Below are 144,179 nucleotides of genomic sequence, written 5' to 3'. Positions count from 1 at the left end.
GGAGATTTCTATAATGAGAAAGCGAAAGGAATGCAGAAAAAAATTCTAATAGATACAAAATTGGTTAGTGTGCTATGAGACCATACAAGTGCAATAAATAGAGTTCTCTTTTCTACTGGATGCAAATCTACAAGGAAACATCTGATTTCATAATATCTATGCTTTAATAAAATAACGAAGAGTGAAGTCCCACACAGGTAGAATTTCCTAAACAATTAATTATGACATGTGGGACCTTGAAGGTGTTGAATTTTGGGGTTTTACCAAAAGTGCGATATTTTTAGGAGAGTGATGTTGGTGACTTGGCTTAGGGCATTATCAAGGGACACTGAGAATGCTTTGTGGATTCTAGATATATTTTAAGGAGGAAGATCTCCAAGGTGATTATCAAATTCCTGGCAAGAGCAACTTGGGGGGATCTGGGTGTCCTTTACTGAGATAGAACTGGAGGGAGAGCAGGTGGAGAAAGGGGGTGGGAAATTTAAGTTGGGAAATGTCTGTGAGGTAAATAAGTGGTTATTTTAGTCGACAGGTGGATACTTGGGTTGGGCTCAGAGACAAGGTCAGAAGAAGAGATAACTGGCAGTTTGGGGATGGCACAGTTTGGGGCATGATGGCTCTAACAAGGAGAGGTTGCAGAGGGTGATGTGTGCTCAGAATGGAGGCTTCCGTGCTCCAACATTGAGGGGTCGAGTAGCAGAAGAGGAGTCAGCAAAGGAGACAGGCTGAGGGCCCATGGAAGTAGGAGGAAAGTCTGGAGAATCAAGAGAAGGCAATGGGTTTTCAGGGTTTAACAAAGAAAACTGTGAGACTTGGTCACTGTTTGGATGGAATTGTGCACACCTTCCCCCACCACCTCAAATATGTTGAAGTCCTAACCCTCAGTGTCTTAGAATATGACCTTATTTGGAAATAGTGTTGTTGAAGATATAATTACTTAAGATGAGGTCATACTTGACTAAGGTGGGCTTTTAATTCAATGTAACTAGCATCCATTGGATCACTAATGTACCCAACACTGGTGACTTGAGGAAGAGTGGCTTTGTTGGTGATAAGGTAGTCCAGACTGGAGTGGGTGGTAGAGTGGATCATGGGAGATGGACAAGCAGAGGTAGCCTGTGTAGAGCTGTGTTCCCCAAACTTTGTGTGCTCATAGAAGCTCTGAAGAGTTTTGGGGAATGGTGGACTGCCAGCACAGTTGTACGTTGACAATATTTTTCACCATAATTGTGAGTAATTTCAGAAAAACATATATTGGCCTCTTTTGGGTTTTGTGTGTGTGCATGGGGTTCCTCCAAACCAACAAGCAATTCTCAGACACTAACAGGGTATTCTACAATTCATCTGAATTCTGACATTATTTACCTGCCATTAGCATCAAGTCCCACAGTTTAAAGGCTCATTCCAATAATACCAAATGCCACCCCCCTTCTAATGCCAATCACAAGTTCAGGTTGCCACCTGTGCTCCTGAGTGACTAGTTCTAAATCAGAGGTTCCCCTGACTTCCTCCTTGGGTTCAATTAATTTGCTAAAGATGCTCGTAGATTTCAGAGAAACATTTTACTCATTAGATCAACCAGTTTATTATAAAAAGATAAAATTCAGAAACAGCCTGGTAGAAGAAATGCACAGGGCAAGGTATACGGGAAAGACTTTGGAGCTTCCATGTCCTCTAAAAATGGGCCATTCTACCCAAATCCCCACGTGTTCACCAGCCCAGCAGTTCTTTAAACCCTGTCCTTTTGGGTTTTGTGGAACCTCAATTACCTACACATGATTGATTAAATCATTGGCTATTGGCAACTGAACTCAATCTCCAGCCTTCCTTCCCTCCCAGGAGGTCACAGGTGTGGGGCTGAGACTTCAACCCTCTAAACACCTGGTTGGTTCTCCTGGTAACCAATGCCCGTCCTTAGTGGGGTCCAAAACCAACATCTTTAACCTAACAAAAGATACCTCTATCACTCTCTCACTGAGGATACCCCAAGAATTTTAGGAGCTCTGTGTCAGAACTGGGATCAAATACATATTTCTAATTATAAATCACTATATCACAGGCACGTTGTAATTATTGATATTTTAAGATAAAACTACTATGTGGCCATTTAAAATATACCTAGTGGAATCAGCATGCAGTCACAATTTGGTATTCAGCAATTCACTTAAAATATTCATGAACAATTTGGAAATTCTGTGCCAGTCTTTTCCCCCTGTAATCTTATTTCCATTTGATTTCTTCTACAGAATTTTACCATAATACACCTTTATGCTTGGTAATATTTTTTAGCAACCTTTGCATTAAAATATGAACTTCGATATTTAATTTTAAGTAAATCCCAAGACCATAAACTTCTAAGTATTAAATACTTTTCTTCTAAATAAATTTTTACAATTAATATTTGCATAAAATGGTGAAAATAATAAATGCATTATAAAATTTGATAACAATTGTTAAACACATAACAGATACTGAAAATGTATCTGTTAATGAGACTAATGGAGAGTTTTTCCCCAAGGAGTTTAAGTATTCATTGTTCAACAGTATTTTTGTGTGAGAATGAGACAGAGTTCTATACCTATACTTTCTCTACTTTTTACTTTTATTAATAGAATCCCTGAGAAACCTTTTCACTGAAATAACTAGATGAGAATGGAAGGATTTTTTTCCCAGTAATACCATCCAATTTCTTAAGCATCTTCTGAGTTACACAGCAAAAATGAGAGTTTGATTATCAAAAATAATTTTGAAAAACCTATTGGTTGACAAAATGATTAGGTTCTCTTTCAGTTGTGTTTAGAGTAAGAATTAGAAAAGGATTTTTCACTTAGTTGCCACAGTTATCCAGTTTCTCAATTCCTATACCAACATTTGACTTGCTCCTTTGTGCCCTGGCACATACCTAAGTTGTGGGTTTGATCTCTGGTCCAGTGCATATGGGAGGCTTTCTTGAGGTTGGCGATAGCAATTTAATTGGCTGTGGGATTTTTATTTTTATTTCTTAGCAGCACCTGGTGATAAACAGGGAGATGGTGGGTGGGTGCATTTTTCCTGCGTGAAAGATTAATGGGGCATATGCAAGAGATGAAGGAGAGGGTCTGGAAGACTGAAGTGGTGTCTCTCATTTTATCCTCATGATATCCCTATGACATATGAAGACATATATATGATCACTGTTTTAGAGCTAAAGAAACTAAGATTTGGCCAAATGACTTTCTAAAATGCCACATTGTCCCTGACTCAACTTATCACCTCTCTAGATTTAGTTAGCTTTGCCTGTCTCCTGCAACTTAGCCATTTGCTCAGTGCACAGACCCACCAACCCTCTAAGTCTGGTAGGCTGGGTGCTCTGAGGGTGTTGGCCTTTGGCACGATCTCCATGATGCTTCTGAAGAAAGAGCTGCTCTGAGGGTGAAGCTCAACCTGGCTTAGCCACAGGTTCCACCTATTTGCACCACTTCTGGTCCTAGATGACACAGTGCAGTATGGCTTGCCCAGCAGCTACCCAGCAGGGCCAGGTAACACCACTCAGGTTTGCGGGCATCAGGACCTCACATGGTACATTGAAAGGAGACATAAATAGGAGCTGGCAAACAAATTCTTCTCCACGGAAGAGTGATTCTGAGACTCAGGGGCTCTACATGGTCCATTTGGATGACATGCTGTGTGGGGAACCATACTGTCCTTCCTGGCATCTGCCACTGGCTCAGTAAGAGTACACACTACCTTCAATGTGCTTTCTGTTCTTTCTGCTTCATTCTTAATGCCGTGGGGTTGTACTGCAAAAGGAGAGATCCTAGCACACAGCTCTACCTCAGTTTTGCTTCCCAAAATGTCCTGAGCCAGGAGAGCCAGCATAGAAGTCCTCATTGCCAAGCACTTAGTATATATGCCATGTACCAAACTAAGTTCTAGGAATGTGAAGTAAAACAAGAAAGATGTGACCCCCTTCTTTTGAGGGTACAAATCCAGGTTTTGCCAGGATTTGTTCTTTTCAAACTATCATAGTGATTACAATGGATGATTCATCTCTAAAAATGATGGCAATTTCCACCAGATGTATTGTGCTACAGAAAGTTAAATTCCTCTGTCACACTTCTCAAAATTCAGTCATTTTGTTTTCTGAATGAATTTTATGTGAAAGTATAGCTTGCTCTTTCTGTATATATAAAACAGAAAGAAAGCAGCAAACAATTTGCTCCACAGAAATCACTGACCTTAAATGGGGAGGTATTTTTTTTCCTAGAAGACATGCTTTCCATTCACTCCACTGATATATCTGACACATCTTATGGTAATCTAGGTTATCAGTCATTCTAACAGTGAACGAATACATATCCAGCCTTCTCATTCCCCTACACATGTCATTGTTTCTACTCCACTCATTTATTCTCTCATTTATTTATTTATTCACCAGGAAAGGATTTTGGCACTGAATTTAACAAAATAAAATAATGACTTTTGGTGTAACCTTAGCCTTAAGTGAAGAACTCAGCAGCCTGCTTTGAACAACAAAGTTAGACATTAGGAGGATTCGGAGTTGACATAGAATGGCCCCCAGGGGTCGTCATTTTACACTGGAGGAAATGAGTCCCAGGCAGTGTAGAGATTTGCCAACATTAGTCAGTGAGAGAGCTTCGACTCAAGCACAGTCAGGCCCTCTTGCCATCATGATGTTTGGGAGCTATTCTCTTTATCAGAAAGAACAATTTCTATTTTGGTACTCGAGTTTGCATCCACCTACTGCAATCCTTTCTTAAGAGGGAGCAACTGGGATAAAGTGTAGTTCTTAAAGAAAGGGCCATAACCTTGGAGTTAGACATTTATGGGGAAAGCATTCCTATTTGCAACTGACACACAGGAATTTGAGAACAGCTGTAGCATAAGGCTGTGGTACATCATGCTTCCTCCCCCACTCCAGTGGCAAAGCCAAGACTGTCTTCGCTAAATTTTCTAGGCAATTTCCCTTGCCTCATATTTTGTCCAGATTTAAAATGTCTAGAACACCCTACAATGTAATTTTGTAGAATCGACAGTATTTTTTTTCAAACTTTATGAAATTTATTGGGGTAATGTTGATTGATAACATTATATAGGTTTATTTTTATTTTTTTAAATTTATTTAATTATTTTTCTTTTAAAAAATATATATATATTATTGATTATACCATTACAGTTGTTCTATTCCTCCCCTTCATTCCACTCCACCCACACACCCCCTCCCCCACTATTCTCTCCCCTCCCTTAGTTTATAACCACGTGTCTCAAGTTCTTTAGATTCTATATTTCCCCTACTATTCTTGCCCTCCCCCTATCTATTTTCTACCTACTGTTTATGCTATTTTCTGTACCTTCTCCCCCCTTCTCCTCCTCCCACTCCCCTGTTGCTAACCCTCCATGTATTCTTCATTTCTATGGTTCCACTCCTGATCTAGCTGTCCTCTTGGTTTGCTTTTGTTTTAGCTGTGGTTGTTAATAACTGTGAGTTTGCTGTCCTTTCACTGTTAATATTTTTCATCTTCTTTTTCTTATATAAGTCCCTTTAGCATTTCATATAATAAGGGCTTGGTGATGATGAACTCCTTGAACTTGACCTTATCTGAGAAGCACTTTATATGTCCTTCCATTCTAAATGAAAGCTTTGCTGGATAAAGCAATCTTGGCTGTAGGTCTTTGGATTTCATGACTTGGAATACTTCTTTCCAGCCCCTTCTTGCCTGTAAGGTCTCTTTTGAGAAGTCCACTGACAGTCTGATGGGAACTCCTTTGTAGGTGACTGTCCCCTTATCTCTTGCTGCTTCTAGGATTCTCTCCTTCATTTTAATCTTGGCTAATGTAATTATGATGTGCCTTGGTGTGTTCCTCCTTGAGTCCAACTTCTTTGGGACTCTCTGGGCTTCCTGGATTTCCTGGAAGTCTATTTCCTTTGCCAGACTGGGGAAGTTCTCCTTTACTATTTGTTCAAATAAGTTTTCCACTCGTGGCTGTTTCTTTCCCCCTCTGGCACCCCTATAATTCGGATGTTGGAACAATTAAAGATGTCCTGGAGGTTCCTAAGCCTCTCCTCATTTTTTTGAATTCTCATTTCTTCATTCTTTTCTGGTTGGATGTTTCGTTCTTCCTTCTGGTCCATTCTATTGATTTGAGTCCCAGTTTCCTTTCCATCACTATTGGTTTCCTGTGCATTTCCCTTCATTTCAATTAGTTTAGCCTTCATATGTTCCTCTAGTTTGTGACTATAATCAACCAGTTCTGTGAGCGTCCTGATGACCAGTGTTTTGAACTGTGCTTCTGAGAGGCTGGCAATCTCTTGGTCGCTTAGAGTTATCCGCTCTGGGGCTTTGAGTTCTTCTTGAGCCATCTTTTGGGCTGTTTGTGCCTGTTAGGTAGCAGGATCGGAGCCCTAGGTGTTCACCAGAGCAGAGCAACTCAGTTGCTGGGTTATGACGCTGTATGTGGGGGCAGGGTCAGAGAGGAGCAATGGCGGTCCCGTCTGCTGCCTCCACCGCTGCAGCTGCCACCGCGCACCGGACCCGCGCACGCTCTGTCTCCCTGTGCGCGAATGTGCAACCTCGGTCAGTCTGCCCCGCACCCGGCCGGGCCCATGCTGCCTGTGTGCCTGGGTCCGGGGATCTTTCCTGCCGGATCTTGCTCTGCTGCTGGCTCCGCCCCTCTTACCGGTCTGGTTGAATGGTTCGTTGTTGTCGGACTTCCGTATAGTTCAATTTTCTGTTCTTTGGCTGTCTTTGTTTACTAAAGCTTTGTTGTGTTCAAACTTGGTTGTGGGAGAAGGCACAGTGTTTCCACCTATGCCTCCATTTTGGCAGAAGTCCTATTTAATTATTTTTCAAGTACAGTTTTCTGTCTATTACTCCCATCCCCCCCCCCCCGTGACAGTATTTAATGATGCCCACATCTTGGTAATCATTACTTTGAAAATGTGCACCTAACTGCCTGGCCTGAGTAAGAAAAATATTTGCCTCATCAGGCTGTTTAGGAGATTTTAAAGTATATCAGTCCACTGGGAAAGAGTTTATAGGAGAATGTCCTGGGTTTTTTTCCTTTAAGTTAATTTTTTGAAATTTGCTGCATAAGAATAATAAAATGAACTCCAATAAGATTAATTTAGTATAAGGACTTCTGTAATGAAATCCCAACTTAAGACCAGTATTGCAAATATGAGTAAGCAACTGAATTAAATACATTTTAACTAGGCATTCAAAGTCTAATAAAAAATATATGCTGGAAGCCAAAATACAGGTATTATGCAAATGAAATCTCTCATATGACATCAAACTATAAGATGGAAATCTGTTAAAATTTTGATAAAACCCTAAATACTTTGCCTTCCTACATTTTAAACATATTCTCTTCTCACCCCCTGCAATCAAAAAAAAATTGCTGGCCCTGGCTGGTGTAGCTCAGTGGATTGAGTGCGAGCCTGCAAACCAGATGATCGCGGTTCAATTCCCAGTCAGGGCATATGCCTGGGTTGCAGGCCAGTTCCCAGCAGGGGACTCATGAGAGGCAACCGTACATTGATACTTCTCTCCTTCCCTTCCCCTCTAAAGATAAAAAAATAAAAAAATTGCTATTTCAGCATGGAAATTTAGGAGCATATTTTGATGGTTAGTGTGGAATAATTCATTAAAACAGCTTTACATCTTGATTTGGGGAATTTGGGTTTTTTCCCCAATTCTACAACAAAATAGCTTCTTGATAAAATCACTTAACCTGCTTCCTATCTGTTAAGTGAGAGGTCTGTCTACCCAATAGGTGGTGTCTGTGTTTCCTGCCCCGTCCAGTGCCTCCAGGCGAACACCAGTCTTTGCTACAGCATGTGCATGAGTATTTAGCCCTAGCCGTGATGCTTATCATCACACATTTGGAGAGCTTATACTGACTTACATAACTTTGAGAAATAATGCTACACAAGGAAATATTTTATAGAGAGATACTTGGGATGTTTAGTAATCAATGGTGGTCCTTTAAATTACTCTTGTCAATCTTATTTTAAACCCTCCAGAAACATCATATTCTCAAATTCTGCTAATAATGGCTTCCTAGGGGGCATTTTCTAAATGAAAGGAAATATTGACTCTAAATAATCATTTTCAATTAGTGAGGAAAGACATCAGGCCTCTTGTGGTTTACCGCACTCAGGTGAAAAGCTTAGTTATATAAATTGTTTATTTGAGACACACTTCATGATATAGCTTTCTAAGTTGGCATTTAGTCAAAGAGTTTGCAGTCAGAGATTCCCCTCCCCCGAAGCAAATAGCTTCCTGTCAGATAAAACATGGTAGAAATATTACATTTGATCATTGACTAACTGCATGAATTAGACAAGATGCATATTTATATTCCAATTTTACAGAACAAGAAACTGAGTTTCCCAGAGTTTAAAAACCCTGGCCAGTTTCACACAGTTATCGAGGTAGGACCCAAATCTAAGTCTTTCGTTCAGTTACTCTTTCTCTTACATCACAGGTTCCTTTGAGTTGCCTAAAAGGAGAAAAAAATTCACGTACATGGTAAGAAATGCCGCTTGAAATGGAATAAAGAGGTTAACAAAACAAAAGCAAACTGCCCCAAGAATCCCAAGGGAATTTAAAAATATTCAAATGATTTCACTAATATATAATTAATGGCTCTTATTAGAGATTGGAATTTATTTGTTGAAAAAATAGGCTGAAAAATACTTTTTAATAAGGAGTGTTAGGCATAAAGTAGTCGGTGGCAGGAGAACACACCACTGTGGAGAAAAATGCTTCTGTCTCTCACACCCAGAATGTGAGTGGGGGGTCAGCATCACCGGTGAGCGAAGGTGCCAGTGGGGGTGGTTGTCCTCCGCGGAAGAGCAACAGAATAAAACCCGAACACAAATTGATTCAAGCTTATGTAGATTACAAAATACAGAGTCGCTAGGTGTTTAATCATGAATTCCAAGTCAGAAAAATTTTCAGTAACTATTGATAACTGATTGCAGATCAAATACAAATAGTCTGTTTGTGACAGTAAAATTTCTCCAGATAAGAAAAAACAACTGCATGGCCAGTTCCCAGCAGGGGACTCATGAGAAGCAACCATACATTGATATTTCTCTCCTTCTCTCCTTCCTTTCCCCTCTAAAGACAAATAAATAAAATCTTAAAAAAAAGAAAAAAACAGCTGCATAATTGAATCATCAGTGAACTGATTATCTTAAAATAAATGCAAAGACTCTATTTCTTTGTTCCTCTATTTTGCTTTTTGGGACCTTTTCTTGAGAATGTGTCTTCAGACTTATTAACTCTGTGTTCACCTGTAAGAAGTGTTAACAGAGGGAGTGTAGTGCAGTGATTCTCATCCCTGTAGGCTCACCAGGTGAGTCAAGAGTGCAACCAGGGTGGAGAACTCCTGTTATAGAAGACTTGATTGTAAGAACCAGTTCTCAAATCTATTAATTTAATTTAGTGAGCTAAAATATTAGATTAATTTCATTAATCTATTGTAGCTCCTATAATTTGGGGGACTTCCTTGAGAAAATATAGAAATATCTTATCTTTGCAAATATGAGAAACTGTAAATTCAAATGGACACAGGGCTAAATGTTGATAGGTTCAGAATAAATTCCATTCCGACTTTACCATCAGATTATTGACAGATTATTGACAGTGTGTTATTGAGGAGTGAATGTGAATTTGTGTTACAGTTTTAGAAAACTTTGAGTGTCATATTATTATGACATTGGAAGAGCAGAAGGATGAGGTTTGGGGATATCATATGTAGAGGACAGGGAATCTATTGATAAGTCAGTAGACTGAAGAATTGATCATTGCAGAATGTATGGTGCCACCAACATTAGTACACATATATTTAATGACTTTCCCTAATATTATATAACCAAGAGATAATCACTGTCAGCTCTTTTTACTGTTGTTGTTCAAATATTTTTTTATGATTAAAACAAGTCATCCTTGAAATCACTATCAGAAGTTAGGAATGTACAACTTGGACCTAGAACAGGGAAAGTTGCTTGCTTACACAAAAATTATATATTCATAAATGTAATATGAAAATCTCCCTTTAACGGTAATTGTGCAATCTCTTCTTCTGTATCCTAGAGATCTCACCTATTCCCATGACTTCAGCAGCCGCATGTACCTTTCTTCTCATTTTACGTATGCCGTGCTTGCACATTCCATTTATGTAGTAATGAAACTCCAGTACCAGTCTCCAGTCTTCCCTCCTGAGTGTATGGTACGTGCAAATGCCTATCAGACCTCCACATCTCACTTCAAAATTAATCTGTTCACAAGTGTAAGCATATCAACTACTTAGTTCCTTAATAGCACCCCTGTCTTAGTGAAGGCCACACTATCCACACAGCCATCAAGGCAGGAAGCTTTGGAATCAGCTAAGCTTTGGAATCAGCTAAGCTTTGGAATCCTCTTTCTGATTTCTGATGTTTGATCAGTCACTAAGTCCCACGGAATGTGTCTCTGTGTGCACTAGCCTCTTTTCTGTCTCTGCACTGTCCCAAATTTGGACTAGGCCCTCACTGTCATATTGCACTGAACTATTGCAACACCTGATGAAGAGGCCTGCCCTCCCTCCCATGCACTATTATTTGTTCTTTCTACAGTGCAAATTTAATCATATATGCATTCCTTCAATAGCACCCCATTTTAAAAAATAAAATCCTCAAATGCATGTCACACTCAGGATGTGACTTTAACCCGACTCCCCCTATTGCTCTTTGGTCCAGTATGGAAGAGCTTCTTGTAGTTCTTAACATGCCAGCTTTCTCATAATTGTGTCTTTAGCCATGCTGCCTTTCCTGGCTTGTCTACTTCTGCATACAACACATGTGCATCCCTTAGGACCCAGCATAGACATCACCTTCCCATAGAAGCTTCGCTGGCCTGTTCTCACATCCAGGCCAAATTAGATGCCTCTTTGTTGGGAATAGGAGAAGAGGAAGTAGAAACAGTAAGTTTAGACCACTCACATAAAAGAGAACAGAAAAAGGAAGCAGTAACTAGAATTACATAGCTATGGCACATAATTGTGGCAGAGAATGGTAAACATATCTGAACTCTCTGGGAAGCTAAATTGAACTTAGTGGTATGAGGGCTCACCATGTTGCTGTAGTTGCAATGCACACAAAAATGTGCAAGAGAAGGTTCTTGCCTGTTGTACCCAAAAGTTTGGTAGTGATGAAAGATATGTGAACAAAAATGTATATTAGTAAAACAGGTCCTGGCTTGATAAATACTGTAATAAGACAGTGGGAAAGTGGTAGGAATTGAAGCTAGACAGAGAAGGCAGTGACAGTAGGGATAGAAAGAAGGACAGAGATTTGTGAGATACTTAAGAACTAGACAATGGGAAGTGGTAACGAAATGGAGATGGTAGAAAAGGAATAAGAGGCATCAAAGATGACAGGGGTTTGTTTGGGTCAATGGTTATAGGATGCTTCCAGTAAATAATAGAGAGGGATACTAAAGAGTTAGAAAATGTGTGACATTGGGGGTGGGAAAATGAATTTCATTTTTTTTGCCGTGTTGACTTTGAGATGTCTGTAGAAAATCCTGGTGGAAATGCCAGGAAGACCTTTGGATATACATGACTTAGCTAAGAAAGAGGCTTAGCTTGGGGAAAAAATGGTTTGGGGACTTAATAATGCAACCAGTGGACATGAATGAAGCTATATGGAAAAAGAGTGTAGAAAGAATATTAGTCCAGAAAAGAAATCCTGGAGAAAATCAATATTTAAGGGGCTAATTTGAGTAAAAGGACATAATGAAGAAGACTGAGAATAGTCAGCAAGAGAGAAATCAGCAGCATCCTCTTGCCTCCATGGCTGAAACAGCCCTGTGCGCTGCAAAATAACGCCCAACCATTATTCCAGGGAAAGTGGATATTGATTAGACTGAGTTAATCTGGGAAATTCCCCATTCCTAGTGAGCATGTGCAGTCGCTCTGGTCAGGAAGAAATAAGGGGAAGTCTGAGGGCTGCTATTGCTTTTTTGCTTCTAAAAATAAACCCAGCACATATATTTGCCTGTTTTCAGTCCCTAAAAGAAGCTGTCTAAGGGTGAGATAATTATAACTGTAGCATCCGTCTTGGACACTGAAGTAACAGGCACAGAAATTAAAGCCAACAACTCATGTAGGGCCCCAAGCAAACCTGGAAATGGGTGCCTCTGCCTACTTTTTATATGACAGATTACACTGTTATGGACTGAGCTGTGCCTCCCCCACACCCCTCAGATTCATGTGTTGAGGCCCTAACTGCCAAGGCGACTGTATTTGGAGATAGGATCTTTAGCAGGTAATTGATGTTAAATGAGGTTATAAGGGTGAGGCCCTAATCCGATATGACTGGTGTTCTTATAAGAGGGAGAGAGAAGATTTCTCTCTCCACAGATGCAAAGGCCAGTTCCTGAGAGGATATAGTAATAAGGTTGACGTCTGAAAGCCAGAAAGAGAAACTACTCCAGGAAGAAAAACTTCACCAGGACCTGTACTGGCTGGCACCTTGATCTGGAACTCCTAGCCTCTAAGATAATGTTTTCTGTTATAAGGCACCCAATCTGTAATATTCTGTTATGGCAGCCTGAGCTGAATAATAGAAGATTCTACATATTCTTGAGAGAGAGAGAAAGAAAGAAGAAAAGAGGGAAGGAGTGAAGAGAGGGAGGGAGAAAGACAAGGAGAGGGAGAGGGAGGGAAGATAAGTCATATTAGGGGAGGGTTACATGAAAATCAAGGGTGTTAGATTATTTTCAAAGGTTTGAATGGTCAGAAATCTCTAAAGACTTACAAAGATCAAGTTTTATAAGTTTGAAAATACTTTCAGAAGCTCATTGTTGAATCAAGCGATGCAAACAATGTGGACAATACCCACATGACACCAGAAGAAGGAATGGATAGGAATTGAGCAAGGGAAAAGAATATTGCCAACATCTTCAAGAAAGCTGGTTGAAAGGGGAAGATAAGGAAGTCTCTAAAGAGATGAAAGAACAAGGAAGAGTTAATCTTTAGATTAAGGTTTTAAAAACATTTTATAGGCAAATGGTCAAGAGTCAAGAGATGGGGAGAAGGTGAACACACAGGAAAAAGAATTATTTACTCAGAAAGTCTCTAAGATATTGGCAAGGAGTAGGCTGAAGAAGAAAGATGAAGATTTTGACTTGAACAATAGCAAGGACACATCATTCCCAGATCACAATGAGAAATAAAGAGTGTGGTCACACATATCAGAGGAAGGAATGGGCGGCAGAAGCCAGAGGGGAGATAATATTCTTTGCCCTAAAGTGACACAAGATTTGTTTGCTGAGAATGAATGGAGAGGATGCTGGTTTGGGAGTAGAAGTGGCCATATTCTTGGATGTGCTCTACATTCTTGGATGTGCTCAAGCAGCTGCCTTTTGGCGGACTGAAGAGTGGAATTAGCCCAAGAATGTGACCCTGTTAAGTCATGCATCTCATTGCGTCCAAGTGAATGATAGACCATTGGAATTGCTGCTATAATTAAGTTAAAAGTACATGCCACAGGGTCTCGTCCAGATTTGTAGTGATTCCAAGGGATATGTGACTACATCAGTAGAAAAAGTAAAAGATGAGTTAATATGTTGAAGATAAGGAGATAAGTTTTGCAAGGTTACTCTTAAATTGTATTCTATCAGCCCAGTATATATGGAATGGTGAGTGATTTTTAAAAATTAAATACATGGATTACAATTTGAGCTTAATGGATATTTTCCTAGCCTGCTGGCTCATGTAAGCCATTTGCCTTGGAGAAAGTAGGATCCTGTCAATCTTGATGGCACACTTGAGAAAGGTGAGCAATATGGTGGTTCTTAAAAGAGATCTTGGGCCACTCACTCAAAATATTAAAAAACTAGACATGAAGTTATGAACTGTTATTTCTCCTGGTTTATGAAATGGACCTGGGCTACTTCTTGTTTTGTACCCATGGTACTTCCTGGTTATCTGTTGGCATGTAACAAATCACACCAAAACAAGAATCACTATGATTTTCCACCATTGTTCCACCATAGTTTACATTAGGGTTCACTCTGGGTGTTGTTCACTCTATGGATTTTGACGAATGTATGAGACACACCCACCATTAAGATATCATCCCGACTAGTGTTACTACATTAAAAATCCTGTGCTCTGCCTACTCACCTCTCCCTTCCCACCAGGCAAGCACCGAGACCTTCTAACTAACGCACACTGGCCCTTCTTCCTGCTTTGTCGTTAGTGTACACTTTTACCACAATTATATTTCCTTAAATTCTGGATGCATTTCTCTCTGATTAAAAATCTGTGATGATTATCTACTGTATATAGATTAAGTTAAAAATACTTCACTTTTTGTTTCTATATTACATTAATTAGAGAAAGATCAATGGATTGACAAATAGTAGGCACTCAATAACTAAGTTTGGGAATTATGAATATAGCGACACAGTATTTTTTCATCTCTCATCCTTCTACTCCCGACTGACCATCTTCCTAGGATATAGCACACAGCTAGTTCCATTTTCATGCCCTGCCCCAAAGGAGCTAAATTAGAAGAAAAATTTCTTTAGTAAAACTAGAAATAAGAGAGACACCTCAGGTACCTTAGCACCCTAAAGTCATACTAAAAATTTGTCTTCTAAGATGTCTCCTCCATCTTAAGGGCTAGATAAGAAAAGATTTATTTTTTATTTTTTCATCCTTACCTCCAAAATTAGGTCCTGCCCCAGTTCATCAAGGCAGGAAATCTGATGGGTTCATACAACTAAAGTTATTTGGAGCAAAGGCAAAGAGGGGGAACAAATAAGATTCTTTGGAGAAGACTGAGGCACTGGTGGGCATCGAACAAGGGTCTATAAACTACAACCAATGGTCTAAATCTGGTTTGCCACCTACAGTTTAAAACATTTATTATTTTCATTTTCCAAAAGTGAATACCTTTATATGCATTACATAAAAATACAATATGGTACTTCATCAAATTCAGAGTATAATCAAAATAAAATATTGGTGGCCAATAGAACAATAAAAACAATGACAACAATTACCTTAAGTAGAATTAATTGTGCTCCAATAAGTGTTAAGTAACACTGGCAAAGCATTAAATAAAGTTTTATTGAAACACAGCCATACTGATCTTTTATGTACTGTTGATGGCTGCTGTTGTGCTACAACAGCTGCATTGAGTAGTTGTGACAAAGACTTTTGGACCTGTGCAACCTAAAATATTACCATCTATCCCTATTTGGGAAATGTTTGCTGGTCCCTGATATAGAAAACCAGGGTTAAGAGAAAGGGTACCAAAAGCTGGAGAGGGCAGACTTACTTGGGAATCCTGAGATGGGCTCGTTATAGGATGAAGGATTGTTGAGGCGAAATGCATGAACTGTTTGGCATCAAATTCTGGATTCTGAATAATGTTGTGGTAGTGTGGACATATTCTGGAAATAGACTGTATGTTTATGCCCTTGCAAATCGAAATAGAGAAAAGGGTTACGAAAGGATAAGTGAGGCATTCCATCCCGTTACAATTTTGTCTCCCACTTCATCCCTTCACAGCCTCTATACTTCCCTCATTTCAGCCTCTTCTTAGAATGGAATCTGAACCCTCAATTTCCTGTGCAAGTTCTTTCCTGGGTCCATAATATTCTTCCACCTTGTTGAAGATCTTGAAGCTTCAACTGAATTGCATCACTTCTGAACACTTTCCCAAATACCTATATCCTTCTCCCATTCCCCCCATGAGTCTGAGCTTCCTTGGTACCATTTAGCACAACTAAGTTTGTACCAGATTATTAGAGCATGTCTGTGTCTACCTTACCAGATACTTGTGATTGGAAGACACAAGTATGGTGATATGAGGTGATATCATGTCAATAAAGCAATGGTTACATGGAGATGATATCTGGAGAAGGAAGTTGCTTTAGAAGGTACCCTCCTTCTACCCCAAGAAAAGACCAGATGCTCCCCCTTTATGGACATCTACTCTGTGATTTTCCCCTTCAGTCAAGATTAAATCAGAGGCAAAGCAGCGTCCAGGAAGCCTGAGTGGGATATTTTTATCCCAGCAAGTACATTTTGTACTAAGAGGGCAGAGAATACTGATTTTGTACTTGAAAAAAAAAAGGATCCCATTCAAATATAAATTAATTTCTTCTCTTCAGTGGTGGTTGCCATCACCTCATTACTGATACTTCATCCTTACAGTCATTTCGGGATTTTGATTAGCACAGAACAAAGTGACCAAATTAACTATATCAAAAAAATTTAATACATCATTTTAGACCTGGACAGATAATAGAAAGTTTAAATCTAAGACTCTTTTTATTAGTAAGCCTAATAGAAATTTTAAAAAGGGCATTTATATCACAAAATGTGTTTCTACTGACCTGTATGCTCTTTGTTGTTCTAAATGCCACATAGCTTATTTTCCTTCCTGAGTTTAGTCTAACATTGAATGAGTGAACGAGGGTTAACATGATGGCGTGCAGAAGGGTGGGATTGAAGGGATAGCAGCAGTGAGGGTGGCTATAGTAGCAACAGCAAGTGCATTTTCATTGTTTTTTCTGAAAATGTGAGTAAATGGATTTTATATAAAGAAGTTTTAATATTTAATACAATATTTACTTACAAGCTTTGGGAAAATGTTTCTTTTATAAAACACATTTTGGTCTTAGGAGGTTACTATATCAACACAGTTTTTTCTGGTCATTGATTATGTCTTAGAATATCCTCTATAATTATTCTAGCAAAGAATTATAATGCTCATTTTGATATAAAGAAAAGAAAAAAAGCAAATTCTATGCAAAAACAAACCCTTGAACATATTCTATTGAAGGCCATCATGTTAATTCATAAATCAGTGTTTTCTGCCTCAGTCCAACGAAGGGAAAGACCAGGTGTCTGGGTCTCAGCCAAGTACTCTTCAAGAGCCTTGAAGTACAAACACTAAATTTCCCTTTACTCAAATATAAACCTGCTGCCTAATGTTAAGCAGTCTTCATGGAATTGATGTTCTTCCTCTCAACTTATTTTACTTAATCATATTTATTAGGGAAGCTGAGCCCATCAAAAGCACATTTAAAAATAATTCCATGGTTAACCTCAGGGCAAAAAAGTTAATGCCATGTATATTGCCAAGTTTATTAACTACTTTCTTGATGGGCTAACAGCTGTGTGATGAAGACAGTAGCCATCAATTAAATGAGCAGTGATCTTGAGACCAGAGTTTTCAGTGGGGAATAGTCAGCTAAATTTTGGGCACTGAGAAGCAATCGCTAGATGGAAATATTTCCAAGCATTCCTTAGTTCTCTGCTTTATATTTGTGAAAAGTCTATGCAAATTGGTCAATTTGGAAAGTGAAAACACATTTACATGGTTTGGAAAGATTTTAACAAAAACTGATTTTTAGAAGAGCAATTAAATATATCATAATTATATATTCACGCTGAAAAGTTGTTATTCATTTAAGGCATAATCAGATGTACATAAAAAGAAGTATAAATTATTAAGCTTGCCATTGTCTTTATTCCTTTACATACCGATGTCATTAAAAGCAGCAACTTGGCATTATTTGAGGGTGGGAGTCTTTGCAAGAAAGGAAACTGGAATCCTACCTCTTGTCTCAGAACTTGCTCATAGAGGCTTAGAGACCCACCCCTTGCTGCCACTAGAGAAAAGGACAGTTCTTGGAGTATCTGGGCTTTGGGTGGCAAAGAGTTTGTCCTCCAAATTTTGTTTGGAGAAATCTGAAAATAGGAAGCTAGCTGGGCAAACTGGCAACGGTAGGGTGAAGGGAGGGTCCTGGTGGGTGGAGCACCAGTGCGGGGGAAGTGCCCGAGGACCTTGAGGGCTCTGCAGAATGAAGCAGGGCTTGAGACTGCAAAGGGGACCCCACCCAAAGTCTGCCTGCTGAAGGAGGGGATCCAGGACGTGCAGCAGTATGGAGGGGCTGTGCGGGTAGATCAGGGAATATGTGGCTCACAGTGGGGGACAGTGCAATGTGGTGGTCATGGTAGTGGGGGTGTCTCTGAAGAATATATGATGTATCCTACAGGGAAAGGCTAACACTTGGGTGTCAGCCATGACTGAGGGCATTTGAAAGCAAGAGACAAACCAAGGCAAATCAAGACACAGATGCATAAACCAGCCATTGCATCTTTTTGCTAACCCCTCCTCACCCTGTTTCTGACCAGAGGAGCCAGATGTTGAAGGGGAGAAGATGAAATGAAGAGGGAGAGGGAATGAAGGGGCTCAAGCTTCCCCTCCTGTTGGTTCCCAAGCAAAAGACAAGACCTGAGATGGGGGAGGCAAAGGCTCTACATTGGGGGTGGTTGTTGGGAACCACCCTGCTTGGTTTCAGGAGCTGTAAACCCCCCATGGCTAAGGCTGAGTAAGCAACCTTCAGACCATAAGCCACTAAGGAGACAAAGCTTATCTCCCTGGCAGGGGCGCCGCATCTGCTCCTTCATCCATAACTGGCCCCCAATGCTTGATTAGCTAGCCAATGACAGGTAAGATTCCCTAAAGGAGAGGGATGTCCTAAGACAGGCACGCATGACCATGTGGAGGCCCCAGGGAAGGACTTGGGGGGCTATGGAGAAAGGGGGTGATGGACCCTCACCCCTCAGCTTTGACAAAGTCTGAGTCCTCAATCTGTCTTCTAGAAGTCTCCTAATTTCCTGGTTATCTTGCCTCCTCTGCCTGACTTAAGCCTGGAACCAAGACAGAGGGTGGTGCAGCCCTGTGCTGGAAAGGGTGGGCTCCCTGGGAGACCAGGCCTGAGAAAGGATATGTCAAATCCTGTGAAGCCTGCTTTGTTAAGAATGTTCTTAGTTAAATGATCAAGGCCCAGACAGAAAATGAGTTTGTTTTCCCAAAGTTTTGTAGCCTTTTAGCTGAGACCCTGATTCAGAAGAAACCCTAATAGTTCTTTGTATGCTATCTACTGTTTGATCCTTACTGCCTGACAATGATTAATGAGCTGTACCTGTAGTCTTGTGCAAATTAAACCCAATAAAAACCTGTCTAAGCAAGGGTGTGGACACTCCCCCCTCCAGAGAGTGGCCTGCTCCTTTTCCCCCACAGGACTCCGTAGTCTGTGTGAATTTGTCTCCAATCCCATCCATAATGCCGCAAACACTGTGGGCCGGTGCATGGGTCGGTTGTTGTTGCTGCTGTTTTGGGGAGTGCGTAGAAAGCTGAGAGCACTGTCTGACATAGCTTTCATGGGACGGGAAGAGCGGTTCGACAGAGAATTTTGCAGAACGTTGATGGGAGAAGAATTAAGCTCTTTTCTGATCATACGCTCCCAAGGTTAGCCCATTCTGTGACAAGATCAAAAGCCACAGGGAGAAACTGGTTTATTAAATCTGAGGATCTGAAAGAAGGCATCTGTGGCAGGCAAGTGATGAGCAGAACGCAACGGGGTGGCTGGTGTGATATGAGGTTGGAGAGGACAAGTGGGCAAAGGTTTGATCCACTCTGATTTGCAGTCTGGGATGAAGTGTTTTGAATTTCACTCAGCATTTTAGAAAGCCAGAGTTTCAGCAGGAAAGTAAGAGCATCTTATTTTCACTTTTCAAAGCAAACAACAAACTAAGCCCTGCGCCTGCTCTTTGAGGATCAGGGTGCAGGGGTCACAGTGGGAGCTGGGAGATGCCTGAGGGAGCTGTTGGAGGAGGGAAGGTGAGGGGTGGGAGACGTTGATGAGAACGCTGATGGACTGGGGGTTTTCATCTTCACAGCTCTTGGATGGTCGGGGGAGAGAAGTGACAGGTATATTTGTTTGTTTATTTGACAAATTAAAGACCAGGTGGACAGTTAGGGGTCGGGTCAGGGTTACTTATCAGAGTTTTGGGCAGAATATATAAGCAGTTCTCAGCCTCCAATGCATAATTGCATAACCTGGGCAGTGGTTATGCACATTTCTGGGTCTCTCCTTAGCCCTTCTGACGCAGCACGAGTGGTGTGAGGCCCCGGAACCGGCACTCGTAAAGCACCCGCATTCTCCTGCAGGTGGTTCAGGGAGCCCAGAAAACCCTGGATTCTTACTCTAAAAGGGGCCACATGTTCCTGCAATTCTGGCTTTCTCAGATGTCCAGTTAGCTCTACATTCTGAAGTTCAACACTTACTGAACATATCTTTTCATTGCTTTCTATTTCTTTACCTCATGTTTTTCCCCAACCTTTGTACTTCAAACATTTAGAGAGCTAGGTTGTTTTCCTTCCATTTTCTTTCTCTTGTTTTAATTTTCCTCCTTAAGGAACAGAATTTCAGGTGCATAAATACTTTTTAACTGTTTTGAAAGCAATATAGTGCTCATAGTGTAAAAATCATTTAAAGAACAATGTATTAATTGCAACCAGAGCGACTTAGAGACAGAACACGTGGCTTAGTGACAGGAAATGAAAGACCCATTTTTTTTAGGAAGCAACAGAGACACAATCTATAACCATTTCCTCCCATAACTGAAAACAGTTTGAGAGAACAGAATTCCAAGTCATAGGCAATAAATGGTAAATGACAATATACAATGTCTTTGTCAGGTATTTAAATCTAAGAAGTGAAGAGCATCCCTCAGGGAGCACACGTTTAATACTGTGCTATTGAACTTCATGTAGGACAGCTTGCTTTTGTGTACAACTAGATGGAATTTGCTCCAGATATCTAGATAACCTTGATGTCGCAGGAAATACATGATTCAATCACAGGGGGTGTAATAACTCAGGTTGGTACAGGCCGAAGTTAGCAAATGTCCCAAATTGTCCCAGACAAGACCATCCAGAGCGGATGGGGGTATCTTCTTGATACTGATGGAAGCATGAAATCATTCAAGCTGTTGATGGAGACAGAACCCAAACCTGGGTGTTACAAGAAATCTATTATTTTTTCAAAGTAAATAGCTTTTATTCCCTACCACCAAAGGAAGTCCAAATGACACTCTAAACACAAAATATTTTTCTAACAACATTTGTATAGGCAAAGTCAAGAATTCATTTTATCTAATCAAAACACATGATAGAGAGAAGACATGGACCTCACAAGTGAAAAATGAATTTTTTGTTCTCCTTAAGATTGCCTTCCTACACCCAAAGAGACTACTAGCCAACGCAGACAAATTGTCAGAGATAACCCACTTGCCCCTCCCTGAGGCCAGGTCCACAGGAAACAACGGACCGAAATATGGCATTCAGCAGACCTGGAGAGCAGGCAGGGTGCACGGTAAAAGCCGTGTGCAGTATCCGATTGTCTGTTCTACACCACTGTGCTTCAGACAGAAAGACATGTGAACTATGTGTCCCAAGCTGAAAAGAATTCAATGTGCCTTGTGCAATTGCTTATTTGCTTGTTATACATAGCATACCAGTGGAAAGCAAATTGGCATTCTGTCATTTCTGTTTCAGTGATCTAAGGTAACACTCATCTGAAAGAAATAAAATAAGTTACCTTGCAGTTGTAGACCAAGAGCTGGATGGTTGATACACATCTGGAATACAGTATTAGCAACTTTTATGTAGGGAAACATACTTCCCTAAAAAATAAAGTCCTCTTAATGTGACTGTATTCCGTAGCGGAATGTGGGCTTTTTTGATGTTATATCTACAGAAAGGGAGAATACTGTTTTTTTCCTTTCTTGAGGAAGACACATCCTTTAAGCAAAAATGAACGTCTGATAAAAAATATTCTAAATGTGCAAATATTGTTGTATCTGGTGTTTTATGGAGATGCAACATTAAGGGAAGAAGTGAGACATTTGTGGAACTAGTCAAGTTTTAAAAAAAATTAAAATTCTTTAAAATTATTTATATATAAATTTTTTTTGATGCATGAGTGGAAATATCCTAAAATACAGTAAATTACTTTAGTGGCATTAAAATCCATGATAACACAAAGGTGTGGGGTGATTGATCTATTATCTCAAAGTAATATTCTTGCCAGAATCTACTTGATAGTTTTTACTGACTATGGGAAATTTCCAATTTGGAAGAAGAAATTGACGTGTCTGGACTATGTGTAGAAGTATTGTGTCATTTCTTTTCTCAAAAGAAAGCCTTTGGGGCCAGGGTGGTTTTTATGTGCATTATCAGATTGATCAAGCCATTGGAGCACACGTTTTCAATTGAAAAAGGAATGTGTTCCGTCCTGTTAATTAATACACGAAGCTTTAGAGGACAAGGGGGCAAGCCTGGCTCTAACCTCAGAGAAGAACATTTATGTGAATACACTTCATTGCCTTTATTTCTCTGGAAAGCCTATAAATCAGCATGGAAGCCTGGAGAAGGCAACTTTAACCTGGACATTTACATAAATTTCCTGAAGGGGATTATCACAGGATCCATACCTGTTCTCCTTAGCTCACATGAAATCTCCTTCAAATATTTACCTTTTAAAAAGAACTCCTCCCTTTACCCATCAGCTTAAAATCACACACACACACACACACACACACACACACACACACACACAAGACCCGATTCAGGAAAAGGAGGCAACTACATGATGTGACATTTTAAAATGCACATTCCAGGGCTTGACATGATACACTAATGCCACATAATGAGTGGATGGAAATTTTTTATCATCTAAAAAAGTTCAAGGAGATATCTGGCCAGGGAAACCAATGTATGAAAAGGAGAAACCACTATTTAATTTTGTTTGTTTTTGTAGCTAAATAAGGTGATTGTCCTAGATATGCTCAAATTTACCATCTGGCTCTTCATTCGTATTCTCTTGGTATAAGAAAAAAATCACTAGATCCAGGACTGCCTATTAGGCTATTCTGATTAAGAAGAGATGGGAGGACAGATGGTAGAATTATGCGGTAGAGGAAGTGATAGGGGATAATGAACTACTTAAAATTAATACCATGCCAGCACAGACGCTGATGAATTGTTGGGTGGGAACTCTAAGTTGAATGTCAGATCTAGAAAAAAAAAATCCTGTGCAAAATTTTTTACCTTGTCCAAACACAAGGTAAACCATTTCTGACAATGGCATAAGTGCATTAGTATGAAAAACTTACTATGTGTGGATTACTGTTATTATTATTATTGTTTGCTGTAGTTAGCACTGATTGAGAATTAACATATCAGGGACTGTACTAATTTTTCACATGCACGATCTCATTCACTCCTCAAACAGCCCTAAGAATCAAATATTCCCACCACTTCATTTTTTCAGGCCAACGCACTGAGACTCCGAGAGTTCCACAACTTGCCCAAGGTCAAACAATGCATAAGTGGCTGATGGGAGACTTGAAACCAGCCTGAGGTTGAAGTTCTTAACCTACTACGCTGCACTGCTTTCTGTCGTCTTGAAGAATTGCTAACGTGGCCAGTTCATACTTATCTGCTTTAATCCTCCATTCAGCATGCATTCCCCAATGCCAGTCCTCTCCTTCCACTCTTCCTTTGATATATGCCTTCATCTGTGATTGAGGGAGTTTCTAAGTAATAACACATCCAATATAACATCGCATTCTAGATGTCATCTTACCAATCCTTCACTTTTCCCTTCCCGACAGTACCTCCCCACTTGCCGTACAAAACAGCATTGATCATTTCCTAGCCTATCTCAGTTCTGCTAGCGTGCATGATTAACTTCGCCATTACCCTCAGGCCTTTTGGGACATTAATATTTGTCTGACTTCACTCATCCATTGGCAGTTCATGTTTTGAATTCATTTTCAGTTTTCAGATATATTGGATTGTAACGTACCAAGTTGAATTTCAGTTACTCTGTGGTTTTTCTCTGCAATTTATTCCTGTCATTGAAGCAACTTCCAATTTGGAATCAGATTTTATTACTGTGGCATTTTCACATTCTTCCAGGTTGTCATTAAAGATGTTAAGCCAGAACTTCAAAGTGACCCCTGAGTTCCTATTTGTACACTCTTTCAGGGAGCCCATCCGGGAACAGCCTAGATGGAACACAAGCTGTGAAATCAGGTTTCTAGAATCTTCTAAACTTGTTATCACGGATCAAAATAGTTCCCCATGTGGTAACCAAATAGAAAATGGCTTGGAATAGTAGGACTAGAGCATGAAGTAAGTAAGAAGAAGGTAACAGGAAAGAGGAGGAAATCATTTTAGTTCACGTTGCTAGAGATGACACGAGGAACAATGTCTAGAGTGCCTAGGACATTGTTACTAGGTTTAAAAAACAAATTATATATCCCGTATATTAAGAAATGGTTAATATCCTATTACTTTCACAGCACAGGTTAGTTTTTATCTCTTTAAAATCGCCATACCAGAAGGTGAATGCTATTTCTGTTCAAGGCACAGTAATGGGGAAGCACATGGTTACTCAGCAATGCCATTCTCTCCCCAGCATCAGGCCGAGGTCCACTGATCTCCCCTGGAACCTAAGAGGTATCTGATGTTTAGTGATGCAACTAGTGACTGGAACATAATAAACCCAGAATAAATGTCTGTTTAATAAACATTTGAACAGTGAAATCAGAAACTCTCATGATAATCTGAGGTGTATTTCTATGGGTGCACCACACCACGATCTCCATCCCTTACCTCCCCTTTGTGTCTGTGGGGCATTTGATGTTCGTTATACCTAAAGTGACGAATTGCTGTCTTAGTCTGCTTGGGCTTCCACAGCAAAATTCTACAGACTGGGAGGTGTAAACAATAGACACTTATTTTTTCACAGTTATGGAGGCTGGTCATCCAAAATCAAGGTGCAATCAGAGCAGGTTTCTGGTGAGAGGTCTCTTCTGGGTTTGTAGATGGCCGCCTTCTCTCTGAGTCCTCGCATGGAAAGAGAGCAGGGCACTGGAGTCTCTTCGTCTTCTTATGAAGACACCAGTCCTACTGGATTAAAGGTCCTACCTTTAGGGCTTCATTTAACCTTAATTACCCCCTAAAGGCCTTATCTTCAAATGCAATCCTATTGAAGGTTAGGGCCTTAATGTATCAATTTGAAGGGTGGGGGGGACACAATTCAGGCTGTAATACTTGCCGATGTTGCCTGTCACCTCCATCGCTGAGATAAAATTCTGATATAGGTGGGTTACATGTCTCCTTTACTCTCCTCTCCCTATTGCTCCAATCACAAGCCCACTGCCCCAGGGCCAAGGATTAGTCTCTGTGTATTTCACACTCTTTACCATCACACCGCAATGCCAAGCTTTAGAAGACAATGAGGCAATTCAGAGCCTCGGGAAACTGTCTGAGCTTGTTTCTCCCTGATACTGGTTACTTGAGAGAGTAGTCCTTTAAGGAGTCCCTTGACTACTGTACTGGGTTGTAGAGTGTCCCTCTATATTCTTGTCCACCCAGAGGAAATAAACCAAGATGAGGTCATTCTGGATTAGGGAGGGCTGGCTGTAATTCCCACGACTAGTGATATTATAAGGAAAGGGAAGACCACTCTGTGAAGACAGAGGCAGAAAGTAGAGTTATGTGGCTATAAGCCAAGGATACCGAGGATTTCTGACACGTACCATCAGAAAATTCATGAGCGTTTTCTTTTCTTCCACATGTTTCTATACTTTTCAAATACAACACCCACTGAGGGCACTTCTAAGATGCATCCTGAACCTGAGCAGTTGTTGCCGCCTCTTTGCCTGTCGACCCCATCTGAGCCATTGTCAACTTCCATGAGCTATTGTGACAGTTTCTTCATTTGTCTCTCTGCATTGACTCTGGACACTTCATGATCCATCCTGTGCACGGTGGCCAGTATGATATTTATCTATTTAAATCTGATTTGATCACTCTCCTTAAAACCCTACAAAAACTTCCCATAGGAATCAGGATAAAATGTCATCCCTCCTATGCACCCCAATGTCCATAGCAGCACAATTTACAATAGCCAAGCACTGGAAGCAACCTAGGTGCCCATCAGTAAATGAATGGATCCAAAAGCTATGGTACAGTTACACAATGGAATTCCATGCAGCAGAGAGAAAGAAGGAGCTCCTACCCTTGCAACAGCATGGATGGAACTGGAAAGCATTATGCTAAGCAAAATAAGCCAGGCTATGAAAGACAAATACCATATGACCTCACCTTTAACAGGAACCTAAACAACAAAATAAACAAGTAAAATATAACCAAAGACACTGAAATACAGAACAGGCTGACAGTGACCAGAGGAGAGAGGGGAGGGGATTTTAGGGGAAAAGGGGAAGGGTTTACAGGAACAAGTATAAAGGACACATGGAGAAAAACTAGGGTGGGGGGTGGAAATGGGAGGGAAGTGGGGAGCACGGGGGGGGGGTGGATTGGGACGAGAGTAAAAGACAGAAAACTGTCCTTGAACAACAATGAAAATAAATTAAAAAGGAAGAGAATAATGTGATGAACTATTTTAAAAATGTGATCTCTCATTCCTGTTTACACTGTCCACTTTCTTTAATCTGGCATCTGTCTGCATTTCCAATTTTACCTTACACGCTCCCTGCTCATCTACCTCGTCCCAGCCACATCCACTTCCTCCATGTGTAGATCAATAATTCCCCTGCTTGGAGTGTCTTTCTCCCAGGTCTTCACTTAATCTGTTTCTTTTTTTTAATTTAATTATTCTTCAAGCACAGTTTTCTGTCTTATATTCCCAACCCTGCCTACCCCCCTAGTGCTCCCCACCTCCCTCCCATTTCTCCCCCCACCTTAGTTATTGTCCATGTGTCCTTTATACTTGTTTATGTGAGTCCTTCCCCTTTTCCCCTGTGGTTCTCTCCCCTCTCCCCTCTGGTTCCTGTCAGCCTGTTCTGTATTTCAGTGTCTTTGGTCATATTTTGCTTGCTTGTTTGTTTTGTTGTTTAGGTTCCTGTTAAAGGTGAGATCATATGGTATTTGTCTTTCACTGCCTGGCTTATTTCACTCAGCATATTCAATATAGTATTGGAAGTTTTAGCCACAGCGATCAGACAAGAAAAGGAAATTAAAAGCATCTAAATTGGAAAGGAGGAAACAAAACTGTCATTGTTTGCAGATGACATGATAGTGTACACGGAAAATCGTATAGACTCTACCAAAAAAACTGCTCAAACTAATAAATGAATTTGGCAAAACAGTGGGTTACAAAGTCAATATCCAGACACCAAAGGCATTTTTGTATAGTAACAATGAATCAGCAGAAGCAAAAATCAAGAAAAGAATCCCATTCAATATAGCAAAAACAAAAATAAAATATCTGGGAATAAACCTAACCAAGGAGGTAAAAGATCTGTATGCAGAAAACCACACAACACTGAAGAAAGAAATCAAGGAAGACACAAACAAATGGAAACATATACCATGTTCATGGACTGGAAGAATTAACATCATCAAAATGTCCATACTACCCAAAGTAATTTACAGATTCAATGCAATACCTATTAAAATACCAATGGCATATTTCACAGACATAGAACAAACACTTCAAAAATTTATATGGAACCATAAAAGACCCCGAATAGCAGCTGCAATTTTGAGAAAGAAGAACAAAGTAGGAGGGATCACAATACCTGATAGCAAACTTAATCTGTTTCTTACTGTCATGCATACTTGCTTAATTTAAATATTGCCTTCTTGGTGAAACTGCCTTTGGCCACCCAATTTGAAATAGCCTTGATTTATCACGCCAGGTTTCAACAGAGCCCTCGGTCACTGTCTGACATTTTTCTTGTGTATTCCTGTGCCTGTTTTCCCCCTTTACTGGAATGTAAGACCCATGAGAGCAGGTGCTGTTCATCCTGTTCTCCAAAAAACAAATGATGCAAACAGGACTTGACACACAGGGGCTTCTCAGTAAGTATTCGTTGAATAAGAGAAAAAACGTGCAGACGAGGAAACTACTGTCATGACAGAGATTTCCGAGGATCACCCAATCGCAGCAGGGAAGTCTCCTTTTGCTGAGAAGTTCTCAGGAGCCCTCAGCATTGCCAGTGGCCATTATCACATCATCCAGTTTGGGAACATGTGTATTCTTTTATCACCCTGAATGTTTCAGTACTCAACTCTAATGTGGGTAAGTTACCAGTATTGTCAAGTTATATATTTTTGCCTGCCTCGAGGGCTACAAGATAATTAAAAATATGTAAATACACAAGCGATAGTATGTGATAGGTTTCATGCGATTGAGCAAAAAATTTAGCTTGACTGCTTAAATGATGCCTGGCATTCCTTACCTGGGTAAGCTTTTCATTCTAGGTCAGAGATAAAGTTTAAAGATAAGAGACCTAGAAGGAGGCTGTGTAGCAAGTTGCCATTTAGCACCGGGAAGCAGGGTTGGGGGAAACTACCTGTAAGGGAAAGAATTGAAGATCAGTTCCTGCCTGTTGGCTCTTTTGCAATTTTTATTTTTAGTGTGAAAGTGAAAATGTGGGTCTATGGGAGCTTATATTCTGAACTGTTGGCAAATAAACTTAAAATACTCCACTATGCGTTATAACTGCTTACTAGTCCCTTCCCCTGTTTTGGTCAAATTTCACTCTTCTCTTGCCCATGTGTATTCTTTTCTTTTTTTCACTTTCTCCAGGTCTTGATATTTCCTTTCATCCCATAAATTTTCTTCGGCTGTTCCTTAAGTGTGAAAAACATGTTTCGTTTAGGCCTTTCTCAGAAAAATTCCTCTCCTGCAAATTTACGTTCAGAATTATATTTCACCAAATCTTTCAAATCCAGTTCCGCAGTAAAATTTTCCCCTTACAAGGGAAAGCATGAGAGAGGGCTCAGGGAAGAAATGAGACTGAAAGTCACTAATGTATCATTTGTGGAATCCACCTTCCTTCCAACTTGCCTTTCTGACTGACTGACTTGGTCTGTTGCCTGTCCCTTCCTTGATGTTCTCAGAAGAACCTATAAATAACAAGAACACCTGCTATGCAGTAGTTTTCTAAATAGTATCTGAATCACTTAATTTTAGCTTAATTTTTTTTACAATGATAAAATATCCACACTGTCTTGATTCAGCATCTATTTTCAGCGAAGGACACAGAGTTAATGTTATTTCAGTGTTCAAAGCACAGAGCAAAAAGCTGAAGATAGGGATCTAAATGTAGTAGCATCCTTACACTTTTCTCTGAATTGAAACCCAGCCGTATTTATTAGAGAGCCTCTACTTTATATGTATGCAACGGAAAGAGCCCAGGCGAGAGTTGCACTGGGGCCGTTATATAAAAATAGACGAGGCACCTAGACTCACTGTGTAAAACATATTTGTACACAAATAAAAAGTAATAATACATTATACTGATAGTTGGCTTGCTTTTTTACCTTCAGACTGGATGATTGTTTTAATCTTTCAGAGAAAAACTGTTTGAACTTCCTACTGAGTAGAAGAACAAGAAAGGGAGGGGCAGTAAAAGGTAACTTTGCTTTCTCTGCTCTGTGACTGTGCTTGGGGCCGGTGGCAATTTGCTCAAGCAAATGGATGGAGGATCTATTCACTTATTTTCACCATATGTTCTGATTGTTATTTTGTTATCTTTATCTTTATTTCCTCAAGTTATGAATAAGCCGGTCAAGATTATATACACCCAGTCTATGTCCTGTTCTCAGGAAAGTATTTACTCCTTAAACAATGTGGCATCAATCATTCACATTGTTAATTGAATTAATTGAAAGTATCCGATATATATTTTCCAAAGTTACTGACTATTTCAATAGTTTAAAATCTTTGTTTTCTTTATCTTGATTAAACCCCAACATCTCTTAGAAGTAAGAAAACCAGAAATGTTATGCTCACTGTAGGCAGGGGCAAACTGAGGGGCGGGGAAATTTATGACTCGAATTACAATCAGTGGTTAGATGTTGAAGAGCCAACCTGCCTGGGGAGAAGGGAGGAGCTCCCCAAACCCTGACTTGTAGCATTTGCCAATTCGTATGGTGAAAAGACTCTCACGCTGGCTGACCTCAAGATATCAATGTGAAGTCATTGAACATGAAGTTGGGAAGAGATGCCCATAATTGGTTCTTGCAACAGCCAGCTCAGCACCCTGCTGTTTCATGGCAACTGAGTGAAGCACCTTTAAGAATGCATTTCATTCTTCTAGGTTGTTTTGAGTGAAATTACAGTAACTAAGAGCCAGTCTAAGCAAAGAAAAGAAAAGGATGCACAGTATGGATGTGGTGTATGGTGGTTTCTCGTGGAATACAAGAACTGACCCACGGGGCCTCATGATATGTGGGGACAATGTTATGTCTGGGGGCTTGTGGAGAACAGGACCGATAAAATGACATTGGTCCAGTCAAGATAGCATAAAGCATATAAAACAAAGTGGAGTCACTCATGTCAATAAAAATGGCTGCCAGTCAACCATGACGCTTAGGTTCAAGAGTGAAACTACCTAAGTCAGGGCAGACACATCTGGGAAAGAGACATACCTAAAATACCTGTACATGTGACCAGAGCAGTCATGTCTATAGTGCAGGGCCACCCACAGATAGGGTCTTGGGAAATTCCCCACTTGACATCAGGAGTGCCAAGGCATTTATGAAAAAGACCCAGAAGGTACAGTATACCACTCTCAAGGTATAACTGAGGGAGCTCCACCCCGCTGCTGAGACAGCTGAGTTCCACACACCGGGGTGCTGCTCCACGCCACGCTGATCTCCCTTGGCATTGACCACCAGAGTCTCTGCCCTGCCAGACTGAGGACTTCATCTGCCCTGCTGCCCACCTGGCTCTGGAGGTCCTTCCTTGCAAGATGCTGATGGCTCCCATGCTCACTGTGTTGTCTCCTGAACCTGCAGACTGAGACTCTGGGACTTGGGTTCATTATTCCCCAGTTCTCTTGTATGATGTTACTACTGATTGTTTCTGAGTGATTACTATTGTTATTAGGTTAGTATAGGTCTGGATTAAATCTGCACTGATAAAATCTGAGTGAACAGTACAGTCACCTGTGTTGGCTCCCTGTTATTTCTCGGTGCCGGTGTCACCCATAGGACTGGTTGTTGTACAGGCGGTTCTGTGCTTTCGGTCCTTAAGGCTTGGATGAGATAACCCAAGCAGGAATTGAAGGCTGACTTATAGGAAAGATTATATATGAACATAGCTCATGACTAGGCTTCAGCAATGAAATTTGAAGGTTGCTATCATTTACTTACTTCAGTTACTAATCACTCCTAATCCTACCACATTGGCTCAATGTCCAAATTCCAAGGGGAGATCATATGATTGGCCCATTTTTGGTACATTGTTAAGGGCAGGGGTGATCTTGGCATAGGTGCAACCATTTGGGGTTTCACCCTCATGGACAGAGGCAGTTTCTGCAGAAGCAGGAATCATGTGCCCTTCAGTTAGGAATTAGGCATCTAATTTGTGCTTGCACTGGGCTGTCCACCACCCATGCAGCCTTTTCTAGACAATACGGTGTTAACATGTCCTCCCTACATGAGTCGAGACTTCTCAGGGTCTTGTGTTCTTAGCCTAAATTGTGAGGACAAGCACTGCCAGCACCCACACTATATGACGATCGGGGAAGAGGAGAAAAGAGACAGAGAACTTCTATTCCAAATGGGGGAAAATAAAAAAGAGATGCTTTCAGCTAAATGTGCAGAATTGGCTACAGATGCACAATTTTGCTGCTTCCCCAAACCTCAGTAAGTCGACAATTACAGAGATTTTAAAAAGTCAAAGGCTCTTTAGGATAAAAAGAACAAGACTAGAAAGAATAAGAATGTAATTTGGAAGCTAGAAAGGAAATGGGCAAGTGAGTGGTAACTGAATTAACAATGCAGAGGAAATTGAAATGTGGGCAGGAAAGGGAAAGTCAAGACATATCACTGAAGTCCAGAAATGGAAGCTTTTGGAAATGGAAAGTATCATACATCTGAAAATCAGGGTCTGTCTGGGGCTGAGGAGAGAGAATGTTTACAAGTACTTGTGAGAAGCAGCTACCCCTGGTTCCCTTCCTACTTCCATTTCAGTCTGGATTCTAGCTCTCTCCTCCCTGGTGGGAGACCAGAAAGTTACTGTAAGGAGAGTCTGAAACAGAGGAAATCCAGGTTCCTGCCTCCCCAGAACAGGTTCGCCTGAGTCTTCCACATCCCTCCCTCAAAGCTGGTGCTGCGGTCCCCCCAGGTCTGAATCCCATGATCTCAGTTGGGGGAGGCTGCCTTCCAACACAGCAGGACCTAGCACAGCTGTGAGGAGGGCTGGGGTCAGCCACAGGACCCTTGCGGCAGTGCCCAGGCGTGTCTGCCTGCAACTGCAGAACCTCTTACCTTCTCCCTATCTCGGTGCCAGCACAGAGGTGCAGTTAATTGTGTGCGTGTGTGTGTGTGTGTGTGTGTATGTGTTTGGAGGGTCCGCTGTAGGTTGTGCCTTGCTTTCTTATTACTGACTATAATTTTATTTTTCTTTGGGAATTATAAAAGAAAATTGGAATCTGAGATAAAGGAAGGTTTCTCCAGGCAAATGTTGTTGTGCTTTTTCAGATCCTTAGGGATTGCTGCCCACCTACTTTAAGTCAGTGTTTCTCAAGGAATGTGCTGTTGGTACCTTGGGTGGAATATTTCTTCATTATGGAGGGTTTGTGTCCCTGTTTCTACCTGCAAAATGCTTTGGGTATGCCCAGTAATTGTGAGAACTTAAAAAAAAATATCCCTAAACAACTCCTAGCAGTTGTTGTTTCAGGTGGTGTCCTCATTGGACGAAAACCCTTATTCTAAACAAAAAATATTGTCTTCAAGCTTATCAGATCTCACAGGTAGTTTTAATTAGGGCTTCACATCCTCCCAGGGACCAACTGGTAGGTCCAAATTTTCAGGAGCCTCCTTCTCTTTTAATCTGCTTGGAGCCAAGGGCTGAGACAGTACCCTAAACACAACCTTTTTTTGTTTTCCTTTATGTTTTCCTTTATGTTAGATTGTAGCCTTTTGGAATCTCATCTTCATCTGGACCATCACCTATTAGATTCCCACCAGGGGCATTATGCTCTATTCCCTGTATCCACCTCTGGACCGTCACCTATTAGTTTCTAACTCTGGACATTATGTTCTGTTCCCTGTATCACAGCCGAGGCCGTGAAAATTAAAACTCAAGTGCTTCTGTCCTGGTAGACAGACCCCAGTGCAAAAGCTGCATCTGGTGCTCTCCTGACCTCCCTGTCTGGCTCGGAATTTATTTCTCTGTTTTTTATAGTTGTCCAAGATTTCTAGTCATTTCCAGAGGCCAGCAATCTAACTTACTCTATGGAAACCTTTTAATAGAATTGGTAGTTACAAATTTCCTAGCTTGATTAGAAAAAATGTTATAAAAATAAGGACCTTTATGATAAAGGCAAGAAGAAACCACGGGATTTGGGAATAACATGAATAGCTGGTTATAATGAGAGAACCAGAGTGTGGGAGCCAGATGGGTTTCTGTTGGAATCTCTGCTGTGGCACTGACTATCTGCATGGCTTTGGTTAAATTACTAAAAACGTTTTTGAAGCTAAGTTTCTTCCTCTGTAAAATGGGGCAGAAATAATAGGGTGACTGAGAGGATGAAAGAGATGGCGTATGTTAGCCATTGCCCCTCCCTCTCCACTTCCGTTGTCAGGGGTCCCCAAATCCTTTTGCTCAAGCTCCTTCTCTTTAAAAAAATTTCTTGTCCTTTTGTCTTTGCATTGGGACTCTCAATGAGAGTGGGACACATCTAAATTAAATTTTAATTAAATTTGTAAGTAAACACTCAGGGAGCAAGTTAAAGCATATCCTCAGAGATAGAACTTAGAATTGTTTTTTTCATTACAAAAATTTTATTTACACTTTTTATTGTTTCCTAATGATCTCAACTCTAAGCTCAACTACAGATCTCAGGCTCTCAAGAGAAGCCCCAATTGTAAGTAAACAGTCCACTTTCCACATCTCAAGGACCCAACATACCTCCTTAGACATGTACCATAGTGGACACGAAAAGTTAATTAAGAAAATTTTCTAAAAACAGAACCAAACACAAAGGCACCAAGACTGCCTCCTATGTTCATTGAAATATGTTAGAAATAGACATATCCAGGGAAGTTCAGAGCTCCAGCAATCAGAGGTGTGATGATTAGAAATGGAAAAGTGTTGGAATACGCCGAGTAGACAGACAAACTGTTGGTTTGGGTTGGAATTGTAATAAGCTGTTAAGAACAGTTTTTAAAACTTCTGGTGTGGACACAGAACATGCACATTTAACTTTTATGACTTACCACTGAGAGAGAGGGAGAGAGAACAGAATGTGGGGTGATTCTGCCCGCTACTCACTCCACCAAAGAGCATATACTCTTAAGTGACCATGAAATCGCATGTTGATCCTGGGGGTCTCTGCTTGCCTGATCCTCCCACACCACTAAAAAATAACTCTTATTTTAGAGATATGTGTTATTCACACAAAATGGCCCTTACATGCAAGCCAGTAACTTCACTTGGTGTGGAGCCGATGAAACAGCCATCTCTGGTAATGAGAGGAGAGATTTGGCTGCGTTGAACTTGGGAGAGAAGGAATCTCTGCCTTCATGTGGGCGATCATCAAGGGTAACTGTTTTACACGTGGCTTTTTCCAAATAGGCTCTTTAGGATCTAACCTGGTGCAGTGCAACTCACTATGGTTGAAATTTACATGCTTCCCACAATAACCAATATGTTAACACTTGGACTTGTAAAAGTAAACATGTTTTTATATACCATAGGAGCTATAAAAGATTAAACATAATTTGGATAAAATTAACCAACAGCTGAAGCAACCTACCCTCAACATGATATGAAAACCCACTTTTCTTTTCAAATCTCAATCAAGGTGCTGCAAGAGTGTTTATCGAATATTGAGGAAATTAAGTTACAGCCACCATAAAATAAATGCTGATGCATCTCATTATAGCCCCTCAGAGGTAATGTTCTAAAAATATGTGAGATTTCATAAACGGAGATTTAGAAGCAGAATTTTTCAGGGCCAGGTAAACACTGTCCAGCAGGCAGAGCAGGGGATTTTCTATTTCCCGTTGTCCAGCAGATTAACTGCACTTGGGCCTGGAGAGCAGGCGCTGCCACCGAAGGGAGCCAAATCATCCTGTAGGTTAGTTCATCCGGGTTGTGGTCGATTGGACAGTCTGGCTGTAAAGAATGATCTTTCTAGGAGGTCCTGATTGGAGACAGTGGGTACTTTAGTACAAAATCCTAATAGAATCAATGCAAACTATTAAGTATTGAGTGAATGCCAGAGGTTCCACAGCCCTTTGTCTCCAAGGATGTATTCCATGGGTCTATACAGAATGAACCATCGGGGCCCTGGCTGGTGTAGCTCAGTGGATTGAGCGCGGGCCCGTGAACCACAGGATCGCGGTTCGATTCCCAGTCAGGGCACATGCCTGGGCTGCAGGCCAGTTCCCAGCAGGGGACTCATGGGAGGCAACTGTACATTGATATTTCTCTCCTTCTCTCCTTCCCTTCCCCTTTATAGATTCATAAATAAAATATTAAAAAAAAAGAATGAACCATCGGTTTCAATATCATGGCATCATGTTGTTAGTCAGCAGCATAAAAATGAACATCTTGTTTTTGATGAGCACCACTGAGGTTAACCTGAACGTAAGAAATGCTAACGACAATTTAATTCAACACTTACTGTGTGCCTAAACTGTGTACAGCTTGGTAGAAGACAGTGGAAGAAAGATTGGGAAAAGAGCTACTATTTTCAAAGTGTTGAGTGGCCAGCAAAAGAGACAAAGGAATGCATGCGGAAGGCTCTCATAGAAGGTGTGATGGGGTTATTTATTTAAGACATTTCCTGAATACCTATGATATGCCTGGCACTATACATAGAGCTGCAAACAGAGGCATGAGAGGAAAGTCTGTGCTTACAAGGAGATGACGATGAGGTGGCAGGGGCAGTGAGTGGAGACGAGACGACAGAGAGTCGCAATGCACTGTTCTAAGTGTTGCAATGGAGGAAAATTTAGGGTATGCTGAGTCCCACAGCAGGATGACCCTACTCTATCCTTTGGGGGGCCTGGGGAAACTCTACCCCAAAAGTTGACAATTTGGATGAGTTTTTCAAGATGCAGCATAATTAGCCAACTAAGAAAGGGGTAATGTGGTATCAGGATACGACGGAAAGAAGAAAAAATAACAGAGCAAACTATCACATTGACAAATCACAGACAGGAGAGAGAATGATGTATTCAAAGACTGGCAAAGAGATTTAGTGTGCCAGTGTGCAGGGGCCAATGTAGCAAGAAGGGAGCTGGAAAGGCAAGCAGGAACCAGACCATGACGCTCATTGGTTGATTCCTGTATGTGCCCCGACTGGGGATCAGACCAGCAACCTTGGTGTATCAGGATGAGGCTCCAATCAACTGAGCTATCCAGCCAGGGGCACCTCTTACTGATTCTTAGGTCAAGAATTAACCAAAATTAAAACTATGGATTATTCAAGGAAAAAAAGAACGAAAAAAAATCTTAAATCAAACATATAGGTGAGCTTTTACTTTGGACCCCATGGGTGTAGTTTTTAGCAGACTAATAATTCAGTGAGAAAACTAGAAGAGCTGAATACATTGTAAAAATATTCTGTTTGAAGGCTTCAGGCCTTGCTAAAATATCTTGGACTTGAGGCACAAGCTCCTGGAGAGAAGACAGCTCATTGGGTTAGATTTCTGCCAAGGCTGGGAACTGAGCGACTAAAATCTCAGAGGAAAGAAGAAGGTGAAAGCTGGTAGAGAAAGTGTTTTCCCTTCCCAGGCCTCCCCTTCCCTGAAAGACTGTTCAGGGGTTGGGGGGGTGGGGCAGTTTGTAGTAGCCTTCGAGGTAGTCCCCAGGATAAGCAAGCTCACTTGCAGGCAAACATCTCACGTGACTCCCCCATCTCCCCATCTTCACTCCACTTGTCCTCATTCTTCCTCTGGAAAACAGTGATTCCTAGTAAAGTAATAACTCATAAACCCCCTGCCTGAAGCTATGCTCGGTATTGAAACTAGATTCAAAATAAATAAATGGAAATGAAAACATCTTTAAGATACCGGTGATAACTAATTAAGAAACATAATGGAAAAAACACCCCATAAGTTTTATTATGTTGTATTTTCATTATCAGTACAAAATATTTTCTAATTTCCACTGGGATTTCTCCTTCGAAAATATAGGTTATATATGTGAAGTGCTTAAAAGGTACATGGTAAGCACCATGTAGGTGCTAGTTTTTGTTATTGAAAAGTACAGAGATACATACACACTCCTTTATCTATATCCATATAAATACACAGTATTACAAGAGAAAGATAACTTTTATAATATATATGACAGACAAAGTAATAACAACAGCTTAACAACAGGTGGTATTTACACAGTATTCTCTACGTGGTCTCTGTATGACAATACTACGTACTATTGTCTACATTTCACAAATGAGGAAACTGAGGCACAGTATTATGTCCAGGTCATACAGTTGGAAAGTGATGAAGTCTAATTTTGAATGCAGACAATCTTGCTACATAATGATCATCTGAATTATGGCCCACTTTACATACAGATGCATAGTAATCAGTTTCCCTTCTCAAACCCTATTCAAATAAAGTAAGAAATCTCTTAAATAAACCCATAAGGTATTAAAAAACCAGTGGGAGTGCCAAAGGCAGAGTAAAACAAAGTTCTGGAACATATAAAGCAGCTGGTAATCGATGGATAATAAATTATAACAGAGCTGAGAAACTACAACCTCACTACCTTGTAACGAGCTCCATGAGCTAGCAGGACCGGAAGAAAGCACTGCCTACGGTGGCTGCCAGATACTGCGGAGGCAACATCTTCATCGCTGGGGTGAAGCTGCCTCTGGAATCGACTCCCAGGCTGCTGCTGGTGTAAAGTGAAAGTTCCAGAATGGGCCCTGGGCTGGAGACGAAAGGTTCCTTAGGATCCAGGTTCTCAGGGCCATCGTGAGGGGCATGGGGACCTCTCACCCACAACGTGGAAAGTCAGCATGCTCTACCCATCTTTAGATAACCACGTAGTTTTGGGCAATGCCAAGGTCAAGGACCCATCTCAGCAAGCGCAGCTAGCAGCTGCTGAGAAATTCAAAGTTCAAGGTGAAGCCATTTGAACCATTCAATAAAAATACACTCTTATGACTGAAGAGGAGAGTGAAGAGGGGAAGTTAATGAGACAGATGTGGAATTAAGGACATGGAATTGGTCATGTCATAAGCAAATGTGTCAAGAGCAAAGGCAGTCAGAACAACAGTAATGACATGTAGAGGCAATTAGGGAACTAACAATGTACCATCTGAAAGTCAGAACTCTTGTTTGTTTTTGTGTTTTGAAAGAGTGTCTGCAGCTTGGTTTTAAATTTGTGGTTTTTATCATTAATAGTGTTACAGTTTTGGGCTCATACTTCTTGGCTCATCAATACTACTTTAAGGGAATAAGGAAAATGCAAAAACAAATTTCTGTTTTGATGCTCATACAAACATTATTAATTATAGCCTTGCCCCTCCCGTTTTACCATAAAACAAAACAAATAAACAAAAAAAAGCAGCCCCCCCCAACCAAACAGAAAGAAAAGGGGCAGTGACCTAAATGTCCTAGGACAGAGTAAATGATACATCTGTGTCGTGTATGCTATCTCACTGTCAAAAAGTCTATTTTAGAAGGATATGAGAAAATGATCAAAATACTCTTCTCTATGAAGAATTCCATTAGTAGAGCCATAATGTTTGGGAAGACTAGAGGGCTTAGTTACCACACTAAAATTTTTTTCCCACAGTATGCATTCCTAAAGACTAGGTGGAGAAGTCTTACTACATTAATCGTGTTCTTGGTCCTTAAGTCCCCTCTTCTCTGGTCTCACCCCACTGAACCTATCCTAAGGTTTCCTTTTTTGTTTTCACTGCAGTCTACAGCTAGTCAGTTGGTACCTTCCAGTTTTCCCCCCAGGTGGAATGCAAAGGGCTGGGGAAGGCAGAGTCTCCTGGTCCATCGGAGTGAGGCAAGCAAAAGCAAAATAAAAAAGGAAGCACGTGCCCAATATATGGCTCCCTCCTTGAGGAGATAACTCTTTGACTGAGCCTTTGCTGCGCGATTGGTCCAGTAGAGACTGTGGCTCTCTGCCTCCTCTCACCTGAGTCCCCTCCCAGCAAGGGGGCTCTGCAGGGAGGAGAGAAGATTCCTGGCTACAAATGCATGTTTGTTACTCCTAGATGGCCAAATTAGGAGTCCCTGGTTTCATTTTCTATACTTTTCAAAATTTCAACAAATCGCCCTGTCTGGTATAGCTCAGTGGATTGAACACGGGCCTGTGAACCAACGGGTCGCTGGTTCAATTCCCAGGCAGGGCACAGGCCTAGGTTGCAGGCCAGGTCTCCGATTTGGGGCATGTGAGAGGCAACCATATATTGATGTTTCTCTCCCTCTCTTTCTCCTTCCCTTTCCCTCTCTAAAAAGAAATAAATAAAATCTTTAAAAATTTATTTCAACAAATAGCATATACATAGGGGAGGAAAAAAGAATTTTCCCTTGACCTTTGTGATTTCTTGGCTGGTATCCCTCTGTAATAAAAATAGGTTAATAGAAGAAAAGCAAGCAGGAGTTTAATAACATGTATACCTCCTGCATATGCGGGAGTTTTACTCGGAAAAACTGGGCAGCTACTCAAAATGGCCCAAACCAGCACCTTAAATGCCAGCTGAGGACAAAGGAAAGATGTTGGGGGAGGGGCAGACATGGGAAGGCCAGTGAACAAGGGAAAGGTTACTGTACAGATTTAGGCCATCTCCTTCTCCACGGAGGAGAATTTCTACAGATTTAGAGTTATCTTTTCTGTTCCTGGTACAGAGGTGAGGACACCCTTACAAACGGAGATTTCCTTGTCAATGGAAATGTCCTTGTAAGAAGAGTAACTTGATTTTCAGAGCTTTTCTTGTATCTGCTGTTTCTTAAAAATCCCCGTTCAATATCATCCTTATGCTAAAGAGGCAAGTTGGGGCGCCATATTCTGCTTTTCTTCATATACAAATGATAATATTTGAAAAAATGAAATCTGTCATATTAAAGATTTTCTTCTTGTCTATTTAAGAGTTACTAACATGATCTCTTTGACAATTGGGGATTTCTTCTATGTGTTGTTGGTTTTAAAACACACTTTATTAGGATGACATTTTTCCTTATTTTTTCTTATTACCACCATCTCTGGGTATCATTCTCATTAATGTCATCAAAATATTTCTTGTTTAGTACATGGATTTCAGCATAAATTATGTAAGCATATCCCTTTATTTTAAAAGTTTTAAAATCTAAGTTGCTGGGAGTTTATAATTTTTCAAGTATAATTTTTAGCTTCTATAAAGGTAATCTTAAAACCAAAATATCCTTTAAAATTGGGGGCAGTCTGTTCACTGAGCACTGGAAAAGATACAAACAAGCTTAAAGGAAGTGATTCTCTCTACTGTTATGCTTTACCTCTCGCACATGCATTACTTTTAATCTATTTTAAATTAGCTTTTTATTCTGAGCATATGTTCTTGCATTATGCATTGCTGGCCAATTGTCGGTGGCGATGTGGGCTCTTGTTTCTTGACTTTGTGCAGGAAAGATTTCACAACACAAGTCCGGGTGGTTTTGAAAGTATGTTTATTAAAGCTGGGGACAGGGCAACAAAAGAAGGCTGTAAAATAAAAGAGGCGAGATCCTAGCAACAGAAGTGAGCCTGGGTGGAGCTGCCTTGGCCTTTTCGAAAGTCACAGATGCAGAAGAAGCGAGCTAGGTGGGCTGTGTGGACTCAGGGAACAAGTTACCGAGGAAAAAGTAGGGCCTTTGGAGAGAGGAAGCAAAGATACATGCCTTAGAAAGAAGGACAAGAAAGCATAGGTGTGAGCACCAGAGAGAGAGAGACAGACAGAGAGGGGGAGGGGACAGGCAGGTAGGAAATGAGAGGGCTCAGGAGCTCACAACACTGGGTCCTTTGCCTAAAGGGTTTTTATCTGTTTTCCAAAGGCAGGAATTTTGGGGGAGATCTCAGGGGAGGATCTTAATAGAATATTCATAAGGTTTCTAGGTGTGTCCTCTCAAGGTCCTGGTCTCTACTGACTGGTTGGTGCTAGAGTGGAGCATTATTGGTCATTGCATCTGGTGCCGATGTCAGCCACAGCATCGCTTCATCTGTGTGTTTTTTTTTTTTAATTCTGGCCTGGAGCTAATTTGATGCTGATCAGAACCTCATGGTGTTAATGCTTAAGAGAAAGGTCTTGCAAGGGGAAAGGAGATAGGTGAGTCAGGAGCTGAGTAAGGCCTGTCTGAGTCAGCCATTTGTCCCAGTTTCCCCATTCCATTTGCCAAGGAACGTGCCTAGCTCCTTATTATTCTGCCTCACAATTATTCTTTGGACACTGTCCTTCCCTGCTGCCCCTAATTATTTCTTTTCTCTTAAGCTTTAAAAAAACAGTCTACTATTTAACTTCTCTTTTTATTTTTTACTCCCGAGACTTTATTTCTGTGCAATTAATCATTTCCTTTTCAGTGTTGCTTTTAGAATTGTGACTATTTCTCTTGCACTCAGATCTTGGGAAGACTTTGATTCCTTAGGGCAGGTGCTCTCTGTCTTGGCCCTATTGAAGTTTGGGACCAACTCTTTATTGTGGGTGGCTGTTCTGTGCATCGTAAGATCGTCAGCAGCATCCCTGGCCTATACCCAGTTCCACTGCAGAAGCACCACCCACTAGCTGTGACAACCAAAGCATGTTTCCAGACATGGACAGCTGCCCCAAGGCATGGGGACTAGGGACTGGGAGTGGGCAAAGTTGCTCCCTTCTGAGAACCTCAGAACTAGAATGAGTTTTAGGCTTGTGGTACCATTTTTTGTCATAATTTATAAGTGAATTATCCTCTGAGACGTCTAAGCAGGATATTGTTTTCAGACAGCACACAGATAAGAGCCTAGGAAACACCACACTTACTCAACTCAGTGCCCCTTCACTCCTGTTGTTTTCTCTCTGCCAGTGGCATCAGGGACAACTTTGGAGGGTGTGGCTGTGGTACTCCATGCTGTCAGTCTCAAAAGGTCAAACAGGTGACACCCCCACTCTGACTCCTCCATCCTGACTTTCACTGCTGGTCAGGAGCAGAAATGTAAAAATAAGATGAAATTCAAGTCTACCTCTGTTAAAAGCAAGACAACAGGCCCTAAGTGGAGTCACTTATGCTAAGCCCCACATCACCAAATCGAGATTTAATTACAGTTTCTCTCCCAGAAATGGAATCTTAAACCAACCAATCAGCAATCGCCTGATGAGTTCTCATTAGGTAATCTGCCAGACAGGTCCCTGCCATCCCCCGGAGCAGTGATTTTTAACCTTTTTTCATGTAATGGCCCACATACATGACTAAAATTCTGCAGCACACCCCAAAATTGACTTTTTGCTCATCTGACAATCACAAAAAGTGGGGTATCATTTTGGTTAATCCTCCCCAGACAGCCACTGTTCCATTGTCCTTTGTAACTTGACAGTCTAAAAGAAAAGGGGTCAGCGCCCCCAACCAAATGATCAGGTATTGCACTTTGTAAATGTTCCTGCCGCACACCAGTGTGCCTGCTGCTGCACCCCAGTTGGAGGTTGCCGCCCCGAAGGAAAGTAACCTTGGAACCACCAACCTCGTTTTTTGCCTGCTGCAATGTTCTTGTTCCCACTCCCTTTTCCTGTAAAAGTCTTTCATTTTGTTTAGCTCTTTGGAGCTCCTTTGTTTTTGTTGGATTGAATGCTGCCTGATTCAGTTTTTACCCAAACTCTTAAAAATGTTAATATGCATCCATTTATATTTTAACAGTGCACCCTCCTGCTCATTGCAGCATGACTCACAATAGCCAATGTATGGAAGTCATCTAAGTGTCCATCATGGATGAAGGGGTAAGGAAAATATGGTGTATATATGCAATGGAATATTGCTTGGCCCTAAAAAAGAAGGAAATCCTGCCATTTGCAACAGTATGGATGAAGCTTGAGCACATTTTATTAAGTGAATAAAGTCAGACAGAGAAGGACAAACAACTGTAATTTTCCCTTATATGTGGAATCCAAAGACGTTGAATGCACAGAAGCAGAAGATAGAACAGTGGTTAAAATACTAAGGTTTTTGTCTTGTTTTTAAACTGGAGGAGCTACATTGATGATCTCAGCCACTTTTAGCAGCCTGGGTTTCTTTTTCCTTTTATCAATGACTTTAAAAAAGTACATAATAGTTCTTCTGAAAATGAAGATTTCAATTAATATTTACTCTCTTAATCCACATTTATTGAGGTAGTATTAATGTCAGCCATCACAGTCTATGCTTCAGAGAAAGGGTTTGTTACACAGACAGACTCTAACTCCAAGTAGCTTATTATCTTGCACGGGGCAGGGTAGGGGGAACCCAGATGAGCGCCGGCCAAACCCCAGCGCAGGGTGCACTATGACAAAGGTCACAGAACTTGCATTCAGTGTTTGACCTTGGTGTTAGAAATAGATGGTTTTCAGCTGAGGGACATCAGGGCCAGCTTTATGTGAGATCCTTCTAAAGCCAGGGGGGCCCTATCGCGCCACACTGACTCAATTGCATTCCAGATGTCAGTCGGGTTAAAGACGTCAAGTGTTCATGGTAATTCAACATATTTCTATGCCTTCAACCTGTCAGGTAAAAAGTCTCACAGCCATTTTTAAGGTTCAAGGCAGAGAGACCAAGGGAGAAAATAATGCTTGGCTTTTGTTTAATTTGTAAAACATACAGTGTGATCCTTTTAAAATCAAACATGCTCTTAAAATATTTTATTGTTTTGAAGGTCTGAAAGCATTTTGGGGGAAGACTGAAGAAAGCACTTTTTGGTAGAAATTAAGACACTAATTATCTCATAGCTTTGATGGTATTTGTATGCAGTTCAGATGTCTGTGAGCTTTCAGAGAAGATACCAGGTTCTTGGGGAAAAGTCAGTTCAAAGTTGGGGAGGATCGCGCCATCTAGTAAGGGTGGAGAGGGGACTGGTGAGCTGGGTTAAATTTAAAAGCTTTCATGAGCAAAAGAGACAACAAGGACAGGGAACAATGAAGAGATGCAAGAGACAAAGAAAAAGAGTGAAGAAAAGAACTGTACCAAACTCATGGGTAGAAATGACACACGAAGGATTCGGTGGAGGGTGAAATCCAATGAGGAACCTGATGGGTGACCAAACAGAATGGCCAGATATGGAGGCCGTCGGTCCACACACCTACATTTTCCCTTAACGCCAGTACATGCACTTTCAAATTTCTTACGTCTCTGTTGCATTTTCAGATTTCTGATGTCTTTGTTGAACGTGAGATTAAGGTCAGCCAGAACTTTGACTTCACTTGTACATGGCAGCAAATGACTAATTAGGCAGCAACTACGAATTGCTAAGAGAACAGAGTAACTTTAGTTCACTTGGTTAAGCAATAGAAAAATGTATTATATCACACATGGAGCACACCAAAAATGCCATGGCTGCGTTCTTCACTGTCGTACCGATTGCGGTCCCACCTGGAAACTGCAGTTTAACCAGTGCACAGTGACTTAAACAGAGAGACTGATGAATAATTACCAGCTTGATCACCTGGGTTATTCAAATGTTTGTTCAGGAAGCTCTGGCTGAGCACTACTATGATCAGGCACCGTTCTAGGCACTGGTAACAGAGGAGTGAAAAAATATAGTCGTCTTCAATGAAGCCCGTATTCCAGTTAAGATATTAGATTAGAAAAGAAGCAAACAAAAATACATACAATATGTGAATATATAATGTTGGCAGTAAAGCGATGTAAAAAAGTAAAATTGGGGAAATGGTTATAGTTAAAATAAAAATGGAGGATCTATTCAGATGGCAGGGTTGAGAAAAGTCTTTTTGATGAAGTGTCTCTGAGCAGAGACCTAAATGAAGTGAGGGAGTGAGCCATAACACATGGAAGAAGGGTGACGAGGCGGCGTACGGGGGAATATCCAAGGTCAGCCTGAGGTAGGAAGGAACAGCAGGGACAGGAGACAAGGTCGTGAGGAGGGAATGGAGACGTCTTCAGAGATGTAGTCAGGAGCTAGTGAAGACTAGCAGGGCACGCTGAGATTTCTCACATGGCATGAAGTGGGACGGGCAGTCATTGGTGTGTGTGGGCAGCCAGGGGGTGACATAACTGGACTTACATTTGAATAGCGTCATCCTGGCCGCTGTTGGAGATGGCCTCAAGGAGAAGGAAGGGTGACAGGAGGCTCTGTTGGTGGTGCTGGTGCACCGTGGTGGTGGTTTCAGCTGGGACGGTGGGGGTGAAGGTGGATAGTAATAGTGAAATTTGGAGTACAGTTGCAAAGTGCATGTGAAAGAATTTTTTGATGTACTAACTATGTGATGCAAAAAAATTAAAGTCTAGGATAATTCCAGGGATTTTGGCAAAAGCAACTGGGTGAATGAACACCTGGTTTACTGGTATGACATATATTGGGAAACTAGCAAGTCTGGGGGTGATGTTTGCTTTTGCAGTGGGTTAGTTTGAAATGACGGTTGGGTATCTAAGCAGAGCAGCCAAGGAGACAATGTGTGGCCAGAAACACACATTGTGGCCTTGTCTGCACAGGGAATTGTGTGGTGGGGTGTCGACATCACTGAAGTTCTTGTGTACAGTGGTGTTCACTCTGGGTCAAGTCCTCACAACACGCAGACTGTGCTTTGCTATCCTCTCTAAAAATCACCCTTCCACCCACGCAATATGACCTGTTGCTCTGTGACATACTTAAGAGTTCTTAATTTCTTTCCTGTTATTTGAAAACAACTGAGAATTCAGTGTATTGTACTCAGTAGCCCCAAGGACAAATTCATGCACTGCAAAGGTGCCAACTGAACAATTATGGAGCATCTGTAAGGGCTAAAGCTAATAGAATTGAAAAGCAATTCTAAAGAGCTCCCTAGGCTAACTGTCCTCTTGTTTGGAGGATTTATCAAGGTCATCATACCTAATTTAGCTTCAAGGTCATTCTGAAACAACTCTGACCTAGTGTAGCATGGGTTGTTTTCTATCTACCAACACTGATGTGACTCCAGGGGACAGCTAAGGGATGTGGTCACTAGGAAAGTTCAAAGAAAATATCTATTAACATCATTAAATAACTTTTTGGACACACTTGCCTGACTGGGCCCCTCCCTTTGCTCACCTATGCTTGGACTCAACTCAAAAAAAAAAAAATCCAGGTTTTGGTGAAGGGTATATTTTACTCTGCGTGTGTGGTGGTGGGGAGACATGGGAATGGAGAATTTTCAAGCATTTGTTGTATTTTTTTTACCTTTCTCCTCGCTTATATAGGTTCAAGTGGGTTGGATGTGCCTTTCAGTATTTGCTCAAATTGGCAGAATTGCCTCTCCCCGCCTTGATTTTTCAGTTGGTGGATGCACATTGGCGATGGTATGGCTGCCAGCCTCCGTGGGTACCCCATTCTTCACCCCACGTCTGTGCTTTATCATTTCTTCCACTTAGGTGACAGCAGGCTGGGTGTGATTCATCCTTTCTGTGTTCTCCATTGTTGTCTATTTTTACAGTCGAAGATGAAGTCAGTTACAGAGGTGTTTTTTTTCTTGATCTACTGAAGATCCACCGAGTCAACCGAAGATAATGAACATGATTCTCTTTTAGGGAGTGATCACCTCTGGAGATTCCAGAAGCTGGGAAATGTTTTTACGTGGCTACTCACCAAGGAAAGTTCATGTTTTCTTACCAGAATTATGCTTCAGAAACAAGCACCTGAGGGACACGTCTAGCCTTGTGGCTGTTGCCTCCTTTACCCATGTGTCTTTGCTGCCCGAGTCATTCTGCATTGTTTATCTAGACCCACAGCTTTCAAGCTGTCCTTCAAATAACGATGTACTTCATTACACCTGGTAGAAAGTAGTCACAAATTGACTTAGGGGATTTTCACAAAACCAATTTAGACACCTTTAATTCACAAACTTAGGATCAAGGCTTATGATTATCCTAAGGCTCATGATTATCTGAAGACTGGCAATATGCAGACTTGTGCAATGTCGTTTTGACAGGTGAAGACTGAAAATGAAAGCGTGTCTACAACCACATTTCTTCACTGTGATAAGTTCCTAGGGCATTCTGGGATTATTTTAAAAATGCGCATGCTGTCTGCCACTCTGCTACCAAAAATAAGCTAGTCTCAGGGAGCTAAGTGTGAGAGGACATTCCTGGGAACTACTTCATCTGGGACCATTTGTGACAGCATTCTTGGCTTCTTTTTTCACTACTTTGTTTTCCAACCAAACCAATTTCTGTCAAAAGAGCTGGGGCTTTGTCGTTGTTGTTTTTGGCAAATGTATTTCTTACCGCCAAAATAAACAATGGGAAAACTCATTTAAGTTGGTAGTTTATCTTGAGCATTTCCCAATATCTAACTATCAGGGGGAGTCAGTGCTATCAGACACATGTACTACAATACTGTTTTAGGAGGCAGGAGAGAGGATTGGGGAAAAAAATCATTGTATTCAAGCCAGAAAATCTGCAGTCAGGGAACTCAAAAGTTCTTTGTTAATAGTCCTATGGCCTTGAACAAGTTTCTTCGCCTATCTGGCTCGGTGTCTTCAGCTGTGAACTGTAGCCCAAACTGAGTGTCCAATGCGAGTTTGTTGTGCCCAAGACGCTACAATGTTACACTGGTGAAAACCACCACTGCTTTGCATGGACACTGCAGTACACAAGTGCACGGGTCTCCTCTAGTTCCCTGCAGGGAAAGTTTTTTTCGGAGAAGAACTGGAGGGGACTGTGGCCCCAACCAGAAGATGAGTCCCCGAGAGGTTCTGCGGAGTGGAGGTGCAGACAAATTGGCTTCGGGCGCGTAAACTGGGATCCGAGGTTGCAGCCACTTGACAGGAGGGGAGTCCTTTTATACAAGGATGAAAGTGACCGCCACGGAGCGTGGCACTAGGAGGCACCGCTCCAGGAAACGACTCAAGATACTTACAATGTCATCAAGATACAAACAAGTCTGGACACTCACTGCAGGAGCGAGGGAGGAGAGGCGGACAGGAGGAGGACACGGGCTCCAGAGGCTTGTTTTCAGGACTCCGGTGGCCCGGGGAGCGCGCTCTCGAGGGGGAGGGCTAGGAGGGCCCGGAGCGGCCGCAGGGAAGAGGGGGTTTTCCGACCCCAGGGTCCCAGCGCCCTTCCCCGCGCCCCTTCTCAGCGGGTTCGGGCTCGACCAGGGCATCCGACTCGCGCGCCTCTAAACCCACGCGGGCGGGTCTTGGGTCCGACCGTCCCGGCTGCACCTGGGCCGGCGCCGCCGCACCCCACTGACCTGCCCCCTAACGGTTTCTGCCCCGGTGGCCCGCGACCCCGCCCCCCGCCCCGCTCTCCGGAGCCGCAGCGCGGAGTCCCTCGCGGAGGGGTAACCCGCCCCGGAACCGACGTGAGCGACCCGGGGCGGGGTCGGCGGCGGCGCAGGGATCCCCCGCCCCAGGTTCAGGCCGCACCCGCGCCAGCCCGGAACGCCCCCTCCGCGCCCGCCCGCCCGCCCGGCGCCGGCTCCCCACGCCCGCGCACCCCTCCCCCCCGCACCCCTCCCCCCGCGGCTCCTCCCCGCTCCGGCCCCCGCCCGCGGCGGCTCGCGCGCGCCGCCGAATTCCGCGCTGCCTCCGTCAGAGCCGAGCCGGCGGCTCCGCGGAGCAGCAGCCTCTGCCGCCACCGCCGGGCCACCGCGTCCCTCCCCGTCCCGCCCCCTAGTCCGCGGAGCCCGGGTCCTCGCCCCCACCCCTCCGCTCCCTCCGTCCCTCCCTCTTCCCCCCTCCTCCGTCCTCCCCGCGGCTGCAGCCCGAGTCCGGCCCTCCAGCCGGGCTGCCGGGAGGGCGGCGGCGGCCCCACCATGAGCTCGGAGGACGGTTACGGCGGCGCTCGGCGCCGCGGGGCAGAGAGCGGGGACACCGAGCCACCCCCGCCGCCCGGGGAGCCGCCCTCGGTCCCCGCGCCCCCGCGCTACCTGCCGCCGCTGCCCGTGCGGCCCGCGTCCCCCGAGCGCCTCGCGGGGTCAGTCGAGCCGCCGGCCGGGGTGGTCCCGCGGCGCAGGGGCGAGGACCAGCTGCCGCCGCTGCCCCTGTCACCTCCCGGCCAGGAGGTGTCGGTGGCTGGCGACTCTGGGGACGGTCCGAGGCGCCTGCCGGAGGCGGCGGTCCCCGAAGCGGCGGCAGGGAAGGGCTGCCCCAGGGAGTCCGAGGCCGGCGCGAGCCGGGAGGGCGAGCGGCGTGGCGCCGGCGACCAGCCCGAGACGCGCTCGGTGTGTAGCAGCCGCAGCAGCAGCAGCGGAGGCGGCGGCGGGGACCAGCCTGCGGGGCACCAGCACCAGCACCACCAGCCCATCTGCAAGATCTGCTTCCAGGGCTCGGAGCAGGTGAGGCCCGGGGGACCCCGGAGCAGGTGGCGCGGGCTTGGGCCGGACCCGCGGGTCCTCGCCTGGGACGGCCGACCTTTCAGCACCACGGACAGCGCTCGCCTCCCGGAGGCTCCGCAGCGCGGCTGGTCAGGTCCCGCCGCCCGAGCGGCGGCTGCTCCGCGTTCGCCTTTCCAGTTGTGTGAAGGCGCCGGAACGGGTCCCGGTGGCGAATACAGGGTTCCATTTGATCTACCCCCTCCCCCGTATCTGGTATTGCAGTGACACGTTCTTCAGGTGCTTTAATAATAATGCCGTAAGTGTTTCTTATTTACTAAGTGGATTTTGGTTTGTACTTAGAAACAAACCTATATCCTTTTTCTACAATTGTGTACTGAGTCAGATCGTCTCAGACAGAATACAAATTGGGGTGAGTCATGTAGAAACCAAAAGGGTTTCGAAAGAAGGAAAAAAGGAACCAAAAGGGTTCGAAAGAAGCCTTTCTTGGTTCTTCCTTCGAAAGAAGGAACCAAAAGGGTTCATTCTTTACTGCAGACTGTGGTGACTTATTCTCAGTGATTTGCCAAGCGTGTTACACTTTTACAAGAGAAATGGAAATGTACTTTTTCCCTGCTAAGGAAAGGCTGTTGAGGCACCCGTGCAGTTTATATTTTGTTAGAAACAATTCTAAAATGTAAACTCCATTAGAGGTGCATGCACACTTACATGAGAAGACTCATGGAGACAACAGGATAATGTATCACTCTCACAAAATGTGGGTTTGAGAAAACATCAGGTTTCCTATTTTTAAAAGAAAGGATATTGCGTAAGAATACGCAGGCTTTCAGGAGTATAGTGCCCTAAGTCAATATTTATGATGCTACATTTAGAAAAAAGTAAAAGCATGATGCTATTGCAAGGTACTTTCTGGGATGCCGTGCATTTCTTCTTTAGCAATGATTAAGAATAACTGCAGAGGAAATGCATCTGACCATCCACTTACAAGTTATTAAAGAGATTTAATAGTACAGCTTTCCCTCAAGAGTATTAGGAGCTGCATCTTCCAAACATTGTATGTTGGTAGAACATTTATGTCATAACTCTAAGCAATATCTTTGAAATAGTTTTAAGACTTTAGTTTCATTCTCATCAGAGGTATAAAAATTTAATTTCCTTTTCTAGGATAGAGTTTGATGCTGATATCCTTCTGGGTAAATGGCTTTGAAAGAAAACAAAGCAAGTGTTAGATTTTAAAAATAGAGACATGAGCATACATATTCACACCCAGCTGTTTTCATTTCAGGGGGAGCTGTTGAACCCCTGCCGGTGTGACGGGTCAGTTCGGTACACACATCAGCTGTGCCTGCTCAAGTGGATCAGCGAGAGGGGCTCCTGGACCTGCGAACTCTGCTGTTACAGATACCATGTCATAGCCATTAAAATGAAGCAGCCTTGCCAGGTAAACATTTGTGACATTTGTGACATTCATTCCCTGAAATAACTTTGCTAAATGTAAGTACACTTGAGTTTAGTTATCACTGGGGATACCTATATATGCTACTTAACAACATTTTATGCAAATCATGGTAAAATCAAGATTTAGAATTTGTAGAGATGTGTTTTGAGATATCTGTGACATTTTTATCTGAGAAACTCAAAATACATTTTACTCAAATGGTTTCCTTTATTAATTTGTTATTTGTTGATGAAATTATACCATCTTTATTTCTAAAATGATAAGCTGGTAAAATCTTGTATATTTTAATTAGATCAGTTTTATTAGAAAATTTATAATTTATTTTAGTAATGCTTTGTTAATTTAAGCATTGAAACCCTGGTTGAGCTCAGTTTATGGGAAATGAATACAAGTAAAGCAAAACTTTACTCATCTGGAAACTTTGGTTGACCTCTTATTCAAAGAATAATTAGAACTTATTATAACTTAGTTCTAATCTAAATACTTTTTAAAATTCAGTAGGCTTTCTTTTTCATATGAGTTTTTTTCACAGTTAAATTTTGATTACTTTCATTCTTTGCTGTGGTCAAGTACATAGTGGATGCAGAAGTATTCCCAACAGTTAACTTTCAATAATACTACTGAAATTGTAAATATTCTTAAACTTTTTGGTGCATAATCACATAATAACACAATACCCAAAAGCCTACACATGCCCCTGGAAAAATAAAGCTTTTTTTGTGTGGTGATGAAACTGATTCAGTCCTTTGAAAAGACTGATGTAATGGAAAGTACAAAGCAGTGAGAATAACAGTTTCAACTAAAGCGAAGGAACGTGTAATTGACAAGACTTGGTAGTGACCGAGGGCTGAGGTGCAGCAGATATAAAAGAGTCAGGGTCCTGGCACAGAGACAGAGGAGGTAATGGAAGGGGAAGGAATTGGGAATTAAAAAGTTAGGAGGGAAAGAAAGTCATGAGATCTAGTATTCCCTGTTTCTAGTTAAAATACAAAAAAAAAAAAAAAAACCCCACCCAAATTTAGTTTGCATTGAGCAGTATAAAACAGTTGAAATTGTTAGTGTTTGCAGAAGATATCTGGAAGCTGAATTACTACTGCATTACTAATTTGCACTTCCCAGTTTTTAATTTGTGCACCCTGCACATAATTTGCATCTTTGATAGTCATCATTTAAGGCATGATTATCGGGCATGAAATGAAAATATTAATTTTCTCAAACTGACCTAGGGCTTATAAATAATTTGAAAAGAGGAAGAATAACTAATGTGGTTGAGTGATGTTATCATGCTGAAGACAAGCATGAACCTGACACATTTTCCCAGAACCTCTAATTAAGTGAGCTCTTTGGATATAAATTTATGGATCCATCATAGTTGTCTTGAGAAGCAGCTAAAACTATATCCAAAGATCAGGATATGAGTAGTATAATGGAATCCACAATAATTTTGTGAATAAAAATGTGTGGAAATGGCAAATGGAGAGCTTTGGGGCTCTAGTGAACAGTCTCACAAGAACTGCTGTAGCGGGTTGGATGTTCAGGAGCTGAAACGGGATGTCAGGTATTTAAAAAACTTGCACTTACACTACTATATATTAATTCATTTGAGATGATTGCTTTTGAAGTAGGTATTGGTCCTTTATATAATTTTAAAGTATAAAGGAGCCAGAATGCTGGAGTAAAGATACAGTTCACTTGTGATTCTAATCCTATAAGCAAAATGAATTAAGTACCACTATGTCTTGCTTCATTAAAAAACATGTGATAATAATTTTAGCAAAAGCAATATGCCAAAGTATGTATATGGCCAAAAATCAAAACAAAAAATAAACAACCAAAACAATAAATTAATCCAGTATTACTAGACATTTGGACTAATTTCATGACCTATGCAAATGCTACCGTGATCTGTAACCTGATCTGCTTGTTGCAGTGAACCAGAGAATAGTCTTTAAAAATCAGGTTGATAGGCATGTAGTAATGATAACGTAGATCATGTCAGAGGAAATCACTTTACAGGACTAAGTGGTATGCATTGGAAAGCTCAATACTCTTAATGAACAGGGATCAGTTAAAAGGTTCCCAAAGTGTAGATCCTTACACCTAGGAGTAGTTTATTCTCAGATAAAGTTGGACTAATTGTATGACATTTCTGTTATGGATGTCCCATAAACTGAGCATTTACTCTGATACTTGGTTTTGTCCTGTGCTGGTATGAGGCCAATTAGATTTAGCATTTATTGCATTTATCATGGCGTGGCAGAGAGCCATTTTCTCATGGTGCAGAACCAAATAAGAAGCAGGATTGGGCCCTCACCTTCACCTTCCATATCCCTCTGTCCTAAGTATAGAGCTATCACATAATTTTGAGCTGGTGGTTCTTTGGATGTGGAAGAGAATAGAAAAGATATATAATAATATTGAGAGAGCATTTTCTGAATATTTACTCTGTGTCAGGCACTGGTCTAAGTGCTTTGTAGATATCGACACTTATATTTAATCTTCATTACAAACCTATGAAGTAGGGAATATTATTATCTTTATTTTACACAAAGGGAAACCGAGGCACAGAAAAGTGAAGTACCTTCTACTAGGTACCTATCTAGTAAAAGGCAAAATCAGGATTCAAACGTAGTCTGGCTCCTAGGTTCATGGTCTCAGTCACTGTCAGGAAGTGTTCTTCTCAACCCCATTGTAGCCAACCTGATGTTTTGGGTCAAACAGCAGCTGTTTTCAGCCTGGTCTGTAAGATGGTCTAGAAAGGCCTTTACTATTTATTGCTGCATAATGAAATATCTCAGATGCTTAGTAGCTTAAACAGCTCTCATTTATTATCTCTTAAGACCCTGGGTTGATTGAGGCCAGCCGGGGGGTTCTCCACATGTGGCACCAGTGTGCAGCTGCGGTCATCCAGAGCTTTGACTGGGTTGAAACGTCCGCGGTGGTGCTGGCTCTTGGCCGGAAGCTCAGGTGGGGCTGTCAGCTGGTGCCTCGGTTCTCTTTCCACGTGGCTTGGACATTTCACAATGTTGGGTTGAGCTCCAAGAAGGCAGAAGTCACAATCTCTTTAAGGCTCAACCTTGCGAGTGACAGTTTCACAGCTGCTGCATTCTCTCTACTAAAGCAAGCCACAGGACCACGTCCAACTCAGGAGAAAGGAAGATGGACAAATGGACTCCACCTCTGGAGTAGGCCTTTTTTTAAAGAATAGCCATCTTTAGTTTACCACAGGAGCCAGCTTCTGAAATGGCTCTGTGTGCCTCCTCTGGTCTTTGCATTTGGTCCTCCTCAGATCCAGATTGGTCAGCGGGCAGTCACCACAGTTTTCCTCCTGAGGATCAGAAACAAAAAAGGCTAAAAAATTAGTGGGAAGTTGACTCCATTAGCGGTGCTTCACGCAGAAGGGAAAGGAGCAGTTACCCAGGAGCCAGGTGTGTGTGTGAGGTCAAGGTGCTGCAGTGAGTCAGACTAAGTGAGTCCAACACCTTAGTTTGACTCATTTTTCTCATGGCGATTAGACATTTTTGAACATGTGGGTCTAAACTTCCCCACTTCATTGGATTTCAGTGATGTTCCACAACAGGACCCAGTCAAAAACTGAGGTATCTTCTGTAACCTGTTTAAACCTTAATTGCTGTATCATTAGCAGTAGGAGTTAATTAAGGCATTGGAAGTAATTAACATGCATTTATCCTTCTACCTACTTCTAGAATATATTTTATTGATTAACATAGTCAAGATGATGCATTAATGATGAAGAGTAAAAGCCAATTCTGTTTTGAATCTCATAGTATGGTGTAAAACTTGTGAAATGTAACAACATTAAGATCAACTATATTTTTAGATGTTAGTGACATTTTAAACTAATTAAGCCATGTTTAAATTTGTGAATTCTTTCAATACTTTGTCAAAAAATATAAATGCTTGAAGAAATAACATTTACTAGATGAAGTGTTGTATGAGAAACTTCATAACTTGATGTAAGAACTGGACTGTATTTTCTTTACATAGAAAAATACAATGTAAGTGGATGGTAACAGGCAATTACCTTGGACAAATTACTTTAACTCTTTGTGCCTCTGTTAATTCATCTTTGAAAGATAATAATGGCACCCACTTCATACAATATCTTGAGGATTAAAGATACAAATGTATTTAAGGTGCTGAGAATAGTGCCCAGCATATTTTAATGTCGGCTTTGGTAATTGTTACATGTTCAAACAGACAATTATTACATGTCCAAATAGATGGGGACCTTCAGCTGCTCGCTACTGTGGTGCTCACAGGGACCTGTGGATTTTCTTAAGTCTTGTCACCTATGTGAAGTTAATGACTCTTTTTATGTCATTCTTTATCCCTAGATATTACTTCCTTTTTCTGGGAGAGTCCATCTCAGTTTTTGGCTAAGTTTGTTACAGTAAATAATGAACGAATCAGCATTTTAAAAATCAGGTGTAATAAGATACAGTGATCTCAGCACACAGGAGTGTATTTATTCTCCAGTTGTCCCTCTCTGTGGGACTTTGCTGGAGTTATAAGATGCTTTTACATGTGGCCAAGCATAGGACAGTGTTATTTGGGACACCCAAGCACCCATTGTTTGATTATATTTTGGCAGGAGGTGGGGAAGCTCCCAAGATCAGGAGGGGGAGGGGGATGGGGGATGGGGGGCAGTAATCTCAAAGAGGCATAGGCAGGTGATCCAGCATCCATGCTGATTTCTGGTGTCTGTCAGATTTCCTTCCCCCTCCTCTGTCACTCAGCACCAGAGGGAAGGACTAGGAAGGAATTTGCCCGGGAAGGGTTGGAGACTTACGTGTTGGCCCTATACCTTGCAGATATTAGGCTCCTGGCCATTTGTACTATCCTTTAACATTTTAATAGCCTTCTTAATGCTTTTCCTTTCAACATTTATAATGTGCTATCAGCAACAGGTCTTCCATAGCAGTAAGAATGATAGAGGGTCTCCTAGGAATGAGAATGAGTTGAGTATTTTTCATTTTTACCCATATTCTTAAAACGCTGGTACTCATCATTATACTTTTGAATTAGAGAGGAAGTTGGCACCAGGTTGGTTCATCTTGGCAAACGTTCTAAGGTACAGCTTCTGAATGTACTTGTCAAGTCTTTATGGGACTTGAATTGACTTCTTGAGGACCCTGGGGTCATTCTTTTTCTAGATGGGACTCTGTCATGAAAGAGATATTTTCACCTGCAGAAGTGATTGAGTCTCTCTCATGATGGAGCCAATGTACTAGGACAGGCTGACAAATTATCGTTGAAAATTGACTGTGATTTGAAAGTGTGTTAAGAAAACATCAGAGTGTGAACCTTATCAGCATGCATGCTGTCATTTGAAACATTTCAAGGCATTTGCATTTTATGGATTAAAATGTCTGCATACATACAACCTGGTCGGCATAGCAAGCCACTACTTTTCTTCTACTTCTTCTGTTACTAACGTTCTCTGTAGGTTTAAGAGAAACTGACAAGCTGAGGGGAAGCTTTTCCTTGCCGTATCTGAACAACTGAGAAACAATGTTAAATGTAATATTTCAATGCATATAGTGGCAGATTTCATGGGTAATTAAAAATGTCAAAATAAAGAACATATCACAAGGCACTTCACTCACCTTTGAAATTGTTTTTGTTTCATTTGCTTACATAATGAATTCAAAGCATAAATTTTCATTTTACTCACTAAAACAGATGAATGATTCACTACCGAATAAAATACATAAATTGTACTCTGTCTACTCCTTACAGCCGTCCTCTGTACTGTGTAGGCCTGTGATTTTACAGTTTGTCTCAGAGTCAGCTGGTTCTGAGCCCGTAGTAGAAAGAGCTGGAGTCTGTGCAGGTCTCTGTGTGCTTTCACCCTTTAGAGTAAGAGGATTGGGTACGATGTCCTAGTAGATGATACTCTCCATAACTTTCTCTTCCACGTATATCTGCTTTTCCACATTTTTTTCTAGCTCTTTTAAGTGTACTTCTCTTTTGATGCCTTTCTCTTTGCTCCTTTGGCCCCGCCCCTCAGCTGCCTGTAGAAGGAAGGACCCCTTTGCTGGGTGGAGCTGGGCAGACTTACTGGTCAGAGCGCATTACTGGGGCAAGATTTTTCAGTGGGCCTGTAGAAGGACCTTGTTATGGCTTCAAAATATCTTCACTCAATAACATTTATCTTGTTATTTAAACCAGAGGGCAGCAAATCTTTTCTCTGGCCAGATAGTAAGTATTTTAGGTTTTAAGGGCCACCCTAACTGCTGTCCCAGTAGGAGATCAGTCACAGACACTACAAATGAATGACAGGGCAGTGTTCCACCTGATTTGAATTCATTTAACCTCAGTGCATCAGGGAATAGTGTCCTTCTTTTGATTCCCCTCTTCCCCAACCATTTAAAATTTTTAAACTGGTGGGCAAATGAAAATAGGGTGAACTGGATTTGCCTACCTGGATTTGATGGTATTGTGCCAACCTCTGATTTAAATGAATGGTGTATTGATATGGATGTAAGTGTTTTCCAGACTTGTAGTTAATGGATGAAGTGTTTTAAAATTGTTACAAGTTTCCTTATTATCTTGAATGAAGTCTTTATAAGCTTATATCATTTGGAAGATGGCGGTAATGTAGCTTCATAACAAAATGCTATTAACTCCTTAATATAAAATATTAGAAGCATTGTGTCTTCTAAACAGTTTGTTGATTGACTCAGACTGACACCTTAAACTTCCAGTAGTTTTAGCTGAGGCACAAGAGCAAGGCAGGGCCATTTCAGAATAAGCCCTCAGTGTCCCTGAAACAGGCCAGCCCTCCTCTCAGTGAGTTTTTGGAGGTGTTCATGTCCATCCCTAAAACAGGTCCTCCCAGGTTTTCTACACCCCTGTGGGGAAGAGTAGAGGATCCTTTTCTGAATGTGTTAAAATGATACTGTTTTAGTTATCTTGGGGTTTCCAAGTTTGCCTTCTAGGAGGGCATAGTCATGAGTGGGACAGATTTTAGAAAAAATTATGTAGCATAGGTCAGTAAAGCTTGAGATTCACATTTTTTGTTCACTTGGTGGGCATTCAATGAGTATGGGCTACGAATGAATGAATGAATGAATGAATGAATGAATTGGTGTTTTGGTAAGGTAGAAAGCATCATGTTCATATTTCTGTAGTGAGAAAAAAACTTGAGGAAATCAGGTTGCATTCATTGCTTACACATTTGCTGTTTCCTGGATGTCAATTTTCAACTTGCGTCTAAGTGGCTCTTCTAATAATCCTGTTATGACTTTCCCTGGGCAAATATATTCTGTTCTTAGACCACAGGAAAAAACCTTAAGAGTGGTATCTGTCTTTAAAAACCTAGAATTAAAAAGAAAGTTTCCAGTGAGACATGTCTGCTCTTTTCAAAAAAAAATGAAATGTCATGGAAAAAGACTCAGTAAATGTGAAATTACCCATGTGTGACACACTTGCTTTCTTGAGGTTGTCACTGTTTGAAGGATTTTGTTTAGCATTTGTTGAGAGAATTCAAATGATTTGTTGGAAATTTTACTGTGTTATCATGGGTATAGATGAGCTGCTAAGAACGTCTGCTGGGTGTAATTTTTTTTTTGGGGGGGGTGTGAAATCTGCCACTAGGCTGAAAACAAGGTAATGCATTTTTTTGATGAGTGGTTTGTACAGTTATAACATACCTTCAAAAATGATTTTCCACTGGTGAATGCGATGCTCTGACACAGGGAGATGTAGCCAGAGAAATATACTATTTCCTCCCTGCTCATTCCCTGCTCTGCCTTGACACGTGGCTTTGCCGTAATGTGACTGATGTTTGCTAAAGAGATTGGAGCAAAGGAAACTCAGCTTTCTTCTATTTCCGGACCTTCTAAAAGTGGAATAGGATGACTTGGAGAGCAAAGCATCAGGAGGGCTTCCGATCCTTTGGAGCATCAGGGAGTGGACTGATGAGGAAATAATCACCTGCAATTACAAGTAAATGGTTGGCAAACACTGAGGACTTGGCCAAGAAAAGTGTCATGTGACTTGTGTACTTGTGTTCTCTGTATCCTAGGATATTTGACAGCATCTTCCCTATGAACATAACTCACCAACAGGTGTTCTACGTGATTTAGCTAAGTGAAATCCTGCATAAGTAAAGGTAGACTGGAAGCAGTCACGTGGGAAGACATGAAGAAACCTGGAAGCATTATTATTTCGACAAAGTCAATAAGGAAACTTACTCAGGAGACATTTCTTATTCCATTCTTTAGGTGTGGTATGCTCTGAAAGTTACTGTCTAAAATCCTGCTCTTTCTCCAGTTTTTATCTCTTCAGAATAGTTCATTTTGACTGATCATACCTGGGTGATATCTCCTTATCATAGTAACAAAGGTCCATTGCCTTAATATGCCTTTTAGTTTTGTTTCTCACTTTGGTATGGTAATTATGTGCAAGTGGCCAAGGCTTAATGTGGGCACAGGGGGCCCTCCCTGTGTGCGTCTAGTTCTTACCTCTCCGCCCCCAGCACGCCTTTGTTGTATGTGGACTCAGTGGTGCTGCAACACTGACTCGTGTTGTCACTCAGAGTTCCAGAATAGTTCAGAGAAACAAGGGGCTGTTGCAAGGAATTCCAATGCCCTGGGTTAGTCAGCCTGTTCAAAAAACGATGTTAAAAAGGATTCCATGTCTCACAAATATCAGTAGATGTTACTTAACTTGTGTGGAAGAACATTCCAGAAGTAGTAGAAAATAGTTTTTCTCTGTTCTCTCCCCACCTCCATCCCCAATATTAATATCTTTTCTCTGTTCCATTTGCAGATTTTTAATATAAATATGGTGTAAGTAGACTCTGTATTAATTTAAAGGAAAAACACAAAATAAAAAGTTTACAGAGTAGAAAGAGCACTGGCTTTGCCAGGCGTGTACCGAGCATTCAGCACATCCCTGTCTTATCCTCCTCCTTCCACCTCTTCCTTTTCTCGACAACATCACACTCTTACACTTTTTGGCCAGGGGCAGGTAGGGGGTTTCCAGGGGAAACTTGTCCTCAGGAGAGAAAGAAACAATAAATAAGGGTGACAGTCTTTACCCACATTGTTTTTCTCCAGGACTCAACATGCCTTGGCTCAAATCTGGAAGTTGAAAGAAAATCTTGAGTGTAAAACGAGCTTTCAGCGCCCTGCCCCAAAACTCTCTTTTTTTTTACTTTTCATGGTGGACTCTTGGTCACATTGCCATTGCTTCGATTGAAGTCACTTTCCCATCAAGACAAGACTTTGTGGAAATTTGAGAAGTAGTAGCAAGTGGAAAAATGCGAAGCCAACTAGGTTGGAACCTGTTTTACCAAAATTTGTTGGGTAGCTTTGGGCTACTCATGGTTCTGAGGCAATGGAGGGAGGCTTTGAAACCTCTTTGAGTAGTTTAGTGAAACATGCACGGGTGGGGGATGCATCTCACTACTGTTACAGGGCAGATACACCAGGGCCCAGACTCTGCAGGATGGTGTACTCATACTGTCCGGACCACCTACTGCGCTCGATTGTCCGCCACCAATTGGAAAGACGTCTCTTAATGCCAGAGATTTGTGAAGAGGAAATGTTTATTTAATGCTATACAGACTTAAAGTAGTAACCTAACGTCTTCATTAAAATATCAAAGTCCTTTAGGATATCTACCTACACACACACACACACACACACACACACACACACACACTGCCCTCTTCTCCCCCTGCCCTAATTCAGGGTACCGTAACTCAGGAAAAGAGCACACGTCCGTGTTTCCAGGCCACTGGCACCATCAGCTGTGTTGCTGTATAGGCATGATCTCTAATTAATCCAGAGTCATGTGGCACCTTCTCACGGTCGACTGGCAAGAGTTCTTTGTGCCCATTTTTCCAGGCAAAGTCTCTCCTGCTTCCTAGGCCATGTGACCAAAGGGAGCACCCCAAAGCCACGTGGGCCTCTTCTACCAAAGCTGCAGGGGTCCGCACTCTGCCAAAAGCGTGTGGCTTTCTTCTTCACCTGGCTGCAGGGGTCTCCACTCTGGCAAAGCCATGTGGTTCTCTTTTCAATGGCTGCTGTGTCTGGGTTTAAATCCCCATGCCAATCTTCCTCTGTACCCCCATTTCCAACTCCTTCTACAATCAGTTACACCTGCCAGCATTCCTGTATTATTTCAAGTTTACTGGGCTGCCATCGTGAGTCTGGGCAGGTATGGCCCCATGTCCTAGAGCCCATCTTCTCCAAGTTCCCACGCAGGCACTGTAACACGGGGACCTGCTCCCCAGTTACATCTTGGGGGGAAGTGACTTCCATCCCCCTGGCTCCAAGCCTGGCCACAGCCATTTAACATATCCAAGTGACCTGTCAAAGGTTGTAGATATGTTAAATGACCATGCCATGGATTAGCTGCAAGGCTGTAGCTGTACAAAACAGCCCTGCATGTTCCTGCTCCACGTGTCCCTTCCCCAAACTTACACCTGTGGGGGAAGGGGTGAGGACCTCTTATATGTCTCTTCAATATTTCCTAGACACCTTGAGTCCTGGACACCATTCCGAATCCCTTTTGGGGGCCCCCCTCTTGGCTGCACCCTGTATTACTACCTCCTGCGTATCTGTTCTCTCTGTCTGGAACCTTACCAAGACGAAAGGTAGTATCTGTTGCAGAGAAGGAAATTTGAGATAGAAATATGTTACTTCATTTTGGACACGATTAAGGTCTCCTATGGTAAACTGCAGGAGAAAAATGTCAGCCATTCTTTGAATTGCCTGTAGGAAAAGTTTCAGTGTAAGTGATGATGAATGCATGGAGATGAATAATGTAACAGGGCATAGTGATGGATTAATATGTGTTTATTTTTGGTGTATAAAATGGTTTTACCCACATCAGGGCATGGCCTCAAAATATTTTATGTTTGTTTTTTCTTACTTTTTTCCCACTCATTCAACAAATTAATCACCACTATGCAGCAGACACTATTCTAGGCCCTGTAGCTACAGTTTGTTAAAATAGGAAAGACCTCTACTTCTAAATTTAAATTCTTGCTGGTGAGGGATAGACAATAGCTACATAAATGGTGTTAGTAACTGGATGATTAACAAAGTGTATGCTAGAATGAACCATGTGATATTGGATTAGAACTTGAAACATTAGTGTAAACTCATATTTTGCTTATTATAGATACAAACAGTTACATATGGAGATATTTATGTATATGTGCTTGTGTGTGGGTTCCAATGTAAACACCCATTTCCCAGCTCTGTCTCTTGAGAGGGCCTGAGAGTGACTCTCCAGTAATAAAAGGTTTGCCTAGCACCAGATCTTGGCTTCCAACACCATTCTCCAATGAAAGGGATCAGTCTCATACAAGATGGCATTCTTAGACAATATGAAACTGGAGTACCTTCTGCCAGGGCGTAAAGAAGTGCTCAAAAAACACAGGATGAAGGAGTAGCATGGACTTCAGCAGTAAGTAGGTCTGGGTCCAAAGTTTAACTCAGACATGTACTAAGCCATGTGACCAATGGCGATGCCATATGTATTAATTCCTTAATGTTGTTGGGAAGTTAAATCAAATAACATCTTCAAAGTTATTGGGCATGTGATGGCGTTTGATTAATTCCTGACTCCTAACCTTGTTAACAAGTTTTAACAAATGCAATTCTGCCAGCTTTTGGATTTGTTATTTATTTGTTTACTCACTTAATAATACAACAAATACTAATTACTTACTAGGTGCCAGACACCATGCTAGAGATTGGTGACGAACAAAAGAGTAAGCAAAAGATATAAAATCCCTGTCCCGGCTCCGTTTGGCTCTGTTGGTTGGGTGTCATCCCACAAAGAGAAAAGTCACCAGTTGATTTCTGGTTGGGGCACATGCCTGGGTTGCAGGTTCGGTCCTGGTGGGGGCACATACAAGAGGCAACTGATTGGTGTTTCTCTCCCTTTGTTTCTCCTTCCTTTCCCCCTCTCTAAAATAAAATAAACAGAACATAGAATCCCTGCCCTTTGGGAACATCAGTTCCAGAGAGGGAGACTGACAATGTGGAAGTAAAAATTTCAAGTACTGTACCCCCCTTATAGGCAGTTTTACCTCTCGCAGCTTCAGTTACCTGTGGTCAACTGCCCTCCAAAAATACAACATGGGAAGTTCCAGAGATATACATCTCATAAACCTTCCAATTCTAAGTAACATGATGAAATCTCCAGCTATCCCTCTCCATCCTTCCAGGACCCGAATCATTGCTTTGTCCAGCATACCCACACTGTATACGTTACCCACCCATTATTAATAGCCATCTTGGTTATCAGATTGGTGGAGGAGGGAGACCACATTCACATAATTTTTATATCTGTATGTTGTTATGATTGTTCTATTTTATTATTACTTATGGTGGTTACTCTTTTACTGTTAGACTTCAGTAACAGTAATTTATAAGTTAGACTTCACCATAGGTTGTGTGTGTCTAGGGAAAAGGTACATACAGGGTTTGGTGCTATCTTCTGTTTTAGGCATCCACTGGGTTCTTGGAACATGTCTCCTGAAGATAAGGAGAAACTACTGTAAAAGAATTAGGAAATTAAGTAGTAGTAAATGCTAAGGGAAAAACAGTGGGCAAAGGAGGGGGATAGGAAATATCAAGAAGGGTGGGTGATTTTAAATATGGATGGTCAGGGAAGGCGGCCAGTTTACGATCTTTGACTTTGACAGAAGTTTTTCATATATGGCTTTCTAGAAATAAGGTATGCTAGTGAATGTGTACCATGAGTGGTTTTTCAACAGAAGGATATGTTATTCTGACTTTGAGTTTTCCAGGGGTGAGTTGGAGAGGTCAATATTTACAGCTTATAGTTTTATAATTTGCCTCAATATATTAAAAGCCTTGATAGGGGACACGATATGTTTAACCCATTTGTATATTCTGGATATTATGCTGAATTGGTTTTTAAGAGCAAGGATAAAAAGAGTACAATCAGATAAATTAAGAGAAAGAGAACAGTGAAAAATGCACTCTGTATTCTAGGAGTCACAGATGCTCAATTTGCTCTTCCTGAATTATTTAAATTATTTATGCTGCTCCATTCACTCTTCAATCTACAGACTTATCAAGGGGTTAGGCTTTAAATAAAAACCACCATCTATGAGAAATTTGACCTAGTTTGGATTATAATTATTTTTATATTCATTTTTATTATTATACTGATAATAAAACAAGTAAAAACCTAGTATTGGGGTTATTATTTCTTGGACCAGTACATTTTTTCCGTTAAAAACACACACATTTTATAAGATGGATTGTTTTGAAGAGAAACTCTAACATCTTATTGATTGTTGTCAAAAAAACTTGGCTACTTGGAGAATGAATGTTTGAGGCTGTAATTTTCAAGGTCATGTAACTGGGCGACACAGTGGTCGTGTACACGACACGGCCACTGTGAAAGCCGTGCACCATGAGAGTAAAGGGCTTCTTATGTTGTCTCTGTAGCTACAGAAATGGACGTCTGGGCCTCTGAAATCTATTTGAAACAAATGGCTCCCATTAATCAGTGCACCAGGATTCTGGGCAACACTGCTTTTGTGCATTTCCACCACTGGCAGAGAACATGAACATAGAGGAGTTTTGAAGGGTAAAGACTCCTTCCCTCTGTTAAATTTTTAAATAATATGGAGACATTTTGCTTGACTTTATGGTTCTTAGTTACCCAAAATGGAATCACCAGTTCCCCAACTTTAATGGGAAATGTCATTTGTAACTGAAAACCTTTGACTTTTAAAGCCCATAAGCACAAGTAGGTTATTAAGAATCTCTTGAGCCCTGGCTGGTGTAGCTCAGTGGATTGAGCGCGGGCCTGTGAACCAGACGATGGCGGTTCGATTCCCAGTCAGGGCACATGCCTGGGTTGCAGGCCAGTTCCCCGCAGGGGCCAGTTCCCAGCAGGGGATGCATGAGAAGCAACCATACATTGATGTTTCTCTTCCTCTCTCCTTCCCTTCCCCTCTAAAGACAAATAAATAAAATATTTAAAAAAAAAAGAATCTCTTATTTGGGAGAAAAGTGATGATCATTTTACAGGAAGTGAGATGTTATATTGGTGAATACATGCAGGAAAGAAGAGTGTTCACTTCTAGGGTAAGTAATCTCCCTGGAACCTTTGTTTGGGTCTCCTGTTTGCTCGAGTGTCTTGAGTGGACTCAATTAGATTTACTGTTAGAAGTTTAAAAACCTTCAAAAAAAAGTCAGTAGTGACAGATCCTGGGGGTTTATATGAGCAAGCATCCCAATAATGGTATCCCTTTCCCTTGTTAGATGTCGGAAGAGCTTCACTATGCGACTCTGCCCTCTAGTGTTTCCTGTTAACCAGAGTGGTGGTCTTGAAGTTTGATGCATGGTACACAGAATTCCACTAGGTTAGAGATGTTTCTACATGTTTTTTTAATCTTGTTTGAAAATAAACCTGGCCCAGGTTCCACTTACTTAAAAGGGTTTGACATCTGTTATTATTTACCTAATTTGTTTCAAAAAAGGTACCTGTTTTTCTGTCTGCTTAGCTTTTGATTAAATCAAACATTTTCTGTTTTCTATATTGAACTTTGCAGTTTTTGGAGAGTTTAGTTTTAATCTGTGTAGAGAGCAGGAAGAGCTACTTCTTAAATAGTTTAGGGACATAAAGTATGTGAACTTTAAGCAGAATGCAAAATTCATTTCAAGTTATTTTAGGGAGTGCGTTCACATTTTGAGTGCCCATTGAATATCTGGGAGCGACACGTTTAAAGAGAAAACAATTGTAACATTGTGTTTTCTGCAGAAACGTTTGCCATATATTGATGATTTAGTATTTTAGACATTTTTTGTCAAATAAAAGAAGAAGTGTATTCCTTACTTGAATTCATGTAACTAAAAGCAAGCATTGAACGAATATTGGGGCAGTTTTGTTATTTGAGACAGAAATAGTGATCGCATTTTGGTTTTTGTTCCAATTTAGTTTTCTTAAAGAGGGACTTTTAATTTGCATAGGACAACATTTTAAAGGGAATTAGATGGGAAACAATTTTTATGATGTAAAACTTATTAACTGTATTTGAAAATGAGGGTTTTAATTACTGCTGATTGTTTTACTAACGGCAAGCCATCTTGCTTGAGGGAGAACAATTTTCCAAGCAGCTTAAGATCTTAGTTAACAACTAGAGAAACCTTAATTAAGTGCCAACTATTGAGGCACACCATCTCCTGAGGTTCGAGGTAGGTGGGAGGAGGGACGAACAGTCTCTCCCCTGATTGTGAATCCCAGGGAAAAGCTTTGTACTTGGAAATAACTGGGAATAACAAAGAAAGGAAGCAACAAGGAGAGACAAATGTAATTTTCTTTTTCTGAATGGGAAATACAGTTTTACTTCAGAGGTGCAAGGCATCTCAGGAGTATAATAGTGGGTATCAGACAGATTATGTGCTTGGAAGACATGCATTCCCATTCCAGATCAAAGAGGCCACAGTTATCTTGGTTCGATGCACAGAAAATAGGATATAGCAGTTCTTGAAAATAAACAATGTGTGTGTAACTTTAAAATCTTTATTTTTCACACTGTCCCTATCTCTTGGCCAAGTAACTCACTTACCAAGAAGTACAAGGTAGCATGGCAGAAGGTACAAGGAACGCTGTGCTCTAGCAGGGAACACCATGTCAGCTCTGTGGTTTTCAGAAATCATAGGTAGAGCTGGGGCTTCTAGGACTATGAAGCTTCTCGTAGTTGATGACTTGGTCATAACATTCATTAAACGTTATTTTAAATAGGTACAAAGTGTGGTATTGAATTTCAAGTGAATAAATATATAAAATAAATATGCTATCTTTTACATAAAGATGTACACATAATATTGGCTTGGCCAAAGAGTCCATTTAGTTTTTCCATAAAATAGAAGACACATTTTTCATTTTCAGCAATAACTTAATTGATTTGGGTATCTTGACATATCAGCTCTCTCCCACGTGGTATAATGTTGATTGTTCTGTGTCTTGATTTGATCATTATCACCTTTAACTGGTCTACCTGACCATGGAGCATCTTCCAGTGAGAAATCTCCAGCATGAAACTTCACAAACCACTTTTGACATGTTTGATCAGTCACAGCACCTTCCCCATACACTGCACAAATCTTTTTTTTTTGCATTTTAGCTGCATTTTTACCTTTCTTGAAATGATAAAGCATAGCATACCAAAAATGTCGCATATTTTCTCTCATCTTCAATATTTAAATGGCTACACAAAAATTTACCAGTTTTGATAAATTTTTAAAAAATGCACACTGATATGACAGCTTACACAATATAATGTAACAAAATTGTTTTGCGTTGAAGTGAAAGATACCTAAGCATATAGAAGCTATCTTATGGAAAAAACCATACAAACTTTTGACCAACCCAATACTTTGGCCTTATCAAACATTGAAATGTATTTTTATTCTAACATGGGTTTCAGAGAATATTTAAAGCTAAATATGATAAGAATTGAATACATTATTGTGGTTAATCTATAAATTGAATGTCTTGGTCACATATACTTTAGTTTGGAGAACTGGAAAGGTATTCTTCGTCAGATATTAATACAGTAAGAAAAGTGACCTGTGTTACTTAGTAAGTGACTTTTTCTCCCAGCAGCAAACCGTAGGGTACTAAATAATATAAACACATAGTAAATTAAAGTTATAATATTTTTTCCATTATCTTATTTTTTAAATTAATTTATTTTAATTGCTGTTCAAGTACAGTTTTCCGTCTTTTACTACCATCCCAGCCCACCCCCAAGTGCTCCCCACCTCCCTCCCATTTTTACCCCTTTTAGTTTTTGTCCATATGTCCTTTATACTAGTTCCTGTAAACCCTTCCCCTTTTCCTCTGAAATTCCCTTCCGTCTCCCCTCTGGTCCCTGTCAGCCTGTTCTCTATTTCAGTGTATTTGGTGACATTTTGCTTGCTTGTTTGTTTTGTTGTTTAGGTTCCTGTTAAAGGTGATATCATATGGTATTTGTCTTTCACCACCTGGCTTATCTCACTCAGCATAATGCTTTCCAGTTCAATCTATGCTGTTGCAAAGGGTAGGAGCTCCTTCTTTCTGCTGCATAGAATTCCATTGTGTAAATGTACCATAGTTTTTGGATCCATTCATTTACTGATGGGCACTTAGGTTGCTTCAAACTCTTGGCTATTGTAAATTGTGCTGCTATGAACATTGGAGTGTATAGGTTCTTTTGGATTGGTGTTTCAGGGTTCTAGCATTTTTTTGAGGCTTTCTCCTTTCGTTTCATTTGGGGATTGTTTCTTTGTCTTCCCATTGTTTGTGAGACTCTTCTTGTTAGCTTCAGCTTCTTAAATTGATTTGTTCTGGCTTCCTGGGTTTATGGTGTGAACTTCTGTGGTAGAATACCTGTGAGATTTAGTAGTATAGTCTCCTTGATCTCCCAAGCTCACTGGTCTTGGGCTGTCCTTTAAGTTGGCTCTGTGTTTGTCTTTGATTTTGACTGTTTTGGGGTCTTTCTTTTGTGGGTCCCTCCCACCAGCTGGTTAACTGATCCATCACCTGTTGTAATTTGTTGTGCTGGTGAGGGCAGGTTGTGTTGAAGCTAGTTCTTCCATGTGTACAAGGTTTTGAGGATTCTCTTTTGGTCTTGTTCAGTTGTTTGTACTGGGTAGTTTCTCTACTATCTAGTTGTATTTCCAGATAAGTCTTAGATTGAGGTTTGTGTGGTTTCCACTCCGTCCTTCACCTTCTTCTGTTATCTGTGGGTGGTTCCATTGTTGTTGGGTTTCCTCTTCCAGTGCATATCCTGGTGTTCACCGCTTCCACCGTCTGGTTTTTCAGTGTCCGCTACAACTTCTGGTCTCTCATTTTCATATATGCTGGGGCACTGTTGGCTGTTTGCTCTGTTCCTCCATAGATTGGCCAGGTTTTTCTCCCACGTGTAGGGGGAGGTGGAATTTTCTCCCTCCTACTCTGTCGCCATCTTCCCAGTCCAATCAAATTAAAATAATTTTTGCATGGACAATAACATGCTTTCAGCAGTTAAAATCTTTAGCAACATAGAGCATATTAATTTTTATGGCAATGTTACAGCAAAGGGTTGATATAAAACTGGGGCATTTTTCAATGAAATAGCATTAAAGTTTCATTGAGAGTTAGGAGAGAAATGCTAACATTAATAACATATTTACATCGCATGTTCTACATTAAAATATATTCATTTAACTTTTTCCTAGCAGCTCCACAATGACATAAGATTGCTATTCCCATAAAGGACTAAACGAATATTGGCCATCGTTGAAGTTACTTTTAGTTTCTAGTCTGAAGACAAGGCTCTTACTTTAAATAAGGTGCTAGGTGTATGTGGCTGACAGATGTGTGATATGAAAAGTAACACAGAGCTCCCTATCGGTGTGAGTCACAATTTGGCCAGCACTTCAAAAGTTAGAGCATTCATTTCTCCTGTGGAAGAAATGGATTCCGTCTGCAAATGGATTCCTTCTAGATGTCCGACCAAAAAAAAAACAACCCCAAAACCCCCAAACCAAACCCAAACCAAACAATGCCAGCAAAGTGATTTTATAGAGATTATAACTATTATTTAAGTTATTATCTTTCAAGCATCTGTTAAATCCATTCAGAACCCAATACAATGAATATATTCTTTGTTATGGATTTATAGATATTTATGGATTAAAAATAACCTGATTGCTTAGCAAATAGAAGTAGAAAGTGGTGTAGATTAGATAAATGCTTACTTTAAGCAAATCCCAACGTGCCATTGCCAGGATGGAAAAGTGCAGGTGAGAATCATCTGGATTAGGAATTTAAGGGTATGTCTGGGTGTCTCCCGGGCTGACTGGCTGAACCTTTGATGCGCTCTGAAAGGCAGCACGCTTGTTAGAAGTTTGTGTTGCACTGCAATGGCTGCTTCTAGAGCTCGTTCCTCGTAACAACAACAGCTGCTGTCTGTTGACTCCTCTGTGCCAGGCGCCTTCCAAAGTGCCTCAGAGGCATTGCTACAATTCTCAAAAATGCTGTTAAATGAGTGGTCTAGAAAAATGTATCGCATTTTGAGGTGTCTCAGTTTAAGTTGTGCCAACATTTAATAAGATCAATAAAAATCTCTGGAATTCAGGAAGTTCATATGGGTTTGGAAAATGAAAAAAACACTTTCCAATCAGTTAGGGAGCCTAAATGTTAGCTTATGAGTCACCACACATCACTGAGGGACTTGGGGTAAATCTAATATTTTACTAAACAATACCATTAATACGTATGTAAACTTTAAATAATTGAGATAATACAAAAAGCAGGAGTGTAAAATGAATAATTTCTCCTTTTACTTACCTCCCAGAGCCCACCCCTATTCATCACCCCAGTCTTAAGTAGTCCCTATCAAATGATCGATCTGTACAGTCTTTTGGACTTTTTGAAGAACGCTGGCTGCATTGGAAGTGACCAAACATATGCCCACTTCCTGTATGTACATCTTATAACCTGTGAGCCTGCTAAGGAGTTACTGTGTTTTTCCAGCATAAGCCATGAATACAGCTGTAGTTCCTGTGCCACTGACCCTCCTTTCTATTTTCTACATGGAGGCATCTCCTCTTGCTGTCCAAGTCCAACCCAAGAGCCACTTACCCACTAAGATGCCTCTGATTACACACCTGTAATCGGAGACCTGTGTGTAATCTTCTTCCTCTGGGGACTGCCATGCAATTTTATCTTTTTTGAGTTTCTGCAGTTGTGCATACACTTTTGTCTTTCCACTACTCTGGGAGGAACTCAAGGGCAGGATCGGCACCCGGCCACATGTGTATAACATTGGACGGTACTTCAATAAAGGAAGTTTATTAAAGTGAATGATTGTGTATAAAATGTGTGCATTTTGTGCCATTGTATTTATTTTTTCACATCTAATTTCGTATTGCCTTACTGTCATTTATTCTCTGTGTGGTCCAAATGACGTTCTTGGTTCTTGGTCTTAGTAATAAGCAGAGAGGTGCATTTAGTTCAGATAGCACAACTAGCTGCAGGTGGTGAGAAGAGGCATGATACCACTTACTGGCATATCTTAATATTTTAAGAGATTTATTCTTAGCCAAGTGAAGGAAGCAGAATTTAAAAACAATGCTTGGGTCTCACAGTTGGATTTCTCAGGGGGCTTTTCATGTCGTAAACTTTGGGGGAGGAATGATGAAATACCTTGGGCTCCATTTGTGTCTTTGGTTGAGGGTAAGAAATGGACGTCTGCTTTTGCTGTGCAAGTTCTTTGCAGGTGATCTTATTCTGTGGTCTTACACAGGAGAAGACCACAGAATAAGTATCTTGTCTTAATCAGGATTTCTTTGTATAAGGCTGAATTCTGCCAAGATTTGGCTTAGTTTTTCTAAGATGAATTAATGAATAAGCCTTAAAATGCTTTGTGACATGGATATTTAAAAGTATATATTTTATTTATTTATCTTTAGAGGGTAAGGGAAGGAGAAAGGGAGAGAAATATCAATGTGTGGTTGCCTCCGTGCACCCTCTGTTAGGAACTGGCCTGCAACCCAGGCATGCACCCTGACTGGGAACTGAACCTCAATCCTTTGGTTTGCAGGCCTGCACTCAATCCACTGAGCCACACCAGTCAGGGAGTGACATGGATTTTTTATAACACTGTTATTACTCTTATGCCATGTGTATAACCAGAACATGTATTTTAGCTATATATTTTGCACACCAGTCCAGAAACTTTGAACAAATCTCAAGTTTGGACAGAAAGTGAAAAGGTCTTTGTCAGACAAATAGGTAGGTAGGTAGAAATTGTCTGGTTTGTATCACACAGTTGTAATCTACCAATCACTGTGTATTCATACTGATGGATGCACAAAAATCCGTTTGGTACAAGTCATTTTATCATAATATAATTGTGAGTAAAATGTAAATAAAAATGTAAAGATCAACAAAAACCTTTTTATGATTAATGACTGAGATACTGGAAATACAGCCATTAATCAGAATCAAAGCATGAGTGCCCGCTCTTGCCACTTGCATTTGAGATTGTTCTGGAAGTGCAAGCTAACGTGTCTAGGAAAGGGAACAGAAAACGGCGTCCAGGCTATTTCCACACACTTGTATCGACATACAATGTTACTCTTTGCTTTCACCCCAAAAGGACAACAGGATGAAAGAAAAATCAAACAAGTCATTTTTCTTTTATTCATATTTTCCTAGTGAGTAGGGAGATCAGACATTTTTTAATATGTTTATTGGCAATGGTAGGAGTGAGGTGAAACGTTCACTTGCAGCAAGTAACTGGAGGAATTCTGATTGACGTCGCCTTTCAACAGCTCCCACCACATACATTCTTAAGGCAAAGATGTGAGGCTGCTCGCTGCACGTCTTTGTCCTTCTGGGAAACAAAATAACGAGTCAGGCTCAAAAATCCAGAAAAGGGACTTGGAATGTACAAATGGATACAGTGTTTTTGGAGAGTGGATCTAGGACTGTTTATCTGAATACAAAATCTTCCACTCCTTGACTGGTAGCCATACCTTAAGAGGTTTATTCTCAGGATGTAATTCTATCTGAAGTGATGTATGTCCACAGATATTGTTTGTCTTGTTTGTGATGGAGGAATGCTGGGGACAGCCTGAATGCTTATCCGGAAGGGCTGGTGAGCGGTTATGTAAATTATGTCCCCTCAGTACTAGGGAGCATTCTGAAGCCAATGCATTTATTGACTTGGGAAGTGTTACAACCTACCATTGAGGACAAAAGAAAAAAAGTTTATAGAACATGTGTATATGTTTAGAGCATATATATATATATATATATATGCTCTAATTTCACTTAGTGATATATAGACCCATAGCTACATGTCAACATATCTACGAATATAGAAGAATAGTTAGAAACAAATCAAGTAGTGGCATTGATAACTAAAATGTAGCAGGGGAGGAACATGCAAACATGAAGCTGTTGGTGAGAAACAAGATATTAACAGTGAGCTCTCCAGGCCAGAGTTTCAGGGAAAGGAAGGCCAGTGCAGCAAGAGAGGTCAGAGAGGGTTTCGTGCAGTGGGAAGCACTTGAGTTGATTCATTTTCTAGCTGTCGGGTTTGAATGGGTGGAGAGGCAGGACCAGCATTCCAGGCAGGTATAAAGCACTCCTCCTCAATGTTTGTGTTAAGCAGTGAGGCAGGTGCTGAGAATCACATGTAAGTGATGGCCTTTAGACTCAAGGAGCTTAGGGCCCAGTGGAGAATAAAAGTGCATACATTACAGTCCAGTATGTAAAGTGCCTAGGGCACTCTGAGAGCACTGAAAACACCTCCTAAGCCTTGAATGTGTGGATGAGGGTGGAGGGCAAAAGGCTGCATGGGGGAGGTTTTTAGAAGAGGTGAGTATCAGTTGCGGTAGCTCTGTGGAGACACAAACATCAATGGTGGTTTATCTCAGACTTGACCATTACCCTGATACAAAAGGCCATTTCTAACTCCCTAACAGATCGTATGTTCAACCCTTTTGGAAATTGCAACACTTATTTCACTCACAGAGATGATGTGGGCTCCTCAGGCTTGCCCACGGAGGCCGTTTAGCCCGAGTGCTGTTTATTGTGGGTAAATAGATCTCTGGATTTGGGGAGGCAGGAAACAATTTCTTCTTAACTTCAGTGTCTCCAAGTTCACGACTGGCTTTCAGGGCCCAGGAAACCAAAACTTCCCCACTCTGTACCAGTTCTGAGCAACGAAGCTTTCTTCTTGGTAGACTGCAGCCAGAATCGGTTCCTACAGCTTCCTGCTATCCCTGAGGCAGACATGGGGCCCTTCAGGAGTCTAAGCTTTGTATAATTTACTTCTAACACTGTACTCTTTCATCAAGGAATGACTCCAAGAGCGTAAAGTGCATACATCTAAAGTTGATGAATTTTTACGTGTATCCACACTTGTATAACCACTACTCAAATCAGTCCCCAGCAGGCTCACTTATGCTCCCTATATATTAACCAATCAGCACTGGTCCTGTTGTGGCTGGCTGTGCGCCAACTCTAAACACAGCCTCCTCAAGCATGACATCTCCCACTACAGTAAATGAAAGAGAGCTCTTGGGAAAGTGCCTCCTTTGAGAAAATGAATCTAAGATCTATTGAGATACTTCCAGTACTTTCACTCTGGTAAACTCAAAAGTTGTTAGCTCAGCATCTTAGTGTATCTGTTTCTGTCTTTTAAAGATTTTTAGCACAGAATAGCTATGCTAGAATTTCTAGTTTTACCCTTGATAAGTACTCTTCTACAAAGTACTACAGGGGAAGGTAAAAGTTGTACTGCCTAAGAAACGTATCTGCCTGTATGGGAAGACCTCTGGGAGAGGCTATAGGGACCCTACCTGCCCCTTTAATTTTGGGTCTTGGCCTTTAAACAGGAGTATTACCAAGATCACTCACCTACGACTGAGAAGGCTGACGTTATGCTCCAATTCTTTTATTTACAAAAGCAATCAGTTTTACGCTATCCTTAAAAATTATTATGAACTTTACATCCATATGTCCAGTAACTAAATGCAAGTAGATGATACACCCCATTTATGAAATTTGGGGGAAGTATTATTGAATTAGATAAGAGATTTGAAATGCTTCCACACAAAACCATCTTAAAGATCCAGTACATAAAAAAGGTAAAAGTTTATCTACTTGTTTCCCTGGACAAATACGGACAAAACTGATCCAGAAATGGAAGGAACTTTACCATGAGGGTACTGATCTGAGGGCTGTGTACTGCACGGATATTGAAACACTGAGATAGTGATTCTGTGAAAAGAAGCACCAGTGACATTCATCAGGAAGAGAAAAGCATCTTTATGCATTTGATCACGTAAAAGCATGTGCTAGAATGAGACAAAAAGGACATGGTTTATATTTTTCCCAAAATATACTTCTTTTTTTCTGTTTTGTTTTGATTTCTGGTTCCACGTATACATGAAGTCACATGGTACTTGTCTTTTTCTGTCTGACTTATTTCACTTAGCACAATACCCTCTGGGTCCATCAATGTTGTCACAAATGGCAGGATTTTTATTCTTTTTTATAGATAAAAATATTCCATTGTATATATGTACCACACCTTTTTTATCCATGCATCTATTGATGGACACTTAAGCTGCTTCCATATCTTGGTTATTATAAATAAGGCTGCAATTAATATAGGGATGCATATGTCATTTTGAATTAATGTTTTGGGTTTTTTTTCCAAAGTGGAACTGGGTGGGGAGTCCTTCTCTGTCTCTTATTACAGAATTTCTTTTAAGGTTTATTTTTTTCTAATAGAAAGAAGTATTGCAACCCCAGATTTGTTTCTATTTTCATTTGTTTGAAATACCTTTTCCCATCCTTTTACTTTCAGTCTGTGTGTGCATTTCAATCTGAAATGGGTCTTTTGAAAGCACCATATGCATGGGTCTTGTTTCCTTATCCATTCAGCCATACCATGTCTTTTTATTAGAGAATTTATTCCACGTATATTTAATGTAATTATTGATAGATATATAGTTTTTCCCATTTCATTCACACTTTGGGGCTTAAAAAAGAAGAAGTCCCTTTAACACTTTTTGTAGTATTGGTTTGATGGTGATGAACTCCTTTACTTTCTCTTCTCTGGGACAAAACACAATTCTATCAGAATCAGCAAAATGATCTTATCACACATATGCCGGTTTTTGTAGAATAAGTATATTTGGTCCTGTGTTCTAACTCCACTTTTTCTTTCATAAAGAACTGTATTAATCTACTTGGGCTGCCATAGCAAAATAACACAGAATGGGTAGCTTAAGCAACAAAAGCTTATTTCTCACAGCTCTGGAGTCTGGGTGCAAGGTCAAGGTGCTGGACGGTTGATTCCTGGTGCAGCTCTCTCCCTGGCTGGTAGGGTGCTGCCTTCTTTCTAGGTCCTCATATCGAGGACTCTCTTCTTCTCAGACCATCGTTCTATCAGATTAGCCCCAAACTAATGATCTCATTCAACACAATTACCTTCAGAAATTCCTATTTCCAGGTACAGTGATATGGGGGATTAGGATTTGCACATACGAATTTTGTCGGAGACATACTCAGTTCATAGCAAAACATAACTTCTGGACTTACGTAGATGACTACAAAACAAAAGCATTTTAGGTGTGATTTTATTTACAGTCTGAGATGGACACAGATTTAGTTTATAACTTATGTCCACTATCTTGGTGAAGAATGGACCCTTCCTCATTGCCTTAGCATGATGGAAAAATCCAGAAAAGTTCATATTGCCCCCAAATTTATGGGCCTTTCCAATTAAATTTACTTCTTTTCCTTTAAACATTACTCCAGGGGTCCTGTAGATTATTTAAGAGCTGTCGATAACATTAACATCAGTGAATGGATCAGTTTCTCCTAGAGAACAGTGGGTAGAGGTCACGGTAGGGGTCAGGAAAGGGAGTGAGTTTAAGGCCTTGTGGGGTGGAGCTGGCTAGAGGTGAAGGCCCGTCCTTGGAAGTCCAGGGGCAGATACCTAGCTCCAGGACACAGAGGAAGACAGACAGTGGTGAGATAGAAGCCCCATCTGGAAGTCCAGGGTATAGAAACAACAAAATATAACTGTCACTCTATTATGCTAGCACTATAGAATGCTTGCAGTAAAGGTCATTAATTTATTTAGTTTTTGCAGTTAGTGAATGGTCTTTGACATGTTGATAAAGTTTTCATTTTAGAATAGTTTTACATTTGCAAGAGTGTTGTGAAGGTGATGTGCAGAGTTTTTGTTTATCCCACACCCAGTTTTTCTTGTCTTACTATGGTGCTCTTATCTCAATGGAGAAACATTGACACATTATCATTGACAAGCTTCACACTCTATTGAACTTTTACTAATTTCCTCTTGATATTCTTTTTCTGATTGAGAATCCTCTCCAGGATATCATATTACATTTAGTTGTCATGTCTTCTTAGGCTCCTGTTGGCTGTGGCTGGGCTTTCCTTGTTTTTGACCTTGACAGATTTGAGGAGTATTGGCCAGGTGTCTTTTAGAATGTTTCTCAGTTTGGGTTTGTTGATATTTTTATCTTAGGTAGACTGGAATGGTTTTTTTGGGGCAAGATCTATAGAGTTGAGGTACCATTCTCATCCCATTATGTTAAGGGTATGTCCTATCCACACGGGTTATTACTGTTGCTGTTGACCTTGATCACCTGATTTGAGGTCGTGTTTGTCAGGTTTCTCCACTGCAGTGCTACTCCCTCCTTCCTGCACAGTCTACTCTTTGAAAACGAGTCAAAGGGTGGAAGATCTTTGACTTCATTAAGTGAATGTATCCAGCTCTTTTCTACTAACCTGCAACATTTAAATGACTTCCAATTGTAATCCTTATTTTAACTCTAATTGGAAGATTTTGTCTAGAGCTGGTGCCATGGGCTCCATGTACTGTATCTTTTTCTCATTTCTGCTGTCAGCTGTCATTCTTAATTTTGCTTTTTTTTTTCTGTTGTGGGCACATGGCATTTAAAATCAAGATTAAGATTGAAAAAATTAATCAGCTATCCTCATGTCTCCATTTAATTTAAATGTTTGCCTAATAGCCTAAAAATTCAGATAATGAACTGAAATTTATTTTTTAATCACAGTGTTTGGCACTGCTAAATGATATGCTTGCTCTGGTACCATGAATTTCTGACTTTGTTATTAAATTGAAATATAATTTCACTGGCAGTAGGGCCATGTGACTCATATCTGAGCATTCCTCTGTGTGCTTCATCAACAGAGTGCAATATGTTGCTTTGATTAAGAATCAGAATGCACACTTTAACAAAAAGTGAAAACCCCCAAATCAGTCAGACTGGCTGATAGAACAACAAGCGGTAGGATAATGGGGTAAAGTAGAGAGAAAGTCAAGGAGCACATGTGTAAGAGTTAATGGTAGAGAATGAGGGAGAGAGAGTAAGTGAGCAGGGGATGCTGTTGGAAAGTGCTCTCTGTCTGTTACAGAGAGGGCAGTGGGGACCTGCTGCTTCTTATACCTCAGGGTGAGTACCATTTGATGAATCCCATTTTAAAGGGCATTAAGTCATCTTAATATTTAGAGAGTTCTCAAGAACATATCCTTAACGTTACTAAACTTATTTTACAGCATTCGTTCTGATTTTCTCCGAGAAATAATAATTACCATTTTCTTGTTTTTCCATGTATAGTTATTTCACATTCAAAAATCCTTTAAGAAAAATCTGTGATGTTGATTTTATAAATAGTCAATTTTACAGGTGGGTACACTGAGACTAAGGGAGGTTAAACAGTTTATTCTGGATCACGTGTTCTGAAATAAAGAACCAGGAACTTCTTCTGTCTGTTTCAGTTCAAGTCCCTTGGTTTCGGTAGACACGGAATAAGCTGCCTCCACTGCTAGGGACCACTGAGCCAGAGGGAGCCTGCACACGGGTCTCCGGGCTGCAGCTCCTACCCTCAGACCACAGCCATTCATTGAAATCCCACCCCCTCTGCAGTCCTGCCAGTGTTTTGGAGAGATTTCATCATTTGGATGTCTAAGCTAGGTCTGTTTTGGGGGGGGCTCACCAAACTCAGACCGCAGGATTATGACTGCAGCCCCACTTCGTTCCCATGTTCCTAGATGGATGTGGGTGAAATTCTCTCAAACACCTGCCTCCCTCTCTTTGACCTGTTCTATTTTGCAATTAATCTCTCTGGTTTAGGTGAACAGACTGAATTAGAGCTGTAGAAAAATGCCTGTGTTCCTTGGAACACTCACAGGGCTTGCTTTTGCCTCGGAGAATTCTCCTCCACAGGCACTTTCTTGTCCATGAGTGTATCAGATTGGCTGCTTCAGAGATCATGGGAACTCTAAAGATGAGGGCGAGGCCGGTCCATTTTAGAGGGGGAGAATACCAATATTCAGTGGCACGGGGAGCCAGCTCCTCCTGAGAGATGATGGGAGGAGGAACCGACTAGCCAGGGTGGACCAGGGCAGCCAGATTGCCTTGGCTCAGGGCACTGGACAAGTGTTAGAGGGAGAGGGAATGTCTGGGAAACAGGAGCAGAGGGCAGGAAGTGTCTCCCCACCAGCTGTCCTCCCTCACCCCACCTTGCCTCTCTGGCTCCAACACGTTCCATGGTGGTCTCTTACCTTCTACCTCCCTAGGATATGTTAAGTGTCAGAAACAGAACGAAGTCATCAGCCAGAGAGCTTGCCATAGAATGACGGGCCAAGGACAGGTAAAGAAACTAAGGAATTGAAAAAGGAGAAGGGAGGAGATTCGGGCACAGGGTGTTTTGCCCTTCTTAACATCTAGTGCAGTTTGCTTTTATACATTAAAAGGTAAAATGCACAAAATGTGAACAGGGCTTTCCCTTTCAGTGGAGGGAACACAGTAGAGAAAGGCAGTAGAAGCAGTAACGATGAACTTGACCTGGGTCTCTAGATTGCACACACACTGTGCTCCCTTGAAATGCTGACATCCAGAACTTACAGGCAGTTTGAAACCCTCAGGGCAAAGCGAGGCTGTATTGTTGTAGTCCTCTAGAATATACATTTTTTAATCTGGTTGCTTTATGAGCCATCTACTTGGCTTAAGACGCTGTTGGGCTCAGAAGAGACATTTTGGAATCTGTCCCAAGAGCCCTGGAGTGGAATTAGTTTTAATGTTATTTTAACAAGGAAAGTGAGCTTGAGTGGTGTAGATGATGACTTAGGTACCAGGTTTCTCAAAAAAAAAAGTGATGTTATACTATAAGTTCTTGGATGCTTTTGTCTCTTAAAATCTCACCTTAGAAATGACTTGCCTTTGCAAAATAGAGTGCAATTTAATAATTTTTACCCATTTCAACTACTTGTTAGCTATTTTAGTTTTAGAAACCATGATGCCAACTCTTCGAGTGAAGTAAAATTTTTAGTCATTTTGGCTTGTGACGAAGATAGAATCTGCTGTTTTTCCTTTTAAAAATGCTCACAAGGCTGCTTTCTCAATTTTTGGCAGTGAGTCAGTCATTTGGAAATCATGGGGTGGCTTTGTTTTGCCTTTTAAAATCTTTTTATTAAAGTGATTTGCCAGGATAAAGGAAGAGAAATCTCCTGAAAAATCAACCAACATTCTGATTGCTGAAGGTCTTGAGTGGGGGGTGGGTGGTGTGGGGGGGGATGGGTAGTCCTTGTGTTGTGAGATAATGAACTTGAAGTACCTAGAGAACAGAAAGTACTTTCCACAGTGTTGATGTTTTGGAGGCAGTGCCACTTTTTTTTGCTTAAGGTCAGAATATATTGTTCTCATGTTTCTTGGCTCTTGAGTTTCAATTCACATTTTCAAGGTAATTGGAAAGTAGGTTTCAGTGGTTTTTAAAAATGTCCATTTTCATCAAACTATTAAAGTGAACGTGCTATGTAGTTGATGGTGCCCCATGCTGTTTAGCCTCCAGTGGATGTGTCTCCCCCACATTTTCGTTTGAAGACTTCCCTCTGCCTTCCTGCTTTTCTTTTTTCCATGGAAAGCAACCGGCGTGTTTACAGGTCCTCGGTTTCCAGATGGCCTTCATGTCCTTGTGGATGCTGTGGACTCCTTAAGAAAGGGCCACGTTTTGGTTTTATTTTACCTGGTACCTGAGATTTGGGGAGTGTTTACTGCCAACAAAGAGGACTTGTGCTGCTAAGCTCTTCCTGCTTTTAAAAAGATTTAGGACCAGAACGTGAGCTGGAGGAGGATGGTTCATCTCCACTGGTAAACCTCTAAAACTGAGGGCAGTGTCTGGCCCCCAGTAGGCCAGAAAAATGTGTCTGCATCTGTTGTGCATCAACTATTGGGTAAAGCAGAGTGTTTCACACACATCGGGTGTCCTGTCCAGAACTCTGGGGAGATGTTGAAGGTTCTCTTCTGTTGCTTTGGCAACTCGATGATTCTTCCAACTTTCAGAATAAACCAAGAGTCCTGTAGTGTTGGCTGTGCACCCTTCCCCAAACCCATGTATCCCCACTACCATTGCCTTGCTGCACCGATACTTTAGGAAAAGAGTAAAGAAGGATTTTGAATAGGTAACTGTCCCCTTAAAACCACACCAGGCACATAATAAGCACTATATAAAGGGTAGGCATTATTATGATATTAGTGATGTTTCAGTACTTTTGACTGAATTTAAAAAAATTAAAAATAGATAAATTTTAAATTTTACTAAATTGTGTTCAATTCCTCCTCAGCATTAATGAAGAATGTAATATTTCTCTTTTTTCACTTCAATGTAACATGAAGAATTACATTGACTTATTTTCTAACCTCGAACAGCTCCTGCACACCTGGTGTGAGCTCCATTCTGTTGCACACTTGGACTTGCACATGTATACTTTGAGATTTCTGTACTGGGATTACAGTGGCGTTTTCCTGCGGTTTCTGTCTATGTGGGTGTGCTGTCAGGCGTCAGTGTGGATGGTGTGCTGGTTTCCTAGAAAGAACCAAGAGCTTCACTTACTTTTCCCTGCATGTTATAAATAGCACTGAAATGAACTGTTTCTCTAACGATTGGCGGGATTCACAAGTCTGGTGTATTTTGGGAAGGGTTATTCTTTGAAAATGTACATTACTGTTATTTGTGGTCATTGGTAATGTACAATATCACCCATTCACTTCAGTTTTTACATTTATTATAATATTTTCAGACAAGAAGTTTTTCTGATCCACACATTTCATGAATAATTTGTGGTTACTTCTATTTTCTTTCTTTCTTGATTTTGGTTAGTTAAGGATTTATCTCATCTATTGTCCTCAGAGTTTCTGACTTGACAAAGTCTTTGTTTCTGATTTATTAATGTGGGAAGTTTAGGCTGTGAATTTTTCTCTGAGCACATTACAGCTCTGTCCTAGAGATTGCGGTAGAGTATTCCATTTTTACTATTTTCTGCATATTCTGTATTCTTGGTTTTGATTTTAATTTTGACATGAAGTTTATTTTAGAGAATTAAAAGTTTCAGATGGTAAGGTCCCTTGATTTTCTGGTTTTTGTCCTAGGTCTTTATTTGTATTGCATTAGGAATAGAAATTATTTCATATTTGTTTTTGTAATTGACTGAGGCTTTATTTATTTATTTTACCTATTTAGTGGTCAATACATTCCATGGAGACTTGTAAAGAAGTCACATCCTCCACTTAAAATATGGAATTCCATTGTTAGAACAGCTTTGTGATTGTATTTTTATTGCTTGTTTAAGTGGTTCTTTGTCAGAAAGAGATATTGTACATTTTAGTACTTAATAATTCTTATACTTTTGTATTTCGCATAGGTTTTGCCATGTAAATGGCGATGCCATATTTATAATTATTAGATGTTCATTGTGGATTGCACTGGCATTGTTTTCAAGTAGCTTTTCTTATTGGATGCCGATTGCTGTGAATTCATCATATCTGAAATTAATGTAAATACCCCAGAGTGTTCTTTGGTGCTTACCCGGCATGCCTTTGCCCAGCCGATTTTCAACTTTTCTGAGTCACTTTAAGTGTTTTTTACATACAGCATACCCGTTTTTCCCTCTGGGAACCAGTCTGTGGGTCTTTTGTTTTGATATTTAATATAATGCAAATATATTTATTTATATAATAGATGTATTTAGTCTTAAATCTGTAATCATATTTTATGTTTTTCTTTATTTCTCAACTTTTTATTATGTGACCTTGGTTTAATTGGTTTTTTTTTGTTATTTGGAAAGTTCTTATCTTTCATGTTGTAACTCTTCCAGTGATAACCTTTATAACTGTAGCTTCATAGTTCTGTTTAGTTAATTATATTTATTTAGGCAGTATATTTATGCCCCAAAACCTATCAAGAAATAAACATAATTCCACTTATTTCCACCTTTTGCTACCTAATTTAAGTTGATTATACTATATACTTTTAGCTATCCTCTATTTGCTTCTATATTGTAGTACACTTACATTGCTTTTCCTTTTCCTCTACCAGATTTGAATTTTATGCGTTTACCCTGTCATTGCACTTCATCACTGCTCTGCTTCTCTTCCTGTCTGCAAAGTTCAGTTAGTTAACCGTCTCTACATTGTCATAGTACGTACTGTTTTCATTCTGTTCTACAGCCATAGCTTTCACAGTGGCTTAAATTCTCAGTCTTTGGTTAAAGTCGCTATTAGTCATTTTGCTAAGGTTTTTCATTTGTCTCAACTTTCTTTGCCTGAGGTCTTTGGAGGTCTTCTGCCATGTTTTAATACTGAATGTTGCTGGGGAGAAGCCCAGGGTCAGCTGAAGTCTTGAAGCCCTTCAACATAAATTTATCCCTTTGCCTTAGCTGGATGCCCAGAGGATTTTTCTTTGTCGTTGAAGTCCGTTAACTTCATGTTTACTGTTATGTCCAACTTATTTCTGGTACCTGATAAACACTTTCAATCTGACGTATTTCCCAAACATTTTCTTGTATTACCTCTTGTGGGGGCGACTTTCCTCGTAAGTCCCCTGTCCACCACAGATGAGAGTAAATATGACTGAGACATGATGTAATCTGCTTACGGAGGAGAAGTGGCCATTTTCCTAGAGGAAAAAGGCCATGGGCAGTGGCCAGTTTCTCAGGGGAAAAAGGCCTTGAGACCCTTCCTCCAGGGCCTTTTATTGGGTTGCAATACACAGGAACACAGGGCGGCAAGGATCAAACAGTAGATAACATTTCAAAGAAATCTGAGGGCTTAGTATGAGTCAGAGTCTCTCAGGAACAGAGTTTTAGGGTTTCCTGCTTGAACCCTTAACATATGAATGAAAACACTCTTAGCAGACTGGATTTCACAGGTTTATCAGGAAGTCTTTGGGATGCCAGATTTTTCCCCTGACATGCTCTAGCAAGGCAAGGAGCTGCACCTCTCCCCATCAGGTATTCAGGCTTAAGGGGATTAGAGCCAGAAAGCGCTTCTCCCAGAGAACATGGGGACTCGGGCTATGTCAAAGATGTCAAAGCTGGGGGGAGGGGGGCGAGAGTCCATTGCTCCCTGTTGCAGGCCCCCCGCCCACCAGTCCTTCCATGAAGGCCTCCCAAGTGATCGAGTCTGGCTTATGTTGCCCGCTGCTGTGAGGGGTCTTAGTCATTGACTTCGGACCAAGCTTTGGGGGCAGGGAGAGGAAACTGAGGCAGTGTTTGCTACCAGAGACAAACTTTGTCTCCTTTGGCTCAAATTCCAGAGGTTGACCCTTGCCTTTAGCCACAAGGGGTTGAGATACAATTCCTAGAACCAGGCAGAGCGGTCTCCAACAACCGCTGCTTCTCTCTCTCTCTCTCTCTCTCTCTCTGGTCCTTGTTTGCTATTTTCTTGTTTTGGTCACCATTTAGGCACGTAGTAGTACCTCCTTGTCAACTGCTACCACTTTCTCCCTGAGTTTTTTAAAGATCATGTTTTATTTATCATCTTCCTTAATTTATAGAGAAGAAACTGAAGCACAGTAAGAGACAGGGCTGGCTAGAATTCAGAACTAGGCCTGCTTCCCTCTGTCTTTCAGGAGTGCCCCCCTTTTTTCCTACAGAATATCTTTCCCAGATTGACCTCCCTCCCTGTCTTTTAACTTCTCTCGGTCCCTCCTCCTCTCTCTCCCTCATTGTATCCCCCTCACTGCTCTAACTCCTCCTCTCTCCCCCTTTTTTTCTTTTTTAAGAAAAAAAAATCCCCTTTAAATCTTTTTAAAATATTTTATCTATTTATTTTTAGAGAGAGGGGAAGGGAGAGAGAAAGAGAGGGAGAGAAACATCAATGTGTGGTTGCCTCTTACGGGTCCCTACTGGAAACCTAATCCAAAACCCAGGCATGTGCCCTGACTGGGAATTGAACCTGGACTCTTTGGTTGACAGGCCAGCACTTAATCCACTGAGCCATACCAGCCAGGGGATGGTTTCTCTTTCTCTCTTTCCTTTCTTCTTTCTTATTGTCTTGGCTATGTTTTCCCACATCTTTGCACTGAGGAACATGTGCCATATAGAACTGTGGTTAGTTGGGGGCAGGAAGTGGTGAGTTGGGGTCAGGGAGGGAGATGAAATGATATCATATGATTCACTCATATTTTTTTGGTATTTTTTAGTAGACATGGAGACCACCAGACCATTGCCAACTATGTAATTACTTTTCATCGATTCCAAGGTTTAAATCTTTTCAGCAATGTTTTCTGTTTGATCTAATTTCTGAAGTTATACTAGTATTCATAATGTTTTGCTTTGAACCCTTCTTAAACTGTGGATCCAAAAACTATGGCTGATATTTATAAAACACTGTATACGTGGCCAGCAGGATGGGGAGGAATCAATCTCATGTTTTTTTTGTCAATTTAGGTTTCAGTAGTGTACTTGATTTTATATACAGCTTTCTAATTCATGTTCGGTTTCTGGTCCACTAACTCTGAGATCCGTGTCAGACACACCTGCCCTCATTCTCTGTGTTACACCGTGTAATTAGTTTATCCTGGGTAAATGCTCCAGCAGAGGTCCCTTTTGAATCTCATCCTGTTTATCTCTGACCGCCTCAGCATTTGACAGTGTCATCCAGATTCATGCCATCTCCGGTTTGGGTGAGGGCCCAAAGATGTTAGGTTCATGTACGGTGCCAAAGTGTAGTCACTGATGGAAGGTTGTAAAATGTACTGAACCAGGAGGTAATCTCTAAATTAACCCAAAGCTATAACAAATAGTTTAGAAAGTGAATTTATTGGTTGTAGTTACAAAATTAACATGTACTTAGAGTAGGAAATTTGAAAATTATGTGTGTGTATTTGTACGCTAGAAGTATTTGTATCTGCAGATCATGAAGATTATTTAACGTGACCTTGATTTCCCTTATGTATATACTTGCAGAGAATTTTATTAAATTGTATTCATGCTTAATATACCTGAAATTTAATACCCAGTTTATCTTTTTGTGTTATTTTATTTTGGTAAATATTTATTATATATGTTTTTGTAATGGTTACATAATTCTTAATTAAAAGGATATTCCAGAATATATATATATATATAGTCACTCCATTATTTTTTGAAATTCTTGTGTCATCAAATTTTTGTCCACATTTATGACCATTTCATTAAAATAAAGTCTGAGTAGAGTTAATAGGTGAAAGAGCATGAGGATTTTTTGGTACCAGTTTTTTGGTTTGTTTTTGAAGTGTTTGATTATGCAATGCCCTATGTATAAAACATGAGCATGAACATTTTTCAGACTCATGATAAAATCTGAGCTTAGTTATGAGAATGGCTGCGCCGTTTTATACTCTTACCAGGAGTGGCTTGAGTTTGCTTTCTCATGCCAGCCTCAATGTTTAGTAAATTTTGCTGCTTATTTGTTTATCAGCCGAGTTGAGTAGATTGTGATGTCAATTAGTTAGCCATTTGTGTTTTTTTGGTGTGTGAGTTGTCTAAAGAGATTATTTTGCTTCATTGGCTGTTGGAATAATCAAATTTTGCTTATTTCCGTTGAGGATATTTTGAATATTTTGACATTTTTCATGTTTTTGCAAATATGTATGTGTGTGTCTGTACATGTTACAATGTTTTGTTCCTATTTAGGTAAATTAGTGAGTGAGTGCTGGGTAACAAAGCCCTCAAATGCAGTGGCTTACAACGATGATACTTTGTTATTGTTTGTCAGTCTTTGGGTAGTCTCTGTGCTCTTCTGGTCGTGGCTGGATCCTCTCACGCTTCTGTGGTCAGCTCTAGGGGAGAGAGATGCTTCTGTGGCCCTCAGGAGAGATCTCTCATGTTGTGAGCATTGGCTGAGCTCTGACCTGGCCTAGGACACCGGGCTCTCTCCCTCCAGGCTAGCTTGGCTTATTCAAAAGGCAGGGGTCTAAGAAAGTCTTGGAACTCGTATGCAGCCATTTCTGACATCTGTACTGGTACAAGCAAGTCACAGAATCAGACCAGATTCAAGGGATGGCAAAACAAATCTACTTCTCAGTGGAAGGAACTACAAAACACAAAAGACGTGGATATAGGAAGACTGAACAGTCACGACCATTCTTTCGATTTTTCCATAGCCAGTAACTAGTTCTGTTTTTTTTTAAAACCTGGATTCCTTTAGGATATTTCTTCATGTTTTTATTTCAATAATTTTTTCTAGGATGTAGCTAAGAGACATTTCAAAAATTAATTTATTCTTTTTAAATACAGGAAAGTTTTATTAGCATGTTTTTGATTATTGCATTTGTTCCTATTGCCCATGTTAATATCATTGCTTACTCCAATGTGAGATTTGTTTCTCCTTTTATTATATCCTTGCAGTTATTTATCATTATCTCTATTGCAGCTGCTTGTATTTCTGTGTGTTCCTGCTGACTTTCCATCTGAGGATTTTCTCTCCTTGTTAACTTCCTACTTGTAGTTCTTACAGGGCATACCTTTTTTTCATATTTTGGAGTCTTTGAAGAAGTCTTTTAAAAATTTCTTTGGGTTCTGTTAATAAAACATCAGCTGTCTTCCTTTTGGTCTCCAGGCTAACACTCCATACTGTCTTGTTCCCTTACACTGCATATAAATCATCCATACCCAAATAAAACTCTTTATTTGCTTGTCATTTAAACTTTTCCATATCCTAGTACTTTGTTTATAAAAAAAAAATCCTCTCCTTATGTAAGTAGATTTCCATACACAAATTTTCCATAATGGACTGTCATTGGTTCTGGCAATCCAGGCACTGTAAGAGGGTTATGAGGACCACTTTAGGGAGGAAGAAGCCAAAGATGGGTGGGAAGTGGAAGCCCCTAGGCCAGTGAGGATGGAGCCCTGAAACAGGTACTCAGTTGGACTGGTGAGGCACACACAACTGGCCTGAAGATTGGTAACATGAGAGCAAAAGGAATGTGTTTAGGCAGCTGTGCATGATACTTTGTCTCTTCTTCTCACCTATTTAATAATTTCTGCTCTTTGGCCATTTAAACACCCAGGGAATAACTCCTTTTATACTTGGTTCTGAACACAGCAACAAACCTGCTCTGTAGGCAAGAGGAGGAGCTGCCCCTGCTGCAACCTCTCGCATCAGCTGGGCACCCTCCCTAACCTCAGTCCGGGACGCTGGAGCTCTTGCCTGGGGCTCTGGATCACAGATGAAAGGAGTCCTCTGGCTGGCTCTGGGCTGCATGCGAGGACTGTAGACATGGCTTGTCTTGGCTTCTGTTTTCTACTCTTTCTGGTGAACTTTACCCTACCTCAGAGCATCTGTGACTTAATTATTATCCTTTCTTTTAAATGATGCCACATAACCACTATTTAATATCTCACATCAGAAGTTGGCAGAAGTTAGAACTGAGTAGGTATTTAGAGGAAAAAAGGACATGTATTTCAATTCTAAGCAGAAAGTAAATTAATCTTTCTTTTTGAGCCATCCTTTGTGAAATGGCAATGTTCCCAGAGTATTTGAGCTGGGAAGCATCTGGGAGAACGCGTAGTTCAACTGGTGGAAACTGACCCTGGAGAGTTTGGACTGACTCATTCATGGTTCCAGAATGGGTGGCTGAAAGAAAGAATTCAGACCCACACCCCCTCAATCTGCTGCCTTTTTATTCTTTATCATTCCCTGGTTCCTCACACTGCTGTGCTGTCATCGCATTTTGATTTAGGTTGTGTTTTTAGCCTCCCTTTCTTCAAAAAGGTCCAATTTTTCACTCTTGTGTTAATATCATCACACATCTACATATTTATTATATTTTTAAATGGAAAATAACAAATAAACTGAATTTCGCTATTTTCTGCTTCCATTTCTCTGTAGAAGGTAATTCGAATGGGATTGAGTTGCTGCTTGCTGAGCCGGCTGCGTCACTGCATGTCTTTTCTTTCATGGTGATTGTTTGCTTTCTTCCTTACAAATGAATTAGGAGTTACAGGCATTAAGATTAGATTTCTGAGCTTTTGAAAAAGAATGACTTTCAACGCTTGGAGCACTTACCTTAATATTAGGTGTAAATTCAAGTAAGTTTACTCCCTTCTCTCTACTTCATGCTGTCCTGTGTTAAATGGAATAGTCAAGGTACTGCTGCTTTTAAAATATATATTAAAGGTGTGTGTAAATATTCAACATTGTTTCATTTATTTAAACTGAGGAATCATGGGTGGAACTGGAGAACATTATGCTAGGTGCAATAAGACAGACAGTGAAAGACAAATACCATATGATCATCTCTAAGTGGAACCTAATCAACAGTACAAACAAGCTAGAAAAATTGAACCAGAGGCATGGAAATAAAGAAGAAACTGACAGTGACCAGAGGGGCCGGGGAGGGGAATAACGGGGGAAAGAAGGGGAAGGGTCTTCAGGAAACATGTATAAAGGACCCATGGACAAAGCCAAAGGAGGGTAAGATTGAGCGTGGGAGATGGGTGGGGTCGGGAGAGTGGTGGGGGAAGATGGAGACAACTGTACTTGAACAACAATTAAATAAATAAGTAAATAAATACATAAATAAAAAGTAAATGAAATTTTCAAAGTGCAAAAAAATAAGATAAACTGAGGGATCCATTAGATCATATTTGCCTGGTACATTAACACTAGCCTTAAGACATATGGATTAGAATAAACTTTGGCAGGCAGGAAAAATGTTAGGAAGTGACTTTCACAGAGAATGGACAATGTGCCTACAATATAAACGTATCTGGAGGTAGGTTGTCAGCTTGTGGTTTGGTCTCTGGTAGTAAAACTAGGCTGACTTGTTGTGACATTGACTGTCTTCTATCCCTGGAAATTGCAGTGTACGGTATATCTTAAACATTCCTGACTCCCTTTAATAATGTGTTCTTCATTGTTTTCATCTATGAAATTGTTGCTGTCTGTTGCCCTTTTATTCTACTGCTTTCATGTATATCGTCATCAGAGTTTTTTAAACCAGGACCAATGATGTTTTATTTTCCAAATGGTGATTTGTCCTTTGTTTATTGCACCCTGCACTGATTATATCCTGTAACAGCCCACAGCTGTACAGAAATCTGAAAAACAACAAATCTATATTTATAATGCCCAGATATCACCAGCACCATATTTTGTATCACAGTGTCCTACCTGTGAAGTGTGAATGTACTGGGCATAGCAGAAGTATTACGTTCAAGAGCTGGGCACACTTAATCTTGCTGAAATTCTTATGATCTTCATTGGTTAGAAACATGGCTCAATGGTTAAGAGACGGTTAATAAAAACGTGAACACACTTAGAATGCGTACCTGTGTTTGTCACTCAGAATTCATGAGACCGCCACCCACACAGTTGTTAATATGAATTGTTAGCTGAGCAGTGGACCAAATTTCTAAAATTGAATCTGGATATAATGATTGAATTTATTAACATGTGATTTTATTTGCATGTATATAATTCAGTTAGGCAAAATCTTGGGACAATAATGATCTCTCATTTTGTTTCTGTAATTGGAGAAATAGTTTTTCATTTCATAGCAGACATTTGACTGTATACTTTTTTTCCCATTTTGATTTATCTTTCTTTTGGTTCTCACCTCACTGATGGACATTCCTCACTGTGGTGACAACATATCCCCCGTCCTGTAAAGATAAAAATCCGTTGGGACAGGTGTCATAAAATGACCTCAAGCAAAAGAGTCATGTAACTCATTGAAATGGATATCAATCGGTTACTATTTGTTTGTCAAAACACCTGATGATGACAAACTTGAGAAGGATATTGCAAATATCTTCCTCAATTCTGCAGTTTACTTTTATATAGGAATTGCTGAAACACTACAGAAACTAAGTTTTGCTGAGATGGCAAGTTGTTTGAAAAATAATTTACTAAGGCATAACTGGACTATAAAATAACTCTAAAATACATATTTTAAGTATTCTTATTTGGACATCTTTATATTAAGTAAGATTAAATTTGGCATAGCTACTTCAGTATAAAACACTTAAAAAATAAGGAATTTATTTCCCATTGTGTATTGTGACTTCAAAAATGTGTTATAAAAACATGTTACTCCACAGAAAAAATGGACGAGAACAAACTGTATGCTAGAAAAGACTTTCCTTAGCAATGCCTGGGAAATGTAACCAAAGAAACACTGATAATAGCATGGACACGACAGAAAACATTCCCGGCTGCCCCACAACTTTAGAGGATCTGTAAATGTCTTCGGAGAGCCCGATGTTTACTGTTCCAACTGCAAGACGCCTGCCCCTCCAGAAGTGAAAGCAGGTGTTGTGGCGAGCTAAGTAGCCGCGTAGCCGTTCATTCCGCCTGCTTGTCTCTTGCATGAACTGTGGCGAACAGTCTCTAAGTTCTGGGTTGCCACACAAAGGACTGAATGATGGCATTCAAATTAGAGACATCAGCAGTACGCTCATTTCCTAATCAGCCCTTGCCAACCAAGGGTTAATGGGCCAACTAAGAGTTGAAAGGGAGTTCTTACATACAAAATGAAGGGGCCAGTTTTGAAAATGGAAAGAACTGGGTCAGAAGGGCAGAACAAGTGAATACCTCAGATTTAACTATCCATCAGGAATCGGTGCTTTATGGATTACTTGTAGGAACAAATGACCAAGCTTGCTTCCATTTTTTAATCCAAATTTTCGAATATCCGAGTAGTTTTCTTACGGACTTTAAAATACACATTCAAAGTGGTGGTCTCTCGTTTTCCTTCTCTGCCTCTGTCTGTCTGCCTGTCTCTCTCTCTCTGACACACACATACATACACCACATGGCACATGACTCTAAAACTTAAAATTCATCCCAAGGACGTTATTTATCTTTTTGGTTAGGGCACATTTTCCCACACCCCCTTCTCTAAGAAAGATGATATCCCCAGACCATGCCAGCCTAGAATTAGTTAGGTGGTTATATCAAGTACGTGAAATTCTATCTCTGCTTCCTATAGTGGGTCCCCACATGTCTTCAGACCTTATCCGTCCATTTCTGGGTATCCTCAGGGGTTATCTCAGTGGGCTTCAGCTTGCCTTGGCAGTTAATAAGCTGTTGAGCAATTTGCAAAGCTGTGCAGGAGTTCACAGCCACTGCCTCTTGTGCCCGTGTTGAACGCCCTGGGACAGGTGTGTCCCTGTGAGCCCTTTCACCCCAGAGGTGTGAGTGATGCTTAGGCAGTGGCTGGAGCCCTACACACAGCCAAGCTGCGTTGTGCCTCGAGTAACAGTAGGGGCAACACCTCGCCTGATAGTGCTGCTGTGTGTCTTGGTGTCTTACAGACATTTCAGTGAAGATAGTTTTAGCTTTATTATTTATGTGCAGCCTCTATCAGGTCTTGTATGGAACAGATGGATCACTCAAAAGGTTTTGTAGGTGTTATGAGCAGAATGGAGAGAACTAACAGGTGTTAGACACCTTGTGAGGTATGAGGGGGCAGTGGAGAGTTCCTGAACACTGTCTGTTCAGAGCTGTAACTGTGGCAAAGGCGGTGAACTAGGCTGTAGAAGAATGTAGCCACTGCCAAGTTAATAAGAAGGGAGGGAGCAGGGGCGCAGATGCCCCCACTTTCCTTTCCTTTGTCCCTCTGACCTGCAAGCCCCTCCCATTGGCGCATCCAACCAGAAGCCAGAAGGCAGTGAAGCTAATGTGATGGTTTCATAAAAAGCATGACAAGAAAAGACAGACATGGACCTGCAGGGCCAAAGGCCACAGGAAGAGTATTTGACACACCGCCTTTCACTCTCTCCCCTCCGCCACGCCGCACTAAACAGGAGTCCTCGGAGCTGGGTCAGTGCAGAAATCTGCAAAGCATATGCATCGCCACATTCAGAGCAGTTCCTCTTCTCTGTGGAACAATGACAAATTGTAATTGTGGTGCTTGAGTCCCTGTCCAGAGGCTGTGTAATCATGCAAATAAACTCCTGTTATGTTGGCCCAGACATCACACCAAACTGCTCAGACATACCCTGTATTATTAGTCAGAGGAGACTGGGCTCTGCTCTGGAGCAAACCCCCAAATCTTAGTGGCTCAACCCAGCTGAGGGTGCCGCTTGCTCACATTCTAGTCCAACATGGGTCAAGCCTGTCCTCCATCGGGGATACACTGTCTGCAACACAGGGTCTTCGGGAACTGGAGGAAGAGACAGGATCACCCAGAAGGACCTACGGCCTGGCCTGGGGTGGCTGACATCTGGTCAGTCACACCCTATGGATCACGTGGTCACATGGCTCCAACTTAAACTCCAGAGAAAGGCGGGATGTTTGAAGAGCATAGACAGTCTCTGTTGGGTGCCTGGACGCCATCAGTGAACATGGCTGAGAGTGAGCTGGACCCCTTAGCACTGAACACTCAGCCCTATGTTTGTACATGTCCAATTATTCCTGCTGTCCTATGAATTTCTGTCCTATTCTGTGAATCTTGGATGCTTAACCAGTCACTCTAGATATGCTACTCTAATGGCCTAATTATTTCATTATGTGAGACTTTAATTACATCATCATTTGGCAGAACCATGGGAGATACTATTTATTTATTGATTGACTGATTGATTGATTTATCAACTGAGTTGAGATGATACAAGTAGGTAGATTTATGTTGTTACTAAAGATTTACAGCCCTTCAAAAATGTTTCTTCAACTTTAGTGCTTTAGTCAAGTTATTAACTTGATTCTTTACAAAATGCTTATGCCTATTAAAAGTAGATGCTAACTAAAGGAGGACTTTTAAAGATGCCGTATCTTAAGGTTAGAAAAATGAATTGTATTATAGTGAACAGTTAAGATAGTGAATCGATTTAACGTCAGTATTGACTATAGTCTTAACTCTGAGATTAGAATCATAACTCTGTGTGTCCTTTTATATGAGATATTTTGAGATATTTGAAACCAAATATTGAAGACCAGAGACAGAGGTCCAAGGGAAGAATATATCATTTAGCTTTTCTTGCCTTGAGACAATAAGATCAGGATTTATGGAACTTGAACCGTGTGCCATCCCAGTTCTAGGATTTACATGTATCACCCTCAGTCTACGCACTGGAGGCTTTACCTGTGTTTAATGTCCAGGTTGGCTTTTGTGTCCGGTGCTCTGGCTGAATGTCAGATGGTCGTGGATATGCTAAGGGCAGTGTTCCGAAGAATGAGCGATGGGCAGCGCCACTCTCTCTCGTGTTGCATTTCAGCTTAATGTGACCTATCACAGTTACCAGGCCTCTGGAGTGGAGAGTATGGATTATAATACTTGGTTTAAATTCCATTTTACCATCACATAATTGACAAGAGGCTGAAAAATATTCCTGCAAAGAAACCTCAGATCGAAGGCAATCATAGTAATGCGAACATAATCAAACAGCAGGAACATGGCCAACCTGGCATTTTTCATACTGGTGTAGCCACGTTTCCAGAAAAAAACTGACAAATACCAGCCCTGCCAGAAAGTTAGCCCAAACCTTAGAAATGATTAAGAGATTATCAGAAATGTAGATTTTCACCTTCCCTTGTTAATTATAAACCTTGGCCCAAAGTGTATTGTCATATCCTAGAAACAAACTAATGATTATATAAATCGCTGCTCAGAAATTTATGCCCGGAGATTTCCCGAGGGCACCACTGAATATTGTAAATTTTCAAGGAAAATACAGCGCCATCAGGAGGGCAGAGGGTGAATTGCTAGCTCAAGGTAGCTCAGCGTTTCAGGTTTCAGCATTAGATCTCAAATGTTCCTTTTGACATTGTATTTTTGTGAAGCCTGATTTTCAGTGATTGTTCTGATAAAATAAAGTGCCCCCGAAGATCACACTGGAACAGGGAATGGAGATGATAGCATCTTATTTAAGTCCAAAATTTGAGAAGCTGTTCGGTGTCCAATAGGATCATATTGTCCCATTACGAGTAATTGTGGTTGTTTAATAAGGACATTTATCTATATTATGGTTTTTAAATAGCTATTAATATGTTAGGAAATAAGTATTCCTGAAGTTGTCTGAATCCAACTACATGATAAACGGAACTGGAAGTTGTTTTTTGTTTGTTTGGCCTAGGATGTGAGAAAATTTACTTCAACACCAAGGGCTCCATGAACCAAGAAAATCTGGAACCTCAGCTGTAAACCCATAAATAACAAGACCTTTTCAAAACATTATGCAAATTATGGAGACAGATCTCCTACATTGTTTATGAAAGATAGTTTCAAAACACATTTGATCCCTGGCTGGTGTAGCTTAGTGGATTGAGTACAGGGCTGCGAACCAAAGGGTCGCTGGTTTGGTTCCCAGTCAGCCCATGGCATATGGTACATGTTCCCAGGGCACATGCCTGGGTTGTGATGAAAGAATTGTTCCTGTGGGAAAGATTTGTTTCATTGTGCACAGAGTCCTCAGCATTGGACATGGCTGTCACTTGGTAGATGTTCAGTATGTATGTGTTGAATGAATGAATGAGTAAATGAATCTATTGTACTTGAGATTTACAAGGTGAACATTCAGAAACCACTTAGAACCCCATTCTCAGAAACTCCACAGGTCCCCTGCTGGCTCATGGCATGATACGCAGATTGCAAGCCTCTGCTTACGGGATTGGTGAATGGAGCTCCCTGTCCTTGGACCTGCTGCTGAGATGGGAGTGTCCTGGAGTTAAGCACTTAGCAGCATATGTAGATGTGAAGCCTAGGGGACTCCGTTTGTGAGGGGTTACTTAGGAATGCATTTTAAGCTAGTTTATTTTACTTCATTGCATTCTGCATGTTTGTTTTAATCTATGGGTTGAATTTTTATTACTATAAGTAGAAGTAATGAAACACAGAGCCTTGGGTAGTTCTGCCTTAGAAGAGTAATTGGTGGAATAAACTCAGAATTTGAGTGTTCTTAAATAGCATCGTCAGCAAGTCAGTAAGCACAATTGTTTTGTTGGCCGATAGGACTTCAGTATCCCAAATGTGTAATATTCATGAATAAGCATCCTTTAATATTTTTAAATCCTCAAGGCTTTTAATCGTCACAGGCCTGGGAATTTGGAAAAATTAAAATCAGTTTTTTTCAAGTCCTGTGTGGAATGCCCCAGTGATGCTTCCCACGTTACCTCTCTTCCTGGTTTCATGCTCAGCAGCTCAAGGTTTTGTTCCTCAGTTGTTTCTCATCATTCCTGACTCTTTGGTGTCTCCTCTCCATTGGATTATTCCCAAGAGTAGCTGTATAGTGTTCAATAGTCCACTCCCCCAACCTAAGAAACAGAGAGGAAAGGCAAAAGCTAACAAACAAAAGTTCCTTGACCACCCCCCACCAAGTCATTGCTCTTTTCTTTTCTTTTTCTGAGCCATTCTCCTATGACCCATGAACAACGTGGGTTTGAACTTACAGGTCCTTTTATACACATATTAAAAAAATAAATTTTTAAATATGATGTTCTTAGTGACATTTTCTCTAACTTATTTTGTTGTAAGAGTAGAGCACATTAATACAGGTAACATAAGAGACACGTGTTAATCAACCTATTTATGTTATCAGTAGGGCTTCCGGTCAGTGGTAGGCTGTTAGTGGTTAAGTTCTGGGGGAGTCAAATGTTATGTGCAGATTTTCAACTGAATGGCGTGTTGGCACCCCATGCCTCTTTTTCAAGAGTAAACTATATTGCATGTGCTTAACTGTTTCCACCTTCTTAATCCTTGTCCTTTTCAACCCACTCTACACTGGCTTCTTTCTGCCCATTACTCTGCTGAAACTGTTCTTGCTAAAGCTAACCATGGCCTGCAAGAAAGGGGTCTTCAGGCATCTCTGACAGGACGCAGCGGGCGGTGCCCTCCTATTGATTCCTGTCGCCAGGTTCCCCTGAATTCTGAGTGTTCTATTTTGTTTTTATTTTTATTCTATTTCTTCCTTCTCTGTGGAATATGGTACTTCTTTCTTGTTCGTAAGTCCAGCAACCTACATGGTCATCTTCACTTGAATGTTTAACGGAAATTTCAAACTAACTGTCTAGCCCCGGCCAGGTGGCTCAGTTGGTTGGAGCGTCATCCCTATGCCAAAAGGCTGTGGATTTGATTCCTGATCAGGACACATAAAGGAGGCAACCAGTCAATGTTTGTCTCTAACATTGATGTTTTTCTTTCTCTTTCCCCTCCTCTCTCTCTCAAATCAATAAAAAGATATCCTTGGGTGAAGATTGAACAAAACAAAAAAACCTAAGTGCCTGTGGCAGAACTCTTGGTTTTCCCCCTCACACCTCACCCTCCTCTTATCTCCCCATCTCAGTGACCTCCTTCCTGTCCATTCACTCACCTTCTCTAGCACCATCTGGCCAACGTTGGCCAACTTTTATTTGAGCCAGTTGAATGACCTCCCAAGTGGATGTTTTACTTCTCCTCTGATCAGATCCATTATCTACACAGCAGAGAAGGAAACATTGCCTCCTGCCTTTAGTGGCTGGTTCCCCAAGTGAGCTTGGGAGAAAACGTCAATCCTTAAATGGATACACGGGCTCTGCTAGTTCACCCAGGCCATGCCTGTGCCTTTGAGCTCATTTCCTGTCACTCCCTCTTTCTCCTGCCACATTCCATCTACAATTCAACATGTTTCTCAGAATCGGCACAACGCTCTTCTCTTTGCCGGGGCGGCATACCTGCCGCCCTGCTTTTTGCTCGTGCTCACCCCTCCCTCAGGTCTCAGGATCAAGTGCCTTTCATCAGAGAGTCTTCTTGAGCCCCCAAGCCTCAGGGAGCTGTCTCTGTTCTCCTTCTCCAAGCAGCCAGTGCTTTCTCAGTGCTCGTCACAACACATAGTTGCACACCATCCTCCTCGGTGCTGTTTTGGTCTAATGTTCGTGTCTTCTGCTGGCCTGTAAGTTCTGTGTGAGGAGGAATTTGCCAGCTTTTCACCAATACATGTCCTGCGCCAGGTGCATAGTGAACACTAAGTTACAGAACAGACAAGTGAAGTCTATTTCTTTATTTCAGAAAGAGATTGAGTTTAAAGAGAGCAGCCAACCAATTTCTGTGGGCCTATGGCTTTCTTGAGGAACCAAGTCCAAATGTGGGTGTGGCTGTCCTCTGCTGCTTTGTGGAGAGCACTTTCCATGCGGATGCTGTGTTTTCCAGATGTAGAGATGAAAGTTAGCTCAGGAGCGCGAAAGGCAGAAGCTAGTCATGAAGCAGCCTTATGCAAATGAACCAATGTAAGAAAAAATTGCACCATTTTATCAGATGGCTTAAAAAAGTTAGTGAATAAATATACCGAATGGGTACGTACTCTGGAATAAATAATTCACAGCCTCCCAAGTGAGCCATATTATAGCACAGCTGATTCAATCATATTTTATTCATCTCCGTATGGAAGAAAATCAATTTGAGAAAATTTCCAGAGCAGTCCTGGGGCTCAGCCACCCCCTCCTCTGTGTGTTAAGTTAGGTGGTTCTTTTCAGATGGCACAGTTGCTAAGCTCCTCCTTTCTCTTGCTCCTATTTCTCCTTTGGTAAGTTCTTCACTGCTGCTGTTACTACTGCAATGTTTACCCATCTGCCCTCCCTTCTCAGTGTGTTTCTTCTTTGGAATCTAAATAATCCCTTTGAGGTTCTAACTGCCAGAATGACATTAGGTTAGAGTTTATTCTTTCCCATTATCTCTGTCCTCAAATGTCCTGACTGGGCAATGTCAGCTCTTCCCCTTGAGCTTTTATCCCTGTGCCCAGAGAAAGTCTTAACTCCTTCCACTGGCGCCCTCTGCAGGAAGTGGTAGCATTGTGTCTGAGAAAGCACTTTCTGTGGGAATCCTACCCAAATCCAGTCTCTTAAACATTTGTCTCTAGGTCCAGGCATTTCTGTGCCACTGTTCATTGTATGAGGTCATAGCTCCATACAATGGAAATATAAACTGAAAATCTTTCCATGGATTCCAAAATGTGATGTCATTGTACGGGATGATAGCAGCTTTTATTAACTATTCCAGTAGCCCAAATAGCAGCTTTTACTTGTGATTCCAGTAGCCTGAGAATAATTTCTCTCAAGCTGCTACCTGGGCCTTTTAGACAAGTTACAATCAGTAGCTCAACACTTCTTTCTTTCAGAAGTTCATAGGGTAGCAGGAACTATTCTCTAAATCACGTGTAATAAGAGTCCTCTGCAATTTGGGGGCAGGGGTTGTGCTGAACTAAGTGCTTTGAGATGCTTAGAGTTGTTGGGTGAAATCATAAGCGGGGAAACGTGGGCATCCCAGCGTCCTGTTAGCCCGGGCATGTGTGTGGAGGCAGCGGGTGGCTGCCTTGTACCCCCTGGTGGGGGCGGGTCCCCGGCCCGGGCACGGAAGTCTATCTGTTTCATTTTCTATGGACAGATTCAATCTGGTTGTTACAGACAGACAGGCAGTAAGCTTCACATGATTGAAGAGCTTCCTCTGAGGACGCTAACTTCAACACTGTTGATGGACTTGATAAATAAACGTAAGGGGATGATTCTCTTTGTTGCTTGCTGTGCCTTCTGATGGTCATTCATAAGGACCTGCCTATGCCAAAGTCTGGAATCAGAGCAGTAAGCTGCCATCTCACTCCAAGTTTTCTGCCTCAGGAAAAGCTCATCATCCTGTGCTCAGGAGACTGTTTAGCTCCTCAGAGGAGCGTGCAAAGCCATGTCACAGCTTCCAGTTTCAATGTAACTGGTACAGAACTTTAATGTAAATCTTCTTATTCCTTCCCTTTTACCCAACATGTGAAAATACTAGGTGACCACTAACATACGTGCTTTCTGAAAGTGCTTTTTGAAGGAAAAAATACTTTCCTTTCATGCCTTAACTTCTATCCTCTCTCCTACCTTCAGGCCTCTTGAGTCAGATTTACTGATGAGTTCATTCTTTTCTCCTGGACTGACGAGGCTGTGACACCCAGCCTCCTCCGCCGAGGAGACAGCTGGCAGCGCTGAGCACGCAGTCAGAGGAGTGCGGGAAGAGGGCATGAGCACCCATCAAAGGTCACTGTTAGGGTGGCAGTCACATCAGGGAACAAGAGGGCACTCCTCACAAATTAGTGCTTTAAATTAGACTCACAGATTTTATCTTAGTAAGGAGATGGACTAAACATTTCCTTTTAAGTTATGCTTGTTGGAAAATTCCCTTTCCAAACATGCATCTCAGCCTCCATTAAAAATGTTCCTGCAGAATCCAGATTCATAATCTTATTCATGAGCCTCACTGATGACGGGAATTCAGTCACTGCCAAAGGATGAAATAATCCCGGCAGTGTGAGCCATGGGGTGCAGATAAATGCTGTGGGTAAATGTCAGCGACTAGAAAAGCTTCGATAAATGGTTTTGATTCCACAGCACAGGTTTTTCTTCTTAAAACAGCCATCCAAACAATCAGAGTAAATTTAACCAAGGGGAAGTGTGAGAAACCACGCTGTATTTCATTTCCATATTAATAATCGAGGCAGTCATTTTTCTTGATTATAAAAGAAAGACTTCCAAGAATATCGGCCCTTTCAAGAATGTACACGTGCCACCAGGTCCTCCAAATCTACCGGCTGGGCAGCGTGAAAGTTCTGGACAAAGAGGGGAGACAGCCGCTTTGCCAAAGAGAAAGGACGCTTTCTGGGAGATTAACACGCTGGAAGCAAGAAAAACAGATCATGTAAGCCATTGTCCCTCACATATAATCACTGCAAAAATGAGACACAAATTTTTTTCAGATTTTAAGACTCATTCTGTATTCTTTAGTTGTATAATCTCAGTTAACAGCTTAAAGCCAAGAGTTCTGTTACCTTTCATTCTGGCATTATAAACCAGCTCTGTGAAAAGGTAATAGCTTTCCTTCAAAAATAAAAATATTCCTTTGATATCAAATATTGAAATTAGGAGGGTGGATTGCATTGTTAACAATTTCTCAATACAGCATGGTGTTGAGACTGATGTCATTCTTCAATTGTGCCCTCTGTCCTCATTCAAGTACATGCAGGGCGGAGCAAAAGTAGGTTTACAGTTGTGAGTATGTGAAACCAAAGTTTGTTCTTGTATTCTTACTTATTGATTATTGTACCGTTTTCCATATGAACAACTGTGAACCTGTTTTTGCCCAACCCTGTGTATACTTTAACTGGAGAAATAGCCTCTGATCTAAAGGGACTCTCTTTCTAAAATTTTGTTTGTTTTAAAGTCAAGGCCTAATAACATACTCAGTTTCCAGTATGCTTAGGAATATTCTTCCAAATTTTAATCATGCTTTTCATTTGGTCACTAGTCAACATTAATTGTAATTCTTGTATTAAAATGATAAACTATATGTTGGATTCCTTTGTAATGGAAATTTCCATTCTCCACCACCAAGAAAAAAAGTTATACCTTGAATATTGCCAACCCATTGCATAAAGAGCTTTCTATAAATCATGTTAAGCTACTAATAATTTTGAGGAAAAATAATATATCTACCAGAGGCAATTTTACTTTAAATTCATCATACATTGCCTAGACTTAAGTTTGCCAGTAGTGTTGGCTGTGCATTAGCGATTTTCTGTCATGAATACCATAAAAAAATCATGCTTTCTGGCTGTGTCATTCTTTAATTTGTTAGATTTTGGTATTAAATGAATTATCTTCTTGTTAGACCTCAAGGAATACAGTAGTTATTAATTCACAGGCTGGAGATTAGAAATATAAATTCACATCGTTTTCGAGTTTGCTGTTACTAGTGGTGATGTAAAGATCTGACATTTATGATATTGATCACCAGCTGTGAGGCCTTGAGTAAGTCAGCTTACCTTCATCTTCAGCTTTGGTAACATGGGAGTCTGGACTAGAATGTTTCTAAGCATTTTTTAACCTCTAATGTTCTATAGTTCAACTAAATATCCATTTTACATTGTATATCATATTATAGTGTATTATGATTGTCACTTCATATATGAAGATGCTGTCCTTCACACGTAACTGGTAGCTCATATTACAAACAGCACAATAGTGAGAACACGAAAAAGCAGATGCATAGTCTTCCTCATTTCACCCAGTCTCCTAAGTCCAGTGACACAATTTAATGGCTCATTTGTACAGAATAGTCTTACAAATACAGAAACTGAATTATGTGGTCTTGGTCTCAATATCCTAACCAATAATTCTTTGCATTATCATTTTTGTCTTTTAAGGGAGGCCTTTAGAATTGCACGTGTTATAATATTTTCTAAATCAGTGAAAAATATATCAATATAATTTGCCAAGTTTTTCTAGAGAAAACTGGGGAGGTGATATGTTCCCCAAGTGGGACTTCACTGATGTGCTCCACTCATGGTCCTGGAAAAAAAGTTGCTCACTTGACAACATCCCTGGATTTGCTTTTGCGCACTGCTCTGGTGGTAGATTTCTTAACATTTAATAGCTAGATGCTGTTCTTTGAATGTTTATGTTTTAGAGATGCTACTAAGCCTTTCCTGAAATTTTTCTGCTCAGATGCTCATAGCAGTCCTCTGGGGTAGGTATTGTTATCCTGTGTTGCAAATGAGGCAACTGAGATTTTGGAAGGTCAAGTAAATTTTTCCTAGGTTATACAGGAAACAGCAAATTCAGGACTCTCGCTGAAGTCTGACCACACTGAGGGTTGTGATGTTAACCATCATCAACACCAGGCAGAATACACGGGCACATAATCAGAAATGTGCATGCACACACATGAACACACGTGCTTCTCCATAAAGGAGAAGCACAGCCCAGAGCACACTCTGTTACGTGCCTCCACTACCTGGAGGTGCGCCAGCCTCGTCCTGTGTTGCTCACTCTCCCACCCCCCAGCCATGTGATGTCAGTGAGAGCAGCTTCCAGCGATTCCCCACCGTGGGCCGCCTCCACTGGCCTCACCTCCCATTTGCACTCTCTCGGAACCTATTGCCTTACAGACCCTCTCTGTCCACCTTCCCAGCCCCAAGCTTGGTTGAGTCTTCCACAAGTGAGCAGATGTGACACTCGGCTCCTTTTACCATCTGGAGTTTGTCTTGGCTTGGGGACACTGGACATCAGCAGGCCCCCCTCCTCCTCCCAGGACCTTCCAAGTTCTGAACCCCCACTGCAACCCCATGCCTGCCCTTCCTCTTCCCTTTCTTCGCCCTAAAATGTCAAGACATAGGCTTTATTTATTTCAGTGGGGGGGCTCATTTTATGTTATAGCTATTTAATAATTTATTGATTATCTGGGGGTACGAATCTCCTGTTGCAAAGCATGCTTCACTCTAGTTGTGCATTTCTAATTCCAATTACAAAACTTTTGTCAACAAAATTTGTTGAAGAATCAATTGTCTTTTACTAGGGACAAAATCTCCCAAAAAGCAGTAATACAGGATCTGATTACCAAAAGAATCAATAGTGCTTCCCTCAGGCCCTCCTCTTTTCTCCAAAGCACTTAGTCTATTTTTTCATTCTAAACATCTCTTGGGGAAAAGAAAACTCTAGAAAATTTTCTTTCACATCTTTTATTAGATTATGTCTTGTTCATAGGTAGTTTAAAAGCTAGTTCAGCTGTCATGTGGATAAGTTCATATTTATCCCTTCTGAAATGTTCACTGTTTTGGAATGGTTTTCAGGATTGACAGAAATTTCATAACTGTAGGACAGCTCACCTGCAGCCAGGGCCCCAGCCATGGTCAAGGTCCCAGGCTCTCCCCTAGTCACCTCTTACGTTATACGTCATGGAGCAGGAGGTTTCTGCCACTGTCATAAATGATGGGCTGACTCCCTTGGATAGGCAAGACAGACTTGAGAGTGAATAATAGTACATGAGGCCATAGGACTGAGAAGACGACCCAAGTGAGGAAAGAATGAGGTTTGGGGGTAAATTCAGAGGCATCATGGCAGAGTAACAGGAACACTGGACCAAATCCAGTGGCCGTGTTGTGTGCCACCAGCCAGCTCAGTGTCCTTAACCACTCTTTTCCTAAAAATGAAGGGTCTCTAAGGAGCTTTCTGTCTCCTTCCACAAGTGTTTATACGAGGGCACTTCTAAACTATGTGTTCAGATACGGACGAGGCTGAATTTGGTCAGTGCACACGTTTTTTGCCCCTGCCCTCTGTGTCTTACCACCAGTGCTTTTGCTCTTCTCTCCCATCTGGCAAGCCGTCTCTTCTCCAGAACCACCAGTTGTTTAGTCTGGAGGGTAGTTTCTCCTGCCCAAGGCCTACAGGTGGCCTGCTCCAGAGGTTGTTTGGTACCAGAATATTCGCATCCTCCTAACCTTTTCGGATAGCTTTCTTCTGATCCCCAACCAATACCAGAGAAGGCCAACCACTTTTTAAAATTTGGGTGATTATGGTGTATGAAGACACAATGCAGAATGGCCATACTGCATTATAAATGTTACAGTGACCTTAACTGTGGCCTTGGATGAAGGCAGTTTAGTCTGTTTGTCCATCCACCTATTCATTCACTCGTCGATCCATTCATTTGTCTATTCATCTGTCTGTACATCTATCTATCAATCATCTATCATCCATCCATTATCTATCCATCATCCATCCATCCATCCATCCATTTATGTGTGTGTAAATCTGTCTATCAATCATCTCTTCATTTGTCCATCCATCCTTCTATCCATCTATCTGTCCATCTATACTTCTTCCCTCCCTTCTCCCCTCCTTCCTTTTCATCAGTTTATTCTTCTGTCCATCTCTACCTTCCTGTGTTATAGAGAAATATTTCCTTAAGGAACATGCTTTCTCCTTACTCATCTAAGTGCATTGAAACATCTGTCATTCATTTAACAAATTAGCATGGTGTAATAATATATGCATGTAGGTTATTGCAGGCAGAATCACACAGAATTTGAACTTGTTTTTAACTAGGCACCTTGAAAATATCAGCATATTAGTCACTATTTGACATTGTCCTCTGTGCACCATCCATTTTTCATGCAGTTTTCTGGCCACAGTCACCATGTAATGCAGTTTTCTGGCTGATGAGATAACTGATGACATACTTTGGACATCATTGCTGTTAAATTTCCCAGGAAATTAAGAGTAATTATCTTGAAAAGAATCAGGCTCTTCCCCCTTCATTTCTTTTAAAAATATAAGCTTACTCTAAATTCAGAAGCAAACACAACTAAAATACCTCAAAATCCTAAACATGGCATCTATTTTAGTCTTAAGTATAATGGATTAGGATAAGGTTTATCATTCTCCCAGGGGTGTTCAGCCCGTGGCCCACAGGCAGTATGTGGCTTAGGATGACTGTAAATGTGGCCCAACACAAAATCGTAAATTTACCTAACACGTTATGAGCTATTTTTTTGTGATTACGTGTTGCAGTTTATTTAATGTGTGGCCCAAGATGACTCTTGTTCTTCCAGTGTGGCACAGACACCAAAAGGCTGAACACCCCTGCTACACTATTGACATTTGGGGCCAGTTTTTTCTTGTGACGGCTGACTTGTGCATTGTAGGGTGATTAGCAGCATCCTTGGCTTCTCCCCGCTATAGGCTAGTAGGACCACCTCTGGTAACGACAACTAAAGAGTTCTCCAGAGATTGTCAAATGTCTCCTGAGAAGTAGATGGGGGCAAAATTAGCTATGGTTGAGAACCACAGACCTAGAATGAGAAAGTTAAAGTGACTTTTGGGATCCCTTCATGCTGTCAAAACAAGTCATATGAAGAGACAAAGCAAAACCAAACTAGTTAATTGACCTAATGTTTCTTAAGTTTTGCTAATGTGCCATGGTGCTGTGCCAAGTAACAAAGACTCAGACATCAAAAAGGTTCAGTTCCTGCCTACAGCGAGCTCACAGTGAGATCAGGGAAGCAGATGTGTAAACAGATAATCGTATGTACACAGGCCTTATGGGGAGGAAATGAGCCATATTGTTAGATGGTATATAGCCAGATCTGTCAGATACTTACCACATGCTTTATTTCTCAGATGGTTCCTCTGGGGCCCTGCAGACACAGCTTTATTTTAAATTTGGTGCCACAGAAAGAGCATCCTTGGTCATTTCCCCTCCTTGGACCTTACTAAGGTTGTTCCTGCCTGGAAGGCCGAGCTCAGACTTCAACATCTCCAAATTCTCCCTGCCATTGACAGGAAGCCTATCCCCTCCAGAAAGCCACTCTGGATTGCATTAGCTTTGGTGTCTACCCACCTGACTCCCATTAGGACACTCCCATCTCTTTTGCACAGCTGTGGCTTACTGTTTGGTCCCCCCCTTTCCCCGCCATTTCCCATGCATTGGTCTAATCCTGCTGTAGATAATAGGTTATTTGAAGGTAAAAACCAACGTGGAGTCTACTCTCTACTGACAAAAATTTCACAGCCTCCCAAACATACTACCTTCTTTGCTTTTTTTCTGTACATTGACATTTGACATAGTTATCTCAGAATGATTGCCTTCGTGCCTGTTTTCCTTCCTTAATGGGGTTCTGGGAACTGACCAGTGGCTGTAAGACTATCAAGTGGATAAGTCAGGGACAGGACCTCTATGTTTTTCTCTATAAAGTGACATTTGCTATCTCAGAATAAGGGGGTACCAAGGTCCTTATGAAAAGGATAATTTGTTTAGTAGTAGAACCAGTTTACAGCTCTCTGTCTCAATGCACTGTGCTGCCTCCCCATCACTAAGAGAAAGCCGCTTTGCAAAGATGCTGCCTAAATCCCATGGAACTGGTGGTATGTCTCATGCTGTGGTCCCTAGTTACCAAAGGTGCTGTTCTCACCAACAGGAGGATAACAGTGTTTGGTCTATGTGAACTGAAGTATTGCAAACAGGAAGGTAGTTGCTTTCCAAGAAAATTCTGCTCCAAAAGCAAGATTGAAAATAGTAACAGTCCACTGAGAGTTATAATAAACTCCTTCAGCAAAGAAAGCTTTTAACGCCTCATGGAGAGAACAAGTGAATAGGATTATGACCACCTACTAATTACTAGATACAGATCCCCTGGGATGCCTGTGTTTAAACATGATTAATACCAAATATTGAGGAGAGTAATGAAACAAAAATGCATTATACGCAGACACACATTTAATTCATATGGGGCACAGTCTAGTTACTAAAACTAACTCTATTAGACAGTTGGTACTTGGGCCAAATGTCCTTGATTTGGAATAATGGACAGCACCTGCTTTTGTTACAAGAAACAATTAACATACAGAGAGAAAAAGGCCACACAAGCTCTTGAACACTGAAGAGCTAAAATGTCTTTATAGGTCAGCTTTGGACTGCTGAGTGTGGACCAGAAAGTCCTTGACAAGTATGAAAATCTATCATAATACATTGGAACAAGAAATTACATTGAGAAACAAGACATGATAGTTCTGGAGAAATAAATGGGGGAATAAATACGCCTTTTCTTAACTGAGATGCAGGCCCTTCAGCGTTCCTTGTGTTGACTCCATACATCATAGTTGCTGAGTTAGCCTTACTAATCAATTTGAAAAGTAGGGTGTTTTTTGTTAATAGTCATTTGAGAGGTTTTTCTCAGCTGAAACCTTCTAAGTAAGGATAGTCATCTTGTATAAGAAACAGTTGCACCTGTCTGCCGTTGATCTCTACTACTTCCTGTGAATCCGGAACTACCCAGAGAGGGTAGTGTTCAGGACTCAGTCTCCCATCTCCACAGACAGGGCGTCTGGGTAATAAAGGACAGCTTCTGTTTGAAGGGGTTTTCTGGACTGATGCTTCTTTACAAGGCCCATCTCCCTCTTTTGGTTAGTGCCCTGGTTCCTGGCCATCCCCAGATGCCTCACCCGGTTAGCATCGCTCCTACTCCATGTGTCTGGGCTCTGCTTGTCTTGCTTCTCACTTAGTAATCAAACCTTCACTGTGGATCAGTTTCCTTCCCTCCTGGAACTGCATTTCTAAACTTCACAGGCTTGTCTGGTCACTCCAGTTTACGCCTGGATTCTCAGTCCCTGTGCTGCCCAAGTGGCTCAGGCCAGTTTCGCCTTTGTTTGAATTCCTCCAGGACTTTATTTTTCAGGCTCTAATGTCAGAGCTTATTCATGTGTCCACCCCAGTTGAGCCCATTGCCATGGGGAAAGCTGGGAAGAATCTCAGTGATGGAATGAAGTGTTCTAAGAGCTCCTCTCCTCCCAGGGACGTCCTTTCTGGAAGAAGACAGTTTCTCTCTTTTAATCCTAGGGCCCAGGTCCACAGTCCTAGACACTCATCCTACAAGATGAGTGTCTAGGACTCATCTTGGCCCTCACCTTGAGGTACAAACCATATTGAGCACATTTCCAAAGTTATGAAACATGGCTTGTGAAACCTCTTGGAATTTCCAGGTTTCTGGAGAGTAAATTTGTTGATGTTCTGAGTTCTGTACAATGGTGTGAATCCCTCCTGGCTTTCCTTAGCACACACAGGGAGCTGCCCACCCACCTCTCTGCATTTCTGTTAGTTCCAGGCATTTTAGCGAAATGAAGCAGTGATCTGTGGCCAAGACACTGTCCTCCAGAAGAGGACAGTGCATTCCCAATAGCAAAGGGAGCTCTGGTGAAGATTGTTCCGCACAAGGAAGCAGAACAGAGGGCTTTCTCTCGCCTAATTCTTGGGGAAATCGCACTCACTGGGAGTTGAACTTGAATTGGTAGTGTCAACTAATTGATGGTTACTCTAAAGGAGTAGTTTCTTTTTCAATAACGTAAACAATGATATGAAACCTTTGCTTTTCTGATACTGTTTTCTATTTTAAGTGTAGACGTTAAATTTGGGGAGAATGGTTATCCGGACAATATTGAATCTTCAAATCTTTAAGTGTCAATTTAGGTCTTCTTTAGTTTTTTTTAGCAATGATTTGTGGATGATTTTTTTAAAAAATGTAGTCCTATGTTATTTCAGATTTATGGTGTTTTTTATATATCGGTAGTATTGTTTTGTAATTTTATTTTCCATCTTTTTGCTGCTGGCATTTAAATACAATGGACATTTGTATATTGACCTTATATTTTGAGGTTTTGTTAAATTCTCTAATGTGTTAGGTTTTATTGTCAATTTCATAAGATTTTCTACATAGATTATTATGTCATCTACAAATAGAGACAATTTTATACTTCTTCCTTTACAAACTTTATGCTTGTTATTATTTTATTTTTGCCTTCTTCCATTGAGTAGGACATCCAATTCAGTATTGAATAGAAGGAATAAGGGTAGCTATCTTTGCCTAGTTTCTGATCCTGAGTATGGTGCCACCCGGCATCATACTGTAATTATGTATTTTTTCACTGTAATTATGTATTATTTCAGCTCTAAGTATTTTGTGGACACTTTTTTTCAGGTTAAAAGTTTTTTTCTGTTTGTAGTTTTTATTATGAATGGATGTTTGTTATAATTTTATTAAACCTATTGAGAGACTCTTTTTCTATTTGGTTGATAAGATCAATTTAATTGTTTGACACTTGAGTGTTACAGTCACCTTGCACTCCTAGGATAGACTCCACTCTTTTGTATATTGCTGGATTTGATTTTGCTAATGTTCTATAGAGATTTTTTTAAAATCTGTGCTCATAAAGGATATTGGTCCAGAATTTTTATTTTCTCATTATGTTTTTGTTAGGTTTTGGTATCAGGTTTATGCTGGCCTCATAAAATGAATTGGAGAAAAAATGAATTGGGAAATTTTCTGCCCTTTATTTTCTGAAAGAGTTTACATAAGATTAGTATTGTATATTCTAAATGTTTCATAAAATTCTCCAGTGAAACCATCTTGTCCTGGAAGTGTTTGTTTATTTGTTTGCGAAAGGCTTTTGATTAAAAATTTAATTTATTTTATATAGGGTGATGCATATATTCTGTTTCTTCTTGAGTCAGTTTTGATAAGTTATGTTTTCAAAAATGTATATTTTATTGATAATATTGAATTAATTGTGATTAAATTGTGCATGAAATTTCCTTACTATTTCCACCTGTAGGATCAGTGATTGTTTCTCCTCTTTCATTTCTTGGTTAGTTTTGTTAGAATTTTATCAATTCTAGTAATATTTTAAAGAAGTGGTTTTATGTTTTCCTAATTATTTTCTTCAGGCTGTTTAGACTTCACCTTTCTCAGAGGCAAAGTAAATTTCTAATATCTGACATTTATCTCAGCTATGGTAAGTTTATGAAGATATTTTTCTTTTCTTTTTTAAAAGATTATATTTATTTAATTTTAGAGAGAGAGGAAGGCAGGGAGATAGAGAAGGAGAGAAACATCAAAGTGTGGTTGCCTCTCAAACACTCCCCACTGGGGGCCTGCCCAAACCTAGGCAATGTGCCCTGACTGGGAATCGAACTGGTGACCCTTTGGTTCTCAGTCTGGCTCAATCCACTGAGCTACACTAGCCAGGCTGGAGGTGTTTTTCTCTCAGAGAAGATCCATACCAAACCATAAAATCACTTTTACTATGCAGCCTATAAATACAATTCTACAAAGAATGGGAATATAATTAATTGAAAGCTGTAGCCACATGTCAAATTGATTATACATTGAGATCTTTCCAGCCAGCATTTCAAATCCCAACTTTAGTGGTTCAATTTAAAAACCATCTAAAGATGATTGAACATAGGTTTTAGTTAAATTCGTTTTACTGAAGAGGACACTTGTTCAGAGCAGGTGTTCTTTCCCGTGACACTGGTGAGTAATCCCATCTGTCACCTGCGTACTATAAATCATTGTACTACAAATCTATTAGTTTGTGATTCATATCTGGCCTTTCTCGTACAAACAAAGATGAAACAGTACTTTAGACTGAATGATTTAATGCACACTGAATGAAACTACTTTCTCTGAGTTCAGTCTTGTTCTCTCTGAGCATTTGTTATGTTCAGGAGGAAACTGAATTCTAAACTGAGAAGGTATATTAACTCTTTCAGACAAGGGGATGACAGGCACAACTTCTAAAAGCTTGCAGGAGGCCTCACTGAGTTAGGCCATTCTTCAGTTCTTAATTTGCTGCTTGGAGTAGATTTTTACAAGGGTTGACTCTCGGTCTTACCTTGGCTTAGGCTCCCATCATTTCTTTGAAGAAAATTCGTAGCTTTTTCTTCTATTCCTTCTACTCTGAAGGCAGTGATAGACCCATGTTGATTAGCAGGATTTCAGTGGTAAGGGCAGTACATTTTGCTACGGTTTCAGAGCAGCCTGGGTAAACGCTGGAGCGGTCAGCTAACTTCCCATGAGAGTGCCCCAATAGCATCGCTCCTCACACAAAACGATACTTGACTCCGGGCCATGCGCATTGTTTGTATCTTTTTATGACTGGTGGCCCTTACTTGGTGCATCTGTGAACAGTATAAAGAGAATATTAAATAATTTCCAATGTGAATTTATTTAATTCTTTCCAAACTTCATTAAAAGTTAAAAGAAATAATGCTTTGAGATTCTCTTCTCTATGTTTATACTCATTTAACAAACTGCAACTTTCAGATTCAAGAAATATTTGAGGATGCCATTTGGAAAGCTACATAGGTCAGATTCAGTTGGCACTTCTGCTGAGCTGCTTTTTTCTTAATTGACTATTTTCCACCCCCAGAAATACCTTTTAAATAGGTATAATGATGTCTGGACAGAGAGAAAGGCATTTTCGAAAGAACTTATGCTTTGGAAACACATCTAAGTTTCAATTCTCACTTCTCTACTTACTGGTGCTTTGGACACAGGGGTAGCTTTATCCGGTAGGTAGTAATAGAATGCAGGTGGAGAGAATGTTACTTGGCAGTCAGATAGGTGATGGAACTAGAGTTGGGACACTGTGGATTTAAAGCATTTATTAGTGTTGTCAGGGAAGGGGGAGTTCTCCCCTCCTATCTCTTTTGAGTTCTTATGGGTGGACTAACAAAATTGAGAAAGACCAGATTAACAGTAGAAAAACTAATTTAATATGTGCACACAGGAGGTCAAAAATGATCCTTTCAGAATGATGAAGGAGCAGCTTTTTATACGTTGTAGGCCAAGAAACGATACATTTGTGAAGAAGTGACAAAACAAAGACACTTAAGTTTGGGTTGCTCATTCATGAGGAATCTAAACAAAGTTTGTGCTTGGGTAGTAAAGGAGTAACAAGGTTTGTTATGTCAGGCTTTTGGTTGTGGATTCCTTAACTCTAGTGATAAGGGTGTCTCTCTTAGGACCCCCACCCCCACCCCCCTTGACCCCACTGGTGCATGGAGCGCACCCACAGTGGAGATTTGTATCTTGCATTTAAGGCAAGAAACTGTAATTCAAGGTAGTCACGGTGCCATTTGGGACTCTTTGAGCCGTCTCCCCTGAGCACCAGCGGTGTGTTCAGCAGTTTGGTGTGCGTGAAGAGAGATGAGACTCCACTTCTGCCGTTATGAGACCTGTGGTCCGTGGACAGCAGAGAGATAAACACTTGCCCGGGGTCCAAGTGAGAAAGAAACCTAAACTCAGCAGGAGTATAAACACTGGATTTCTGGGACCAGAAAGGTGGGTTCTGCTTAGAAGAGGAGCAGCCCGAGGTGATGGCTTCAGGTGGCATTGGGGCCTTTTAGGGATGGATGGGAGGTTTTGTCTGTGAAAACAGGAGAGAAGGACATTGCACGCTGAGGAGGGAACATGCTCCAAAGCAGAGAGGGACCAAAGTTAAAAGTATGTAGCATTTGGGAGAATACAAAGAAGTCAGATGAAGCGACATTGAGGAGTGTGCCTCTCCTCTCTCCTCCTACCCTTTTCCTCCCTTCCTTTCTTTCAACTTCCTTTCCCCATCTTTCCTCTCTTTTTGGTAATACTCCTCTACCCCTTCTTTCATCCTTCGTGCAACAGTTATGTGCCGGGCATGGGGTACATGTGCTGGACCAAACACTTACCTTCCTTGACAGAGTTTAGAGTCCATCCCAGCAGGGGTGGTTCTTCCATTGGGAGTGTGGCCTTGGGAGTTACATAGAGGATTGGGGAATGATTCATACCTACAAGTCCAGCTGGAAAGCTATTTGAGTAGATTCAGGGAGGAAAGACTCAAAGGTTTTATCACGAAAGTTGCTGTAGCACCGAAATTACAAGGAGTATGCAATTAATTAGAGCTCAGTGGTGTTATTACACAGTATAGCATAGGGATTAAGAGCATGGACCTAGGAGCCAGACTACCTGGGTTTGTATCTCGGTTTCTAGTCCTCACTGGGGATTTCACCTTAGGCAAATTGTTTAACCTCTCTACTCAATTTACTTATTTATGAAATGGGGATTATTATAGTACCTTCCTGATAGGATTATCATGGGGCTTAAGCTGGTTAATACATGTAACCTCTTGGAAAAATACCTAGTACATATTAGCCCTATATAAATATAGTCTAGGGTTATTAAATTCCAGTCCACTAAATGAGGACAAACTTCCAAAAGAGGAGCTGACTGGTCTAACTTTGCTAGAGCCCATAGGTTGTATAAAATTGGATTTTTCAGGAGTATAAAAGTGTAAACACATACCTCAATGTTATGGAAAAAAATAAAATAATAGCAATTATTTAGAACCAATCTGGTTATTTTTCTATTACTTCCCTTTCCAATCTTGGAAAGAAATTCAAGTGAAAAAAGTATTGTATAATGCATTCATATATATAAAATTTTAGAAGAGAAAGTGTGTTCAGCAGTTGACGAATTTTGTTTAAGATTCAGAAATGTCTTACCAACTGAAATCCAGGCCTTGGACACCATCGGGCAAAGACAGAAGTCCCGAGAGACTCATCTTCTATTTTTATTGCCCAAGCTAATGGTCCATGAGCACAGCTCCTTGAGGCTGAGCCTGTAGAAAATGTGTGCCTTCCGGGGCGAGGATGCCAGGTGGATGTGTCCTCCTGGTGGAAGGCCACATCGTTCTCCTGGGGGAAGAATGTGAACACATCCCACTTACCGCCCATAGTGGCACAAAGAAGAAAGATCAGTATGTAGTGGGCAAAGAAATTGCTGAGGTGCCATCAGTGTTCAAAGGGAAATGCCTGTGTTCATAATTGGCTTAAGAATTCCGGTTTCGATAATGGTTGGTTCTTATTAGGTATTCAGTGAAATGGTGTGGATTTTAAGGTTCACTGGCTTATGAAGAACATCGATGCACTTTTGCGCTGTTAGTAAAGAGACACAAGACGAAAAATTTCAGTAAGCTCATTACAGACTTGGACAGTGTATCCTTCTTTAAAAATAAGCTTCAAAAATCTCAAATTCTTATATCCATGAGGAAAAATTATGTTTATGATAATAGTACATAATTAAGCTTCCCAGTGTACTGTAATTGTATTTTTAATTTCTTTGCTTTCTGGCATAATTCGGACCACATTTATTCTAAACTGCCAAGTGCTTGAATTTTAAACCATGTTAAATTTGCTGTCGCACTAACAAGCATGAAGCGTTAATGCTGCTTATTCCTAGGAAGTCCGTCCCTTTAGTCATTCACTTTTTCTGCTACGGAACAGCTAAGCCTCATGCGTCAAAAGGCTGCCACCTGAGGGTCCCTCCCACCCGCCTTCCGCCCCCTTTGCCGTCATACTAACTCTGAGTCATGCTACTTCTGAGAGCCGCCACAGTTTCCTGTGTCTCAGGAGACAGCACAGCCACATCAAACGATCCCCACCAGTTCACCCAAATCCAAGAGTCTGGTAGGGCCTCTGGCCACCACTTGTGACTGAATGGGTATGTAGGCAGTCTTGGGTCAATTAATTAGTAAGACTAATTGAAGCTAAATATACTTAACCGTATAATACTGAGCTGTCCAAACTTAACTCCAATAAATTATGTGATGAATCTGAAACATAAAGGATTACTGACAAACACCATTGCTTTGCGGATTTAAAAGTATGCTTTGTTTTCATCTGATGTGACTACTAAATCGATGGAGAGTGTCCTGATGCATGCAGACACCGTAGCGCCCATCTAGAATGGATGCTAGTTGAAAGTCATTTTTTATATTGCCTACCATGTAGTTGAACTTAATGCAGATTTTAGTCAGCATCAACACTAAGCAAGAACAACAGACAGTGATACTTCACACTTGTTTGGTGACACCAAGTTAAAATGGTTTGAAGTTCAGATGCCTAGCAGTTTGAAATTCATGTGTTTAAAATTATGTCAGGAAGTTAGTGAAAAGCCAACTTGAAATAGAACATTGATTGATTGGTAATGATAAAATAATGTTGACTAAGTTTAATTATTATTCATCCAGAACTGTGAAAGCAAGAACCATTTTTCAGTAAATGAATCTTTGTATTAAAATGATTAGAAATATCTTTCTTATTGAATTCCCACCAAACTTTGTCATTTGGTTCTGTTATTAAAAGAAAAATAAATGACTCTAGAGAATGAAATATTTCGAGTGCATTTTGATATTTAGTCTTTCATAAATGTAGAATTGAAGATTGTCCATGAATATGCATGGCCAAATGCATGCTTAAATATTACATGTAAATTGTTTACGATGAAAGGGACTGAGTGAGAGGGAGAGAGGGCGGTGTGGGTGGTGGTAGACTAGCCATTTGTGGGTGCACATATTCAGACTTCAGGTAAGTGAAGAGCTTAAGAGAATTCCAGATTCACCCAAGAGACGCTGGTCTGCTTCAGCTCATTTGTTTTTAAAGGTTATTTAAACCGTTTCGGAATTCTTCTGACAAGCCATGTGTTGCAACAGTTGGAACTCTTTCACACAGACTGGGATTCTACAGGTGGTGTTGAGTTGTGTCGTTTGCTGGCATACCACACAGCGATTTTAGTTTTGTCTCACCAGGCAAAAGTGTGAACCTGACTAATGAATTCGCTCAAGTTGATCGCACCCTTCAAAGGGTTTTGATCACTTGTACTGTACATCGTCTCAGATTACTTCCCCCATTGAATAGAGTGTGCTTTATACAGTTTGTGAGTTTCAAAGGGGCTCCATTTGTGTACAAATTCTAAATCTTGACAAAAATGGCTTCGTGGATTACCTTATAGATAATTAAAAGTCAGTAACATCTGAATACATGAGATGTACCAATAACAGATGATATATAATTTTATAGTTCCCGTATAATTATTCTAGTATTTTCTCTTACATAGCTTTTTCACTTTTGTTCTTATATAACCTAATTATTTGTCTTTTACATTTTCTCACAAAACAAGAAATTCCCTCTTTTGCAGTAGCCATACCTGTTAAGAGCAAAATAAAATTCCAAATAAAGGAGTCCTCACCATGTTTCTTTAGAATGTTTCTAAGTCTATGCATGCGGGAAGATGATGTGTGATCCCCAGGTACTAAATAATTCTCAGCCATTCACGCTCAGTTCTGTGTTCTGGAATAAAACTAGAGTAAATTTGTAGAATGCTGAATTACTGAAAAGAATAAACTTAAGGCAATTCATTCATATTTATCTCCTCATCTGTTTTGTATAGCCTGGATGAAATGGAAAAAACTCATTTGGGGGCCAATCAGATTGAAAAGGGTCTAAAGTTACAAAGAGAAACATGGAGATAGAAATGTTTTTTTTTTCCTTTTAGAATTAAACACAGCACCTTTTTTCTTACATGCCTCTGTTTTTCTTGTAGTGGCAAAGCATTTCTATAACACTGGTTGAGAAAGTTCAGATGGTTGCTGTGATCCTAGGATCCCTGTTCTTAATAGCGAGTGTGACCTGGCTCCTCTGGTCAGCCTTCAGCCCCTATGCAGTGTGGCAGAGGAAGGACGTCCTTTTTCAGATCTGCTATGGAATGTATGGTTTTATGGATCTAGTGTGCATAGGTAAGACCACGGCGTTACACGTTCACCAACTGTCAGTAATGCATTGCTCGCAGCAATTATATTTTCATCAGATGGATGTAACGTAGGATGTTGTGATTCATGTGATCTCGATTCTCCAGCTCATTCACTGTCCAGGGCATCACAATCTGGCCATTTTTCTCAAAAAGCGTAACATCTGTATTCTTGAATAGTCTGGAAAAATGAACAGAATAATGCCCACTTTAAGTGATATATTTTGCAACGCACAGGAAGGGAGGACTCAAAGAGATTATTCGGGGGGGGGTGGGCGGCGATGGAAGGTCATTTGTCTCTAAGGAATAAGAACAAATCATTCACCTTTCACAAAGCCAGGATAGCACTGATGGACACCAACGGTGATATTTTGCATTTGGGGAGAGGACAGGGACTTGGGAACAGTTGTACTTACTGTCCTGTGCCTCTGTGTTTCACGTATTAAATTCAGCGGCTTAGAAGAGAAAAGGGATCAAACTGACTCTACACCAAAAGGTTTCTTATTTGTGCATTTTACTTCAGTGATCTGTTGTTTCCTTGATATCATACCATGAGAAAAACAGAAGCTGACTCTTTCAATGTGCTCCAGGCGCCTTGATGGGAACCAGCTGGCCCTGAGAGACAGGGCCGAGGAGGGCAACCCTGTAGGAGACTCCCTGCTCTGATGTGCTTTATATCTGGTGGGATGCGGAGAGAGCTGAGGGGAGCCGCTGTCGTTCTCAAACTGTGGTCTGCGGGCCACGGGCAGCAGGAGCAGCATCTGTCACACCTTCTTTAAGGAATGCACATTCTCAGGCCCCACCCCAGGCCTGCCAAAGCAGAAACTTCAGCTCCATCTGTGTTTTACAAGCCTCCTAAGGTCCAATACACACCAGTTTCGGGGGAATGGGTGCTCAACTTGGGTCACGTGACTTGGCCTCCAATCCTGGCCTCTGCTTGGACAGATCAACTTTGTTCATATTCCTGTTTTCTCACCTATAAAAATGTGAATAGTACCCTGGCTCACAGGCCTAAATGAAGGAAATAATGATTATAAAATAATGCTATCAATTGCAAGTTGTAAATTAAGGGTATTTGAGTAAATCACGAACATTGAAATAATTTAAATCACTTAAATACCTTTACTCATGAAAGCATTAATTAAGCTAGCAGTTTTAATATTCTGTTATTTTTTTCTGAAAGACCTTTATAAATTTTAAAATATGATCAGCCTGAATTTCCCCTCCTTATCTTCTTTTCTCCTTTGTCACTAGTACAAAGCTAGTGAGAAAAAAAAGTAATCAAATTTCAAGCCAGAAAGAAAAAAGAAGGCAGGGGAATGTCATGGGTAATATGTAAACCGACCAGATGTTGCCTGAATAATTGAGCTCATCGTGTATATGAACAGTTTGCATTAAATGTGAAAATGCCTATGCATGCTTTTAGAAATTCAAAATCTCTGTACAAATGTAATCTTGAGGATAGTGTTCTAAATGAAGAATTACAAAATTCATCTACAAGTCCCTCAACAAATTCAGAGACAGTGTTTCTTCTGTCTTTCAACATAAGCGTTGTGAAGTGTGATTTTCCATTAATATTCAAAGGGGAGGTGAAAAGCCAAAGAACTATTAGGTTCCCAATCCAACCTAGAGGGGAAAAAATCCAGTTGACTTTCTTGATATTAACCACAAGGAGCCATATATTTCCTGGTCAGGAAATCATTGTCCTGAATTTCACCGTTTGCATTTAGTGTTGAGTAATTATATCTCAAATTTTGATTGCTAATGTCAGGTTTTTAATCAAGATTATTGGAATTTTGCTTTAAGAAGCACATATGTGTGAACTAATGATATTTCAATAATATATGACATATTTGGGGTTCCCTTTTGAAATCTAGGTGTTTGCCCTTTTTATAAAGTTAAGTTTCTTAGGAACAAAAACCAATTGACATTTTCTTGGAGATACTTGAGAGAGTGAATTTTTATCTAAGTTTTAAATATTGACAGTGCTGTTGTGTTTTGGCTCATTAAATCTTATTATTCAGTGATTTATTTGTATACTTTGAAAAATATTAAAGAATTCAGATTGAACAGCATTCTTGATTTCACTTGGAAAACTCATTAGCTAGTCTGGGACCAAAGAAAATCTTTCTTTTCCCCCCAAGAAATCAGGAAGCTACTAGTCAGGAAAGTAGAGATAAGCTTCCAGTAGCCAAATAGATCATAGCCTATAATAGCTTTTGCTAACATTTGAAATTAATTTCAGTGTCTTGTAATTAAGATTAGACAGTGACAAAAGTAGATTACATTGATTACACCTCAAATATCCCCAACAGCAAGACTTTGAAGTCAGAGTAGAGTGAAAAGCAGGTTTGAGCCCTATTTGCTCAGCTGTTTAATACGTATTTATTGAAGGCATTCTATGCGTTAGACACAGTGCTAGGTGCTGCAAATAAAAATAGAAGTCCATTTCTTTTTTGCCCTCAAGGAGCTTCCAGTCCTACAGGCGGGATAGGCATATAGTAGGTGACTAGAACGTAGAGATGGAGGAGATGGGCAACCACCATCTCTTCTGCGTGCAAGTATGCGGAGGAATGGTGGTTGGATGAAGCTGGGAGAGGTTCACGCTGGGCTGTTGTAGGCAGGAAGTGGATGATTTCAGGCCGATTTCATGGGGAAGTGAGAGCCAGGCTGCTGGGGGATGAGTAGAAGCTTGGCGCATGGGAAGACAGCCCCCTTGTCACCGCCAGAGGGTGTAAGATTGGCTGGCCATTCAGAGGACTTTAAAGCAGCTGAAACTATTCTTACATCTCTGTTCATCCAAGCTTTTCAACTTGTTTATAACTAAATGAGGAGTAAGTTGGCAGCTTTATCAGTGTTCCTTTTAAAGAATGATTTTAAACATCTATAGATTACTCCAGAATCAAAAAAATGTTATAATCCAGCCAGCGTATGTAATGTTTAGGAAGAGATTTTTACTGGATTGCTAAATAGAAATGTAAAGATTTACAGAAAATTTATTTACTTGGGAAATGTATTATTTTTAGACATGGTTAATTTGTTGGTATTTTCATTTATTATTAATATATTTTCTTTTTTTCCGTGATCCTGGTTTTCCTTTTTTCCTGTTTTTTTAGAATTATGTTTTATTTTTTAGAATTATATTTATGCTACTACAGTTGTTCCAGTTTTTCATCCTTTGCCACCCTCCACCCAGAACCCTCCACTCCCTCAGGCAATCCCCACACCGTGACTCATGTCTATGGGTCATGCATGCATGTTCTTTGATTACTCCATTTCCTGCACTGTATTTTACATCTCTATGGTTATTCTGTGACTGTCAACTTGTATTTTTTAATCCCCTTACCTCTTCACCCACTCTCCCTCTCCCTCTTCCCACTGGACACCATCAAAACGCTCTCCATATGCATGATTCTGTCTCTGTCTTCTTGTTTGCTTAGTTTTTTAGATTCAGTTGTTGATAGGTATATGTTTATGGCCATTTTATTGTTCATAGTTTTGATCTCCTTTTTCTTAAATAAGTTTAACATTTCATGTAATAATGGTTTGGTGGTGATGAACTCCTTCAGTTTTTTCTTGTCTGGGAAGCTTTTCATCTGCCCTTTGATTCTACATGATAGCTTTGCTGGGTAGAACAATCTTGACTGTAGGTCCCTGCTTTTCATGACTTTGAATATTTCTTGCCAATCACTTCTAGCCTGCAAAGTTTTTTTTTTAAATATAATTTTTATTTAATTCTTGTTCAAGTACAGGTTTCTGTCTTATATTCCCAACCCTGCCCGCCCCCCACCCCATGCTCCCCGCAAAGTTTTTTTTGAGAAATCAACTGATAGTCTTATGGGAACTCCCCTGTAGGTAACTAACTTCTTTTCTCTTGCTGCATTTAAGATTCTCTCTTTATCTTTACCCTTCGGCATTTTAATTATGATGTGTCTTGGAGTGGGCCTCTGCATCCATCTTGTTTGGGACTCTCTGTGCTTCCCGAATTGCATGTCTATTTCCTTCACCAGATTAGGAAAGCATTCTGTCATTTTTTAAAACAGATTCCCAGTTTACTGCTCTGTCTCTTCTCCTCCTGGCAGCCCTATCATATGAATGTTTATACTTTGAACTTGGGAACTCTTGAAGTTGTCCCAGAGGCTGCTTATGCTATCCGCATTTGGGGGAATTCTTTCTGATTGATTCATTTTTTTGTTCCTTACATTCCAAATCATTGATTTGATTCTCAGCTTCATTCACTTTACTGTCGTTTCCCTGTAAATTGTTCTTTACCGCAATTACTGTACCTTTGTTTCTGACTGCATCTTTTTTATGCTGTTGGGTCCTCACTAAGTTCCTTAAGCATCCTCCTAACCAGTGTCTTGATCTTTGCGACTGATATATTGCTTCTCTCCATTTTGATTAGTTCTTTTTCTGGAGTTTTGATCTGTTCTTTCATTTGGGCCATGTTTCTTTTTCTCCTCATTTTGGCAGCCTCCCTGTGTTTGTTTCTCTGTATTAGGTAGAGCTGCTATGACTCCTTGTTTTGGTAGTGTGACCTAATGTATTAGGTGTTCTGTAGGGTCCAGTGGCATAGCCTCCCCTGTCACCTAAGTTGGGTACTCGAAGTACACCATTTGTGTGGACTGAGTATACCCTCCTCTTGTAGTTGAGCCTTGATTGCTGTTAGCAGGTCAATGGGAAGGAATTACCTAGGCCAGTAAGCTGCAAGGACTGACTGTGACCACTGCCCACCAACCCCACCCCCACCCCGCCATGGAGGATCAGCCTATACAGACTGTTGGTATTCCAACATGGTCTGTAGCTGTCCGCCGGGTGCACAGGCCCTGGAGTTTCCTAGGGAGCTGGTTGGGACTCCAGAAGTTTCTTTACAGCTCAATCCCCACTGGTTTTTGAAGCCAGAAATTATGGGGACTTACCTTCCTGGCATTGGAATCCTCAGCCTGGGGGGCCTGGTGTGGAGCTGGGATTCCTTGCTCCTGAGACATCCCTCCCAAATGTTTATCCACCACATGTAGATGTGGGACCAGCCTGTTCACATCTCCACCCCTTCTACCAGTCTGGACAGACATGGTTTCTTTAATCCCATAGTGGTCAGACTTCTATTCAACTTGATTTCTGATGGTTCTGAGTGATGGTTCTATATTTTAGTTGTAATTTTGACGGGGCTATGCAAGAAGGCAAGCCATGTTTATCTATGCCCCTAGTTTTTGTCTGCTATTAAACTTTTGAATTTTCTCAAGGGTCTGGGTACTATTAGAGTTGAATCAGGACCTACATCAGGGCTGTCCAATAGAACTTTCTGCAGTGATGTAAACATTGTGTGTCTGTGCTGTCCAGCACCATAGACACTGGCTCCACTTGGCTATTGAGCGTTTGAAATGTGGTTTGTGAGAAACAGAAACTGAGTATTAAGCTAATTTGATTTAAATTAATTTAAATTTATCTTACATAGCCATGTGTGGGCAGTGGCTACCATATTGGACAGATTTCTAGGTGATCAAATGGCAAATGGGTAAGGTTTTGATTAACTAACAAGTTTCACCATGTCTATATAAATAGGTTGTGTTTCCTCAATGGTAAAAAAAAACTGTTCCGTGAGTGATGAATACAGTGAAAATGAATTTAAAAGGATGAAGAGAAGGAAGGGTACTGCAGGTGAGAGGGTGGTGGTCAAGAGGTAGACAGAGAGCCATAAGAGGAAGACATGTTTTAAGGAAGTGGAGGTATATGTAAAGAGATAGAATTTTTATATTATATTTGGGGAGATCTTTTAAATATTTAAATAGATGGCATTCAGACTATCTTTTTGCACCAGGAAAATGAATGTAAAGGATTTAAACCACCCAGATGTTATAGCCCAGGATCAGTAATTTATGGAGAAGTAATAACCCAAGTAGACTCAGGTAGGCTCCCTCCTAAGAAGATTTGCATAGTGGACAAAAGTAGGTTAGCAAACTCAGAAGTGAAGAGCAAATGTATGACCAATGGCACTGGATACAGCATCTAGTTCCTAACTTTGTACTTTGCACGTTGAGAAAATAGAAGGCTCTTACTTCCATTGGTCATGTGATTCAAGGCAAGTTTGGGCCACAAGAAGAATATGTTTATTAATGACTAAAAGATTGCAGGACTAAGGTGGCCATAAAAACAGGGAGTCATTTGATTCACTTGCATCTAAAAAGGAAGGGCAGTTACCAAGTCACTTAGTGTCTAGCAGAATAGAAGGGATAGCAGTTTCTTGCAGAAGCAACAAACTAAAACTAAAACCCTATTTTTTTAGTGGAATTCCTAAAATAGAGTTAGCAGTTCTTATACCTAATCTCATTAACACTATAAAGTGGTATCAAATCCCTGTCTGGAAAATGGTTTGATCTTCCCTAAGATACTAAGGGAAGAAACTAATTAAGGTTCCAAAATTTTAAAGCTTGGATTACTTGTGTTCTTCTTAAAAATGTATTAATTGTCCTCATAAATATATGTATATTCAAATTTAAAAACACTTTTGTATTTATAATCATGAAATACATCAAGTTTTAAAAGGACTATTTTACTCACTTGGCTCTGTTACGTCACCCCATTTGAAGGAACACCCCCTCTTGACATTCTGGTGCACGTCCTCCAGATCGTTTTCCTTAAGTTAATGTGCACACGGGTACCAAGACATGTTTCATTTTTCATGCAAATAGTTGTCTTCATTCAACAATATGATCTCGAGCTCTTTTCTCATTAGAACAGATGTACACGATTTACTTAAACTTTCTTCTGTTGATAGATATTTTTGCCATTAGGAACAACCCTGTGAAGGACATCCTTTTATGTATTTCTCTAGGCCAGATTCCAAGAAGTGGAAAGTCTGGTTTGAGTAATAAGCACATGGTAATATTTTGTTCCCTAAAAAGGCTTTAACAATTTGTATTTTCCTCTACCTCCCGCTACTATGAGTTTCGGTTTTCCCACACCTTGACAAGCATGGGTATCAGGCTTTGATATTGTAGCTGGTAGTCAGAACTGTATTTGACACCATTAGAATGTTTTGGGATTTTTTAAAATCCATTTTATAACTATTTAAGCCTGTGAGGCACTTTTATCCAAGAATATAAGGGTGGCCCCATTGGGCCATGCAAACATGCAGCTCGTGCCCTCTGGTGTCTTTAGGATGCAAGGGGTGTGATGTGCAGGGACGGAGACTGATGATCTGTGTTGTAGACACTCCACTGCTTCTTTCTGAAAAATGAAACCCAGCAGAGGTAATTGGAATCAGAGATCACTGCCCCTCAAAAACCCTGCCTTCCCCACGCACTTAGGAGCTCAGGGGCCAGTTTTTTCTATTATACTGTTGGCCCTGAGGGGACTTCACTCCTCAGTCTGTCCCTTTTTTCGTGTAGAAAGTGCTCCCTGAAATTGCTGTAAGAAAAATTTCTCCTGTTGGTCACTTGGCTCTGTGGCCACAGCACTGATTCTGTTATTGCTTGTTTTCAGCGTTTTTCTAGTTCCCAAATTAAAGCACAAGCATGCAGATCAGTGCAGACACACACACACACACACACACAGAGTCTTCCCATCAGGAACCCAAAACCAGAGCATTTTTGCAGTGCTCTCTTGAAATAATGAAATAAAGTATGATAGGACCGTTTATGCTTTCTTGCTTCTGAAACCTGCAGAGATTAAGGAATCTTAAAAATAACCTGACCTGGCTGGTGTAGCTCAGTGGATTGAGCGTGGGCTTGCAAACCACGCAATCGCAGTTCGATTCCCAGTCAGGGCACATGCCTGGGTTGCAGTCCAGTACCCGGTTCCCCACAGGGGACGCATGAGAGGCAACCACACATTGATATTTCTCTCCCTCTCTCCTTCCCTTCCCCTCTAAAGATAAATAAATAAAAATTAAAAAAAAATAACCTGAGATGTGCTAAAATGAGGATCAGATCAAAATATCTTTTCTTTACTGTACCAGTTATAGTCAATACCAAAACCCCCCCCCCACAAAACAAAAACCCTGTTTCTCTGCAGAAATGCCATACCCTCCAAAATATTTATTTTCCTATGTATTGAATCTAAAATAAAATTTTTAAAAATTCATGCAAATTTTATCAATATTATTATAGCCCTTTGAAACTCTGTTTTTTCATAATTGGTAATATATCTAACTAAAGCAACTAAAAAACTTGTACACCCAGGAAAACTATTTAGAGTTTCCAGTTGGTAACTTGTATTCACATTTCATTATAGAACTTCAGAACCATAAATAAACAGAATATATTCCTACATTTTTAGACTAATGATATCAGACATATGTTTACATTTTTAAGAGCCCAGGTAATATTTCTCTCTTGCTTTTGTTATTGCTTCGCTTTGCAATTTTTCCCTCCAAGCAGTGCAACTGAAAGTACTACATTACTTAACATTTTATTGACATGAAATTTAAAATGTACATTTTATAATTCTTTGATAGTAACGAGGAAAGGTGAGGAAGTTTGACAAAGAATTTTAGGATAGCAAAGTCTGGGTTACCACAAATGAGGGCTTGCCGTTGAGAAGGATCAGTCTTTTGTTTATTTAATGCCTGCATTGTTTCCTCCTGAAATGGAGCTCTTAGGTCACCTTCCTTCCTGTGGCTCACTTTCAACAAGTATAACGCAATTAGCTCAGCAAAGCATAATTAAAAAAGTAAATCAACTAAAGAAAAAAATTCTAATGCATTCCAAGCAAAATATAAATGATTTTAGACTCTCTCTTCTTTAAGATTTTCCATGCTCTCTGGCACTTCTCAATCAGCATGATTCAGAAATTGACAATACTTTAAATGAAAAACATATTTACTGAAAGGGTTTGAAAGAAATTAGCATTGGAGTTGAAACACCATAATGCAGAACTGAAAAAAGTGAGCCGGCTGCAGAGTGCAGAAAGGCCTCCAGCTCCTAAGTAACCACACAGGGTCATCCACCATGTAGAAGAAGGTGCCTGAAAGAGCCATGGTCAGTAAAGTTGCCAGGAAGTACAGCCCTTGGGTCATTGTAGAGAGAGCATTTTTTAAGCTGCAAAATATTTATAGATAAATGTAAAATTATATATATAATATATAAAATTATCAAGGAGTTCCAAGTAAAAATATAAAAGTACCAAGAGAACCCTGACGTGGACCACACTGTTCAGGGCCCGCCCAGGCGCTGTCCCGCACGGAGGGTTTGCAGATGTCCGATGGGGTAAGCTCTCCCCTAGAGTTCCCTAAGGAGCGCCAGACCCCAGCATCCAGTGTGATTGGACACAGACCATCTCCACGTTGAAAGTACTTTCCCTGTGGGGAGCGGAGACAATAGCTGTCAGCTGCCTATATCCCACCCCTGCCTCACCCCATTCCAAATTGTCAGCAAGCTTGATTTTAAGACTTCAAATCCTTATAGATTTTCTTTTATCACAAAACATTGGAAACCCAGATCCAAACTTCCATCACACCACTTCTATCCACTCCAATAACTAACACCACTACCGCCAAGTCTGGGCTCTGAGCACTGAGGTGACTCAGGAAAACAGCTTTGAATGTTGGTAGGTCAGCATTCAGCCCCAGAGGGGAAGGCAGAGAGCTGCCTAAGTGGGAGGCTGGCATTTTGCATGACAGTGTAAGAGGGTACATTGCCAAGGGTCTTGCCCTTGTGTCATTCTGAAGTTGGTGGGAGGCTATTAACCTGGATAAGTCTGCCTGAATTTTAGGCACGTCTCAAACACTGGTAAAATAACTAGAAAAGTTGATTCTCCCAGTATTTCCTTGTTGAGTCCTCATACCGCAATTTTCCTCCCGACAGACCATAGCCACCCCTCCTCCGCTTCCTGATCTTTAGGTTGATCAGGGATCCAAACTGTTCAGTGCAGGCTGTTGGCCACCTAGGAGACCTCTGCACAGCTGCTGGCTAGTGCAGGGCGGACAGGAACCGTCTTCCGCTCCGGCCTGAGCCCCTCTGGGTTTCCCTTCCAAGTTCCTCCTGTGCCAAGGACTGGGCTGTGAGGTTGGCCATGCTGGCAGGGTCTGTCCCCCTGCAGCCAGGACTGTTACCAGAGTTGCACGCTCTGCTAGCTTGTCTGGAAGGATTTCTTGGAGTCGAATGCCTTTACAGGCAGAGATTATATTTCCTGACTTCAGAATATTTTAGTGTGCTTCTTGCCCCAGGAAATGCCACAACTTCATTTATGAAAAAATCCCAATACAGGGCAAGCAGGAGGGTGTTCTCCAACACCAGCCCCAGCCTCTGGCCCTTTACGTTTCAATTTCTGAGCTCATCCTGGTTAGGCCCTATGGAGGGAGAGGCAGAGTGGCCCTTTGTAATCCATAATTCTTAGAGATGAATCAAATTTTTATCCTTTTTAGAAAGTAGACTATTATTATCTCTTTACTCTAGAGGTACAAATTATAGGCTTTTGTATGCCTTAGTCATACTAATGTTTACCAATTTCTCTAAAGAGTATTACCATAGTTAGTTATTAGTGATACTGCTGCCTTTAAAAAGTGCCAGGAAATAAAGTAGAGAGGAATTCATTTTGCTACTTGCCCTTCATGGTCTCTCAAAACTAATGAACTCCTCAGGCCTCTTCTGGAGATAAAACCCAAACCAGCATCTTTCTTTCATTTGACCTTGTAAAGCTCATGTTCTTTTGGAGAAATATTGGCATAATTAGCAGAGCAGCTGACCAAATATATTGTTATTGTGGACTTCCATTCCCTCCGTAAGACATAGTGTGTCTCCTTGAACCATCTCTCTCAGTTGGGGACAGTTTAGCCAAAGAGATTGTCAGTCATCGATTGCCTATTTACTGTGTCCAAAGCCTGGAGTGCAGAGTAGAGGTATGAACAGCACCGGGCTGTCCTTGTACAGGCCATGACCTAAGAATGGTTTATGTAGTGAAACAGTTGAAAAACATCAAAAGAATAATATTTTGAGACATATGAAAAATATATCAAATATCAATTTTAGTATTCATAAAGTTGTATTGGAATACAGACCTACCCATTCATGTATTGTCAATGAGTAGTTGGAACCTTTGAGGGATCATAATGTCACATAACTTAAAATACTTAGTAGATACTTGGGCCCTTTGCAGAAATGGTTGTCTCGCCCTGGAACATAACGTGCCCCCTGGTCTGCCGCTGCTGGAGAAGGATAGGGAAATAAGCAAGTCAATCACAACTTGCAGGTTTCGGGGAGAGAAAGACATGTGGGAGCAGATGGGAGAAGGCTAACCATACTTAGGGTCAGCAAAGTCTATGGGAAGGGAGAAGTCTTGAGCTAACTTCTAAAGGAGATCAACAGAGGGGACCAGAGAAAGGCAATGCTTGGACTTGTCAACCCATGAAAACATGCAATATTTTTAAGGATTCATGCAATTTCGTGTGGTAAGAGCAAAAGACAGTTGTTGACAAGTTGCAATGAGGGAATAAATCTTGATCAGCTAGAGGGCTTTTGTGATGGAGCCTGGGAGTGGGAGCAAGTTGTGAAAGCTCAGGGACCCCTAAGGGTGGTTTCCTGTGCAAGACTGATCAGCTTGATGTTGAAGAAAGGCCCTGATACCCAGGAGACATTGAAGAGGAGGGGGTGGGAGGGCTTTGCCGAAGAAGTTAAGGATATTATAAGGTTGTGATTAGACCTGCATTAAGACTGGCGGTGGGTAGCTGCTACACTATCAGAATATTAAAAGAAGTCAGTTGGAAGATAAGGGGATCAATTCGATGGCTCTAGGGCGGAGTTGGGGGAGTAATGGAGAGGGGCCATGTGATGTGATTCATAGAGGCTGATTGGTAGGAAAGATAAGTTCCTTTGAAAATTTTCTTTTCTGGGGAGTCTGTGTGATTATGGCTGGTAAGCAGCTGGATTTAGGAGTCTGGCGCTCAGAACAGAAATTTGAGCTGGAGATTAATGGTATATCTGGTGGTTGAAACCAGTGTGTTGGCAAAGGAAAGTGATTCAGGTGAGAAGATCGGCAGTTTAAGGAACACAGAGAGACACGAAGAGAAGGCAGAGAGAAGTGTGACCAGTGCAAAAAAGAGTGGGGTCGGGTGAGGAGGGGAAGAACTTCAGGGAGGAGTGGCAAGTGAGCAACAGTTCCAGATGCCATGTCAAGAGTAGGTGAAATAAAACCAAAGTGTGTTCACTGAATTTGGCAGCCTGGGGGTTGGATGAATAGATACAAGATTACAGTCGCCTGAGAATGGCAGGGATAGGCAGAAGGGGGCTCAGACTATGTCACAGACCTCAGCTGAATGAGGACAGAATCTAGAGGGGGCTGTGGAATTGAGAGAGGCTCTGTGTTTTAACGGTAGAGTTAGGCCTGGGCAAATGCTGAGAAGATAGACCCAGAAGAAATCATAAGATTGAAGATCCAGGTGGGAAAGAATAGTTTGCTGCCCCTGAGAACATGGAGAAAGGACCCAGCCTGCAGGGGTGGGGGTTGCCTTGTATAGGAGGGACCCAGTGCCCCTGAGGTGGGCAGGTGGGGGGAGATGATGGCACAGCTGGAGATGGCTGCATTTGCTCCTCAAGAAAAATAAACTGAAGGGACTCCTTGCAAAATATGTCTGTCGAGTATGGCCATCTGCTGAGACAGAGAAGCACAGGGTGGAGAAGGGAGAGCCACGGAGGACTTTGGGGGAGGTAGCTGAGCCAAGAGATGTTACTGGGCATGATTGAGAGCCTTCTTGAGGTGGGAGTAGGGTTGGCCCCAATTAACAGGGCTTTGTGGCCTTCCTTTTTTACCCAATAGAGATGAAGAGTAAGTGCAGAGGACAAAATGGTGAGACTGGCTACGGTGGTTTTTTGTATGCAGTTGCTGGACAACAGCGGCAAGTTCGACCTTGCAGTTTGCCTTCAGTGGTGTGAGAGTGATTAAGCAAGGGTGTCCAGCCTGTGGCCCAACACGAAATCATAAATTTACTTAAAACAGTATGAAATTTTTTGTGATTATGTGTCACAATGTATTTAATATGTGGCCCAGGACAATCGTTCTTCCAGTGTGGCCCAGAGACTCCAAAAGGTTGGACACCCCAGTACAGGATGGGATATGCTCTCTCAGTTCTTACAGAAGGGACCACAGCCAGAAAGAAACTGGTGGATTGGGCAAAGACTGCATAGTCCAGGGGCTCAAAGTCTTCAGGGGGTGGAACAGGGCACATTGAAATCAAGAAAGTGAGTGGGTGAGAAGCCCTGGAGCTAGTTATTAGCAGTGGGTGGTAGTTTTAGAGTTTGTCATTGGAACAATTTCTGGAAGGGCAGGTTCCTGGCTGGAGTGAGGGAGGAACACCAGAGGGCAGGGGTTAGGCACAGCAGGTTGTGGCTGTCACCCACATGGAGCTGAAGTGCATGGGTCTAGGAAGCAGAGGACCTCTGAGAGTCAGGACACACCAGCTGCAGTTGCGGAGGGCAGCTGAGCGGTCAGGCGCTGGCTCTGTGTGTGCAGGCAGGAGCGTATGTGTGTGTGGGCAACTTGACTCTGTCTGTGACTTTACTATTTTCCAGAAGAGTGGTTATGCAAATTCTAAATACATGAGGCTTGGGAACAACCGCAGCATTGGAGAGAGCAGAGTGCGTTCCTAAGCCACTTTGAAAAGAGGTTATTAAAGAGGCCAACCCAACTTCGAAAAGAGAAGTTTCCCTTGGAAGAGAGAGCAAAGTAGATTGTGTGGTAATGGGAACCATGACAAGAGGCAACTTTGTTGACCTACTGACCTGAGATCATTCTTCAGAGCCGGCATCCCCCTCTTCCAACATCTCCTGATTTCGCTCTGTTTTGTGGCAATATTTTTTGTTGTTGTTTTACTGAGGAGAATGTGAAATGGTTATTCTTCTAACTGATACTTGTATGTGTAATACAGAAGATGAGGGACTGGGTGTGCTGACAGGGAGTGGGGACAATCTCTTCTGTCGAGAAAAGCCACAGAGATGATCATCGATACGAGGTCCGTGTATGTTTTCAAGTGCTTCCAAAGCGGTGTCTCTAGTGATAGCTGAGGTCATGTTTTTGAGATCCAGGCCACAATCTAAGCACTGTTACTCAGTTTTCACACCTAATCCTCACCCTATGAAGTGTACAGCCCTGTGAAGTGTAGGTACTTTTATTATTCTCATCTCGGACGTGGGAAGACTCAGGCACCATTAGCAGGTTTTCCCGAGGTCACACAGATTGGAGGCACCCGAGACTGGGATCTAGACCCTACTACTCCAGAGCCTGTGTGTTCATGGGTCAGTTAGTTCTGTTTATTGTGGGTAAAAACTGCTGCTTATGTGCTGAGCTTGAATGGCTAATTTACAAAATGTCTAGTCAATAAAGTGAAACTGTTTCTTTACTTGCTGCCTCAAACACCTGAGGCAGGACGTCAAGGAGAAATACTTTAACTACAAAAGAGCTGATTTTAGATCAGAAATGGAGAAGAAATTTTTTTCTAAAAACCCAAAGTAATAGCCATTTTGTGAAGTCTTTACTAGTGCTAAATTAATAAACCCCAAAACATATAGAAACATTAGCAAAGGGAGTGGAAAATGTTCAGTGCATTCTACCAAAGCTATCTCTCTCTTTCCATTGGTCTGAGTGAAACAGTTTCTTAGCAAGAATTGTTTATATGAGGAACCATATTTCAACCTTGAATCCTGTTGGTAGATCACACAATAAAATATTAAGGGAACAGAGGTTTGAGCATTTTTATACTCAGCTTAAAAATTCCCTTAATATTTGCCATTAAACAAACTTGACAGATGTGTATGAAAGGGAAGAGTTAGAGATTTTATTTGTGCTGGGATGATAGCTTCTATTCAGAATTCTTACCCACTGCCTGTATGACTTAAGAGAAATGAAAAATAAGGGCAAGAAAAGTGAAATGGCCTATTATAGGTTACAAAGATAAGCAGGTTTTTGTTAGATATTTAAATTTAGATTTGTAAAAATACTACTCTCACCCTGAAAGGTGAAACAACAGTGCACACATGGTTTACCCTGAAGATCAGTAACACTGAGTTCTGTGAGTTTGCAGTAGACGGTTTGTCCAACGCAGAAAAAAAGGGGGAAAATTACTTGTGTTTATTTCTACTTCCCACGAGGAAGTCCACTAATAGTCTTCTAAGACTGGCTTTGGTCCACACACTAGAGTGTGGGAAACAAATGGACATATATCAAAGTTGATTCCTGATCCCAAAAGGTTTAATTTAATTAACACAGAAGATGGATTTCGATCAGTTTTTAAACCATGTACCATTACATCAGCCTTGCAGCATGATTTACTGTTAAAATTGTAAGGGTCACTGTACTTCTCCCATCTCCTATCCAAATGCTGCCATGTACCCTTGAGGCTAATGGCCAGAGAACTGACACCCCAGCCTCTGGTTTACCTGAAAAGAGATTTTGATTTTATCTGCTTCATAGTCGGTCTAATGCCCCTTGGGCCAAAGAGGCAGAGTGAGGGCTGGCTTTGTCCAAGGACAGCTCCCGAGTCTGCGTTCCTGCAGGGTGAGCACACTGGCCTGGCGTCGAGTGTCTGGCTCTGGCTCTGACCAACCACGGACGCCTGGTCAAGCCATGTTCTTTCTCAGGTCCTTAGGGCCCTCATGCTCCAAAATGCAGGGGTTGGATTAAGTCGTACTCCACATTTTCTAATTCTGAAATTCGGTAACCATGTCTGTCTTCTTAGTCCTGTGATACACAACATTAACCTTTTGCTACAAGGTGTTTCATCTGTTCATGAATTGAGGACAGGATCAAAGTTGCATTCAACTGAAACTGGGAGCGTAGGTTCTAATCCATGCTCCCAGTTTTATGAGAATGCTAGGATATCTTTTTTTTATCTATAAAAGTATTGGGCTCATTCCTTTATTTCTTTTATTGAGTTAATCATATCCATAGGTTTTTTTCTGTTTTCTTACCTCAGGCACTTTTGGGTAGAAACTTAGCTGATATAACAGTTCTTTTCTCCAGTGAATTCTTTGAATCCTTTTACAAAGAAAAATTTAACATCGTGTATTTTATAATGTATAACAAAGTTTGCAGCTTTTGAGGACTGCTCTGTGGATATAGCAATGGTGTGTTAATGCTCCAGGGCTGGTAATCAAAAGAAAAGGCGTCTCCTATCTAATGAAATAATTAAAATAATTAATTGAGAGATTGGCTTCTTAGGTAAGCAAGTGGTCAGATGAATGGATAACATCTTTTTTATTCTCCTATTTGCCTGGAATCCATTCCTGTCTCTGAGGCTTTGGGCCTGGGCGCAATCATTTTGTAACTGTCTGGCTTCATGATTGATTGATGCAGGCAAATGTCTGATGACCAGGCCAACAGAACAGTGGGGGAGGCTGCTGTGATTTGTTGTGGCTGAAAACAAATCCTCGTAGAGAATGTTACAACTGTTCTCCTCCTATTGGACCCTGTGTGTATCTGTGTGTGTGTGTCCTTTTGGTCACTCACCCAAAAGGCCCAGAATCCACTGTCATAAAATATGGGCCCTTTTCATCTTCAGTCTTAGAGATTTGTCTCTGATATCAAGATATTGCCCTAATGCTTCAAAGAACAAAACTTGAGAGCTCTTTCTGTTTTAATAGCAGCCGTAACTAGAATGTGAGTTTTTATCAAACTTTAAATTCCAGTGTTGGGTACTTTCTCATTTCCTCTCATGTAGTAAAGATTTATTGAATTCCTACCGTGTATCAGGCATTGAAGTAGGAATAGAGTTCCCGTCCTCAGAGAGCACATAGATGATTAGGGTCACAGGCATATAAACAAATCGTTCCAGTACAGGTAATAAGTAAAACAGTGCAGGTATTTCTTGTGTGGAGTGGTAGAAGGTAGGAGGGAGTGATTAATTTTGAATGAGTCAATGAAAAAATTCATGAGAGTGTCTGGATCTTGAAGCACATTTAATACTTCATCAAGCACATTTAATACTTCATCATGCACATTTAATACTTCATCATGCAAATGTTCCTTTCGAAGAATTCTCTGATTTTTGTTTTTATCTGAGATTTGCTAAGGAGACAGAATTGGCAAATTAGCGCAGAATTGACAGAATTAGCGCAGAATTAGCGCAAGGGGATAGAGGAGTCCAGGTGATTTTCAGGTTTCAGTGGACTTGATTCGGGAGATGGTCATTAACCGAGTAAGGATGGCCAGTCAGGAAGCACTTCAGCCTATGTGAGGACCTTCCAGGAAAGGGCGTGCTTCTCTCACTGCCAGCTGGGAGGAGACTGTCCTCTGTCCTGGCATTTAAAGGCTGCGCCGTCTTGTTGTTCTGTTCCCAGTCAGTGATGTCACCGGCATTGCAGATGCAGGACTAATGTGCTCTTTGCATCCAGGCTGATGACTGCAGGTTGTATGGAGCAGAGAGGAGGACAGAGAGAGTCATAGGACAGCGACCATGAGTTTTCTTTGGCGCCTGCTCAGAGAAACAGTCGCTTAGAGTCTTTACTATTCAACAATCATTTCTTCCTGTGCACTGTGATCTACTTTGGGGGTTGGGTGGATTAGATCTCCAATATTTGGAAGTTAGCCAGGCTCTAGTGTCAGGTTTTCAGGTCATGGGGTGTTTCTGAATAAGTTGTCCTTATCGAGGTTTTTGCACAGATTTTGTTTTCACTGGTTTGAGTGTTGAGAGTTGAAGCTTTAAGCTCTCGTGAGCAGTCTGCCATTAACAACCTGGTTCTGTGAATGTGTATCTGCAATTTGTATTCAACAATAGAAAATTCAACCTATCTTTTATGGATATGAGTGTATTTTATGTGGGATTCTTTTACATTGTTTGTTCTGATATGGGCAGCTTTGGAAATAGGTATTCACAAAAATTCTCACATATAATCAGGACACTGTAGTTCCCAGCAATTTGCCTTTGAAGCTATTGATTTACTATAGCTTTGTTTTGTGAGCTTAGTGACTTCTGTGATGACACATGTATGACTTTCTGTTCTAAGTTTCATAGTTTTGCATTGCTGTTTTTTTCTTTAAGCTCCATCCATAGTTTAGTCTAGCAAAAAAACATTCAGTATACAGAGAGAGCAATGGTGACATTATGATTATCTCAGGATTACATTAATAAGATTCAACAATGGAGGAGTGACTTGTAAAGTCATTACCTCTACACTCACGTCTAAGTTTCCATGACTGTTGGGCATTTAAATTTGGGGCAGGTTGGAAAAATATGTCAGGAGGATTCCTGCATTTTATTATATTCTAGCAAAAATTATCACAGCAAAAGGTATCTTGAACCAAAGTCTCATTTAGTTAACGCTCTTTGATCAAAACATTCCCTGGTCTTCCAGGTAAGGATGAAAATTAAGAGGTTAAAAGCCCGACTACTTTATGAGATTGACTAAAATATTCTTAAACGGGATCAGATGGGACCGAGTCACTGTTCTGTCGCCGCACACCGACTTCTCAGAATGACACAGGATTACATTTGTAAAGTTTGGTTATGTATGGTTTTCAGAGAGAGAAAGAAAGGAAAGAAATAATCCTGGCAAGGGAGAATAGTAAGATTGAATCTAGAAACCTTGGACACTTGCACAATCAAGAGCCCAATCCAGCCACATATCTGTTGTGAGCTGCAAGCTCTTTAGCTTTCCCAAGGGTTGGTTTTGATTGAACAGCACGCAGGGCTTTGGCCTGTGTCTCTTTGTGGTTTCCTCAGGGCCTTGCACTGCTTTGGAAGGTTCAGGGTGTGTGCAGCTTACCAGAGGAAGCTCTGACCACCTAGTGTTGCCTTCAGTTAAGGCTCCCATCCCCCTTGTCTTGCACGGGGGGTGAGGAAGGGAAGAAAGGGGCTCATTGTTGCCGTGGCAGTGACACTCAAGGACGTTAAAAATGGCAACTAATTGTATAACTTTGCTGCAAACACAGTCTCCAGGACTTAATTTACTTATATTTTAAATGAGGGTGCTGTAGTGTATCTGCAAGGTCTGTCTTAGCTTGTTCAGGCTACTAAAATAGAATACCATAGACTGAGTCGCTTAAACAACAAACACTTATTGCTTACAGTTCTGGAGGCTCGTAGGTGAAGGTGTCCAGGGTGAAGGTGCTGGCTCACTCAGTGGCTGCGTAGGGCTCTCATCTTATTTGCAGACAACTATTTTCTCATTGGTCCTCATATGGCAGTTTTGATAAGGGCATTAATCCCATCACGAGGTCCCCACCCTTATGACTTCCTCTAACCCTCACTACCTCCCAGAAGTTCCACCTCCAAATATTGTCGCATTAGGGATTAGAGACCAGGAACTTCAATAGGAGCTTTAGAGAGATGCATACATTCAGTTGATAGCAGGTCTTCGTCATTCTGTGACTGGTAGAGGCTGCCTTACGGTCAACATTTCCCATGAGGGGACTGTAGGCCTCAAGGTTCATTTGTAGACAAATGTGAGTTTTAGTCTTAGCTCTGATTCTTTTATATTCATGTTGTTGGACAGGTTCTCTGTAAGTCTCCATTTCCCCAACCGTGAAACTGTTCAGTAACAGTGTCTATACGAAAATTTTCCATCAAGATTAAATGAAAATTGTGCATGTAAAGCACATAGCACAGTGCCTGGCTATCAAAATATATCCTTGATAAAAATCTGGTTTTTAAATTACGAAAATAACCAAACTAATTTGGGCAAAAGCTAAGTGGTAACATAAGAAATAGAATGGTTTCACCAAACTTTGGTCATTGATATCAAAATTTGTACTTGATTGTGAATTTTGGGAGTCTCTTCCAGTGATAACGCCCATTTGTCTGTGTTGACGTAATAGACATATGGTGTGTGTGTGTGTGTATGCATGTGCATACATGTGTGTGAGCACACATGTCTGATAGCCTGCCCCATAAGCTTTTTTAGTAACTAGCTCATTTTCCACTACTATAAAAGAATTTCAACTAATACGCCACTCCCAAATTTTGGTTATATTTTACCTACATAAACAAATTGCTTTTATTTCAACAAAACAAGGAACTATTTAACCCAGCTTTGTTTTTAAAGATTATCCTTTATCAAAAATGCTCTTGTGCACCTCAGTAAAGGGTGCTCCAATTAATTGTTACAGCAAGAAAATGCTAAAAAGCAGCCACACACAAAGAGCTCAACTCTTAAAATCCCACATTCCCGTGAATCACCCCTTGTTGACATCCATGCCATTAATAATGTGGCAAGTATCCTAAAATGTTTAATACTCACATTTTACCAAAATTATTGATTCTCCATTTAGGTTTAATGACTCAGCTGAAAAGGTAGAGTTAACCGTGTTCTCCTAAGACCCAAATGTCAGGGTGATCAGTTTTTTTTAAAGCTTAACTTGTATTGCTCAGAGGGTGACAGCTGCCTGAAAGAGTGAGCATCTCCACTAGGAGGCCAGAGGAGACCAGTCACCAGTGAGAAAGGTCAGCAGTAAGATTCTAATGGCTGGATCTTTCAACACAGGAACTAGAGTTGAATGAACTCTGACTCTGGATTTCAACAATCCCGGGAGTCTTGTCTTCTCATGACCATTCGTACAGGAGGCATTTGCTACAACTCCAGAACATCTGAGAAAGGAAGGAAGGGAAAAATGCACATTACAGAGCACAGCACTGGGGATGGGACGGAGTTCCTTGTGTTTCAGCAACATTTAAGCTTCTGGAGAGCAAGGAGGAATTCTGGAAGCTTGTGAGGAATAAAACACAATCTAAGCGTTATTTGTAATGTGAAATGCAATTAACAAACGGCACTCGGAGCTGGAAATTTGAGAGGTTGTGTCTTCATGAAAACGTCAAGTAGCTCTCCTAGAATTCAGTTTAAAGTGCTCTATGAAGCCCTGCGGGGTTTATCTCTGCACACTGGGTAGATTTATGTATTTACGAGAGGGCTACCGGGAGTGTATGCATGGAAAGTGACTTTAAGCTTCAGCAAATTATCTGATTTCTGGCCTTTCAAAGGAAATCAATAAAAAAAGAATAGGATCCTACAAAATGAGTGCTTTTCCCTGGTGAAGCTGTCCCCTATCATGGCACTTATCTGCAATGAACCTGTCACAAGCCGTAATGGTTTTGTGATTAGTGCAAATGAATGTTCCTCACCACATAGATTTACTATTGATTTTTTAATTAATAATAATATCTTGTATTTATATAGTTACCATCTCTGAGGAAATCTGAGTGCTTTATAGTTGATGAATTTCTATTTATCTTCATACAGTTCTGCTGAACATATAGATTAGGTATTCCAATTGCATTTTAAGGAGGAAAAATAGAACCAGAAAAATTAAATTATTGGCTACTGAGCTTTCAGAAAGCTGATAATAGAATCATCCATTAAAATCTGGTATTTTTTACTTCTAATTCTGGCTGTTCCCCAAATCATCTCATCAGTTGGGCCAACTCAGAATATTCCTTAGGAATATTCCGAATATTCCTTAGGAAAAAGAAATTGATCATAACAATTACTTGAAATTGTCGTAATCGACAGACATTTCCATATCTCCTTGTTAAGTTGGTGATGTACAATAGTTGAGTCAATAGTTGAGTCAAAGCTATTTTTATTTATTAGACCATATGCCTTTTTAGTGGCCTTTGACAATATCTTTGGAGTGCAGATAAGTCGCGTGTGCCTGAAGTTGGTCTCCGGGTAAGGGAGCGATGTGCAATTGCAGTTCTGCTATTAGGTAGGTGTGGTGTTCCAAGGGCTGGTGTCTCTCTCACCTGTGGCATTGCTTTAACTGGTGAAACTGTGAAATAATCTCCCAGCAAAAACATGTTCTAAACTCTCTTACTCATTGTACTCATCCTCTCAGTCACCCATTTCTCCAGCCTTTAAAGTGTAGGACGCCAATTTACCTCTTCTCTCTATTATAATTGCTGTTCAGTTTTCCTCCCACAAGTTCATTGCTTTGCCCCTCTGTTTCCTCCTTACTATGGCCCCTCTACTCCTCACGTTTGTGCGGGTAACCTCCTTCCTCTCCTGCTTCCCCCGTGGATTCCTCAGTCTGGCTTCGATCAATTTTTCTCATTCTCTGTGATTTTTGAAATTATGAATTATTGAGGCACACAAAAAGGGCACAGAATAACATGTTGAACACCCATTTTTCCAGCACCCTCTTTAAAAAATGCAACATTAGAAGCCCTGGCTGGTGTAGCTCAGTGGATTGAGCACGGGCCTGCGAACCAGACGATCGCGGTTCGATTCCCAGTCAGGGCACATGCTTGGGTTGCAGGCCAGTTTCCGGCAGGGGCCAGTTCCCTGCAGGGGATGCACGAGAAGCAACCATACATTGATGTTTCCTTCCTCTCTCCTTCCCTTCCCCTCTAAAGATAAGTAAATAAAATATTTTTAAAAAATGCAACATTAGAGATACAGGTGGAAGTTGCCATTGAGGCTCCCCCTGATCTCACTTCATTTTTCCTCTCACTGCTATTTTGAGTTTAATGGTTTTTATTCTCATGCATATTTTATACTTTTATTTATCATAATCTGTATTTATAAAAACATATTATTTCTTTAATTATTTCTGAAACTTTCATGTTTTTTTTCATTGTGGCTTTGAGGTTTCCACTATTGTTTTCAGGTTTATCCATGTTAGTATCTGTGACTGTATTCCTTTCTGTTTCATTGCCAAAGTCTTTGGATCCACACACCACACGCTTCTGTTCTTCTAAGGATTGACACTGAGGTTGTGCTGATACTTTTTTCTAAAAAACAAACAAATATGGAAACAATCATTTTGAACACGCATCCTTGTTCACATTTGTGAGAGTGTATATACCCAGGGTTCTAAATGCAGACGAGGGAGGATGTACTCATTTTCAAATTCATTGTTAAAAAATGCCTGTCTGACACATTCTACTAAAAAAAGTACTTTGTTGGCTTCTCCAACAGCGATCAGTGGAATCGCAAACTCCTGAAAGAGGTGGGCCCCTCCTCACTTTTCTCCCTGAAGGACTGCCCCTGCCCAGGACTCTTCTTTGTGAGGAGCTCACAAATTCAAAAGTTCTAGGACCCCCTGCTAAAATAGAAATGTATGAAAAATGCAGGGTGCAGTGGGGCCCTAGGTGGACAGAGGACATGAAGCCATGTATTAGGGCACTGTATCTGTTCATCGACTACTTGTTTGTGGTCTCTGAGGTTCTTGTGTTACCCAGTGTCTTTTCCCAAGATGCTCTCTCAGAAATGTGTGATCATCCAATTCACTGTGGAGCAGCAAAGAGCAAGGGTCCCGGAACTGGTCTGCCCAGGTGTAAATTCCTGCTCTACAGCAGCCGGCTGTCTGCTCTTGAGCAAGTTTCTGAATGTGCCAGGGGCTTGGTGTGTTTGCTTTTGAAATGGGGGACATGCCCATGATTATTACTTCATAAGGCTGTGATAAGAGCCAAATGAGATACTATACGTAAAACTCTCAAATAGGCATTTAATGAATTTTTATTGAATTATTGAGGAAAGTAAAAATAACAAGAAATTATATCATACTTTCATTTGTGTCGAGTATCGTTCTAGGAACTGGGGAGATGGTATCAATCTTAATACCTGTCTCCTTCCCAAAGTAAGTTACCAGCTGGGACCAACCCCTTAGCACATTGTTTGGCTCAAGAAATATATGTTGAATGAATAAATGAACCTAATGTATCTCCTAAGGCAATGAAATGCCCAAGATATATCCAGAGCCATAATGGAGCAAGTAAATTATGTCCATGGTAACTGTGCTTTCTGTGTGGTATAGTGGGTTCTTAATCATTGAATATTGATTATTCCCATATAATATAGTTCATTTTTGCTATTAGCCAAAATATTTGAGTAGTCAGAATACCATATTTTTAAAGATAGTGACCAAAGATTTGACCAAATCCTTAATTCCTTAATTGCATACAAAATAGCATTCCCAACTTTTGATTATGACCAGTCTTTTTAACTTTATTTTTTTCTTGAATTTTAGGTCTCATTGTGCACGAAGGAGCTGCAGTTTACAGAGTGTTTAAGCGCTGGCGAGCTGTTAACTTACACTGGGATGTCTTAAATTATGACAAAGCCACAGATATTGAAGAAAGTAGCCGGGGGGAGTCTTCCACAAGCAGGACTTTGTGGTTGCCGCTGACGGCACTGCGGAACAGGAACTTGGTCCACCCGACGCAGTTAACCTCCCCCAGGTTCCAGTGTGGCTACGTGCTGCTGCATCTGTTCAGTCGAATGAGGGCCCATGAAGACCTGTCAGAAGACAACAGCTCAGGGGAAGTTGTGATGAGAGTGACGTCAGTGTGACAACAGGCGATGACGGTGCAGTGTGGACCGCCCTGCACATTTCGGAATGTAATTGCAATGAATGGCAAACCCATAACACTTCCAAAAAAACACATCTATAAACTTTTTAAAATTTATGCTTTTTATATGAACATTTGAATTGCAAATACATTTTTCTGAAAAAAAAAGAGTGCTGGTGGTTTGCTTTCTGATTTATCACACATTTTATCAGTTGATACTTGAAATCATGATACGTATAATTTAACTCAACTAGGTTATGAGAATGATGGAAGTTATCCTTAGGGCCCAAACTATTTTTTTCTCACTCACTTTAAATGTATCTTTATCAGACCTGGTGCTGTGTGTGTAACTTTTCTGACCTGCTGTGAATGGGGAGCAGTTTAGAATTTTGTGGGCAGGCTCCAGAGTGCCCATCAGCTGAGCAGCCCAGAAGGGCTGCCACGCTGCTCTGCACTGGGCCTCCTCGTGCCTCATGCTGGTTGGCAAACTTGACCATGACTTTTTAATTTTTTTTATGGGATGAAATAACCTGTCACCAGGAAAGCAAATTCTAGGAATTATGGCTTGTTTTCTGACTTTGAAGCAGTTCAGAGAGCTTATAAAAAGATAAAGTAAAATAGTTTTCCTCCAGTACACATCACATAGCAGGCAGAGCGTCCGGCACACTCACAGCCCTGAGTACTCCCAAAGCATCGCATCCTTGTGTGATGTGTGATGATAATAGTGCTTCGAATTTGCATAAGCCTCTCATGGACCTATCAGAATCATTCTGGTTAATTATTAGTGTCTTGATTTCTGTGAGCACCATCTTAATTAGATTTTCTTTTTGCAGAAGCTTGGATATCTAATCATTTAAACACCAATCTTATTACTTGGTTTAATGAAGTCCTGGCGAAACACGTTCACCAGCAGGGAGAAGTGTTTCTCTTTCACTAGATAAGTGTGTTGTTAAGTGAAAAGAGGAGAAGAAAAATGAAGCTATTGACTCCCCAGGATTAGGCTGCTAACTAATTAGGTGTTACCTGGAGATTTCCACCTTTTAATCCTCCTGATGGAAGTAAATGGCACAGTTTAATCACAGCGACAGAATAGATGAGGAGGCAGGTGGTCATGCTTTCCCTAGAAACAGGAGTTGAGTAATGTAGGTCATTTGAAGCAATTGATCAGGTTTTAAAGCATATGAAATAAAATGCTTTACATTCTAATTTTTAATAATAACCTTTGAAAAATTGGTGATAGGATAGTGAGTGTTTACAGGCAGCATTGTGAGTCCTACACAGCAAATTCTACCAATACTTGGAATGTTTTCCCAGTTCAAAGACTGCCACAAATGAGTTAAGGATGTGATAGATAATTTCCGGAAATGTGGATAAATCAGGAAATCATGAAAGGAGGAAAATGTAGCCATCATTTAGGGGTGGGTCTAGGATGCAAGTGTGTTTCATGTTCTTACTCCAAATGCCCGGTGTAATCTGATCCGACAGGAGCAGAAGCTTGGCTGAGGCCAGTTCTATGACGCTGGTCTCCGTTTCTCAGAATCTTGCCACCTGGGACAGGAAGGCAGATTATTTAATAGACACACTAGGGATGCAAATCTGTCAAAGCCACAATCCATAATTTATACTCACAGGTAGTGATATTTGCCCTGGACAGTTTAACCACTAATAAATAGCGCCACATTCAACAGAGAATAATTGTGGGTACTGTTTGTAGAGCTCTGTATTACCAGAACTGGGTAGAGAGATTTTAGATACAGATCAGACCATCACTGCCACAGTATTTAGCAAACCCACCCTTCTAATCAATGGACACTTTGTATTCCTGTCAACTCATCAGGAAGCGCAAAGGGGCAGAAGATGAGGACCCCTGTTTGCCACGTCTGTGTGGGGCGCTTGGGGTGGAGTTGGCTGGAGTGCCAAGTGCAGCGTGGGTTTGTCCGACTGAAGGGAATGTGCACCCATTGACTCTCGTTCTTCCCAGCACCTTGCCCTTTGGATGGACCTTTTGTCTACACCTATTATTTCCCCTCAATATCTTGTCAGCTACCACCTCTTAGCACCCCCCAACACACACCCCACATGGGGCCCCAGGCAGTGTGGATATATGGATCTGACAGTTCCCACTCAAGAAAATGTACCACCAGTGAAATTATTATATAAACACTAAGTACTCATCTGGTTGTGAAGGGAGCACATTTAGAGAATAGAATTCACTGCTTAAAAATGAAGTTCTAATATCATGCGAGATGAGTTATGAACAATTAACTCTCAATTGTGAATGGTGTAATTCAAATGTGGGCCACCATAAAGCTCAAAAACATTGTCGGTCAGGAAAGAAGTTGGGAATATTTTAAATTAATTCTTTAAAAAACTTTCAAACATAAAATCAGATCTGTATGCAGTCTCTGTTTCCAAGCACCAATGCGCAGTGCACGTATTTGTGGAGCACCTTTCGTGTGGGTCAGACACTGTTAGTAGCAGGCCGCGGCGTGGCCCAGCTTCTCAGGGAGTCGGTGTGTCGGGACAGGTGAGCCAGAGGAAGCGGCAGTCCAGAGGAGCGATTGGTTTTCCCTAGGGCAGGTGCAAACGTCACTGAGGAGCTGTCAAGACTTGAATCTTAAAGCATGAGTAGAGGCTGCCAGTCAGACAAGTAGAGAAGAACATTCTAGAAACAACTCGGGAGTAAAAGAGGCATGTTCCCATAATGGTGAAAGATTTCACATGGGGAAGCATAGGATACATGTGAAGACATGATCCAACCCTGTGGGGCTGGCTGGGTAGCTGGGACTGAATTCTACATGGAACCATAAGAAGCTGGTTCAAGCAGCACATCGAAGGAGTTGGCAAGGTGGTCATCTCTGAGGGATGATGTCTTCTCTCCACCCCATACCTCTGGGTAACAACACTCCCACTTCTTAAGGTTGGGATAAAGCGATGTAACGAGTTGTGATCACATCCTCGAGAGTTAAGAGAAATCCTACCTAACGAAGCAGGTGGCAGTCACACGCAGGTGCTGTTGCTCTAAATGACAGACCAGAAACACTGGGCCGAATGGGCTTTCCTCCCCACTCTCAAAAGGCAGCCAAGCCTGTACGTCTGGGAGGAAAGCACATTGTAGCTCGTGTGAAGTCGAAGATAGTTTCTCCACTATTTAAAACATGCCCAAACACATCCCGGAGTAAATAAAAAGCTCATAGAAGTTTTTAAAATACCATTTTTTAAAGAACACATTTTTGTCTTTTATTTTTCTCATTAACTAAAAATACACCAAAATGAAGCAAGCTCTGTATTGCGTCTGCTTCTGTGTGGAAGTGCAGTTCTTTTCCTCCCATTTTCTCTCACCGGTTAACAGTGTTAGCACCACCCAGCATTTGGATGGCGCACTAATGCTCGGTCCTCCTTTCTCTGTGGTGGGGAACAGCAGCGGTCCTTCGTGCTTGGTAATCCAGAATTAGACTGGTTGTCCTCCAGCCATTGATGTCATTTTAAACAGAGATGGTACTCTGTCCGTATTTTCCTTTATAGTTTATTTGTTTGACTTACAAATTTTAATGGCAGTAGGTTGCATATAGCTGGTATTTTAAAATTTTCTGCCCAAGTTCATCCATTATAAAACTTCCATGACAGAGTTTGTTTTGTATTTTCTCTCTGTGTATATATGTCTGTATAAATGACATAACC

The 144,179-nt window shown here is 41.0% G+C and overlaps 1 protein-coding gene across 1 annotated transcript; it reads left to right on the top strand.

Moving 5' to 3' along the window:
• The first annotated feature begins 48,733 nt into the window (after positions 1-48,733).
• On the top strand, positions 48,734-140,584 carry MARCHF11 (membrane associated ring-CH-type finger 11). Its single transcript, XM_037062800.1, has 4 exons — positions 48,734-49,322; positions 50,605-50,760; positions 116,087-116,279; positions 140,177-140,584. Exons 1-4 carry the CDS (start codon positions 48,801-48,803, stop codon positions 140,497-140,499), a joined length of 1,194 nt encoding a protein of 397 aa, XP_036918695.1. The 5' UTR covers positions 48,734-48,800; the 3' UTR covers positions 140,500-140,584.
• Positions 140,585-144,179: the final 3,595 nt, after the last annotated feature.

Source organism: Sturnira hondurensis, unplaced genomic scaffold, assembly GCF_014824575.4.
Source record: "Sturnira hondurensis isolate 20B ecotype Veracruz unplaced genomic scaffold, ASM1482457v3 Scaffold0014384, whole genome shotgun sequence".
In the NCBI taxonomy this organism is placed as follows: Eukaryota; Metazoa; Chordata; class Mammalia; order Chiroptera; family Phyllostomidae; genus Sturnira; species Sturnira hondurensis.
This window is presented reverse-complemented; position numbering and strand designations above follow the sequence as displayed.

What these genes read in the sequence shown, in the direction of transcription:
- MARCHF11 (XM_037062800.1), top strand. Translation starts at nt 48,801, where the DNA reads ATGAGCTCGGAGGACGGTTACGGCGGCGCTCGGCGCCGCGGGGCAGAG. An exon ending in GCTTCCAGGGCTCGGAGCAG is followed by an intron (nt 49,323 to 50,604) that starts GTGAGGCCCGGG and finishes TTTTCATTTCAG; the next exon opens with GGGGAGCTGTTGAACCCCTG. An exon ending in TATGGATCTAGTGTGCATAG is followed by an intron (nt 116,280 to 140,176) that starts GTAAGACCACGG and finishes CTTGAATTTTAG; the next exon opens with GTCTCATTGTGCACGAAGGA.